General features: G+C 40.6%; 1 protein-coding gene and 1 long non-coding RNA gene across 4 annotated transcripts; both read left to right on the forward strand.

Moving 5' to 3' along the window:
* Positions 1 to 674: 674 nt before the first annotated feature.
* On the forward strand, positions 675 to 83,392 carry SMAD2 (SMAD family member 2). Of its 3 annotated transcripts, none has more exons than XM_025273263.3 (11): positions 675 to 992; positions 32,540 to 32,828; positions 58,181 to 58,270; positions 59,320 to 59,513; positions 60,531 to 60,665; positions 62,949 to 63,023; positions 75,152 to 75,205; positions 76,407 to 76,619; positions 78,979 to 79,116; positions 79,429 to 79,573; positions 82,672 to 83,392. In XM_025273263.3, exons 2-11 carry the CDS (start codon positions 32,593 to 32,595, stop codon positions 82,793 to 82,795), a joined length of 1,404 nt encoding a protein of 467 aa, XP_025129048.1. In that variant the 5' UTR covers positions 675 to 992; positions 32,540 to 32,592; the 3' UTR covers positions 82,796 to 83,392. The 3 variants fall into 3 exon arrangements, with proteins under 3 accessions (XP_025129048.1, XP_025129049.1, XP_025129047.1); XM_025273262.3 differs by lacking the exon at positions 675 to 992 and adding an exon at positions 1,237 to 1,427; XM_025273264.3 differs by lacking the exons at positions 675 to 992; positions 58,181 to 58,270 and adding an exon at positions 1,234 to 1,427.
* A 33,973-nt stretch (positions 83,393 to 117,365) lies between these two features.
* Positions 117,366 to 129,633, forward strand: LOC123331164. Its single transcript, XR_006547672.2, has 3 exons — positions 117,366 to 117,477; positions 128,529 to 128,630; positions 129,323 to 129,633. It is a non-coding gene; the product is annotated as an uncharacterized LOC123331164 (long non-coding RNA).
* Positions 129,634 to 144,179: the final 14,546 nt, after the last annotated feature.

Raw genomic sequence — 144,179 nt, forward strand, 5'->3', positions numbered from 1 at the left:
TCCGCCACCAGACCCTACGGCCCAAGCAAAGAGCTCGGCCCCGGGCTTATTTACATCTCGGACCCCGCCCCCGTTTACCACCACGAGGGCCGCGCCCACTCATTCGCACAGGGCGCCCCGCGCGTGGGTCCGGGACGCAGGCTTCGGCACACCCCTCTTCGGCCCCTTAGCTCGCCCACCGTCGGGGCCTCCCACCCCGAGGATAAGCACGCCTCCACTCCCGGCTTGACTACAGAGTAGGTGGGCCGGGCGGCGGCCTCCGACAGGCCCCACCCAGTGGTGCCGGCCAGAGACGGGGACGAAGGACCAGGGCCGAGATCAGTACGGAAGGGTGGTCGCCCTCACGGCAGGTTACGTGCCTCCCCTCCCCGCACCCCACTCCCTTTCCAAGAGTTTCCCGTGCGAGCGCGCGAGAGACGAAGCCAACCGAAACGGCGGGCATCCCACCCCGCCTAAGTCCTCCGCCGCCCGACCGGCCGCGCCTTGCCTCACGCTCTACGGGGTAGGCGGGACCAATCAGCGAGCGACGTCTCCCTTCCGATTCGAGGCCCCCGACGCGCGGCTCACACCCCGAGCACCCAGAGCGCTGATTGGCTGCGTGCGCCGCCGGTCCGGCCGGGAGGGCGGGGAGGCCGGAGGGAAAGGAGGTGGGGAGAGGTAGCGGCCCGCGCCTCTCAGAGCCCACAGCGCGCGCCCTGGCCCTAACACGGGCGCTCAGGCCTAACCCCTTCCCTTTCTTCGCTCCCCGGGTCTTCCGCGCGCGCCCTCAAGGCCGCGCGCTCGGCCAGCGTACCTCGCGCCCCTAACGGGCGTCCGGGGGCGCCAATCAGAGGGCGGCAGGGTGCCAGCCCCCCAGGGCTGCGCCGGCGAATCGGCGGGGCTCGCGGCCCGGGGTGGGAGGCGGGGCTACCGCGCGGCCGCGGCGGCGGCGGCGGCGGCGGAGGAGCAGCTCCCAGCCACCAGCCAGCGAGCGCCGAGCGAGCCGCCCGGAGGTGGGTGCGCCGCGCCGCTGCGGCCGGCGGCGGAGGGCGCAGGGCGGAAGCGGAGGTGGGGCCGGCGGGCGCGGCGGGGGAGGACGGCTCGGCCGTCGGGGGCCGCCCGGGTGGGGGCGAGGCGGGCGGGCGCGCGCCCGAGAGGAGGAGGGGCGGCGGTGGCGGCGGCGGGACGCGCGTCCCCACCCCCTCCTCCCCGCGGGCGGCGGCCGGGCCCGCGCCGCCCCCTCTCCCGTCCCCTCCCCGCGCGCCGGGCCGCCGGCCGGGCTCCGGCTGGGGGGGCGGGGCGGCCGCCAGAGTGTTTTCAGTTCCGCCTCCAGTCGGCCCATTCCCCTCTCCCCTCCCGGCCCCTCCATCCCCTTCGGAAGAGGAAGGAACAAAGGTCCCGGACCCCCCCGGGCTCTTGACGGGGCGGGACCCGGAGCCTCGGTCCAGGTAACGCCGCGGCGCCCGGCGGGGCCTCGGGGCCGGGGTGTGTCTCTGTGGGGCTCGGGGTCGATGAGGCGGGCCGGCCGCGTCACCTGGCCCGGCCGGGGGGGCCGGGGAGCCGGGGTGTGGCGAGGCGCCGGGCCGCTCGCGGGGTGCGGGAGCGCGGGCGGGGCGGCCGGGGGGACGGGGTCGGCGCTGGAGCCACCCGCCCGCCCGCCCGCGCGCGCGCGGCCCGGGCGGGGGCCGGCTGTGTGGCCCGGCCCGTCCCCTCCTCCTCCGTGGCGGTCACCCTCGGTAGTTTGTGGTGGTGATTTTCAAATCCCGCAGGGACGGAGCTCTGGTTTCGGGGACTTGTTGGGAAGCCCGAGTTAGGAGCATGCGAGACTTTGCTTCCACTTTTTTCCCCCCTCCTGTGGTGCTGTAACCTTTGTTAACCATTCTGGTCTCGGGGTTCAGAATCGCGAGCGTGTGCTCTCACACAAACACGCACACGGCTGGTACTCCGTCCACATAACTTCTCTACTAGCTTGTGAAAGTTGCTCTTGTGAGTGGAGCCTATTAGTGTTTTTTTTTTTTTAATCACACGCCTTTAGAGAGCACGCTAATTGATTTCACGTATTTCAAACTTGGTTTTCAAATCCTGCCTCTTTAATTGTTTTCTTCTCTCCTGGGGAATACTGCCCTTGGATTGAGTACTTTTGTCTTCTACTTACTTAATCCTTTCGTGGTTAATGGTTTCCTTTTGATCCTGAACAAAAGAAAAAACAGTAGTTAGGTTGGTTTTGTTATTCCTTCCTCTTGAGCCTTGAAAAAGCTAAATACTGCCGGTTTGTTGTCAACTAACCCTTTATTTAAAAAGAAACATTTCCAGGTAAAACGAAAATGAGGTAGCATTTTTCCATCAGTCTTGTCATGTTTGTTACAGTTTGGGGTATCCTAAATTGTGGTGGTTTAAACTTTTAACACGACACAGCTAAATTTGTTGTGAATAAATAAGTGATCTCTCGAACTTGCTTGGAGTAATTGCATCTTTTCAAAAATTCCATCTTTTGATTTCATATGAATTGAACCTTCACCACTGATTGTTAAGGATGCTTTCTTTGAGACTAATAGATAATACACTTTCTATTATTTTGATAATACATTAGCTGTTGTTTTAGTTTTGATCCCTTAAAAAAGTTAGGGTTAGGGAATGTGTAGGGTAAATAGTTAAATTTGGTAAGTTGTGAACAAGTAAATGAAGCAAATATTCACAGAGATGAAAGAAATAATGTAAAATGGGCTTCATAAATGTGTCATAGTTTGAAGATTTTTTTTCATTTGCCTTAAAAAAAATACCATACAGGATATTGATAGAATTTTCTCCACCAGAAGTTCACAGAGACCAACACTGATTTTATTTTTAAAGTTTCTTAAGTTTTTTCCTGCTGTAAAATTAGTTGTTGTAGTAAATAAGAATAGTTCAAATCTATTGGCATTTCTAAGATGAGTGCCCACTTAAACCCTTAATGTTAAAGTTGAGTTTGAAGTAGTTCATTGGTCTGTTTTAATTAATGTAAGGTGTTTGGAAACATCCATTCTGGGCTTTTTTTTTAGTATGAAATTGCTGTTAGAACTTGGTTTTTATACTTTGTAGCTATACCTTCTAAAGTGATTTCACATTGTAAGTGTTCAGCAAAGTTTGGCTTTTTAAAGTCATAAATGGTCAAACCTCTACACACACATCTGTAAGGTTCATGAAATAATAGTTTGCAAGAAACTGTGCAGAGTAATTTCCTGTTGTTTGTGGCTTGTCAGGCTTGGTATGTGCTTTAACTCTTATGTAGGAATTTGGGGATAGTTTTGTATATTTCAGCAGAAATTCTCTTTAGTAAGAACAAAGGTGGTTTCTACTTCAAGATGGCAAAAGGTCCCCTTTTCATTTTCATACTGTAAATACCTCAAACGTGTTGCTGACATCTTGTTACTTCACATTGAGAGAAAATCTGAGTGACAGAATAGTTCAGCTGCATAACCTGCTGATCAAAGACCTATTGAATAGTTATTTTGCAGATATTTTCAACTTTGGCTTTTATAAAAAGTCCAAAAGCACTCCTTATTCTTGTTTGGTTTTGTACTTTAGGATTTCTGAGGCCTCGTTTCTTGTAGCAGCTTTTTTATACAGGTGTTTCTGTAATGCATATAAAATCTGTATTTAGTGCAGTCTGGCAGATGGAGCCTTATTCATATTCTTGGGACAAGAGTCATTTTTAGAGGCTGGAGAGGGGCATGTCTTTTGATGGGAGTAGAGGAGCCATTTTTATCTGTAGATGTTTTCCACTAAGTATCACAAAGGTATGTCAGAAAATGTGAAATAAAAAGATTTCAAAACCAGTCCAGGCAAGATTATGCATTTATTTAACACGTAACTTGTATTTATTGAACAGATAACATTTACTCATTTATTAAACAGTAAAATGATGTGTTGCTGTGTGTCAAGCCCTGAACTAGGCAATAAAGTAACAGGGAACAAGTATACCCTGTTCCTTAATGGAATTCGGAAAGTGGGAAGTCTTCATGTCTCCTTGCCGTGTTCTCCAGTGTTTAGAAAATCATGTTCATGTATTGATACAAATTGAGGGAGATTGTAATACAGGACTGAGCCACTTCCTGAAGTATGCCTGCACCGCTTTCTTTTGAGCATAGAGCACAGCACTGGGGAAGGGGTCACATGTTCACTCTCATCGTCTCTGGGAACAGATCATGTATTTTTTTTGGAAAGAGGAAACTTGTCACCAGTTTTGCACAGTCTCTACAAATTGAAGGTATGACCAGTCTTTCAGAAATTAGTATTTGTTGCTGAGCAGGTGAACACTTGAAGAGCTAGCCTAATTTGGCCTTGGTTTGATTATCCATTGCCATTTATATCTTCTCTGATGGCACAGTTGGTAAAGAATCCGCCTACGATGCTGGAGACCTTGGTTTGATTCCTGGGTCGGGAAGATCTGGAGAAGGAAAGGCTTCCCACTCCAGCGTTCTGACCTGGAGAATTCCATGTGGGGTCGCAAAGGGTCGGACACAACTGAGCGACTCTTGCTTCACTTTATAGAAAACGGTTAGGGAAAAAAAGCAAACCTGAACTGGTCAGGTTCCAGTGAAAGAACCAGAAATAAAGTATAAGAACAGTTACCCAACCAAGACTAAGGACTGGGCTGTAATCTTGTATAGTGGAAACGCCCTGGGTTCTGGAGTCAGAGAGACCAAGGCTTACAGTCAGTTTCTCAGTTTTTTGGACAAATTACTTTTAACTCCTGGGATTTGGTTTTCTGACTGAAAATGGAGCTGATAGCACCTACTTCTTAAGGTTATTAGAAAGAGTAAATGATTGTGATGAGGGTATGAAGGTATCTAAAACAGTGGCTGAGAAGACATAAGGGTCTTCTCAGATATCTCTTTTGTTCTCTTCTGGTTGTAGTTTTCACTTGTTTTCTTTCTAATTCAGACAACTCTCCTACCCTCTTCTCCTTGACCTATGATAACATACATATGAGAAACACACTAAGCAGAAAGGCCAAGGGTAGCCAGATTGTCCCGAGTCCATACCTTATAGCCCTAGTCACGGGAGCGTTATCGCTACCCTTAATTAGATCCCGTTGGCATTTATTTTGTATGTTTCTAACAAGCAAAGTTATCTTACTTCTAACCCTCAGAAGATTAGAGACAAATAGATCGTGGGTAATGTGGGAGGTTGAGGCCAGGCTAATGGGGAGTGGACTAGGAGGATGGGGAACTGTTAACCTACTGTCCATTGTAAGATAAAACAGATAGCAGCTTGGTGAGGATAATGGAGATAATCTGCAAGACACAGAAACAAATACTCAGAGCCTAACTAGCATGTCTGGAACCATTCAGTGCAGGACCAGACCTGAAAGCATAGTAATGAATGTTCATCAATTAGCTTAAATCATATTTGGGAAAATCTATTTAAAGAGCATGGTAATCGACATAGTATACTTTAGATCGTCATTCAGGATGATTAACACATGTTCTTAAAGGAGTAGAACGTGATTCTAATGATTTATTTCATGAAAGATCCACAGTACCTACCGTGACCAAGCTGCTTTTCTTTAGTTTTGCCTTTCTGGGGGCCTTGATTCCAGACTGAAAAATCTTTCCTGCTAGGCCAGTAGTAAAGAAAGGTGATGTGAATGGTATAGCACCCACACCTGTTCTTCAGAGGAAGTCGTTCTGTTTGTCAGTCTGCAGGGATGTCATGTACAATTGTTCACTTGGGTTTTAAGATAAAGTAAGTATGCTAATGATTTCTAGAACCAGTGTGGACAGTTGGCTGGTCTGTCTGTTGAGGGCTTCATGCTTCTTATAAGTGACTTCTGTTCAATATTAGCCTTGATAACTTTTTTGGATCTTCCTCTTTCCTATCTCCAGGTTGTACTTTCTAAACCATCTACTCCATCAAATATTAATATTAATTGGTGACCTTGTAATTATAGCCTTAGCTATTTGGGGAAAAAAAAAGGGACTTTTAAAAAAACTAGTAGTAATCCAGCCCTTTTTGTTTAAAAATGCAGTTTGAGGCTTATTGCGTATCTCTGATTTAATTTCGATCATTTCTCCAGATTGGTATAATTGTGATCTGTTCAACTAGGACATACTTCAATACTGACTATAAGTAGGCATCTCAAGGATAGCTCTGAGTTTCAATTTCAGTAGTTTCATGTAGGAAGAATGTAATTTTGCCAAGTCAGATGGGTTTGGACCCTGCCTCTGGTTTGACTAGTTAGCCAGAAATATTAAGGTAGTTAAGGTGATTGTGGCTAACACACTTGCCATACAGTGTGCGGGTTTCTTTTGGATAATAAGTGAGCCACACTGATAGAGAACAGATACCTGGTCATTTAGATCTGTCTTTAGGTGTGTGCTTTTAAGAAAACAAATCCTAAAGTGATTCATTCTCATTAAAATTTTACTATGAAATTGTCACTAACTCTTCCAGATAGTTCTGTAATTTTTCAAAATCTTGGGATCACTTTGGAACAATGGAATGTGAGTGCAGACTTTAGTTTTGATCTGTTCAGTACTCATGTCCAGTTTGCATCTGAAAACCTGCATTTCCTTAAACAATCTGTAGTGCCCTTTCCCACCACCTGTGTTCTCTTGGAGGGGACAGGCCTAGCTTCAGGTTTAAAGGATTCAGCTAGTAAGGAAGAATAACTGGGAGGAGCCACAGCAAGTTCATCAAATTTATTACCTTGAGTCTTTCAATTCAGAAACTCCATCTGAGGATGTAGTGTAGTAAATCTGTGATCTTGTAGTTTGCCTGTTTTAAGATAAAGTACATTTGCATATGTTCAGCTTTTTCCAAAAATTCTATAAAGAGATAATGGTTACGGATTTGTAAATATTAAAGAAATGCTCCGTTTTAATCACACCCTTCATTACAAAATGTGGGGTGGTGAATCTGGTGTTCAAAGTTCACAGAATAAACTCCTGATAAATGGTACAGTGGAAGCTGAGCATGTGGGCTTTCTCCCTTGATTTGAATGAACTATGGAAACTTTTGTTGACTAGAGTTGCTCTATCTATGGCAATGAATGCAAATCTTCCTTGTTTAGACCGTGTTTTTACTTTATAGACAGGTGGTTAGGCTGTAGTTCAGGTAAGCTGGCCAATTAAACTTTTTGTGTAATGTTTTAAGTATCAGGAGGGTCCTGCTTTGGCCTGAGGGTTGTGCCTTGGTCATTTTTGCTCTAAACCACTTTTTAAACCTCACACGGACCTATGTACACCCAGCAGCAACCAGAAGGAAGGCTCCTGTCAGCAACAGCAACATTATGCAGAATCTCAGAATGTGAGCCAAGTGGCAGTTACTGAAGTCCTGCCTGTGCAGTTTCCCTGTCCTTCTTTTACCCCCAGGAAGCCTTTGAAGCTCTAGAGGAATAATAGATTGTAGAGAAGGATCTTTGGTGTAGACCCACACCATTCAATATAGTAGACACCAGCTGCTGCTGCTGCTAAGTCTCTTCAGTCGTGTCCGACTCTGTGCGACCCCATAGATGGCAGCTACATGTGACTATTTAGCACTTGAAATATGGCTACTGTAACAGGAAATGAATATTGAATTTAATTTTAGTTAATTTTAAAGTTCTGTCGGGCATTCTCTAGTTTTTGTTTTAGTTGGACTTTTACACTCTGAGGACTTGCACCCGGTTGATGTGGGCGTAAGTTGTTGCTTCAGCAGAAGGTCAATACAGACTCTGGGAATTTGAAGAGAAGTTGGAGTACTGAATATTTATGCTGATTTGAGTCTGGGCTTGTGTAGTCTCAATAATTGCATCCTTTTTTACAATCCGGGGATGATAAACGAGTATGTAATTTTATGTTTATAAGCTGAATATAGGCCTATGGATTCCACACAACTCATTAAAAGTGAAAGGAAAGTAGCTGAACTGAAGAACAGATACTCTGCTCAGCAGTCCTCCTTTAATGTGGATTTTCTCTCAACTAATGACCTGCTTTTTAGGGTTAAATTCAAGCTCTGACATTACGTTTTAACAGTCCATAAAACCGAACACATGGATGTTTCTCTGCTTTTATTTAAAAGGCACATTACCCATTGCTTTCCATGGGGCCAACTTGGGTTTCCAGTTGGCAGTGCCTTTCCTTACTAGTGTACAACTTTGGGAATAAGACAGTTACAGTGAGAATTGAGAAATGTTTTTTTAAACTGGCTTTTATGTGTGTCTGTGTTCATTAATGCTTTCTATTGTCCTGGTTTCTTTGACTAAAACAGTTGTAAAAATTCAGGTCATTAATACATCTTGCTTTTTTCCCTATCCTGTGTGATACATGTTTGAATGTGGATTGCCAAAAATCTCATAATGATGTTTTATTATTTCAGCAGGAACTTAGGTGTTCTTTTTGAGGCAGCACCATCACATTTCACGTATTTTATGTTGAAATATCTAACTTGATTTTCTTTTGAAATAAATATATAGACATTTGGGGAATATTTCATATTTGCAATTTGAAGATGTTTGACATCCATGGTTACTTTCAACACTGAATGACTTTCTTTGTTCGACACTTGAATTTCGTGGTTTTTTTGTCACCCATTTCCATATCGCCTTCCTGCTGTCCTTAAAAAAGTCATCACTGAATTCTGAACTGCCAAGTTTAGCAGTCTTCATCCATTATCATACTGCTTCAGTGTTTGCCATCATTGACTGTATACTCCCTTTATCTAGATTTCTTAAAATCATACAAAGAGACATAGATTAGGCCCTTTCCTTTTCCTTCAAATATTGAATAAAATGCACAACTGTTTTTATCAGCTATATATATATATATAGCTGATCTAGAGAGGGAAGCAAAGGAGAAAAAAGTCTCCAGGTATCAGAAGCTTAGAAAATCAGTTAGTGTCAAGGAAAAGCCTTGGGGAATTTATTAGATAAATAATCCAGTAGCTTGGGCTGGGGTTCTATGGCCATTTGGGAAAAGGAGATAAAATTCTGGAAACTGTATACTAAAACGCACACATATATATACATCTGTTCCAATAACATTGAAATTTCTGTGGCCTCTGAGAAAAACAAGCTTCAAGCTTCTCTATGGAAAAACTAGAAAAACACTAGTCTTTGTAGATGGGCTTAAGTATCCCATGAATGCCAAGCATGGTAAATAAAAAGCAGACACTAGTTAGATGTAGAATAGTGGGTTTTGGGGGGTTTTTCTGAATAGTGGGCTTTTTAAGTAGGTAATACTTTATTGTATTCAAACTTGAAATTCAGAAGATACACACTGAAAAGTCTCTTGCTACGCCTTACTCAGTTGCCTTTCTAAAGGCAAGTAGCATTATGAGGTTTTATTGTGTTGTTCTGAAAGTGTACGCGTATATGAGCAACTTTGTCCATGCGTTACCTTTTAGTACAAAAAATGGCCTTGTGTTTTGCTTAATAATGCATCCTGTAGGTTATTCCTTGTCAGTATATAAAAAGTACTTTTTAGCTTTCTTTTGGTTGCACAGTATTTTTTTGTATGTGTATCTATAATATATTTCATCAGTCCTCTGTTGATGGACGTTTATTTCCAGTCTTGTGTTAAAAATAGTGCTGCAACAAATAACTGTTTCTGCATCATTAACATCCATAGAAGAGATTTCTAGAAGTAGGTCAGAGGATATCTACATTTATAATATATTTTAGGAAATGTACTTTATTCATTTTTTGAATAATAAGAGCACATGATGTCAGATTCAAAAGGAACAAAATAGTAAATGATGAAAAGTAACTCTCCCTCAGATCTCTTACCTCCTACTATCCAGTTCTATAGCTTTCTAGAGCTGCTGTGTTCAGTAGATAGCCACGAGCTGTATGTGGCCCTTGAACACCTGAAATGTTGCTAGTCCAAACTGAGATGGGCTGCATGTATAAAACACTGGATTTATAATACTTAAGTAAAAAAAAAAATTCCTGTAAATGAAGTTTTTTCATCTTTAATTCTGATTACACACTGAGATAATATTTTAGATGCTTGTGTGTATGGTGAGTCATGTCCAACTGTTTGTGACCCCGTGGATTGCAGCCCGCCTGGCCCCTCTGTCCATGGAATTCTCCAGGCAAGCTTATTGGAGTGGGTTGCCATTTCCTACTACAAGCGATCTTCCCAACCCAGGGATTGAACCCTTGTCTCTATGTTTCCGGCATGGGCAGGCGGGTTCTTTACCACTGAACCGCCTGGGAAAACCCTTTTTAGATATGGTAGGATAAATTAGTACATGCTGCAGTCCATGGGGTCGCAAAGAGTCGGACACGACTGAGTGACTGGACTGAACTGATTGCATTATTAAAATGATTCAGTTCAGTTCAGTCGCTCAGTTGAGTCCAACTGTTCACGGATTACTTTTAACTATGATTACTTTCAACTATTTTTACTTTTTTAAAAAATGTAGCTAATAGAAGGTTTACAAATACATATGTGGTTTGCATGCTATTTTTGTTGAGCAGCATTGAGTCTAAAATTCCGTATGTATATAAACATGTCTGAACGTATGAGAGTTCCTCTTAACAGGCAGGTTTTTTTCCTTTGCATTCTAATCTATAGGATCAGAAATCTGGATGTTAGTTAAAACAAACCCGGTGGTTATTTATTGTCACATTCATTCTCAACATTTAGTGGGTCTCATCAGTGGCAGTCATGCTTCCATTGACTTTTACAATGTCTGTCCACTTTGGAGAGAAGCCTGGTATCATTCTTGCTGCATGTTGTTTGAACCCATTCCACTCTGCACTGCTTGCCGACACTGGGATGCAGCAGTTGTCCTGGGATCTCCCTCCGCTCTCATGGGGTTCCTTAGCCTTTCTCCTTTGCTAGATTTCTTATTCTTTTGCTCTCCCTTCTTTCTATAAAACGTATCCTTCCCTTCAGGACTTGCCTTGAGAGAGAGTGTATGTGGAAAATATTTGGAGATATTGTATGTCTGAAAATACCCTTATTCAATCCTGGGTGGCTAATAGAATTCTTGGTTGAAAATAATTGTGTTTCAGAATTAACGAGAGCATTGCTCTGTTGGCTTCACTTAGTTTACTGTTCCGAAAATCAAATCCATTCTGATTCTTTTCTATATGACCTTTTAAAAAATTTATATCTGGGAACTTTTGGCTCTTCATTTGTGTTCTCAGCATTCAGAAGTTTTACAGCCACCAGCCTTTATGTGGGCATGTTTGATCCATTGGCCTGGGGTCTTGATGGACCTTTTCAATCAGGAAGCTCCCATCTTTCAGTTCAGGGGATATTTCTTGATTTCTTTGATAATTCCCCCTCCTTCCATTGTCATCTCTGATGTTTGAACATTGGGCAGTCCAAGAGCTCTTCTTTTACTGTTTGAATGGTTCCCTTTGTAAAGCTTGTTTCCTCTGTAAAACATGCACTCTTGGTCAGGGTTGCTATAGTCTCTCGTTTCTCTGGGTGTAGTGATGATTTTGACTGTTTTCTTTCTCTATATAAACTTCTTTAAGCTGCGTTTTTCTGTTTTTGCTTCATTTTTCCTCAAATAATCCAAGTAATCCTTAATTAAGAAAGTAGGGGTCTGAAAAGCTGATTGGAAACTATGCATTTGGGTGAGGCATGTCTCCTTTCAGTTTCATTGAAGAATAATCTGAGTGGACTGTTTGTAGGTAAAGTCTTGATTTCAGTGTCTGTATATTTTTCCTCCTAGGTTGGTCAGGTACCCCAGAGAGGAGTCTTGTGCTGACTAAATGGGTAAAGGTCTGGCTTCTAGTATTTTTGGAAACCAGAACTCAGTGAAGGAAAGGGCTGGGGAGTGTCTGCATTTAGCATTCCTTGTGTTCATTTACTCCATCTCTTCTAACAGGACCCAGACCGTTCCCCAGTCCAGGTAGACTGATTTCTTCTCTGCCAAGAATAAAGGTTTAGTCTTCTGCAGAGAGAAAGGGGCAGTTAGTTACCCAGCGGGGGAGCGGATCTAAGTGGGTGGTGATTGCTTCTCAGATATCTCTCACTCAATCCTGTCTCTTTTATCTCCTTCCCCCCCTCGCGGTCCTCAGCTCCTGCTATGCCTGGTAGTGTCCACAACTTAACCTTTTGAGAATTCTGCTGTGTAAATAGAATGGTTCTCCACAGGTAGCTTAGAGTTAGTAGTAATTTCTGAAATCTGTTCACAGTTATTACTCATCCATCCATTTTCCAGTTATCAGAATTTTGCTTTTCTTCTTACTCTTCACCATATCCTCATGAAAGTCTTTTGTTTTTAAATCCCTTTATTTGTGTGTTATTTTGGTTTTTGTTTGCTGTCTTCATCTACAACCACTGATTAAAGTTTTCCATTAAAAATTTAAGGAGTGCCTCCTGAAAGAATTGGAATAGAATGTGTAACTCCAAATCAGCGGGGATGAAGGGGTTGAAATGATGAGTATGTGATCATTCAAGCAGAAGCCAGGAAAGGGGAAAAAGAATCGAAGAAACTGCTTAGGAATTAGAAAACAAAATAAGATGATAGAAAGTTAGCTTCAGTATCCCCATAAACCAGTACATAAGTTCACATTAAGCTTACTGGTTAAAGGAGAATGAAAACTTAAAAAAGTTTAATTAAATGCCTCTTAAACTAGGATGACATAGTTTTAAAGTAAAGAAATGCAACAAGTTGTGCTAGGCATTATGTGGAAATCTAATTCCCAGTGTGATGTTATCTGGGGATGGGGCCTTTGGGAAGTGATTAGATCAAGAGAGTGGAGCCCTCCTTAATGGGATTAATGCCCTTTTAAGAGAGACCCCAGGGAATTCCCTTGCCCCTTTCTGCTATATGAGATTACAGCAGAAAGACAGCTGTCTAGGAAGTAGGAAGCGAGCCCGTACCATACACCAAATCTGATGGCACCTTGAACTTGGAATTCCCAGCCTCCAGAATTGTAAGAAATAGAGGTTTCCACTGTTTAATAGGGCACCCAGTCTACAGAATTCTGTTACAGCAGCCCGAATGGGGATTATGCCTAGCACAACTTTTTGCATTTCTTTATTTTAAAATTATGTCATCCTAGAATTTGATGGCTTCCCTGGTGGCTTAGACGGTAAAAGCGGCTGCTTACAATGCCGGAGACCCAGGTTCAATCCCTGGGTTGGGAAGATCTCCTGGAGAAGGAAATGGCAACCCACTCCAGTATTCTTGCCTGGAAAATCCCATGGACGGAGGAGCCTGGTAGGCTACCGTCCATGGGGTCGCAAAGAGTCGGACATGACTGAGCAGCTTCACAGTACTTAAGAATTTGGGTGCAGGGCAAGGTGGGTGTGATAGGGACAGTCTGTAGCGATCTATACGGTAACATTGGCAGAATTACAAGATAAACAAATGTGTAATAATTGTACTAGGAGATTCTAGTATACGTCACAATGATTTAAGAAAAGATAGATAAAAAATAAGGTTATACAGGATTGGAAATGTGCAGTTAGCAAGCATGCAGCAGTTACAGACAATATATTCTTTTCTGATACCTGTGGAATTTTTAAAACTTGGTTATGTATCAAACCTCAAAGCAAATGTTGACAAATGCCTAACAATTCTCACCCTGTGAGTCATGTTCTGGGACCCTAGCACGGTTAAGTCAGAAACACAGCAGGAGGACAGCGCCAGCTCCCAAATCCATAGTGGATGCTGGAAAACAATGAGAAATGTTTAGGGTGATGAAAATGCTACTCATCAAAACTGGGAGACAACAAAAGCTCATTTGCCTACCTGGGAAATTTAGAATTTCAAATGTTTATTGAAGAATTAAGAATGTTTAGTAAAGAAAAATAAATGCATTAACTATACAATGTAATGTGTTAGCAAAAGGAAGGAAGTAAAGTTGAGGAATATTAATGGGGGAAAAATATAATTGAAATGACTAAACTTAAGGTGCTAAGTTGAAAAGACTAAGTTAGCCATGATTGACAGAGGAGAAAAAGAGGCACAAATATATTAGAAATGAAACAGGGGTAGGACTGCGGACAAACTGAGGTTTCAGAACTGAGACGCGTGAACGGCTTTTGCCTTTAGATTGGAAAACAGGTTGAATGGAAATCTGTAGCAAAATAAATTTCCATTCAACCTGTTTTCCAATCGAAAGGCAAAAGCTGTTCATGTGTCTCAGTTTTGAAACCTCAGTTTGTCCGCAATCCTATCCCTTTTTCATTTCTAATATATTTGTGCCTTCTTTTTCGGAGAAGGAAATGGCACCCCACTCCAGTGTTCTTGCCTGGAGAATCCCATGGACGGGGCACCCTGGTGGGCTGCCGTCTATAGGGTCGCACAGAGTCAGACACGCCTGAAGCGAGTTAGCAGCAGCAAAATAAACTACCAAAAGTGGCTTAAGGATATGAAACTTGATTATAATTTTAAAATCTTAATTCATAGTTAGAAAATACAAAGAAATGAAATTAAATAAAAATTTCAAAAAATCCTAACCCCAAGTGAAAATCCCAGATGGACAAGTTCTACAAAACTTACGAAGAACCAGTAATTCCAGTGTCATGTAAAATGTTATGTGGTCTGGTCCTGATAGGAGAAGAGATGCAGTGAATAAATATATGAGAAAAAATCATTTTGCTGGGCTACTGTAATCTTAGTACCACCAGCCGTCAGGACAGATAGAGTATCAGAAGGGAAACATACAGGCTATATCTCAATAATAAGCACAGCAATGAAATTTTAGATAAAATGTTAGTATTTGCTCATAACAAAAAAGCCACTGTGATTAATTAGGGTTTGTCTCAAAATGTAAAAATGATTAAACATTAGAAAACCTGTAAATGAAATTCATCACATTAACACATCAAAAGAGGAAAAAGCTCGATGATAATCTCAATGGGTGAAGGAAAGCATATGATAAAATTCAGTACTTATTCTTGACAAAACTTCTTAGAATATTAGGAATATAAGGAAACTTATTAATTTGAGTAAATGGTCTTTGTTAAAAAAAAATAGAAGTGTACTTGTGGCATGATTACAACTTTCTGAATTTATGTAACAGGTGAAAATTACTTTGATATAAATCAGGAATATGAAGGGTATATTGACTCAGAAGGGATCCAAGGAAACTTTCTGAGACAGTGAAAATATTCTGTATCTTGACAGGGATGGTGATTATATGGAGGTATGTATTTATCAGGACTCACTGAATTACATATTTAACATCTTGTGCATTTTATTGTATGTAAGCTATGCCTCAATAAAGTTGATTTTTTTTTTTTTAAGTTAATCCAGTTGACAATTGAACTGTGCTTGTCTACATCTGTGTTTGTGTGTGTGTGTGTGTGTGTTTTCCCCCCAGAAACTATGAACTACCCCATTCACGATTGAATCTTCAAATGTAGAACTGTGATATAGAGGCTAACTGTAAAGGTACATGTGAATTTTCAAATGCGTGGAGGGTCAGCATCTCTAATCTTCTCGTTCAAGGCTCAATTGTATATAAAAACCAATGCATTACTATATGCCAGCAACAAGCAAAATCTGAATTTAAAAAAGACACCCTTTAAAATGGCAACACAAACTATGAAATACCTAGGAAAAAATAAAAGCATATGTGGGACCTTAATGGAAAAAATTATAAGACCCATATAATATTCAATTATAAGAAAATATACTTCTATTTATGAATAGAAGATACAGTATCATAAATACAAATTTTCCTCTATTTATTTATAAATTCAGTGTCATTCCAAGTAAAATTGCAGAAAGTTGAAAGAGAATTCATTTTGTCCGATACCAAGACATAATCTGTAGCTTTCATGGTTAAGACATGATGGTATTTGTTTCAGATATAGACTAATGGAAGGAAAGGGAAAAAAAGCCTAGAAACACAAGTAGCATTTGTAAACACTAGGGAAGTGATTCAATATATGGTACTGGTGTACTTGATTATTTCTGTTGGGGAGAAGATACCTACCCTACATCACACACCAAAATGGATTGCAACGGTGAACAGCAAAACTTTGCAATTTGACTTTTAAAAGGTGACAGCATATGCAAGGATCTTTAAGAAGGTATAAGTGTGTTCAGTTCAGTCGCTCAGTCGTGTCCGACTCTGCGACCCCATGAATTGCAGCACGCCAGGCCTCCCTGTCCATCACCAACTCCCGGAGTTCACTCAGACTCACGTCCATTGAATCAGTGATGCCGTCCAGCCATCTCATTCTCTGTCGTCCCCTTCTCCTCCTGCCCCCAATCTCTCCCAGCATCAGAGTCTTTTCCAATGAGTCAACTTTTCGCATGAGGTGGCCAAAGTATTGGAGTTTCAGCTTTAGCATCAGTCCTTCCAAAGAACACCCAGGACTGATCTCCTTTAGGATGGACTGGTTGGATCTCCTTGCAGTCCAAAGGACTCTCAAGGGTCTCCAACACCACAATTCAAAAGTATCAATTCTTGAGCGCTCAGCTTTCTTCACAGTCCAACTCTCACACCCATACATGACCACTGGAAAAACCATAGCCTTAAAAAAAAAAAAAGAAAGAAAAACCATAGCCTTAACTAGATGGACCTTTGTTGGCAAAGTAATGTCCCTGCTTTTGAATATCCTATCTAGGTTGGTCATAACTTTCTTTCCAAGGAGTAAGCGTCTTTTAATCTCATGGCTGCAATCACCATCTGCAGTGATTTTGGAGCCCCAAAAAATAAAGTCTGACACTGTTTCCACTGTCTCCCCATCTATTTCCCATGAAGTGATGGGACTAGATGCCATGATCTTCGTTTTCTGAATGTTGAGCTTTAAGCCAACTTTTTCACTCTCCACTTTCACTTTCATCAAGAGGCTTTTTAGTTCCTCTTCACTTTCTGCCATAAGGGTGATGCCATCTGCATATCTGAGGTTATTGATATTTCTCCCGGCAATCTTGATTCCAGCTTGTGCTTCTTCCAGCCCAGCATTTCTCATGATGTACTCTGCATAGAAGTTAAATAAGCAGGGTGACAATATACAGCCTTGACGTACTCCTTTTCCTATTTGGAACCAGTCTGTTATTCCATGTCCAGTTCTAACTGTTGCTTCTTGACCTGCATACAGGTTTCTCAAGAGGCAGATTAGGTGGTCTGGTCTTCCCATCTCTTGAAGAATTGTCCACAGTTTATTGTGATCCACACAGTCAAAGGCTTTGGCATAGTCAATAAAGCAGAAATAGATGTTTTTCTGGAACTCTCTTGCTTTTTTGATGATCCAGCAGATGTTGGCAATTTGGTCTCTGGTTCCTCTGCCTTCTCTAAAACCAGCTTGAACATCTGAAAGTTCACGGTTCACGTATTGCTGAAGCCTGGCTTGGAGAATTTTGAGCATTACTTTAGTAGTGTGTGAGATGAGTGCAATTGTGCGGTAGTTTGAGCATTCTTTGGCATTGCCTTTCTTTGGGATTGGAATGAAAACTGACCTTTTCCAGTCCTGTGGCCACTGCTGAGTATTCCAAATTTGCTGGCATATTGAGTGCAGCACTTTGACAGCATCATCTTTCAGGATTTGAAATAGCTCCACTGGAATTCCATCACCTCCACTAGCTTTGTTCGTAGTGATGCTTTCTAAGGCCCACTTGACTTCACATTCCAGGGTGTCTGGCTCTAGGTGAGTGATCACACCATTGTGATTATCTGGGTTGTGAAGATCTTTTTTGTACAGTTCTTCTGTGTATTCTTGCCACCTCTTCTTAATATCTTCTGCTTCTGTTAGGTGCATATCATTTCTGTCTTTTATCAAGCCCATCTTTGCATGAAATGTTCCCTTGGTATCTCTAATTTTCTTGAAGAGATCTCTAGTATTTCCTATTCTGTTGTTTTTCTCTATTTCTTTGTATACATGATTTAAAATACTGATAAATTTGAGCACTTTAAAGTGAAATACTTTATTTAAAAAAGGCCATTAAAAGTCACTTGCTAGGTGAAGATATATGTGGCTTGTGTAATTAACAAAAGATGATTATATGAAGAATTCCCAGGTAGCTCAGCTGGTAAAGAATCCGCTGGCAATGCAGGAGACCCTGATTCAATTCCTGGGTTAGGAAGTTCCCCTGGAGAAGGAAATGACAACCCACTCTAGGATTCTTGCCTGGAGAATTCCTTGAACAGAGGAGCCTGGTGAGCTACAGTCCGTAGCACAAACAGGTGGACAGGACTGAGTGACTAAGCACAGGGGCAAGAAAAAGATGGTGAATGTGAACAAATGATTCAGAGGAACAGGATCCTGAAAAGTCAGTAAACATGAAAATATTCTCAAATTTCTTAGTAATTGGGGAAATGCTAAGTGTTGACAGCCCTCCTCTCTGTTGCACTCATGCTTTTGATGAAAGTTTGAGGGACCAAATAATGTGTTGATGATGGTAAAATAGGAACTCATTTTTTCATGGTGGGAATGACAATTAGTGTAATCATGTTGTTGGTACTTGGTAAAGATGTATATGTGCATGTCCTGCCAGGCAGCATTTATATGTCCTAAGGCATTGTTTTTCATACGCTTTTTACAGACCCATGGTGGGAAATATATTGATATATGAGACACAGGCTGAATTAAAATTTTTGAAATCGAGTATGATCTGTTTTCTACGTATTCTGTTTTTATTTTTTTCTTTTCTGTTCTTTTAAAAAAGATACTGCTCAGGATCAACTAAGTTGATTTCATAGTCACCGGTAGTTCACAACCCTCAATTTAGAGAGATGGCAGAGGATAACATATAATAAAAATGCCTGTTTTAAGTGTGTGTGTGAGGCTGCAGTGAGAAACCGTTTTTCTTGCTGTGGGGTTTCTTCTTTGATCAGGAAGTTCAGAAGCTTCTGTCCTTAAAGAGCTCTCCTATATGAATGAGAAGTTACATGCCAAACTACTTACTGATGGGAGTTTGTAAGAGTGGATAATTGGAAACAGCCTCCTCTTTAGAAGGAGACAGACACTGAACTGGAGAAGGTGATGGCACCCCACTCCAGTACTCTTGCCTGGAAAATCCCATGGACGGAGGAGCCTGGTAGGCTGCAGTCCATGGGGTCGCTAAGAGTCGGACATGACTGAGCGACTTCACTTTCACGCATTGGAGAAGGAAATGGCAACCCACTCCAGTGTTCTTGCCTGGAGAATCCCAAGGACAGGGGAGCCTGGTGGGCTGGCGTCTATGGGGTCGCACAGAGTCGGACACGACTGAAGCGACTTAGCAGCAGCAGCAGACACTGAACTGTTGGGGTCATACAGTGGAATGCTATATGACAGCTAAAATGAATGCCCTAGAGTTGAAGATTATTTATGTATTGGCATGAATAGTTCTAATAACGAATGAAAAAAGGGAAATGACATGAGCGGTGTCAAAGCTTGACACAAATTTATAGAAGTGTGCAAAACTTTATTGTTATGGATACCATGTGTATGAAAACCTTTTAATGACTGTGGAGGAAAGTCAAAATCGTGGCTGTCTCTTGAGAAGCAAGAGGAAGGACAGTGGGATAATAAAGGTGTTCATAGGAGACTTTAGCTAAATCCATCTGTCATGTCTTATATCTAATCATATACTACAAAATGCTGAGAGTTGACAGAGCTGGATGGGAGATCCAAGGGTATTTCAATATATATTTTTGTATGACTGAAATACTTATTTTTTTAAAAAATAAACACTCTAGCCACAATAAAATTCAAGATAACTGGAGGGAAAAGTAAATTTAATGAGATGTGTAACACCTTTATACAGAAAATTAGACAGCTTACTGATGGGTATTAAGTCCAAAATAAGTGGAACTATCTTATTTGCATAAATAAGAATACATAGTATCATGCTGCTGCTGCTAGGTTGCTTCAGTCGTGTCCGACTCTTTGTGACCCCAGAGACAGCAGCCCACCAGGCTCCCCCGTCCCTGGGATTCTCCAGGCAAGAACACTGGAAATGCATGAAAGTGAAAAGTCAAAGTGAAGTCGCTCAGTTGAGTCCAACTCTCATCGACCCCATGGACTGCAGCCTACCAGGCTCCTCCATCCATGGATTGTCCAGGCAAGAGTACTGGAATGGGTTGCCATTGCCTTCTCCAACATAGTGTCATAAATTAATACAAATTTGTCACACTTCCAAAATTCTTAGGGTTGTGGTGGAATTTGACAACATCAAATTAAAAGTCATTTAGTCACTAAAGTGAAATTGAAAGTCTCTCAGTCATGTCCGACTCTCCCATGGAGTATATTACTGTCCATCGAAATCTCCAGGCCAGAATACTGGAGTGGGTAGCCGTTCCCTCCTCAAGGGGATCCTCCAAACCCAGGTCTCCCGCATTACAGGCAGATTCTTTACCAGCTGAGCCACTGGAGAAGCCCAGTCACTAAGTTGGATCCAACTCTTGCAGCCTTGTGGGTGTAGCCCACCAGCCGCCTCTGTCCAGGGGATTTCCCAGGAAGACTACTGCAGTGGGGAGCCATTTTCTTCTCCAGGATATCTTCCCACCCCAGGGATCGAACCTGAGCCGCCTTCATTGGCAGGACAGTTCTTTACCACAGAGCCACCAGGGAAGTCCATCAAATTAAAAGTAACATCCAAATTAAAAAAAGAGTGAGGGAGGACTTGCTTTTCAGATACCGAAACTTGTCTGAGCAGTAGCAGGCGTGTAGGTGTGAGTAAGCCCGCCAGGGGGCAGAATATGAAGGCCCCAGTGAGACATCTATTTACAGGGGCTTGGTATGTGGCAGGAGTGGCATTTTGAATTAGTAAAGAAAAGATAAACTAACGGTGCTTATAAAAGGGCCTTCCCAGGTGGCTCAGTGGTCATGAATCCGCCTGCAGTACAGGAGATGCAGTTTCCATCCCTGGGTCAGTAAGATCCCCTGGAGGAGGAAATGACAACCCACTCCAGTATTCGAACCTGGGGAATCCCTTGGACAGAGGAGCCTGGCGGGCTAATGGAAATTACTGCTAAGTTAAAACCTAAATGTGAAAAGCAAATGTAAACTATAAGAATATCTAGAAGGAGCAGTATCTTTAAAAAATCAAGGTATCTGTTTGTGTCTCAGGTTCCTCATTTGTAAATAATAGTACCCACCCCACTGAATTCTTAAGAGAATTAAATGAGTTAATGCTTACCTGTTAGACTAATGTGTTGTGTCATTGAGTAAGCACGTAGTAAATGTTTGCTACTATATTAGAGTGTAGAAAGAGATTTTTTTTTAGAAATTAACAAAATTGTATCATAAGATATTTTGATTTAAGTATAAATTTGTATGCTAAAAGACAATGTAAGGAAATAAAATAACATTCTGAGGATTTCGAGGTGTTTTTTTTTTGTAATACACATTCAGTTGATAGTGTTTTTTATCAGAATAAAAAACAGTATACGAAGAATAGCAAATTGAAGACTGAAGAAATGAAATGTAGGGAATGCCATTTGCAAAACTGTTTTACAGTTATTAATAACTTGGCTTTATTTGCTAGTTCGGGATAATCAGACCTCTTACTTAACTGAAACTTTCCAGTGAGTAATCTTGGAATCCCAGTTTTACTAAAATATCACTTGATAAGCTTTCTTCTTTGGCTGTGAAGTGAAATTTTCCTATTCTGTTGAAATTTGCACTATGTAAGTATCACAGTTGGAATTAGAAGCAAGGTTAGTATCTGAACTTTTCAATTCTTGCAGATGTTGAGAAAAACATTTCTGACTTGAGTACAGAGCTTGCTACCACACTATTGAAGGAAATCTGTATGATGTAAAAGATTCATTCATATTTTGATAACTTGATCATAAATTAATTTTCTTGTTTTCTTACTCTATTTTGTCCTCAAGTTGGAACATGCAGAAATCGATATCTTATAAAAACCTAAACTCAATCTATTTACATTTTAAAACTTTTGGCTAAATATATAATGCCTTAGCTATTTAAAATGCCCAACTAATTATATTAGCATTACTGAAAAATTATTTTATTGCATAATTGAAAAAATTCTCCAGAGATAATTAGCCAGGAGTTAACCAGCCATGATTACTAGGACATGACAAGTTAAGGCTGGTAACTTTAAGTGATCACGTAGTTCCAAAGTGATCATAACTGCTTTTTCTAAGACATGGGACACTGAAATCATGGCCGTACTAGGTCATGAGGTCATTCAGATGACCCAGAATAGGCTTAAACTTTTCATGTTTTCAATTCCATGAAGAAAAAAGTTTTTATAAAAGACTTTATAGAAAGTTTTCAGATCCCTAAGAATACATCTTAACTCACAAGAAACATTTTTCCTAACAAAAGTGAAACAGAGACCCTGTTTACTCAGGTTCTTCCTGACTCTGGGAATCCCTTTCATTTTGCTGGTAATAGAAAAGTTTGATTTTTATTCATTTTCCTAGCTGTAATTCTCATGGCTGAACTAATTGAACTAAAGGTATAGGCACTTTTAGATAGCATCTTGTTGTATTTGCTTGTTCTGGCAGTTTTTCGCAAGGAACAGGGCTCTTTCCTGTAACTTAGGAATAAGAGTTTTGATCTAAGGATAAAATGGGTGTGGAGCTTGTACGGTGCCTGGAGGATCTCCACAGGGCTGCGTGCTCTGCCTTGCCTGGGTGTGCGCTCTCCTCTGCTGACTACCCTCTGCTGAGCCTCTGCTGTGTTTTCTGCTGCCCCCGGTCATGTGATGAACACGAGTAAGGCCATGTGTTAATACAGACCCTGTAACCTTAGTTTTCAGATTGGCCTCTGTGTTCTGAATAGTGATTAATGCATTATTCTGTGCTGCTTGGTTTACACTGGTTAGTGACCATTATCTTCAAATCCTCCCTTTCCCTAAACTGTCCGTATCCGCTTGGCCAGAAACACATGTGAATTGTTTGTGCAATCACTGAAGTAATGCTCTTAATATTAGCGGTAACTTCTGTCTTCAGTTTTTTAAATTGGACCGGCCTCGCTTTTCTCTCTCCTACTGTGTTGCTTCCTTGTACTCTGTGTTCCAGCAATACCTGCATTTTTTTTCTTCTTTTTTTGTAGCTCCTAAAACGTTTCCTGTCTCTCAAATATACTGAACTTTCTGCCTGCTGTTCGTTTTCTCTCTCTCTCCCCACACTTCTGCTTTGTTGTCGCTTTTGTGATACGTCTCCCTTCCAGAGGTTGAATTAATAAGCATGTTCTCCGCGCTCGAATAAGACTGTCACATGGTATTGAGGCTTGTGCAGCTGGCTGCACTGGAGCGTGCTTTGTGACACACAGTAGGAACTCAGCAGAGTTTAAAACGTAGCCAAATACACTTTTTGCTGCCTGTTGGTTGGAAATGTCTGCTTTGGTTTGTAAATGTCTGCGTGTGTTTGGTGAAGTTTTATGTGTCTGCTTTATTTTGTCAGGTTGTGGTTTTATATACTATAGTATTTTTCAGTTACAATATTTACTCTGGTATAATATATAGCATTTGTATGTATGCTTATTTATGTGCATTTTTACAGCATCTCTCTATGGACAGCTTAATGGTGCTATCTACTATGCAATTCTCATTGTTCTTTACTTACCTCACAGTGGGAAAACTTTAAAGGAAGTCACATAATCTTATTTTTTGACTCCTTTCAGATTTTTAGCATCTAAATCACAGTTGGGCTATCAAGGATGTCGGGGCAGTGTTGCTATGTAGAATTCCAGAGACGTCCCTATAAAAAAGTTACTATGGCCAAGTAAATTTATGAAATTTGGGACCCTTGGGACAGTCTCCTGAATTAGGTTGGGGACTTAATTGTTTTTTCCTTTTGAGGGGAATGAATATGATTATAATTATTGATAATTATGTTGTGACCTTTATTTTCTAGCAAACTATACCGAGGCCTCAGTATCTTTAGCTGGAAGATCATTTTTGAGAATGACCTTTTGAGAATTCAGAGTCCTTTTTTGAGAGTTGTACTTATTTATTGAATAGTAAATGTATTCCCCTTGTACAGCAGCCTTGCCACCACTGCCCCAATTAAGTCTGTGACTGGATGTCATTTGGGCTCTCAGTTTTTGTTCTTAGACAACAGCCCCTCCCCCGACCACACCTGTCCCTGTTCCCCAGCAGACAGCTAGACGTGCTTGTGGAGGCTCACCTCCGGATTCGGTCAGCTGCCACTGCCTCCCTTCTGAAACTTCCAGTATGAGTTGGCATACTGAAGGTTTGGTAAAGTTTTGGTTAAGAAATCCTTTTAACTTTGCTTATTTGGAACTTCTTAGTGTATTTGTTTAGGAGCTTTTTAATTTTTTTGAGTTGTAATTTACATGTGACAAATGCCCAAACCTTAAATTTTCAGTTCTGTGAGTTTTCGTAATTGTGTACTCACATGTAATTACTTCTCAAAATAAGATAGAAAACAATTTTATCACCCCAGAAAGATATTTGTGCCTCTGGCCAAGCATTCCGCTGTGTGCTCCTGCCTTTTCCTGAGACAGTTATTTTGACTTTTGTCACTACATTAGTTTCCCCACTTGTTAGAAGTCATAAGTGGAATCAGTATATATCTTGTATATTTTGTTCTTAAATAATAACTTTATTATTTTTTTCCCAGCATGATCGTTTTGAGATTCATCTGTGTTGTGAAGTGTATAAGTAGTTCACTCATTTTTGTTCCTGAGCAGTATTCCATTGTGCAAATATACGGCAATTTAATTTTTTTTTTTCCAGTTTTCTTGGTATTTGGGCCATTTCCAGTTTTGGGCCATTGTGAATGTGGCTGCTGTGAACATTCTTGTACAAGTCTCTTTTTTGTGAACCTAAGTTTTCATTTTTCTTGAACATATGTCTCGGAGTGGAATTATTTTGATATAGGGTAGATGTATGTTGAACTTTGTAGGAGGTTGCCAGTCTTCCAAAGGCACAGAACCATTTTACACTCGTGTCAATAGGGTGTGAGCATTCCGCCTGCTTCACATGTCAGGCCGAGTAATGGTCCCCAAAGACACCCATGTTCTAATCCCCAGAACCAGTGAATATTACTTAATATGGCAAAAGGGACTTGCCAGGTGTGGTTCAGGATCTTGAGATGTGGAGGTTTTGGGGAAATATCTGGATGATCCCTAAATGTAATCTCAAGTGTCCTAATAGGAGGGTAGAAGGACGTTTGATTACAGAAAGCAGAGGCAGTATGACAGTGGAGGCAGAGATGGGAGTGATGTGCTTCAAAGATGGAGGAATGGGGCAAAGCCAAGGGATACAGGAGGCCAACAGAAGCTGAAGGGAAGGAAGCAAAGTCTCCTCTTAGACTCTTCGGAAGGAACCAATCCTGACAATACTTTGACTTTCTTTAATTTATTGAAACTCATTTTGGTAACTCTGTATTGTTTTAAGGCACTGAGTTTGTGATAATTTGTTATAGCAGCAATAGCAAACTAATAGATTCTATGTCTTCACCAGCATTTGGTGATGTCAGAGTATTTTTAAACCATTTTAGATGTGAAATGCATTGTGGTTTTAACTTGTATTTTTCTGAAGAATGTTGATATTAAACATCTCCTAATGTGCTTATTGCACTCCTGTATCCTCTTCATGAAATATCTGTAATTTGTCTTTTGCCTGTTTTTGAGTTCATGTTTTTCTTTGACTTTCAGTCCTTTATATATTCTGAATAGTAGTTCTTTGCCAAATATATTTATAACATTTTCTTCTCTAATCTGTGACTTTACTCGTTTTTTTAAAGGTGTCTTTAAGTAAGCAAACATTTTAAGTTTTGATGAGGTTTGTGTTACTTACAGTTCTTTTATGGTTAGTGCTTTTTATATCTTAAGGACATAAAAGTATTTTTTGTTTCCCTCTGGAGATAAGATTTTCCTTTCACATTGAAGATGGTATAAGATAGTGATTGAGGCTTACTGTTTTCCATGTTGTTGAAAAAATGTTGAAAATAGATTGACTTGGTGTCTTGGTAATCTTGGTAGCAAGGGCTTCCCTGATAGCTCAGTTGGTAAAGAATCTGCCTGCAATTCAGGAGACCCTGGTTCGATTCCTGGGTCAGAAAGAACTGCTGGAGAAGGGATTGGCTACCCACTCCAGTATTGGGGTTCCCTTGTGGCTCAGCTGGTGAAGAATCTGCCTGCAATGCTGAAGACCTGGATTCAGTCCCTGGGTTGGGAAGATCTCCTGAAGAAGGGAAAGGTTACCCACTGCAGTATTCTGGCCTGGAGAATTCCATTCTATACAGTATAGTCCATGGGGTTGCAAAGAGTCAGACACAGCTGAGTGGCTTTCACTTCACTTGATAGCAGATGAGTTGACTGAATACGTGTGTGTCTGTTTCTGAACTCTTGCATTTCACTCTGTTTATTTTTCTCATGCCTACTCTATGATCTTGATTACTAGGTCTTGAAATAAGGTGGTATAAGTCCTCCAAAATCATTCATTTTTCAAAATTGGTCTTACTGTTCTAGATCTCCTGTTTCCATGGGAATTTTAGCATCAGCATATCAATTTCTTTAAAAAAAAAAAAAATCCTGCTGAAATTTCAACAGGGCTTGCATTTATGTGTCAAACTGGGAAGGATAGACATTTAAATAATATTGAGTCTTCCTGTCTATAAACATGGTCTCTATTCATTTCAGTCTTCTTTCATTTACCTTAGCAATATTTTGCATTTCTTAGTATAAAGGTCCTGAGTATCTTTATTTAGATGGACCTATAGGTTTTTTTGTCGTTGCAGTTGTGTATTGTATTTCTTTAAATTTCCTTTTCCATTTGGTCTTTGCTTGTATGTAGAGATACAGTTAGTTTTATATGTTGACCTTCTATCATAAAACCTTACTGGCTCACTTACTAATTTTACCTGTGTTTTTATAGATTTTTATGCAGTTTCCAATAGAGACAGGTCAATCACCAGAGAACATACGTCTTTCTTTCCAGTCTTTATGTGTTTTACTTCTTTCTTGCCTTATTGCAGTGGCTGGAGCATCCAGTGTGTTATTGAATAGAAATGGTGGCAGTGGGCATCCTTGTCTTAGTCATAAGGGAAAGGGACTTAATGTTTCATCATTAGGTATGTTGCCAGCTGTAGTTTTTCATAGTTATCCTTTTCCAGAATGAAGAACTTCTTGCTCGTCTATGTTTCTAATTCCCTTAAGAGTTTTTGATCGTGGATATATATTAAATTGCTTCTGTGGTGGCTCAGTGGTAAAGAACCGGCTTGCCAATGCGGGAGATGCGGGTTCGATCCCTGAATCAGGAAGATTGCTGAGAAGGAAATGGCAACCCACTCCAGTATTCTGTCCTGGGAAATCCCATGGATAGAGGAGCTTGGTGGCCCATATAGTCCATGGGTTCACAAAAGGGTCACACACGGTGTAGTGACTAAACAACAATAGATGTTAAATTAGCATTGTCATATGCTTTTCTTTTCCTGCATCAGTTAAGAGAATCATAAGGATTTTTCTTGTATACTGTAAATGAAGTGCTTGATTTTTTTTTTTTTTTTTTTTAAACTGGTAAACCAGTTTTGCTCCTTGGAAAAATTGGCACTGTTTCCACTTTTTCCCCATTTATTCGCCATGAAGTGATGGGACCAGTTCCCATGATCTTAGTTTTCTGAATGTTGAGTTTTAAGCCAGCTTTTTCACTCTCTTCTTTCACCTTCATCAAGAGGCTCTTTAGTTCCTCTTCACTTTATGCCATTAAAGTGGTATCATCCACATATCTGAGTTTGTTGGTATTTCTCCCAGCAGTCTTGATTCCAGCTTGTGATTCATCCAGCCCAGCGTTTCTCATGATGTACTGTGCATAGAACTTAAATAAGCAGGGTGACAATATACAGCCTTGTCAAACTCCTTTTCAAATTTTGAACCAGTCTGTTGTTCCTAGTCCAGTTCTAACTGTTGCTTCTTGACATGTATTTAGGTTTCTCAGGAGACAGCTAAGGTGGTCTGGTATTCCCATCTCTTTAAGAATTTTCCAGTTGGTTGTGATCCACACAATCAAAGGCTTTAGTGTCAGTGAAGCAGAAGTAGATGTTTTCTTGAAATTTCCTTGATTTCTCTATGATCCAGTATATGTTGGCAATTTGATCTCTGGCTTCTCTGCGTTTTCTAAATCCAGCTTGTACATCTGGAAGTTCTCGGTTCACGTACTGTTGAAGCCTAGCTTTGAAGGATTTTGAGCATAACATTGCTAGCATGTGAAAATGGGCACAGTTGTATGGTAGTTTGAACATTATTTGGCATTGCTCTTCTTTGGGATTGGAATGAAAACTGACCTTTTCCAGTCCTGTGGCCACTGCTGAGTTTTCCAAATTTGCTGACATACTGAGTACAGTACTCTAATAGCATCATCTTTTAAGATTTTAAATAGCTCAGCTGGAATTCCATCACTTCCACTAGCTTTGTTTGTAGTAATGCTTCCTAAGGCCCAATGAGTTCATCCTCCAGGATGTCTGGCTCTAGGTGAGTGACCACAGCATCATTTGGGTATGAGCTGCATCAAATTCCTTACGGTTATACAGTGGAGGTAACAAATAGGTATAAGGGATTAGATCTGGTAGACAGAGTGACTGAAGAACTACAGTGTTACGGAGGTTCGTAACATTGTACAGGAAGTGGTGACCAAAACCATTTCAAAGGAAAAGAACTGCAAGAAGGCAAAGTGGTTGTCTGAAGTTGTTTGGTTGCTCAGTCTTGTCTGACTGTTCTACAACCCCACGGACTGCAGCACACCTGGCTTCCCTGTTCTTCACCATCTCCCAGAGCTTACTCAGACTCATGTCCATTGAGTCGGTGATGCCATCCAACCATGTCATCCTCTGTCATCCCCTTCTCTTCCTGCCTTCAGTCTTTCCCAGCATCAGGGTCTTTTCTAATGAGTTGACTCTTCGCTTCAGCTGGCCCAGAGTATTGGAGCTTCATCTTCAACATGAGTCCTTCAGTGAATATTCACGGTTGATTTCCTTTAGGATTGACTGGTTTGATCTCCTTGCTGTCCAAGTAACTCTTGGGAGTCTTCTCCAACACCACAGTTCAAAAGCATCAATTCTTTGGTGTTCAGTGGCCTTTATGGTCCTACTCTCACATCCATACATGACTACTGGAAAAACCATAACTTTGACTGACTGGACCTTTGTCGGCAAAGTGATGTCTCTGCTTTTTAATACGCTGTTTAGGTTTGTCATAGCTTTTCTTCCAAGGAGCAAGTGTCTTAATTTCATGGCTGCAGTCACCATCTGCAGTGATTTTGGAGCCCAAGAAAATGAAGTCTGTCACTGTTTCCATTGTTTTCCCATTTATTTGCCATGAAGTGATGTCTGAGGAGGCTTTCTAAATAGCTTGGGAAAGAAGAGAAGCAAAAGGCAAGGGAGAAAGGGAAAGATACACTAATTGAATGCAGAGTTCCAGAGAATAGAAAGGAGAGATAAAGTCTTCTTAAGTGAACAATGGGAAGAAATACAGGAAAGCAATAGAATGGGAAGCACTGGAAATCTCTTAAAATTGGAGGTATCAAGGGAACATTTCATGCAAGGATGGGCATGATAAAGGATAGAAATTGTAAGGACCTAGCAGAAGCAGACGAGGTGGCAAAGATACACAGAAAAACTATATTTAAAAAGTCTTAATGACCTGGATAACCACGATGGTGTGGTCACTCATCTAGAGCCAGGCATGCTGAGTGTGAAGTCAAGTAGGTCTTAGGATGTGTTTTCAGACAGCTTTTCTTTATACTCATTTCTCAGCATCAGGGCACGTTTGCTGCTGGTGGTGAGCTATTTCCTGCCTTCCTCTAGGAGTGGACCGTAGGGATGTTACACGTGAGCTGCTTGTCGTGTGGCAGGTGCACAAGTAGGTTTTGCTCCCCCCGCCCTCCCAGCTGGGGTTCTGCTCCTCCCTCTGAGGCAGGGGATCTTCCCTTGGGCCTGGGAAGTGGGAGGCTTTCCTGCATCTCCTCTCCTGGCTGAAGCCTTTGTTTCCTGTGAGATGGCCGCTTAACTGGGAGGAGCTCTCCATTATCTTTTATCTTTAATATTCAGTAGGTTGAAATACTCAGCAGACTGACTGTTAGCTGTTTCCTTTGCATCTGTGGGTTGATGTCTGATATCATTTTTGCAATGTTCTTGGCCATTATCTCTTCTTATGCTTTTTCTGTCCCATTCATCTCCTGGGACCCCAGTTATACTCCACTTAAACCCAAGTTCACATTTGATGTTGGATGTTCTGGAATTTTTTTCCACACTTTTTTTTCCTCTTCGTGTTTAAATCTGAGCACTTTAATTTGGCCTGTCTTCAAATTCACTGCTTATTTTTGTCTGTTTCTAAATCCATCTAAAGAGATCTTTAATTTCTGATATTGTATTTTTCATTTCTCACATTTCCCCGTGATCTTTTTTTATAGCTCACTGTCTGTGATGAAAATCTCTATTTTGTTATACATGCTGTCTCTCTCTTCCATCAGTTTTCATCATAGTTAAAAGTATGTCTGATAATCTTCAAATCTAGGCCCTCTGATCTGATTATATTAATACTGTCCTCTTTTGACTGTGGTTTGCTACTCTCTCTGTCTTGTAATTTTTGAGTGAATGCTGAATGTTTGTGTAAAATCAATGCAATGGCCCATCATTTCTTGTGAGGCTAAGTGATAAGATGTGTGTGTAGTTGACCTAGTTCTCGGCTTGTTTGCAACTTTAGCTTGATAAGCTCAAGTGTTTTAAGAGTAGGGTTAAGACTTCACATTCTACAAGATTTGTTGTCTTATTGTAATTTTAGTTCTCTCCCTATGCTTTGTATCTGAGCCATCAGCTTTCTCAACTGTGGGTGATTTCTCTGCTTTTCTCTGGGTTCTTGTGATTCTGGAGTGCTGCCGCAGGCTCTTGTATCTTCCAGGGCTTTCTCTCAGCAATCCTTTCCTACCCTAGCCTTGGTAGTTCAATTTACAGAGTATCTCTGTAGAAGTTCTTGTCTCAGCTCTCCTGTCCCACCTCAGCCTAGCTCAATGTCTGGAGTCTCTTGGATTAATTTTTCTTACCTCTCCTCTGCAAGGCCTTTGAGGAGGACCTTTTGCTTCTTGGGTTATCTCAGCTTTCCAGCCTTGTCCTCTGCCCTTTGGCACATTTTGGCCAACACTTGGTGCAGGTCTGTGGGGTTGAGTGGTTGAGTAGTGCAACTTGTTCTGTGGAATCCTTGGAATTCTAATATATCTTGTCAGCTTACATGTTGCTGTTAAAATGTATTAAAATTTAGGTTGATTTCTGCTATTCTCACTGTGGTGGGATTATTCCTCCATAGCCGCTCCACCAGGAAAGAGACCATCTGTGGGTTCCTTTTTCTATCAAGACTCAACACTTTTTGGAATTTAGTTCCACTCAGGTTACTTTGCATCTTAAACTTCCTGATGGGTTCAGAAAAACCATGATTTTATATCTTTTCTGTCTTGTTTGGATTGTTAGGGTGAAAGTGATGATCTATTGTGATCTTTTACATCCTAATTAGAAGTGGAACTCCTTTATGGAATACTTTCTGGTATATAATCTAGCAAATACCTGATAAAGTTTGTTATTTCACTTTGCTGTAGTTGGATTTTCTACTGAATTTCTCAGAGCTAGATTTTGAAATATTTTCCATTCTTCTCAAATCTGAACTCTCCAGTTCTGTCCTCAAGTGGCAAATTATCTTATGTCTTACTTTGAGATTAAAGCCATTGACATTAAATTGTAATTGAGGGGCTTGTGGAGAGTGTGGGAAGAATTTGTAGAGGCTGCTTAGAAAACTGGGCAAATGAAAAACTAACATGGTTAGCTGTAGGGAAGAGAGTTGTACAGAAAGGAGCACATGATGATACAGTGGTTCACTGCTAATGTCATCAGGTACAAAGCTACAGTTGGGAGATAGTTATTTTTAAAGTTGGAGGAAAGCAAGTGGCTGTGATGTAAATCCTGATTTTCCTGTAGAAAAATCGATAAGTATATCTCAACTTGATATTTCAAGGGCTATCATTACTGAGGTATAAATAGCAAGAATAAATTTAAAAGATTTTAAGGAATTTGTACCTTGGTGTAAGAAGAGGAGCTGTATTTGACTTTATTCCCTATACATATTGTTACTTAGATAAAAATGAACATTTTTTTAAAAGAAGCTTAATAAAAAGTCTTCTCAGGGAATGGTAAAAGTGAACCAAGTCTTTTCTTCACAGACTCTTTTTACTTTTGTTTCTTCCTTCTTGTTTACTTCACACTTGATGCCTTTTCCATTGTTATAACTTTAGATTTTCCTTTATGATACTTCGCTATGAAAGTTTAAAACTTTGGGGTTGTTGGGCTTGTAAAATAAAAAGTATCTTTTGTTAACGAGTTTTGAGAATAGATTGAAATGCCAAAAGGTGAGGAAAACTTTCTTTTGGTGAAATGTTTTATTGATACCATTAAAAGTTAAACATAAAGTTGCGTGGGTGATGAGAAACTTGTCCAGTGTTGATAAAGATGTAAGGTTTCACTTGCAAAAGTATTACATTTATCCACTTACAACGTTGTCTTGTTTTTAGAAGAATTTGGTTTTTTCACAGTTCATTTAAATTAGTAAAGTTATTTTCAAGGGTGAAAAAGATAACTTTTGAATGTCTGTTGTGAAAGTAATAATTTGAATTTCTGTTTCATAATTGCCTTTTGGTACTGTGCTGAAACTAGTGGTTGATCGTAAAGTTAGCCTCTAAACTATTCTTTCGGTGTCTCTTCTAGGTTAGATTAAGGAGAATATTTTCTTAGAGTGGACCACCGCTTTTGGTAAGAACATGTCGTCCATCTTGCCATTCACTCCACCAGTTGTGAAGAGACTGTTGGGATGGAAGAAGTCAGCTGGTGGATCTGGAGGAGCTGGTGGAGGAGAGCAGAATGGACAGGAAGAAAAGTGGTGTGAGAAAGCAGTTAAAAGTTTGGTGAAGAAGCTGAAGAAAACAGGACGATTAGATGAGCTTGAGAAAGCCATCACCACTCAGAATTGTAATACTAAATGTGTTACCATACCAAGGTAAGTGTTGTTAGATAAGAAATTTGAGGGCCTTATTGTTGAAAGTTGCTTAAAGGAATCTAAGGGAACGTTACTGAAATTTTTTTAGTTTCAAGTCAGTAGTAATTATTAAAATAAGATAGCTGTTCTTAACCTATCACATTAATTTTGTTTGACTCATTAAGACTTATTTTATATATCATTTTCTTGAACAGTGAGAAGGTTAAATCAAGCAAAATAAAATACTTAGATTGTATTTTTATCTTCACTGTCTTCGTTTACCTTCATTGCCTGAATGCTTCATTGTATACTTTTGTAATTTCTGTGATCGAATTTAAATAAAGAGTCAAATATTTTCTATCACTAGCGCAGTAGTGACTGGCCGTTTTCTCCTCCTTTGGTCAAAACTTCAGTAAGGAATTAACAGAGACAGCTCACATTGTGATGAATTTTGTATAGTTTTTATTTGAGTTGCAACATTACTTCTAACAAAGGACCGTATGTAAGACAGCTTCCTGTGTGTCATAGTTGGTCAGAACCTGTCTTGAAGACCTGCCTCTTGTATTAGAAGGATGTGTTACCTAAGAGGTTGAAGTTTTATTAGTGTACGTTTAATCATTTTCAGAGTAGTACCACTCTCAGAAACAGTGTTTTTTAAAATAAAGTAGCAAGTGGTTTTAATTTGTACTGCCATAATTGTGCACATTATAGAGTTTGAGGGAGTGTCAGTTTATAAAATGATTGTTTGCAGTGTCATACACATAGGCTAGCATATGGAATGTGAAGCCATTCTACTTGACATGTTTCTAATGAGTTTTGGGAAATACACTGTGGATGCTTGTTGATAATAGAGCCTAGTAACACCAGCCTATCTACTTGCAAATACTAACAGAATGTTTCCTGCCTTGTTTGGTAGATTAATTATCCGTTTCTTTTACCTAGCTTGTTTCATGTATTTCTTAAGTAAGTGTCACTTTTCCTGGTTTATTCTTTCATTTTAGAAATGTTTATAGATGCCTGGCATTTCAATTCAGTAAACAGTTGTTAATATCAACATACAGTCTTTGCTGTTGAGTTGCTTACTTCCTAGTAAGGGAGGTAAACTTGAAAAAATAAGAAAGATAGTTTTATAACATACAGTAGGCTTTCTGAAAGATGTATGCTCAGGGAGTTGTGTCCAAAGTGGGAAGCCTTCCCTATTCTGCAGCTTGTGAAAATTTTCCTCCTGAAGAAAGATTGGTGGCCGAGTTGGATGGACGTCAAGGAGGAATTTAATTAGGAGAAGCTTGATTCACCCAGAGTGGCGGCGGGGAGGGTCGCTGACCGGGGTCCTGGGAGTGTAGGGGAGGAGACGGGAGATGGCCTGCCTCAGAGGCTGCATGGTAGTGAGCAAGCACTGCATCCCGTGCTGACCGTTCACACTGAGCCCTGGGGATTGGGTGAGGGGGGAGACATCAGGGAGTCTTAGGTAAAGACGTGCGGAAAAGGGCTGTGAGACTGTCAAGAGTGGAGGTGGGAGACTGGTTAGTATGTTTCCTCCTCATCCAAGGGAGCGATGCGGCCCGGTCCAGGAAGACATGGGGCCGTGGTTCTGCACGGCTCCATTTAAGGCTCTGCCAGTGCAGTGAAGTGTTGACGGAGCGGAGCTGCAAGGAGAGTCATGCAGTCCTGCCTCTTAAGGAGATTCAGTAGGTAGCAGCCTCTTGATTGAAATGTATAGACTTTGTATTTAAACTGTGGAAGTCCCCTTAGTCAGATTTCTTTTCCTTCTTGTCCATTTTTCATTTTAAACACTAGTTTCAGAGATTTTTTCTTTTACATTCTTTTTCTTTAAAGATTTTTCCCCCAACACTTTTACCCGATTAATGAAAGTGAAGTGTTGATTGTCCAGTATCTTGTTTTTCACTCTTTAATAAAAGTTCATTGAAGCTTAGAAACTTGCTTGTCTAATTTGGTGGGTTTTTTTTTTTTAATATTGCAAGAAAAGTAGATTTAATATTGGCTGTTATCGAAAAATTTAAGTTTCTTGTACTCTTTAGAACCATATATTTTTTGAAGTTTGCTTTCTTGTTAATAGTTGAATATTGTATCAGGTTATTAGTCATTTCTCAACTCCTGAATATCCTTAAACATTTGGTCAACTCGTCATGGTATCAACTGTAAAACAAGGCGAGTGGGTGCAGAAAGGGCCCATTGTGGAGGAATCCAAACCGCAGCTTAAGCAAAATTATTTAAGATGTAATGCAAAATGGGTTTACTGTAAGTCTGTTAGCTTAAAATTGCAAGTGAGTTGTTAATAAAATACCTTTAGGTATTGATGTCTTGATGTTTTCATCATGTATTGATGAACATGAAGCATAAATTACTTAATTTTTAAAATGGCAAATATTCTTAAATGGTCAGTGTCTCATTGACTCTCAACCGTTTCTTTCCCTCCACCTCCATCTGCTGATGTTGGAGTGGGACTAAATGGTGGGTAGAAACACAGACCTGACTTGATGTCCCTCTCATCCCCCTCATATTAGCTCTGCCTTCATCGCTTTGTCTCTGCAGAGAGCGACAGCTGTAGCTGCACATGTGTCACTGCTTCCTTCCTCCTGTTGTGTGCGGCGACACAAAGTGACTCATGGGCAGAACTTAACCTGCTGAGCTACAGTGAGCTGAATAGTACGAATAAATAAAGTTTCATGAAGCTTTTCCATCTCGAGACAACTCAGTCAGAAATCAGAGTGGCAATTGATGTTTAGGTAACGAATCAGTCAAAAGAAGAAAAATTGGCCTTCAGTGCATATTATCTACAGAAAAACAAAATCTAAACAGCAGTGGAGATGGAGAGCTTGTAAAGTTAAAAACCGGAGGCTATGAGGTCTGAATGCTAATTTGATAATGGTCCTTGTACGTAAATAAGCAGGAATACAGAATTTTTTTTTATAAATATCAGTTATAAGGACTTTCCTAAGGTGATACTTTGTGTTTGACCATTTATGACATTTTGATGGTTCATCCTAAAGAAACAGTCAGGAATGTGGTCAAAGATATCTGGTGTTCACTTCAGCATTGTTTTTAATAGCAAAGAATTAGATAAATCCAATCATAACCCATAGTTCCCTTAACTATAAAGGAAACTTACATAACTCATTTTATACCAGAATTGAATGGTAAAGTAGAATTGAATAGCAAAGTAAAGTTTATACCAATTTTACTCGTAAAAATAGATCCAAAAATTATAAATAAAAAAGCTCAAATTATAAAAACAAAACCACCAAATCATGAGTGGGTAAGGTTTACTGCAGGAATGCTAGTATGATTGACCTGTTGGAGGTCCATTAATATGAGACACTGCATATTCGTATTTATGAAAGCTCTGATCTTAATGGATCTAGAAAGCTTTTTTATAAAATCCAGTGCTCATGTTAACAAATTAGGAATAGGAATTTTCGTAAGTTGATAAAGTATAAAAATGTTAATGCTTAATCTTGAAACTTTAGAAGAAATAATGCCAAATTGTTAATAGTGATTACTTATGGATTACCTAAAACGAGAAATGTCCTATAATTTTTCCCTAGTATTTATCTATGAAGGTATGCTTTACTTTTGTAGTCAGCACAGTTAAATGTTTAAGAAAAACTTTTTTGGCAATACTTAGACTATTCTTATGTATTTTTTAAAACCCTTTAAATTAAGTCAACTTTCCTGTTACAGGGAAACAATGTTTTCATTTTCTTAACATGTTATACACGTGTTTATATTTTTTCCTTTAAAAAGTATGTTCCTTAAAAAGGTAAAGTAGTATGTGTTGTACATGATTCCAAATTCGAACACAGATTATACAGCGGGAAAATTCTTCCCTCTCCTTCCTGTCATCACCCATATCCTCACCCTGTTGTATTACTTCTGTCTTATATATCCTTCCAGGATACTGAGTATCTTATTAATACTGTCACTGACATTTGGATTTTGTTTTCCATCTTCCAAATTTTTAAAACATCAGACTAATTGAAGTAAACTTTATGCAGATTGTCAGCTTTTATTTTTATTTTCATATTCCTACTCTTTTGCTTCTCTGGATAACCCAGAAAGAATTAAAGAAAAGTCTTTAAAAACTGAACTATAGTATCCTTCCATTCTTCTTAAATTAGTGCTTTTTTATTTCGGAAGAAAATAAGAATGATTCTTCCTCCCTCATACATAGATGTGTGTGTGAGATAATATACATGGAGTACTATGACAGAAAGAACTCTGAATTTTAAGTTTGGTGACTTGTAAGCTGCTTCAGTACTGATGAATGTGAATCCTGAGGCGTGTAACTGTATTTTTTACTATTCATCTGTGAAAGGGGTCAGTACTATCTTGAGTTCTTTCACAGTACTCTTTTGGGGTCTTTTGAAATACTATAACTATTGGTTTATAAGCTATAAAGCACTATAGTCATGAATATGATTTATTTGAAATGTTCCCAGGTATTCCATGTCTTCATTTTCCTTCCAGGTTTTCTCATAGAACTCATATTGAATTATAATTGTCTATCTTTGCTTAGTAAACATTTCTACCAGATAATTATCATGATTTAGTATAACTATTAAAATATAAAATCAGTTAGTCAAAACAGTGAAACAGTGTATAAATGCAAACTAGAACTTTGAGACTATCAGCCTCAGCATCCAACTTGTCATTTTCTGTCTGCATGATCTGTGTATAAGTTGTGAAAGCACTTCTGATGAACACTTCATTAGGCTCCTGTGAAACACAGTTTGAAAGACACATTGCTAAGATCCTTAACTTTTATCTGATGCCTACATTTACATTTTTATTTTTTCTGAGGTAGCGCATGCTGTAGGATCCTGGTATTCAAAGTCCTTTTGTGTGTGTATATAATACATTCTTCCATGGGGCATTTTTATCATTTACCTTATCAGAGAAAACATACCTGCCCTAGAACCTAGGTTCCTTTATAAAATTACAGAATTATTACCCAGATTTATTATTATCTACTTAATTTTAAATTTAACACTCATTACAGTAAACATCATCCTCACTTTTCTTGTCCCATTCACCTGATGTATTTTGCTTTGAAGAATTCACTTAACTGCCTAGAATCAACCTAGCTAAAATAATACGCATCTAAAAAATTGTAGCCATGTTTATAGATGCTACAAATGATGCCTTCCCCAAAGAGTCATTAACTTTTTCTTAGGTAGACAGGCTGATCACTTTAATCTCCATGGCTGATCTGGGCTGAGGCTTGGTTGCCATTTTAATTTGTTTTAGTCTGCACTGGCACATACCTTTTATTTATTTCCGTCATTAGCATTGTGGGAGATTCATATCAACCCTTCTTCCATAATTTGAGTTTGGTGCTTGATACTCTTGATGATTGCATTTTTAAAATTAGGCAGACATCTTTGAGGGAGGAGAATCTTGTGATTGTCACAAGTTTGGCCGTGTTCATTTTCTTCATTAGAGTTTCTTTTCCCAGACTGAACCTGGTGCTCAGCTCGTACCTGGAATGTACAAGTGACTCCAGGGAAGGAAATGGCGCAGACAGTTTTCTGTTCACCAGAAAGTGTCTTCTCTTCTCTCAGTCTTTGTTCGTTTGGATCTCATTGCTTTAATTGCTCGCTGTGCTCACTGTTGTCTTTGAGTAAATTTTTTTTTGTTACCTTTTTCCCTCTAGTTTTTGCAACAGGGAACATTAGCTTGCTATGTATGACCTGCTTATATCTTACCTGGAAGTAAAATTGTAACAGCTAATTAAAGTGAAACTTCTTATGATATGTATTCAGAGACCTCCCAAATGTAAGAACTGGTTACAAGTAACCTACAATCAGAATTGAGGTGCTATACCATTTATGCAGGAATTGCAGGAAAGATTAGCTGAGACAAGTATTGTTAGGTTTAACCTATCACTGACCTGCTTGCCATGATAAAGAGTTCGTGAGGGAGATCCCATATGAAAACTTGGAGAGAGTAGGTTTTTGCTCTGGCATTTCCCTTCTTCTTTTATCCAGATTGAGGGGCGTCAGGGAACTCCTCAGTTTGAATTGAGGTATGGGAAATAAATAGACTGGTACTTTACTGTCACCTGAAAAAGCCTAAAAAAAAAAGTAAGAGAGCAGTTGAGCTGCTCCTGTATCAGTGGAAGTTTCCCACGGGCTGGGTGGACTTTTCTAAGGTAGTTGAAGTTGACTTATCTTGAAAAGATCAAGAGGCTCAACTTGGAGAGTCAAAGTGACCCAAGCCGGACAGCCAGAGAAACTCTTCCAGTAGGAACTAATTGCAGGAAAAAGGTAGCATTTGGGCTTCTGACCTTATAGGGCTCTTCCCTCCTCCTCTAAAATCCCCTCTTGCTATTCCAGAACCCACAGGGCCCTTAAAAGTAACAGCTGGAGAGTTCTGGAAGAGTTGAAGTTAGCAGAATTCAATGAGAGAATAAAAGTTTTGATTTAGATGAGAGTAGTAAAATATAAATTTTTTCAAAGGTTTTTAATTATATATATTATATACTATATGTATATATATATACTTTATATATATTGTGTACTAGAACAGCCGTGTGACCTTTTTGAGATTTTATGCAGAAATGAGGAAAACAGTTTGAAAAGGAGCTTGCTTGAGGATAATGATATGGGAATACTGAACAGGTTTTCAAAAAACTGTCTATGTTCTCCTTTAGAAAACTAGGGAATCCACATTTAGTGACACTGGGGACAAGCAAACTGAGTGGGGAGAATGGAGGAATGTTACGTATGTCTACATGAAGTGCACAGCCTTTTAACACTTTTTTTTTTTTTTTTTTTACAAAAATCTGACTGTATATCTGTTAAATTATCCAATGATGCTTTTTCCTCAGGAACGATTTTATTACAACTAGAGTTTTCTTTTATTACCATCACATTTTTTTTCCCCCTTGAACTGTTCAATCTCTGTTCTCAAAATCCAGATTTATTTTAGCTTTGCTTTTGGGTTGTTATAAACAATGTGAATTGGTTGCTTGAGACTCGTATGAAACTTATCATGAATAATGCTTAAATTAGAACTAAAACATGTAAAATTCTTGATTATCTCCTTCATCCCAGACTTTTTTCTTTTATGAACTTTGCTTATGTTTATGGCTTTTTATGTATTAAGAGGATATAATTTTTCCGTAACTTGGTTTACCCTAAGTTTGCTAGGCCAGTGGGGGAGAGGAAGTTAAGGGAGGCTGTATTTTTATTAAGGATGATGTAAAAGTTCAGAGTTAGATAGTGAACAGAAATTTATAATGAAAAGTAATTAACTTCCAGTAATTTTTCCCATAAGTTTTATGTGATTGCTTATATAATTTACATTGACCATGTAAAACATTTTAACCTCTACATGTAAAATCCCACTGTCAACTTCAAAGTGGTATACAAATGTGAGTTAATTTTTATCTTCTAGGATGCTAATATTAAAATTGTCAAATTAAAAAGTCATTTCTTTACAGCCAAATATAGCATCACAATAATGTGTGATTAATAAGTTGAGTTTTTTACAGAACTCTATTCTGAGTGCAATTCTTGTTTTAAGTTTTATGCATTTAATAGATTGAAATGACCACAAAGTTATATTTTGTTAGGATTTCTTGTCTTTTAGGATACTATTTTTTTTAATTGTTAAAAACAGAATATGTATTAAAATAAATTTTAAAAATCCATCAGCTGTATTATTAAAATAAATGTCCTTGAGCCTACTTTGGTGCTGGCTTTTTTTTTTTTTAAGTAATAGTTTCTGTTTTTTGGAAGAACTTGAATATTTTGAGCAACTATTTTTAGAATTGATATTTAAATCTTTCCAATGATAGGGACTATTTTATTTGTGTGGGGGATATTTTGCTATTTTTCAAAGGCAGTAGAAGCACCTAGCAAGATTTCAAAGAGTATTTTCAACATAACATTTAAAGAGAAAGGTCAGTAACTTTTTCAGTCATTTCTTGGTCCTTTCTTCTGTTTCTAAAAAGAGCTGTTCCAAACCAAGAAGAATAAAAGTATCCCTTTTATCTTATTGGACTCTATGGAAATTGTGTTGTCTCCTCCTGTTTTGATTTGGGAGTGACTCTACTAATTTCATTGTCCAAAGAATGTTTTTTTCCTGAGAAATTAACTCTTATAGTGACCGCTCTAGTTTTTATAGTTAAGCACATTCTATAATGCTTTACTTATCTAAAATGCTATGCCAAAGTTATTGGTTTAATTATCTGCCGTGTTTTTATTTTTATTGAACTATGTAAGAGGCGGAATAGAGTTGGTAGTTAAGAATGCAGCCTCTGGCCCCACCACTTGCTAGCTGTACAGCCTTAGACGTGTCACTTTATCTCTGTGCTTTGATGATCTCATTTGTCAAGTGGGTTAACTGCCTTACTTGTGGGTTGTTGGGAGATTAGGTGATCTAGTATATGTAACAAATTAGTGCTGTGCCCGATATATAGTAAGTGCTTGATCTGTGTGAGCTGTACATGGGATGGATCCCTCCCCAAATTTGATTTTGATGTGAGACTGATGAAGCCAAACGTATATTAAAAGGGAATGAAAAAGATTATTGCTCATATGATAAAGCTTTCGGGAAAAGCAGGACAGGCTTCCGGACTTGTCCAGAAATTACTTGAGAAAGAAGTAATGGGAGTCGTGGGGCTGGGTTGATAATTCCTGCGTTCCTGTGTGTACCCAAACTTTTCTTGGTTTAAAATTCCGGCCAGCCACAAGGATTTCCTTACCAGTTTGCTCACATTTGAGGCAGAGGGTTGAAGACATGGTGGAACTTGAAACTCTCCACAGTTGAACATCAAAATAGAGTCAGATTCCTCATTAAACTCAATAGGGGTAAATGAAAGTAAGCTACACTAAGTGCATCACAGTCAAACCCATGAAAGAGAAAATCTCAAAAGCAGCCAATGAACAGTGTGACATGTTACATACCAGGAAATAATGATGTGAAGGACATGTGGCCTTTTGTAGAAGCAGTGGGGCCAGAAGATGATAAAATGACATCTCTGAGAAGCCATAACCATAAACATGTATCTAGTTAATAAAAGTTTCGAAATATATGAGTAAAACTCGATAGAATTAATGCATCAGAATCACAAATTTGTAGTTATAGAGAGTTAAATAAGACCAAAAAAGTGAGTAAAGACATGGAAGATCTAAATTACAGTACTATTTTGGTATTTATAGAAAAGTAGATCTAAATCAGTGTAGTAAGTCTTTTCAAGTTCTCATGGTGCCCTCACCAGGAAAGACTATTTGCAGGGTTCAGTAAATTTTAAAAGATTAAAAGTCAACCGAGTATGTTCTCTGCCAAGAACAGAACAAAATTAGAAATCAATACCAATAAGACATGTATTAAAAAATGGAAATTATCATAATTCTTTGACCCATGGGTTATTTAGAAGAAAACTGTGAGCAAAATTAGAATATATATCAAAACTAAAGGATAATCAGATTACACCATGTAAAATAAGTGGGATGTAGATAAAACAATGCTTACAGGGAAGTTGATAGCTTTAGATAATTATATTAGAAAAGTTATCTAAGATGTCACCTAGGAAATGAGAAAAGGTCAAAGAAAATAGTAGAAGGAAGATAAAATAAAAAATAACAGAAAATCAGTGATTAGAAAAGAGACAATAGAGATAATAAATCCAAAAGCTGATTCTTTAGAAAGGTCAGTAGAACTGATAAATTCTCCTGTAACACTGATGGACAAGAATGAAAGAGCCCATAACCACGAATCAGCTATGTGTGAAATGATAGAGATAATACTGTGCTAGATCCTACAGACATTAAAAGCATACTATGAATATATTTTCAACAACTTTATGCCAGTAATTTGTAATGGTCAAATTTAAGAACATGTTACTATGGCTGGTGCAGGAAGAAGTGGAAAATTTGGATAGCCCTATATCAGTGAAAAAGAAATTGAACTCATAATCAAAATCTCTCTCACAAAGAAAACTCCAGGTCCAGATGGTTTTACTGGTAAATTCAAAACATTTGTGCAAGAAATAACATCAATCTCACAGAAACTCAGAAAAACAGTTATTTTATGAGGTCATTGTAACCCCAATACCAAAACCTGACAAAGATGGCACAGCAAGGAGAGAATTTACAGATTAGTATTAGTCATGAGCAAAGGTATAAAAAATTAACAAAACACATATTCTCCAGCAATATACAAAGAGCACATCATGACTGAGTGAGATTTAGCTCAACAGTGAGAGGGTAGTTTATAATATTCAAAAATTAATCAGTGTAATTCAGAGCAATAACAAAGGGGGAAAGCAATGTGATCACTGTACTTGGTTAGAAGCATTTGATAAAAATTCATCATCCATTCATGACAAACATTCCCAGCTAATGAGAAATGTAAAGACATTTCCTCAGTCTGATAAAGCACATTTAAGAAAAACTGACAGCTTAAGATTATACTTACAAAATAACATGTTTTCCCTAAGAGCACAAGGATATCCATTCTTATATCTTCTTCAGTTCATCATTTTATCAGTAAGTGAAGACCTAGGCAGTGCAGTGGGGCAGGGAAATGAAATGTAAGAGGCATAAAGAGCTCAAAGAATGGGTCAGAGCGCTTACATTTTGTAGATGACGTGATTATGTAAGAAACAAGGGATCTACAAAAACAGTCACTAAAGCAAATGAGTAAATTTAACAAGGCTGCATTTTACAGGATGAGTTGTATTTTCATTAAATACTCAATACATTAACAGCAAACAAGTGGAATTAATATTAAAACAATTCTATAAATAGCATGAATACAATTAAAATATCTAAGAATACATTTTTTTTTAAAGACAAGATCTGTATATTAAAATTTCAAAATCTTAAAAATTAAGGACTAAATAAGTAAGGAGAGAATTCTTCTCACATAGTCAGATAATTCTTTTCATCAGACTCACACTCCCTCAGATAAACCTTATCAACTCTGCACAGAATAAAAAGAAAAATAAGGCACAACAGAGTAAACAAAATCGACATTTTGAAGGAGATTTGACCCTTGGGTGGCAGTGACAGGCAAATTTTCTGTTTATTGCTTTTATCCATGCAGAATGGATAGAGTAGCTAAAATTTCAATATGAATTTCACCTTTTCTAGCCTGACAAAGCAGAGATCAGGGTTGAGGACAACCAGAGTTGCTGATGAGTGACGGGAGAATTCTAGCATGGAGAGAGCCACTGAAGGGGAGTCTCAGGTTTTCCTGTAAAACTCTGCAGAAATCACTAGACTGACCCCTAAACCCACATGTGTGTGGGGTTGAGTTAGTGCAGTCTGGCTGAAGGTAAAAACTGATTGAAATTGCTTGAAGACTTTAAGAGTTTGCAGTTTGAGTACAAACAAGTTAATTACCTGCCAAAACAAACCCAGTTAACACTTGGAGGAATCGGGCATCCCCATCATGTGATGTTCAGCGTCCAACATACAGTCTTTTAAGTTACTCAACCTCTGAGGAACAAAGAGAATGGGACCTTTGCTCAGGAGGAAACCGATGGAGACACCTCTGAGACAACCTTCCTGTTAAACTATCATGCCGTAAACTGACATATATTTGTGTATTGATGCACTCAGTAGTATTAAGTTCTCTTCCAGTTTAATCTGAATCAAATCAATCTCCATCAAACCCTAAAAATATATGTATTTGTTTTTCATAGAATATACACACTTAGCCTAAAATTTACATGGAAATACATAGGACCTAGAATGTCCAGAGCAATTTTGAAAATGATCAACAGTGTTCGAGGACTTAAATTATCTGACTTTGTGTGAAGCTACAATAATAATATATTGTGATTCTGTCATGAAAACAGATAAATAGGATAAAATATAGAACCTTAAAATAGATGGTTCTATAAAACAGTGAGAGATGTGGGTTCTTGTTATTGGGGCCACCCTGATGCTCGGGAAGATTGAAGGCAAAAGGAGAAGGGGGCAGCAGAGAACGAGATGATTAGAGAGCATCACTGACTCAATGGACATGAATTTGAGCAAAGTCCAGGAGATAGTGGGGGACAGAGGGGCCTGGCGTGTTGCAGTCGGTGGGGTCACAAGGAGTCAGTCAGAACTTAGCAACTGTGAACAACCAACAAATGGTTATTTGATTTTTGACAGGTTTGCCAAAGCAATCCAATAGAGACAGGAAAGTCTTTTTCAGCAAATAATATTGGGGGAATTGGACTGTCCCTGTGGATGAAGGAACCTTGGTCCCATCTTATACCATTCAACAAAAGTAATTCTAAATGAATCAGAGTTCTCATCTAAAAGCTAAAACTGTCAAGCTTGTATAGGAAAATAATTTGTGACCTTGTTGTGACTAATTTGTTGTGAACAAATTGAATTACGTTTGTTCAGTTAGGTCATGTCTGACTCTTTGCGAGCTCATGGAATGCAGCACACGAGCCTTCCCTGTCCTTCTCTATCGCCTGGAGCTTGCTCAAACTCATGTCCATTGTGTCAATGACACCATCCAACCATCTCGTCTTCTGTCATCCCCTTCTCCTCCTGCCTTCAATCTTTCCCAGCATCAGGGTCTTTTCTAGAGAGTCGGCTGTTCCCATCAAGTGGCCAAGTCAGCCTCAGTAACAGTCCTTATAAGGAATATTCAGGGTTGAGTTCCTTTAGGCTTGACTGGCTTGATCTCCTTGCTGTCAAATGAACTCTGAAGAGTCTTCTCCAGCATCACAGTTCAAAAGCATCAATTTTTCAGCTGTCAGCCTTCTTTATGATCCAACTCTCACATCTGTACATGACTACTGGAAAAACCATAGCTTTGACTATCCGGACCTTTGTCGGCAAAGTGGTGTCTCTGCTTCTTGATACACTGTCTGGGTTTGTCTAGGGCTTCTCAGAACCTTTCTGGTGGTAAAGAACCTGCCTGCCAGTGCAAGAGACATAAGAAAGGTGGGTTTAGTTCCTGGGTCAGGATGATCCCCTGGAGGAGGAAATGGCAGCCCACTCCAGTATTCTTGCTTGGAGAATCCCATGGACTGAGGAGCTTGGTGGGCTGCAGTCTATAGGGTCGCAAAGAGTCGGACATGACTGAAGCGACTAAACACAAGGGTTTGTTACAGCTTTCCTTCAAGGAGCAAGCAACTTTTAAATTTTATTGCTGCAGGCAGTCACCATCAGCAGTGATTTTGGAGCCCAAGAAAATAAAATGCCACTGTTTCCACTTTCTTCCCATCTATTTGCCATGAAGGGATGGGACTGGATGCCATGATCTTAGTATTTTGAATGTTGAGTTTTAAGCCCACTTTTTCACTCTGTTCTTGCACCTTCATCAAGAGGCTCTTTAGCTCCTCTTCACTTTCTGCCAATAGAATGGTTATTATCTGCATATCTGAGGTTGTTGATGTTTCTCTCCCCACAATCCTGATTCCAGCTTGTGATTCATCAGTCCAGCATTTTGCATGGTGTACTCTGCATAAGTTAAATAAGCAGAGTGACCATATACAGCACTGACAAACTCCTTTCTCAGTTTTGAACCAGTCGTTCCATGTCCAGTTCTAGCTGTTGCTTCTTGACTTGGATATAGGTTTCTCAGGAGACAGGTAAGGTGGTCTGGTATTCCCATCTCTTTAAGAATTTTCCACAGTTTGTTGTGATCCACACAAAGGTTTTAGCCTAGTCAGTGAAGCAGAAGTAGATACTTTTGTGGAATTCCCTTGCTTTTTCTGTGATCCAGTGGATATTGGCAGTTTAATCTCTAGTTCCTCTGCGTTTTCTAAGCTTGTGCATCTTGGAAGTGCTCGGTTAATGTACTGTTGAGGCCTAGCTTGAAGAATTTTGAGCATTACTGTGCTGGCTCATGAAATGAGCGCAATCGTATGGTAGTTTGAACATTGTTTGGCATTGCCCTTCTTTGGGATTGGAATGAAAGCGGACCTTTTCCAGTCCTGTAGCCACTGCTGAGTTTTCCAAATTTGCTTACATACCGAATGCAGCTTTTTAACAGCATCATCTTTTAGGATTTGAAATAGCTCAGCTGGAATTCTCTCACCGCCACTAGCTTTGTTTCTAGTACTATGCTTCCTAAAACCCAGTGACTTCACACTCCAGGATGTCTGGCTCTAGTGAGTGACCACACCATCGTGGTTATCGAGGTCCTTAAGACCTTTTTTGTATAGTTCTGTGTATTCTTGCCACCTCTTTTTAATATCTTCTGCTTTTGTTACGTGCTTACCATTTCTGTCCTTTCTTTACCATATCTATCCTCGCATGAAGTGTTTCCTTGATACCTCCAATTGTCTTGAAGAGATCTCTATAGTCCTTCCCGTTCTATTGTTTTCCTCTGTTTCTTTGCATTGTTCACATAAGAAGGCTTTCTTATCTCTCCTTCTGTTCTCTGGAGCTCTGATTCAATTGGTGTATCTTTCCCTTTCTCCTTTGCCTTTGCCTTTCTCTTCTCTTCTTTTCTCAGCTGTTTGTGACCTGGACTTAGGCAAAGTGTTTTGGTTTTTTTTTTTTTCTTAAAGGATATGGAAAGCAATAAGAGGACATTCAATTCAGTTAGACTTCCATCAATATTAAAAAGCATTTCATCAAAAACCATTAAATGAATAAACAAGTACCAGAGTGGAAGAAAATATTTGCAGAACGTATTTCTAACTAAAAAGAGGATTGTATCCGCACTTTATAAAGTGTTTCTTAACTCTGCAGTGAGAAGGAAATTGCCTACTTTAGAAATGGACAAAGGATTTGGATGCATCACAAAAGAAGATATGGAAAGGACCGCTGAGCAAATAGAAAGTGTGTGGTATTGTTAGTCACTGGGAAAACGCACACTGAGACCACAGTGGAATAACTGCTGCACAGCCTCCACCGCCGAGGAAAAGAGATTGCCTCTGGGGGTGGGGAGGGGATGGCAGGAACTGACTGAGAAAGGGCTGGGAGGGGACTTCTTGTCAGGATACAGAGTTACCCATTTATGTATTTGATAAAATGTAAACTTAACAAAATGGTACCATTAAGATCTGTTTGACTCTGTGTAAATGTTACCTCTAAGAAAGAGTGAACAGTGCGATATATGTATGCTTTCAGTGTCTAGATTTAAAGTATCTACAACTTAATTTTGAATACATCAAAAATAAGATGGACTGATAAATAGATACTGGGGCCAGGACAGCGTGGCTCCGCGCTTTCGTTGCAGTTTTCCAGGGAAGGAGTGGCAGTGCTGGGCGGACATGCTGAGCTACGGTTAGGATCAGGGAGTTTTAGTGATTTTGGTCAGTCTCTGGGCTATAGAGGTGATTGCTAGATGTCTCGGAACATACCCCTAGGTTGATTTAGGGCAGGAAGAATATTAGCTTGGTGTGTCAGAGTTTGATTAATAGTAGAGGTGTGAGCTCTGAATCTGTTGATTTGTGTTTGAAAGGTGAGCTCTCAACGGAGTCCCTTGCTGTCTCTAGACCTGGGAAGGGGGTAGTCTCTCTGAAATCAAAGCTCCAGATGCCAGCGTGTCAAGGATACAGAAAATGAGAAAATATGGTTAATACATGTTCATATAAAAGCTTAAAACTACAGATTTTAAACCATCATTCTGCAAAGGTATACCTTGAAAAATTTAGGCTCTTAAGCCAGCCAGAAGTAGATACAAATCCTGGCTGTTACCTCAGTAGCTTTGTGACCTTTTGAGTTATTTAACTGCTCACATTCATTTTTTTTATATGAAAACAATGTTCATGTTAATTCACTTTATAGGGTTGGTACGAGTATAAATTATGTAATACATATGAAGAATAGTGCCAGGTACATAGCAAATGCTTAAAATAAATGTTGGCAGTTTTTTCTTAAGTTTTCTGTAGCCAATGAAAATTTCTTAATTGTTCCTTTATATCCTTTGCTAATTTGTTAAGAACAAGGTTGTTCCTAAAGCTCCTTTCTTGGTGATGGAGGGAAGGTTAAAAACTATCTGAAGGTAGGCGTTTTCCTGTTTTCTGATCCCACACTTCAGCTGTATAATGGTGATAAAGTGGAGTATACAGATACATACAGTATACAGAATTATAGAGACAAGAATTTATTTTTTTATTACAGTTATCAGCTCTTGATTCCTGAGCTGATATAAACTTTTAGCCTTTTTTAGTCATGTACAAAATGGAAGGACTCCTCTATTGTAAGTAGAAATAGTTTTAGATGGGTCGATGCAAATTATTTCATACGAGTTCATATATCATGCATGCATGCTGAGAGTTGCGTCAGACCCTTTGCGACCCTATGGACTAGCCCACTAGTTCCTCTGTCCATGGAATTTTCCAAGCAAGAATACTGGAGTGGGTTGCGATTTCTTACTCTGGGGGAATCTTCCCAAGCCAGGGATTGAACCAGTGTCTCCTGTGTCTCCTGCATTGTAAGGTGGATTCTTTACCACTGTGCCACCTGGGAAACCCCTCGTATCTCAGGAGTACATCAGTAATTGAACTGGAGCCTCCAGAAAAGTTTCTTTTGTTGATGCCATTCTGTTAATTTTACTCAGTGTTCAGCGTCGTATATATGGATTTCCCCATGACAGTCTAGATCCTTACTCCTTTTGATTTGTAGAAGAAATAAACTCTTTCGGCAAGAAAGTCATGAAAAATAATGAATTAGTAAAACATAATGAGGTTTATTGTGGAGAAATCTCTAGTACAAGGTCTGCAGGACTTCGCATGAGATTTTGCTATGGACATGCTTGCTCATCTGACTGAATCTATGCAAGGACAGCTTTGTAAATGACTTACGCTTGGTCTGTTGTGTCTTAGTTCAGCATATTATTGTATGTTAATTGCATTGGTGAACTATATCAAATTTTGACCAGGCTGAATTTATCTGAGACCAGTTTTTGTTTTTAACCAACTAGCATGCAAATTTTTTTAAACTTTTTAGTATTTAGACTGTCCTAAAGTCAGATAGTCAAATTTAGGAGATGTTGAGCTAATGTGTATGGGACAGTGCTATTACTACAGTTTATTTTGTAATTAATAAAGTGTAATACTTTCTTTGGAACATATGAATTTCTCCTATCAAGTATTTTTATCCATTTGATGTTTTCAGACCCATCTCGCTTCCTTATAACAGTGAAGCGTTGATATGTTTCACTTTCAAGTGATATGTAGACATTTCTTGTGGACTTCTTAATGTTGTTTAAATGTGTAGAAACATAATTTAGTGAAGGTTTATGATTATCAAAAGGCTAATTTATACTGAGTTCTGTAACAGAAAATTCTAGCATCAAGTTAATGATTTGTTAATATTGATTTTTTGTTTCCATTGTGATTGTGGTGCTGAATGACTAAGGTTCTTTCAAGGTCAGCATATTATCATCTGCCCTGTATTGCTAAATTCTGTACCTCTTTTCTCTAAGAGTACTAGGAAGCATAGTTTATTTAGCACATCCTAATACCATTTGGCCTTTTTGGTGTGGTCTCATCACTCACACGTTAAGTCAGTCTCTCTGCTTACCTTTGGTGCTGAGGTGATTGTCAAACCCTGATCCAAACTGAGGCACTGAGACAATGCAGCAGAGCGAGATTGGTGTTTGCCAGGTTATCCAGAACACGTGTCTAGAAGGTTTATGTTACTGTTTACTCGGGATGAAAATACAACTTAAAAAAATTATTGGAGACTCCCGACCGTACTGTATTTGAGGTGCCCAGGGATCCCCAGGTTTTAGTCACAGAAATGCTGACAGAAGTGCCGTGAAAACAAAAACTCAGAAAGCTCCTGGTGAAGTGGAAAGTGTCGGACAAGAGTGGGCTGGAATCTTGGCCCTGCCACTTGTTAGGAGATTGTTTTACTGTCCCTCTGAGGCTCAGTTACCTTAAATTTAAAGTGAGATAGCAAGTAGCTTGCAGGTTCTTATGAGGTCCATAATACATTTAAAGTCTTAATTATGCCTGGCATATGGCCTGGCTAACTTACAAAGGTAATTGTTATTACTTACTTCACTGGTTTTCAGATGTACATTTTTTCACTTTGGGACACATCATATAAATAAAACTGGAAGTTTTTCCTTATTTAGTATAAGATAATGTTGCATTTTGGACTTATTGAAATAGAGAATGTACAAGAGTTTTATAAAGTAGTTGTAATCAGTGCTGTTTTTCTGACATTTTTCCTGCATTTACTTCTTTTAATATCTTTTAGGAACTGTCCATATTTGCAGTTATAACTTGCCACTCCTTGTTAACAAACTGAAAACCTGAGAGAGCCATTTTCCTCACTGTTATTTAAAGTATTATGATTTAGTGTGCCCAGGAACATTCTGATTCAGTTTTATGCTATAAAAATACTAATTTAGTCACCAGCTACCTTGCTTGCTATGTGGTAGGGATACAGAGACCTTTGGAAGCTCAAGGTCTTATGGGGTTTATTTTGTTCATAAATAAAATCTTTGGGTAGAAAGACTCTTTAAAGAAGAGGGAGTAATTAAAACTGCCTGATTTAAATCCCCTAGACTACTAGGTCTTAAAAATTAACCTGTTTTGCTAGGCATACCTAAAGAATTAGTAGTCAGGTTAAAAGGGGGCTAGGTGCAGGCCATTGACATAAATGCATGTGGAAGAAAATGGGTACCAAAGGCTCATGTTAGATAGAGAGGACATTTGGCTAGAATAAACAGACCTCAGACTGGCATTTGTTATCTCCTAAATGGCACAGAATAGAAAATAACAATCTGTACTTCTTATTCTTAGTTATCTAAGGTTAGAAGCATATCTTTTAATAGAAATGTCAAGACAACTTGACTTACGTTTAATTCTGTGGCAGTATTCTTTTGTTTGATTTGTTTAATTTTGGTAAAAGGCAATACATTGACATAGTTTTAAAATCTGTATATATTTTATGTGTAAACATATATATGCATGCATATGTAAAAACAGAATGAACAAACATTGAAAATTTTTCTCTTCCCTCCCTCTCCCCACCTCAAGTAACTCCGGTTCACTCTGTGTGTGTGTGTGTGTCTTTCCTGTACGCTTGTACAGACATTGGAAGATATTTTTACTGTCTTTCTTTTTTAAACAGAGTAGCTTAAAAATACTGTACATTTTTTCAACTTAATATTTTATTTGAGAGATTGTTCCTTGTCAATTCATAGGGAACTTTATTATATACTAAATTAATATATAATTTTTTTGTTGTTACTTTACATTTTTATTATTTCAGTGTCTGAATTCCCCCCCTCCTCGCTTGTATTTTTCGGTAAAATTTTCAAATCAAAAAGTGCACAAATCACGGTGCTCAGTAGGTTTTGATTTGACAGATGCACATAGTCAGTTCAGTTGCTCAGTCTTGTCTGACTCTGCCACCCCGTGGACTGCAGCACGTCCGGCCTCCCTGTCCATCGCTACAGTATATCAAGATGAAGGTTTCATTCAGTCACTCAGAAAGTTTTTCCTTCTCTTTCCTTCCAGAGGCAACTACTGTTGGGATTTTTTGCACTTTCAGTTGGTTTTGTCCCTTCTCGAACTTTATGTAAATGGAATCGTTCAGAATCTAGTCTTTCATGTTCAGCTTCTCTGAATCAAATACTTCTGAGATTCATCCATGTTGTATCAATAATTCTTCTTTTTCCAGATGTTTTGCTTTTGAAGATCTTTTGCTTCCCATGTGGCTCCAATGGTAAAGAACCCACTTACCAATGCAGGAGACTTAAGAGAGTTCCCCTGGGTTGGGAAGATTTCCTGGAGGAGGGCATGGCAATCCATTCCAGTATTTTTGCCTGGAAAATCCCACGGACAGAGGAGCCTGGCAGGCTGCAGTCCATGGGGTCACAAAAGAGTTGGACACGACTTAGTGACTAAACAACAACATACCGTAGATCTGTGGATAACTTCTCATTACATGCCATTCTTGTTAAAATACATGATCAGGAAAACTGATGGAGTCCTCTTGGGAGGTCTTGAACTACATGTCCCCGAACATAAAGACTAGAAGGAAAGAGAAAATTGTCCTAAGTTTGGTCTGGTTTTTTTTTTTAGTGATGTAAATTGAAAGCCATTTCTGGGAAGAAATTAGCATTTCTAGAAAAATTTAGGCAATTTTCTAACCTCTTCTAAACAACCAGGCACTTACCCACCCACCCGCTGATTGTCAGGCACGGTTTTGCTCTCTTTGTTAAATATTCTGTGTGTACTTGAAGCAGATTCTATAAATGTCAGTTAGATGGTCTTCGATAGTATTGTACAGCTCTTATTATGATATACAGATTTTTTTTTTTTGGTAGTCTGACTGTCCTAAGAGTGAGTGAGATAACTCTGATGATGACTGATTTGTTCATTTCTTTCTTTAGATATGTCGGTTTTTACTTCATGTATTTTGAACTTTATTTTTAAATGCATACAGGTCTACTGATGAATTGGCCCTCTCAATGAAATATGTCTGTTTATCTCTGTTAATATTTTTAGACATGAGTCTTACTATTTCTGGTACTATGCTTTATTAAACTCACTGCTTATATGAACTATATTTCCACTCTTGTGTTTTCAGCTCATCTATATATGTAAAGTACACCCTTTTGGTAGACATATTGCATCCTGTATTCACTCTGACAAGTCTTTCTTAATTGGAGTATAAGGTGTGTTTATGTATAATGTTAACGCTGATGGGGTTGGGCCTACTCTTTGTTTTACTCTTTACACTTTGTTTTCAGTTATCATCTGTTATTTGTTCTTTCTTTCCTTTGGACTTATTTTTTAGTATTTTGTTTTATTAATAGTTTTCTCTATGCTCTTTAGTTATATCTCTTGGCTGTTTGAGGAGGGGGTTGCTTTCCCAGTGATAGTATGTATTTTTAGCTTTGCAGTAGTGTAGTGATTCTAAAAAGCCTCCTGTTTCTTCTGCTGCCCTTGTCATTTAAATTACACCCGCATACCTTTAGTTATAGGTTTTTTTCTGTTGTTGGTCATCATCTTTCTGTAGAAATGAAGAGCTGAAATGAATACTATCTTTTATATTTACTTACATACCTCTACTTTCTAGTTTTTTAAAAATTTCCCCAGTGATTTAACTTACATCTGTTGTCATTTCTCTTTATCCTGAATTTTGTTGATCATGGATTTTAGGTTGAGGGTTTTTTCCCCTTGGTGCTCTTTAAAGCTGCTATTCCATTACCTGCAGGCTTCCACTCTTTCTAATGAGAAATTGTTATTATGCCTCTGCATGTATGAATTGTTGTGGTTAGGCCGCTGTCAAAGTTAAAGCTGCGTGTCGTTGGTTAAAGGTGATAAAAAGCAAATTTTATTCAGTAACTATTGCCATCGGGGTGGTAAGATGGGAGCCCAATTCCAATTTGCCCAGAGGTGACTGGAATAATGAGTAGCACGGGGATCAAGGGTGGGGCCTGCAACATAGTCAGGGAAGTGAAAAATTATATACACAAGTAGGCTAGAGGTTTGGTCAGTGTCACTGATTTAGGCCATCTGTGTTTGCCGAAAGGCATTTATCAGAAGTTAGGCTTCTGCCTTTCCTTAGAGGGCAGACTGGGAGGCAGAGAGAGGCCCTTTTTTCCTGATGATCAGTTACATTTCAAAGGAATGGTTTTCAGGTCCTCCCCTCCTGAGTTGTAGGAGTCATATATACATTTCAAAGAGACAGGAAGGATTTACAATTGTAAGCTTTTTTAAATAGATGCTCCTCAGGAAAAGGAGGTCAGAAGCCTATGTATCAGTATTGGCTGGGACAAATGGTAAATTCTTTTGGCAGTCTTGAGCATTTCCAGACAGGAACTCCAAAGGGTCTGTGTCACTCGACGAGGCCTTAGGTTTCTAGAAGCCATGTTAGAGTTTGGTCAAGTCTTCTACTGCAGAGGTTTGGATGGAGTCCTTTGTGTTTCGAAAGAGTTTTCATACTTCTCACCAGCTTAAAGATTTTCTTTTCCGCATTTGTTTTTAGCAGTTTGACAGTGATATGCCCTAGTGTGTTTTTGGTTGTTTCATGGGTGTTATTTTTAAACTGCTTATTATTCACTGAGTTTCTGGGAAGTATAAGTTTAGTTTTTCACTGAAGTTGAAGAGTTTCAGCTATTATTATTGCAAATATTTTTGTCTGTTCTTAATTGTCCTCTTTTGGGACTGCACATGCTACTGAGACTTTTGTTATTCAGTTTATTTCAATTTTAATTAGATAACGTCTATTGATCCATCTTTAAATTCACTGACTCTTCTGTCTTCTCCCTCCATCAGGTTAATTTTTAATTTCTGACTTTGTAGTTTTCAGTTCTAGAGTTTTCATTTGTTTTAATAGTTTCCCTGAGATTCCTATTGGTTCATTAAGTCCATGAGCATGCTCATAATAGTTACTTCAAGATTCTTGTCTGTTGATTCATCTTAGTGGGTCTGTTTCTAATGGCTGTTTTTTCTTTTAACCAGAGGGTAACAGTTTCTTATTTCTTCACATGTTTAGTATTTTGTGATTTTTTTTTTTTTTTTTTTTTTTTGTATTGGATATTTGGGACAAAATATCATAGAGACTAAATTCTCTATCTTTCTCTGAAGATTGTTGATTTTTGTTCTTACAGATAGTTTTGGGTGACCTTAAAGTGCAAACTGCTTCTGAGGAAAGGAGTAGCTGAAATCTGAGCTTAGTTCTTTCAGACTTTCAAGTGCTGGTTTTGAACAGGCCTCCAGAGCCTCTCCCACAGGGACAGTTTAGGGTCTGGCCAGAATTCACACTCCTGTTTTGATGTTTTTTTTTCCCCCCCTTTGTGGCTTCTTTCCTTCATTATGGGATTTCCCTCTTCTTTTTCCAGCCTTTCCGGTAGCCCCAAATCCACCCTCTGATTCTGCAGGTCGTTAAAGCGCTGTGTTCTGCTTCAGGTCTAGTTCCCCTGGGTAGCGTCCACTGTGGGGTGCCTTTAGATATGGAGCCACGCAAATGCACCTCTTACCTGGTGCAGGACCCCCGTATAGAGGTTGACTTTCCTTCAGTTTGTGTCTGTTTTTTGTGTCTCTCCACTGTTATCAAATAGTTGATTTTATTTGGTTTTCAAATAGTTAATTTTATTATATTTTGTTTAAAGGCTGTCATTTTTATCCACAGGAAGGTTTGCCTGATTGAGGCTGTTCTACTGGCACTGCATTCTGTTTTGTTTGTTTATTCCTTTATTAATTTCATACGGTTTCCACTATTGAAGATTATAATGTGTTTCAGGAACTAGTAGAGCCAGTTGCTTCTTCGTGGACGTTTTCTTGGTCATTCTTGTAGTTTTTTTTGATATGTTATATGTTGGGCAATTTTGTTTGAGTCTTAATTTTTTTTTTAAATTTTTGTTTAGAGTCCATCAAATATAGAAATTAGGCAGAACTGATACTGCTATGATGTTAGCTTCCTATTTAGGAAGATGTATGTTTTTCTCTTTGGTTGATTTTTATGTTCTTTAGTAACAAAGTGTTTATTTTAGTAGTTTTGACACATTTATAATTAGTTTATCCTAGGTATTTTGTATATTTTGATATAAATTGATTCTTTAAGAAAATTTTCATATATAAATGAGGAAAAATTTTACTTGATAGAAGCAAATTTATTATTTTTAAATAAACCTTCCAATTTGCATGAGAGAGATTGATTGCAGTGGTCAGTAGAACTGAGGCTTAAGTGCCCCATGATGGCAGTGGAAAAGCAGCCGAGTTAAGAGTTGGGACGTAGTTCTGTCTGCCTCTAGATTGATTGCACGCTTTTAACAGCTACTGTTTATTGTTCTCTGATAAATTTCAGGGCTTGAATAAAGCACAGCTTAAGCTCTTCATGCCCTGTTATATTTCTGCTTCTCATGTCAGTTCCAGAATTTCTTGAGTGAAATATTTATTTTAGCCTCAAGAGCAGAATAGCCACATTATGTACTCTTCTCAGGCATTTTCCTTCGGCTGTTTTTAAAGAGAGGAAGGTGTATACTGTTCCTTCGGAGGTTTGAATTCAGATTCATGAAACTCCAGGGTTGGGTTGGTTTCATTGTGTTGTAAACCACTTGGTGCTATATGTTTCCAGTAGATATTTGATAAGTATCTTAAATAAAAGAACCATTTATGTCATGGTTTTGTAGTCAGTGCACCTTTGGGAGGAAAAAAAAGGGTCTGAATTAGCCTCCAGTTTGGCCTTTTCTGACTTCTGTAGTCTGAGAAGTGGAAGTTAAACTTGTGAAGCCTAAAAAATCCAAGAGAATCTGTAAAAATGTCTCAACAAGCTGCTCCAAAGTGTCTGAAAATGCATTTTGCAAAGCCATCCCGAGTGCAGCTCAGTAACCCTGCAGGAGGCCCTGAGCAGCACCACCGGACTGGACGAGTTACCCAGTCTCAGGAAGGCAGCGCTTTTCACCAGTGCCCTTTGAAATGCTGAGTGAGTGAGTGAGCTCGTTAGCAAAGGATGCTCAAAAGTTGTTTTGAGATGTTTCTTTCTCTTCCTTTAAGTTTTGATGATTTTGTAACAGGTAAGAAATTGGAATGGAGTTTCAGAAATTGTCTTTTGACTCTCATTTTTTAAAAAGTATGACTTGCTACCTGAGACCCCTTTGGCAGTCAGTACTTCGATTCCAGACTATTTATTAAGCTCTTCTTTTCTCCTCGTCTCACACAGATGAAGTGGTGGCAGGGAAAATAGGCAGACTGATATCTGGACTGTCCTTGTTCTGGAAAGAAATGTGGAAGAAAAATTTTGATTTTTGAAATTTCAAATAAGATTTTTCAAAAAAATCTTTCTGGTGTATGTCTTTCAGGTGAATTGATGAAAAAAACTAGATACAGCAATTTAGTCATAGTGTCTTTTACAAATTTTGTGCTTTCACATATCTTTAATCCTTGTAGCAATTTCTTAAAAATTTTCAGGTAGTGTGCTATGCTAGGATGACTACAAAATCCATTTCCTTGTCCTTTGTAGTAATAAGAGCAATAATAATTTTCAGTAAAACTGAATATGTATGTATCTTAAATAAGCTTGAAATTTTAACTGGATATATGTCTGTTTTAATTGAAATTTTATCTTTGTTAAAAATACCAGTTGACATCCATTTTTAGATTTTTTTTTTTTAAACTGCATTATAAAATGAAGCACTGTTAGTAAGACTTAATGGCATAGGATCCTCTGTTGTGAGTAGAGGAAATTGGAAAAGGCACAGGTATGATTTCATTAAGCTAGAGAGCATTGGTGTTCACATTTTAAAAACATAATCATAATTTATCTGGAGTCACATGTTCCATTTATTGGCTTCCTTCATATAGAAAATATAGAAATCAGCACTAAATGCCCGTGAAAAAGTGAAGCAGTGTATATTTTCTGGGTGAAGGAAGTATTCTGTACATTTTCCATGTTTTACATCATGGTAATTTGAATAACCATGCTTCCATGTTCACATCAATTTTTTGTTTTTCAATTTATGCACAGCACTTGCTCTGAAATTTGGGGACTGAGTACACCAAATACGATAGATCAGTGGGATACAACAGGCCTTTACAGCTTCTCTGAACAAACCAGGTGAATATTCTGCCCTCTATGGAATCCTAGAGATCTTGTGGGAGGGAGGGTGTTTTGGAAGACCTAAAGTGGGTTGCTTAGTATAATTTTGCCTAGGATGTTACCTTAATGTAAAATAAGGCATGGCATTTAAAATAACTGCTTGCCGGTATTAAAAATATATTAAATGTTTCCGCTGATGTGTTGATCAATGAAATTCTAGTTTTGAATCTTCTTTAAATTACTGCATCCCCTAAAGAATAGGAGCTTCGATAACTATATTCTCATTTTAGTGTGAGGGTAGATTATAATCTGTTGTTGGCCTAATTTTTCAGTAGATACATAACCAGTTTTTGCTAAATTTCTTGCTGTCATCTAAATCTCATCTTTATACTAATAAGTACATGGTTATTTACTGAACCCCTTATGTCACAATTAATGCTAGGCTGACTCATTTTGGTTCTTTATTTTTTTTTAATCACCTTATTCTCTTTTTGAGCATATTGGTATTTGTCCATTTCATCTCATCATTTTCATCACCATCTGCATTTATGTGTGAGCTATAGAAAATATACCTCAGTACTCAAAATGGTCACAACTGGGTAATGAACTACGTTAGTTTTAGTAAGTGACTTTTACATTGTTGTTGGTATTTATCATTCTTCACACTAGTTCCTTTTTTTGATAATTCAGTCACCTACAGAAGTAATGCCCTTAAGCCTCCCTAAGTAAGAGTTTGAGTCACTAGAGATAGAAGTTGATAACATTTTTCAAGTGTAGCTGTTTGAGACTTTTTTTAAAAAAACATTTTTTTCCCCAAGTGGCTCCCTGTTCATTGATTGACATTTGAGTTATTTATGTAGCATGTTTATAAGAAAAATACCCTAGTGCTGCTGCTTACCTTTATATCAGATCCATAAGATAGTACGTTTTTCTTCCTTGTACTCATTAAAACTAACTAAATGTCTGTCATTCCTTTCTTTATGCTCTTAATGTACTAGTTTAGCCCAATTGAGTATGTTTATTTTTTTTTAAGTTCCCATCTTTCTTTTCCCCTTGCTTCCCAACAGGTCTCTAGATGGTCGTCTTCAGGTGTCCCATCGAAAAGGACTGCCTCATGTAATATATTGCCGCTTATGGCGCTGGCCTGATCTTCACAGTCATCATGAACTCAAAGCAATTGAAAACTGCGAATATGCTTTTAATCTTAAAAAGGATGAAGTATGTGTAAACCCTTACCACTACCAGAGAGTTGAGACACCAGGTAGGAAAATTAGTTTTTTTCCCTCGTTTTAGTTAAATGCTTGAATTTAAGTATATTAGGTACTCTTACACCTAATTGACCCAGGGAAACTTTGGTATAAAACTCTAATAGTGAAAAGTGAAAGTGTTAGTTGCTCAGTTGTGTCTGACTCTTTGTTTCCCCATGGACTCACCAAGCTCCTCTGTCGGTGGCATTCTCCAGGCAAGAATACTGGAGTGGGTTGTCATTCCCTTTTCTTCCTGACCCAGGGATCAAACCCAGGTCCCCCGCATTGCAGGCGGGGATTCTTTACCATCTGACATACCAGGGGAGCATAAAACTCTAATTAAAGTTACCTTGAATTCAGTATATTTTTTGGCAGTAATTAAAAATACTAAAAAAATGTTGATTATATGTTATGGAAAATATATCTTAGAGGGAAAGATATGTTAGTTTCTTGAAATAATATTTCACATCAAAGTACATATCTAGGAAATTCTAATCCTATAGATAACAGTCTGCTTAGAACTGAATAAGTTTCATTACCTGTCTGCTGCATTACCTGTTTTAATTCATTTCGCTCTTTGGTTTTTTGATGCACTTTAATGATACCATTTGTAACTAAGCAGTTTAGTAAAACTCATAGCAGGACTTACAGTTTACTTACTCAGTTTACTTAGTACTTGAAACTTAATAGAATGCTGCTATATTTAGGGAAAAAAAAGCTTGATTTTACAAATCTTTTTGCAACCTTTCCAGTGAGGATTTATGAACTTCTGTGGTCGTATAATATGATCAGGATCACTCTTTCCCCAGAAGTACGAGGTAAATCAGAACTTGGAGATTTAGATTGTGGACTTCGTGGTAAATTAAAATCATAATCAGGTTTGTCAGTTTCTCAGCAGCCGAATAATACCAAATAAGTCGATCCTAAACTTCAGACATTAATCGGGCTAATTCTTTGTGTGTGTGAAGCTTCTAGTAGAAGGGCCCGTTCTCACCTGCTTGCCGTTGACGTGGACTTCTCGGCTCTTTCAGTTCTGCCCCCGGTGCTGGTGCCCCGGCACACGGAGATCCTAACGGAACTGCCCCCCCTGGATGACTACACCCACTCCATTCCAGAAAACACTAACTTCCCAGCAGGAATCGAGCCGCAGAGTAATTATATCCCAGGTATTTTTGCCTTCTGAGTCTCCTAAACTGTGAGATAGATACAAATTTTGTTCATAAACATTCATCTATTAATAATAAGTTATGGTTTGGCTTTTTAAAAATTTTAGTTCTGCAGACATAGCAACATGTATGTTGTACTGAAAAATGAGGAAACTTCTATTTTAGTTCTTTTTCATCTGAGACTCAGTAATGCTGAAAAATAAATGAACTAATGATTCTCAAATTCCGCTCTATTACATTACATGTCCAGTATAAACTAAAGGTATAAGCATGAGCATTTAGCTGTATATGGGATTTTTTGGTGTTTGAATTTTTTTCTCCATGTGTAGTATTTATCTATTCCACTTTTATGTTTTATTTATACCACTGAAGATGTGTAAGGAGCTTCAAGTTTCAGCTATAGTGAGAAATTGTCTTAATGTGTCTCATCATGGAAATAATGCTTGTTCATTGGAGGTAATTTTGAAAACATAAAGTAAATAAAGACTTTTTTAAAACAGCTAATTTTAAGGTTAAAAAGTGTTTTCTGACTATCTTAATGCTTTTTTCTTTTATTACTATTTATTCCAAAAGAAGATTTAAAGCTGCTTTTATTGGGAAACATAAACATTTTGAGAAGTTAGTACAGGGCAAAGAGTTTGTTGTGGAAAATGGGGGCTAGGACAAGTGGAAGCAAGGTGAACACAAGGCATTTTGTAGGGAGAGGAATTTGGCTATAAGTAGTTACATGTGAGTAGTGTGTTGGATTGAGGGAGTCCTTAAATCTGATGTGGGAATTAGTATAATTCAGCAATCCTTAGGAAACTGAGGTGTAAGCATTCGCTCTTGTAAGACACCTACCCAGTGATTATGTAGAAGGATGTTAATCAAAATGTTTGACTTTTACCTGTGGAGATATTTGGGCTGATTTTCCATCATCTTTGTTTAAATATGGGTCTTTTACAAAGTGGAAAATCACATGTGGATTATACTTAACCTGCTTTTCTGGACAGTGGATCTTTACCCAGCTCCAACTGAGAGCAAAACCTTGGTGTTCACTTTTTATTCCCCTGCGAAAGAAATTGTAACATTTCCTCCAAGACACTAGTATTATACCTTTGTTGTTTACTATTTTATATATAAATAATAATGGAGAAAAATGAAAAAGAATAGCGTATATATCAGTTCAGTATTTTTCCCTGTTTACACCTTTGAGACATTGTGGTTAAACTGGCAAAGCTTAGCTGTTTTTAATTTTATTTGATTTAACTTTTAAAATAGCACATAACTGTATATATTCTTATTTTTATATTCTTTGTTGTTTGAGTATTACTATGAAGGAATTTATTTTATTCTCATATTAAAAATTGGGGGGCACTGACATTTAAAACGAAAAGTTTGATACTTAAGTTAAAACTTAAAATTAACTTATTGAAGAGAGATTGTCAGGAGCTCATGAAGGAGATGTTTAACCTGCATCACCTAAACTTTTTTTTCCTGCTTGGAATTATGATTGGTAAAATTGTATAAATTTTTTATTTTACATGAAGCTTATTCAGATATTCAAGTACTTTCTGAATATAAACATTTTGTTTATAAACATTTTGCTCATATATTTCTGAATATAAACATTTTGTCATTTTGGAAATGACACATTAGAATCTTACGTATTTTCAGAAAGTAATTGACCTCAGTTTTGTGTAGCAGCAGTTTTACTTGAATTTAATTTTCTGCCTCAAGCATTCAGGACTTACTGTCTGGAAATCACTAAAGCAATCCACTTTTTAGATAGAATTCAGGCTAGACCATTCCTGAACTATATTACCGTATTTTGCCGTATAGAACCTAGTATAGTATGTCAGCCTGTATTACTTTGTAAACCTGAAACCTGTGTGCCTATGTTGTGTGTCTAAGTACCCATTTACGACGGCCATTAGTTAAAAAATTCTCTTTGGTTACTAATTTCTTTTAAACATTCTGATTAAGAACAGGCATCTTTGAAGTTATATTTTTGGCTCTTGCCCCAGAAAATATTCAAATGAGAATGAGCCAGATATGTAAATAATGCTAAGAAAATATGCACAGAGAGCTCAATTGTGTTACAAGTGGGTTTTAAGGATTCACCTATAAGGTTTGGGTCAGAACCTGAGTCATAAGCCCTCAGTATCCAGTACTGCTTTTTATAGTGATGTTATATAACGTTCATATGTTATTTGGAGTGATTTGTTGGTATCTTTGGTAGCTGGGAGAAAAGGCATTGAGATTAAATTGAAGCTGTACTTGATTTGTTCGAAACTTTTGTAGAAACGCCACCTCCTGGATATATCAGTGAAGATGGAGAAACAAGTGATCAACAGTTGAACCAAAGTATGGATACAGGTAAAAAATATTTTCAAAATTACTCAGTAATTAAATACACAATTTTGTCGTGTTTGAAATTCACTAAAATTATTACTTACCCTTATATTTAGAAAAGTTGGGACCCCTATCCAAAAAAATGGAATCTTTTATTTTGATTTAATCATATTTGAGCAATCAGAGAGAGGACCCTCTTTGTCAGTGAAAGATTAACATGTACTACTCTGCAGAATAATTGTTAAGATTTTCTCTTACTAGAGTTAAATAAAAATCAGGGAACACTCAGATATTTTTCAAGTGTTTTGTGCTTCTGTTTAAAGTTTTAGGGACTTTATGAATAAATGTCTTCGTGATGAAAGACTCTAATTAATTAACCCAATAACAGGTTTTCAGAGGAACTTGGAAGTAAGATATGGGGATCAGCTTTTTAGTGCTCTTTTAACTTAATAGTTCTGACTTATAGTAGATTGTTTACATAAAGTACCTTGTATATTGTACTTGACCTACTTTAATTTCTAATACTTGGCTGTCAACTTTAAACACAATGAAGAAAAAATTTTGACATGTAATAAATATTACACACATAGAAAAGTTGTTATATAATAGAATGTGTATAACCCATCATAACTAGTAGGTTACCAGTGAAGTAGCTGTGATGTCCCTGTAATTGTATATCTTGATCTATTCCATCTTGGTTGTATCTTAAGGATTGGACACCTTAATATCACAACCTGCCAAGAAAAGCATAGCTTTTCTACGCAGTCTATACTAAGGCATTCTATATTTATGATAATCTAAGTGATTTTCTAAATGGCAAGGGCTTGGGTGGTTGGCTTTATAATAATTCTGTTGCTTAAATTCTTTCATTATTTCAATTTCCAAGTAAAGAAATTCTGCTATAGCTAATCATACTTTATAGCTTTTCAGAATAGTAAATGACGAAGAAAAGTAGGTGATGATCATTTGATATAGCATGTTGTGAATCTTTTTCTTTCTTTTTTAATTTTGGCTTAATGACTTATGGAGTTCTTCATTCCCTACCCTCAGCACAGAGCCCTAACCACTGGACCTCACAGAACTATATTCCTAAATCAGCCATGTTCCTTTTTGCCCTGTGATGGACAGTTCCTTCTGTGACACTTAGACATGAATACCATAAAAATATACTCTGATGACATCATTAGTCATCAGGGAAAATGCAAATAAAATCATGACATATCACTTCACACACTCTAGAATGGCTGTAATCAAAAAGTCCAACTCTTTGTGAAACCATGGACTGTAGCTGCCAGGCTTCTGTGTCCGTGGGATTTCCCAGGCAAGAATCCTGGAGTGGGTTGCCATTTCCTTCTCCAGGGAATCTTCTGACCCAGGGATTGAACCCAGGTCTCCTGCATTGCAGGCAGATTCTTTACCACTGAGCCACCAAGGAAGCGCCGTAATCAAAGAAGAATAATAAGAAGTCTTGATGAAGATCGGAGAAGTTAAAAGTCTTCATATGTTGCTAGTGGGAAAATGGTTCAGTTACCTTGGAAAGATTTGCTGTTCTTCAAAGTTTAATATAGAATAACAATAAGACCCAGCAGTTTCACCCGAGAAAATTGAAAGCATTTCCAAACTAAACTTGCACATAAATGTAAGCATTATTCATAGTAGTCTGAAAGTAGAAATGACCCAGATTGTCTATCAGATGATTAATGGATAAATTAAGTGAGTTATATCCATACTTGGGAATATTATCCAACCACATAAAGGAATGAAATACTGGTGCATGCTACAACATGGATGAACTTTGAAAGCATTATATTAGGTGAAAGAAGCCAGGCACAAAAAGCCATAAGGATTCCAATTAGTGCCCATTGGATAATATAGGTGAAACATCCGAGGAGCAATAAGATGAATATAATCACTGGTTAGGCACTTCGTGGTGGCTGAGTCGGTAATGAATCCACCTGCAGTGTGGGAGACCTGGGTTCCATCCCTGGATCTAGAAAATCCCTTAAGGAAGGAAATGGCACCCCATACTAGTTTTCTTGTCGGGAAAATCCCATTGACAGAGGAGCCTGGTGGGCCACAGTCCAGGGACCTCTCTGGAATGGTGGAAGGTTCTAGGTGTATGCTGTCCACGTGGCCACATGCTTCTAGGAGTACTTGACATATTTGGTGCAGCCAAGAACCTGAATTTTTATCTTTATTTGATTTGAACAGTGACATGTGGCTAGAGGCTGTTGGTAACCCAGCTGATGGCTGTTGTACAGGTGGTGTTTGGGGTCAGAGATCAGCTGTCTGCAGGGCTGCGTCTCCCGGAGCCAACCCAGTCCTGAACAAGTGCTCAGGCTTAGAGGACCATGGCCGTGCCCATGGGTGACCCCACGTGAGAGCGCCTCTGGGTATGCACACCTCATCTTGGGACTGTGGGGCAAGGGTGCAGTGGGAACAGCTCTCACTCACTGCCTGGCTCTCTGGACCTGTCTCCCCAGCTGCATGGAAATCCATGGTCACCGTGTAGGCCAGAGCTGGGAGGATGGGGAGGCCATAGGCCAGCTCTTCTCCCCATGTCCCAAGGGCTGCTGATGCCTGGCTGACCATACGCCCACCTGCCCGCAGCTTTCCCTGTGCTTCTGAATGAATGTGATCAAAAACACACACTTTATGTTTGACCAAGACCAGGTTCACGGATAGCCATTGTGATGGTGGTAGCGTGGTGGCCCAGACCTTCATGAACTTTTGCTGCACATCCAAGCACAAGTTGGGCAAAGACTTGCCCTCCAACCAGCTGATCTGTGCCAAGGACATCCCTAACTACAACACTGTAAGAAAACCTTGGACTGTGTGGATCACAACAAACCGATCTCTTAAAGAGATTGGAATACCAGACCACCTTACCTGTCTCCTGAGAAACCTGTATGCAGGTCAAGAAACAACAGTTAGAAACGGACCAGTTCAAAATTGGGAAAGGACTGTGTCAAGGCTGTATATTGTCACTGTTTGTTTAACTTACATACATCATGTGAAAAGCCGGGCTGGATGAATCATAGGCTGGAATCAAGATTGCCGGGAGAAATATCAACAGCCTCAGATATGCAGGTGAAACCACTCTAATGGTAGAAAGTGAGGAAGAACTAAAGAGCCTCTTGATAAAGGTGAAAAAGGAGAGTGAAAAAGCTCAGTTAAAACTCAGCTTTTAGAAAACTCAGATCATGGCATGTGGTCTCATCACTTCATGGCATATAGATGGGGAAATAATGGAAACAGTGACAAACTTTATTTTCTTGGGCTCCAAAATCACTGTGGACGGTGACAGCAGCCATGCGATTAAAAGATGATTGCCTTGGAAGGAAAGCTGTGACAAACCTAGACAGTGTATACAGAGATAGCAGAGACATCTGTAGTCGTGTTGTATAGACATGACTATACGACCAAGGTCTGTATAGTCAAAGCTATGGTTTTTCTAGTAGTCATGTACAGATGTGAGAGTTGGACTGTAAAGAAGGTTGAGCCAAAGAACTGATACTTTCAAACTGTGGTGCTGGAGAAGACGCTTGAGAGTCTCTTGAACAGCAAGGAGATCTAGCCAGTCAGTCCTAAAGGCTATCAACCTTGACTATTCATTGGAAGGACTGCTGCTGAAGCTCCAGTACTTTGGCCACCTGATGGGAAGAGCCAACTCATTGGAAAAGATCCTAATGCTGAGAAAAATTGACGGCAAAGGGAGAAGGGGGTGGCAGAGGGATGGGATGTTTAGATGTCACCACCGACTCAATGGACATGCCTTTGAGCAAATTCTGGGTGATAGTGAAGGATGGGGAAGCCTGGCATGCTGCAGTCCATGGGAGCCCAAAGAGTCGGACATGACTTAGTTATGATAATGGGTCAAAATCCAGTGTGGGGGAATAAGCTGAATCAAAATGAATTCATTGTTTTGGGGCTAGCTTTGAACATAACCTAATATTTCTAATTCTGTTTCAATGGAGGAAATGTTACTATCTTTTTCAAAATGACACATTTAAAAGTATTTACTCTAATGACAGTGACAGTGTGAATATTTGATTCATGAGATGCTAAAAAGTTGCTTCAATACTAGTCTTCCACCTGCTATCTATTATTGTCTTAGTGCAGTGACAAGAATTTTCTGACTGCTGCAGGATCCCAATTTAGAACAAAATTGACCTCTCTTTAAACTCTGGTCCATACTTTTCCTGAGGGAAGACATGATTAAATTAATCTTTGAAACCCTTCTGGGATAGAAGGAGTTAATAGTTGGGGGCATTCCCTGGTGATCCAGTGGTTAGGACTCTGTGCTTGCACTTCAGAGGGCACGGGTTTAATCTCTGTTGGGAGAACTAAGATCCTGCAAGCCTCGGGGCCAAAATAAATAAATAAAATTAAAAAAAAAAAATAAAGCCAGAGGACAAATAAAGTAAAATACAGAACTGTATGAGCAGGTACATGTTATTTTTTGTTTTGCTTTGTGTTTTAATTTCTCTGATCAAGCCTTCATTCTTTAAAGCCTGTGGACTTTAGCGATCAGGCTGAATGAACGTCATAAGAAATACAGGTTTGGTTTAGTTCTAACCTTTTCTTCTTGCAACCTGGTCATTTTGTGTACCCCTAGATAAGGTTCACATGCTATACTCAGAAGACAGCATCTCTAACCAGATGCATGGCTGCTGGATAGCATGACTGGCCTCTGAACTAGACTGCCTGGACTTGAATTGTCCCTCTGCTCTATGCTTGATGATGTAGGCACCAGTTTCCTTATCTGTAAACTAGGGATAATTATAGTACCTAACTCATAGGAAATACTGTATGAGTGTATTTAGAGAAAATATAAAAAAGGTGAATTAACCATTAAAGTTGACTGCATGGATATTAGAAGTAAATTGAGGGAATTGAGATCTCAGAGCAGGAGCAGTTCATTGTCATGATTAGGATCTTCTCAAAATAGGAAAGTAATTTGCCAGGAACAAAGGGTCAGGTTTGTGAACTTGAGAGTAATGGTCTTACTGGGTGTGCCATCTCTGCAGTGTTTTATAGTTTTTAGCATAGATGTATAGCTGTTATGAGATGCATGCTTCACTGTTTTAACCTTTTGCTGTTATTATAAATTTATTTTTCAATTTTATTTTTTAATTGTTTATTCCTAGAATATAGAGTAAAATTTGATTATTGTCTGTTGGTTTTTTTTCCTGAACTTTGCTAAAGTCACTTTTCATATCTAGTATTCTGTAGATTCCTAAGATTTTCTGAAAACAGTTTTACTTCTTACTTTCTCATTTTTATGCTTTTTTCTTTTTCTGTCCTGGCTAAGCCCTACAGTAAACTGTTGAATAAAAATACTAAGAATGGATATTTTTACATTGTTCTTGATCATAGGGCGAATACATTTAATAATTCCTGAATAAGTGAGATGTTAATTATGGATTTTTAATAGATTATCAGATTGAGGATATTTCTTTCTGTTCCTGGTGCTTTGAATGTTTGTAATGAATGGCCGTGGAATTTTGTCCATACTTTCTCTGCGTCTCCTGAGAGGATCATACAGTTTTATTCCTTTTTGAAGTGAATTTCACAAAGTGATTTTTCTGATAACAAACCAATTTTGACCTTATTTGGTTATGATAAATTGCACTTTAATAAAAATCTTTGTGGGTTTGATTTGATAATTTTTTAAAGGATTTTCAAGTCTATGTTTATAAGGGATTTTGGTCTTTAGTTTTCATATAATGTTTTTCTGTAGCTTCAGTATCAGTAATGGACTCTAAATTGGATGAGATTTTCTCCTATTTTCTGAAAAATTTTGCATAGGATTGTTATTTCTTCCTTAACTACTTGATAGCTCCTACTAGAGAAACCATCTCTTAAAGGGAAGGGTTTTTAAAATTGGGAGTCGTTTAGATTCTCTGTTTTCTATTTTTTATGTAGGTTTGGTAGCTTGTGTCTTAAAAGATATTTGTTCATTTCATCTGAGTGGTAAATTTTATTGCTATAAAGTCATTTCTAATGTTTTGTTATCCCCTTGATGTCTGCAAGATCATGCAAATCTTGATTATTTACTTATAATACTGATAATTTATTTTTTTTTTCTTGATAAATCTTGCAGGGGCTTTATCAGTTAATATTTTTAAATACCCAGTTTTGGGCTTGTTAAATTTTTCTGTTGTGTTTCTCTTTTTACTATTTGATTTGTTTCTATTCTTCATTATTTTCTTCTACTTAACTTTGCATTAAATTTGGTGTTTTTAGAGCATTGTAGTTTAAATTTAGATAGTTGATTCTTTTGTATTTTTTTCCCATTGATTCTTTTCTAATGTAAGCTTTTAAAACTGAAAATTGCCTTCCAACCCTTATTTTAGCTTCATACCACAAATTTTAATGTTATTTTTCAGTATTATTTGTTATCATTCAAGTATTTTCTAATTCCTCTTTTATTTCTTTGATCCATGATTTTTTAGAAGTGTAGGGGCTTTCTAGATAGTTTGTTGATTTCTAGCTTAATTCCATTATGTTTCATACATACTGGGTATGATTTCAGGCCTCTGGAATTTACTAAGAATTATTTTGTGCCGCGGTGTGGTATACGTAACTTTGACTCACAGTTCCATTTACAGTGGAAAAGAATTTTGTGCAGTTGTAGTGTTCCTCTAGGTGTCATTGTTGGTTGAGGTCATTGCTGATACTGTTTAAATCTTCTTAACTCTGACTTGGTTCTAAATGTGACTTTGAGTTTATCTCTTTCTCCGTTTAGTCCTGTCAGTTTTTGCTTCATGTATTTTGAGTCTCTTATTAAATGGTACACATTTCGAATTACATCCTTCTGATGAAGTGATTCTTGTTATAAAATGTGTCTCATATAAACATAAACATCCGTCAACATTGTGTATAAATGATGAACCCAAGCTTTCATTGGTTCAGAGATCTTGCTTGTTTTAGTATCTCTATTGCGTGTATCAGGGACCCAGATGGGATGTCCGCTTTCCAACCTCATAGACTGTGAACGCCTTCCCTCATTTCTAGTCTGATAGAGGGTGAGGTTTACTTGGAATTTTCACCTGCCTTCAACAAGTCAGATATGGGAGTTAGAATTGGCTAGTGAAGAGGACTGTATCTGTGCTTGAGCTTCTCAGATTCCAGTTGCCTGTGTGTGGCCATTAAATTTTAATCTGGTTTGTCCTTTGGCAAGAACAGTCCTGTGTGTGATAACTTGGCAGATATTCCCAGCAATGAAAATGGTTACCACTCCCTACTTAATGTAGGAAGAGCTCATCCCTTTCAGTAAATGACTTACAATTTAAATGAGTCTGTAGTTTTGGGGTCACTTTTGGTAAAAATACAATTTTTTAGTGTTTCTGATACTTTCTTATTGTAGGAGTAAGGGTTTTTCCAACAGTCTTCTATATTCTAACCATAAGGGGAACCCTGTACAAATTACTAATAAAAACAAAAGAAGATCAACTGTATTCTCATTTTGAAAACAATTCATGCTTACAGAAAACTTGGAAATACATAGAACATAATAAAGAAACATGAAGGAAGTATGTATTTTTTAAACTGGATTTACATAGTTTCTATATCTTATTTTTGCTTAATCTTAAATTTTTACCATTCTGTGTCAAAAGTTTGACAGTGTTTTACAGATTAAACTTCTGATGCAGCATTTTGGATTATTCAACAAGTGGATATTCATTATGAAAAATTAAAAGCAGGTGTTTAATTCATAAAAAGCAGTACCACAATTAATGTCATAGGATAGCTAGAAAGAGACAGAGGAATTTGCACCTAGGATCTCAGATTCTAGAAATTCTGTTCCTGACTATTGCACTAGGCTTCCTCTGGCGTGTTTCTGAAGAGATGGAGAAAAACGCCTGCTTTTGCAGTATTTGCTGAGGTAGGACTTGGTTGGTGATCAGGTATGGATATGGTGGAAGGAGTAAGCCAGCATGACGATCAGTTTTTTGAAAGGTTTGTGAATGTGATTGGTCTCTGTATTCAGTAAATGAGTTTTTTTTAAATCATATGTTTAAGACTTTTTTGGTATAAAAACAAAATCATAGATAATTTTAGTTCTTTGGGACTGTTTTTTGTAATTTGAATTTAAAGATGATAAAATGAAATTATTTTAAGGCCTTTAACTAACTTTTCTGTCCTCCCATATATTCCTTTTGGAAGAATGTCTATTTTTTTATTTGAATGATAATTATGGTTAGTTTATATACTGAAACTTAAAAAAAGTAAAATATACATTTTTTGCCATTAATTTTGATCAAGAAATTCAAACTAATTTTAATATTTCTCAAAAAGTTATAAAATAGATACTAAATATGTAAGTCATATCAACATGAATCCCATTCGGAGAGAACTTGAAGTTTTAAAATAATCTGAGCAAGAATTATGCAAGATATAAAACCACAGAAGAAAGGGTTGATAAACTTAAGTAAATGACATTTAGAACACTACCGCTCCATACCTTTAGAATGACCAGAATCTGAAGTCTGGCAAGGAAGGGGAGCGTCAGGAACTCTGATTCATTGCTAATGGGAATGCAAAATGAATGGTATGGCCACTTTGGGAGACAGATTGGCAGCTGCTTACAAAGCTGCACATACTTAGCATGCAATCAGCAGTCATGCCCCTCAGTAGTCACCTAAAGTTGAAAGTTTATGTTAGGTACACACAGAAACTAGCACTCGGATGTTTATAGTGGCTTTATTCATTAATTGCCAAAATTTGGAAGCAACTAAGGTGTCCTTCAGTAAGTGAATGAGTAAACGAACGATGGCACATCCAGACAATGGGATGTTATTCGGCTAAAAAGAAATCTGCCAGATAAAGGCATGAAAATACATGGAACCTTAAATGCATATTACAAATGAAGTCTATCTGAAAAGGGGATATACCTGTATGATTCCAACTATATGACGTTGTGGAAAAGACACAGACAGCTATAGAAACAGTAAAAAGATCAGGGATTCAAGGGGAGGGAGGGATTAATACACAAAGATTTTTAGGACAGTATAAGTATTCAGTATGCTACTACTATAATGGTGAATACATGTCATCGTACATTTGTCAAAATTCATAGAACGTACATCAACCAAAGATGAACCCGAATATAAATTGTGGGCTTTGAGTGATAATGTCTATGTAGGTTCCTCAGTTGTCGTAAATGTACATTGTGATCTGAGACACTGATGGCAGGGGAGGTTGTACATTTGTGGGTAAATGGGAACTCTTGTACATTATTAATGCTCGATTTTACTGTAAAGCTAAAACTGCTCTAAAAAATAATGTTATTAAAATTTTTTTTATTTTGAAAGATAAAACCAAAAAACTTGGGGGAAATATGTGCAAGAAGTCTCATAATTGATTTCTAGATTTAAAACCTACAAATCAAGAGGTTAAAGACAGTGCTTAATAGATAAATGGATGTAAAGGACATGAGTGTACTATTTATAACAAAATAAAAATAAATAAAAATTTTAAATGTAGGAGTTGCCCCATTTAAATCTTTCAAATTGTCGTATGTCAAAAGGTAGTGACATGGCGTGAAGAAATGCTCATAAATTGTTGATGGGACTGAATGTCCTGGGAGGGTACTTGGTCCTTATAACAATTTAACCTCACATTCCTTTTGTTCAGCATTTCCTTGTTGAAAAATGTATCCTACAAATATATGCAAACTTGTGTGCACAAGGATTTCTCTAGATGTTTTAGCTGCAAGTAATAGAAACTAGCTTTAAATAGTGAGATTATTGCTTCTCATAACTGCGAGTCCCAGACTTCAGTAGAAGCATGTATATATGAATAACTAACAGAGTAATCATGATTTAACCTGGCTCTTTTTTTTTTTTTTTTTTTTTAAGTTTCTAAAAACTTCTGCCACCTAATACATTTTTATCTTAATTCTAAAAATTTTGTATATGATTATAACCAACTTTTCATAATTTTCAGTTCTAACTTTCATCACATACGACTGGACTCAGTCAAAATTAATAAACCATGACTCTACTGGTCATTTCTAATAAGTATTTAATAGAGAGAGTAAGCAGTTAAAAGATATGAAAAATTGGGCCGTTTCCTCCATTTCTAATAGTGGCTCTGTTTATTTTATCTTAGCTTCAGGAAACAGCAGTGGGTTTTAGTTCATTGTTCTAAATATGTTTTGACCTTTCATAGCTGTACCTGTTATGACTTGCCAACAGATTTTTCAAACTGAGGAACAAAAAAAGAACACAAGAACTTTGTTATAGAAGGCTGTTCTGGCTTCTCAGAAATCATCACCTGTTCTGTATTTGTTGGTTCGTTTGTTTGCGTGGGGGCTGCCGTTTTACCTGTGTGCCTGGTGTTCTGGTTCACGTGGTGTAGAGAGGGAGGGGCACACCAGGGGGCTGCTGGCCTTACTCGACATCTGCGCCATTGCTGCAGTTTTAAAACTGGGGAGCTGTAGGTCTTGCTTTTTTGGGTAACATTCTCAAAATATGTAGAGGATAATGATGAGAAAACAAAGTGTATCCTACAGTTACGATTATTTAACGACAGTTTACGGCAAACATGTTTCAAAATTTGCCTGAAATTGAGTGAAGTAATGTCTCACTCTTCTGTCTGTGGTGTTCCTTCTTTTTCTTAACTTTTTGTGTTTGTGCCCCTTCCTTCCTTATTTTCTTGATTAGATTTAACCAGTTTACCTCAAACTGGAAAAAACAAATACTTTTTTCAAAGAAAATATAGTTTACCCAAACTGACTCCAGAGAGTAGAGCTGTCTTAACAGTCATCTTTCGTAGAAGAAGTAGAGTAATATCTTAGAATAAACCCTAGAAAATTATTAACTGTAAATGATTTCACATGGGAATTCTACCAAACTATTAAAGCATATGTTATCCCAATACTATTTAAACTGTTATAGAACATAGAAAAGACATAAAGCTTCTAGCTTGACTTTATGAGGCAGCATAACATTTGTGCTTATAACATAAATCTACAGATCTTTACTGCTTATGATTATTTATGTAAAATTTCTAAATAAAGAATTTTATCTCTTATCCTTAAAACCAGCATCATACTTAACGGGCAAATACTAGAAGTATTTCTTTAAAGTTAAGAGTAAGAAAAGAATTTCCCCTATCACCACTTTTGTCAAAATGTCACATATCCCCAAATGATTGATTAATTATGTCACATAGAAGTTTTTTAATACTGTTTAATCAAAATTGGGCTGAAAAATAAGACAGATGAATAAGTATTTGCATCCTGTACCATGAAAGGACTAATATTGCTAAAACATAAAGAGCCTTCTGTAAATCAGTGAGAAAAGAGATCAACACCACAATAGAAAATTGAGCAAAAGAAAAGAACAGACTATTTACAGGAAGGAAATAAAATATAAACAAATATCAAGCTGCTGAGTGTCATTTATAAGGGAAATGCAAATTAAAACTACACTTGTTGAGACCTTGTTCTCATTTATCAGCAATAACACATGAGCCTCCCCTCACTATTTTGTGACTGGGAGTGTAAACTGATACAACCTTTGTAGATGACAATTTTGGCAAAATTTATCCAAGTTACAGATGGAGAGTCCTTTGATTTGGCAATTTCCCTTTTAGAGTCTATCCTTCAGATACAATTCAGAGTATGCAAAATGTGCAAGATTAGTTGCTCATTGGAATTTTGCTTCTTGAACACCTGTTAATATGGGATCATAATATACCATAATGTAATGTTATGGATAGATGTGTAAGTAAATAGTAAGGAAATGTACCAGCATCTCTAGATGTTGATACAGAAGAATATGTAATAAAAAAGCAAAGTTCAGAATTGTGTTTACCATTTGTACATAAAAAGCAGGAGGCACAGAAATACATTTGCTTGTATGGTTTGTAGAATATTTCTGGAAAGATACACCAAGAACTGACAACATTGGATGCCTTTGCAAGAGGGTAACTTGAAACCAGGACTTTTTTCTATCTTTTATATATTGAAGCTCCCAAAATTAAACGTCCCATTAAGCATTTGAATTCTTGGCAAATTATCTGTGTTATTATTTATGATTATTAATACAGCTAGATACAATAAATTTTATTATTTGGTCAGAGGTTTTGAAAATACTTTCTTTCATAAGCTGTTTTAAAATTGAATCCTTTTGTTTCAGGATCTCCAGCAGAATTATCTCCTACTACTCTTTCCCCTGTTAATCATAGTTTGGGTAAGTTGCAAATACTTAAAAGTACTCTTCCACCTTTTTATTTAAATGTCCTTTCTGGTAATTATTTTCCATATATAGGAGAAAGAGAGCTCAATGAATAACAGATGATTGTTCAAATTAGTGCTTTTTTAAAAATGATACTGATAATGTGCCTCAATATTACTAAAACACCTTTCTCCTGGCACATAATGAATATAAGAAGTTAAATTTTATTCATGGAAATCATATGCATTGTTCATGAGGAATTTTATGTCCTATATGGCTAGACTTTATGGGTATATTTAGTTTCTATTATATTTTATAATAGCAATTGTTAATATGAGACTGTGATAAATATAGAGACATATTGCTCGCATATACATGTGATATGGGAGATACATATGTGTGATTGCTAATGTGTATGTATTTGTATTGATACATGTGCATATGTATGTTCATGTGTGTGTATGCACCTTGGTCTTCATTTTATACAGTTTCACAATTTCTCTTTAGTTTCTACACATTGGAATTTATTCTGCAAAATTGTCATTTTTTTCCTGTGGTATTCCTTATGCATTTTAATCAAAATTACAGCACTTAAATATATATGGTCCTTGTTTTCCCATGAAATACGTAGATTCTTTCGATTATATTGTGTTTCCACTTGCATACTTTGTGTTGTATTTTTGTTTCTTGTGTATATGCAGGCTTTCTCTTTTTGTAATTAGGGTAACTCAGTGAGAATCTCATTAAAATCGACAAATGTCAAAAATATGTCATGTTTTGTATCCTGTCATGACAGGTTTTTTTTTTGTTTTTTTTTTTAATCTTTGGCTGTTGATGTATTAATCCTTGCTTTAGCTTTGTTCTACTCGATCCTACCCAAAATTAATTGTATAATGCAAATTGACTTATTTTACATGTGGTGCAATTGGGGTAGAATTACTAGTGGAACAAGTAATGCACCATAAAGTCTAAAAAAGATGTTTGAAGATTTGGATGACTTAAGGAGATAGGGGAAATTTGAGAAACTGAAAATCTGCTGTGATCTTTGGAATCTGGGGTTCGTGATGTAGATGTTAAGTCTGTTTCCTGGGCTATTGCCAGTATAGGCTGGCATAGAACATGTAAAGATAATGATATTCAATCTATTCTTGGCTTGACATGGCTTGAATTGTTCACACAACATTTCTTTTATGGGTTTGTTTTTCCCCTCTGCCAGACTTGCAGCCAGTTACTTACTCAGAGCCTGCGTTTTGGTGTTCAATAGCATATTATGAATTAAACCAGAGGGTTGGAGAGACCTTCCATGCCTCACAGCCCTCGCTCACCGTAGACGGCTTCACAGATCCATCAAATTCTGAGAGGTTCTGCCTAGGTTTACTCTCCAATGTAAACAGAAATGCTACGGTAGAAATGACAAGAAGACATATAGGTATGTTTGTTTTCCTTGTGTGAAAAACCAATGCCATTTACTCATAACGTGAGCACTGTGTGGTTTACCACATCAAGAGATTGTGTGCAAGAAAGCCTGCCTTCTCTCTGTCAGCTTAAGTGCAGCCACGTTGCACAGCTTCACCGCCTTCAATAGTGATTCTGGTGATCCTTCCTCTCTCGGCGAACTTTTATCTTGAGTTTCTCCTTATTTGGCACCCTCGACACTGGGAAGTCCATCAGTAAATATGTGTTAAAATTCCTTTGCTGAGCCTCTACCAGTCAAAAAGCTGTCATGTTCAGATTTTAGGGTTGTAATTTTAGCAAATCATGAATTTTTTTCAGTTTGTGTACATCTAGTTTTTTCTCCGCTTCAGTGAATTCATATATCAGATCTGTACACTATTAATCTAAAGCAAGATATCTAAAACAAAAACCACCATTAACTTGTTCAGAAATAATTCAGAGGATCTTAGAATGTGGTAGTCCCAGGTACCCTCTCAGGAAGTTTATGAGGTGAAAACTATTTTGGTAATGGTACTAAGATGCCGTTTGCCATTTTCACTCTCATTCTCTTGTGACTCGACAGTGAAGTATTCCAGAGCTTACAAGGCTTGCGATTTTGCAAGAAGTTAAACATAGACTCTGATGAGAATTCTACTGTCTTAAGCCAGACATTAAGGAGGTTTGCAAAGATATAAAACTCTTCTCACTAATTTTTTCCTTACTTTGGGAAATAGTTACTTTTCATAAACTTGTTTAGGTTAATATGTAGTAAGTTTACTATTTTGATTTTCAAATGAATTAATTTTTTTTTGAATCTTTAGTTTTAACATGTAATGTGGTAAGTTTGCATATATTTAAGACATATGAATAGCAACATTTTGGGACATTGGGGTTTTTTGTTTGTTTTTGTTTTCTGACAATGAGGGAAATAGTTTGAATGCTACTAAAATAACTGAACATAATTCTCATCACCTTAAAGAAACTTCTTTTAATAATAGTGTGCTTCTGTTTTCATTTAATTAACCATTACCTCCTATGAGAAGTAATGCTGATCACTAAAGAGTCTGTGATACTGCAAAGTGCTAGTGACTTCAGAGATGTTCATTGGCTCTGTGTGAAATTTCTCATATCTTGTTTGATGTATAAATTTTACATAATCTCACTGAGGTACTCAGATGTCTTGTAGGTGATGAAGGCCTCTGAATATCCACCCTTCTTTAACTAGTTTAACCCTTCTTTAAAATAGTTCTGATTTTTCTATGTTCTCATTAGGGCTCTGCATAGAAATTCAACAGGAGGTTAACCTTATCGTATTTACTTCTAAATAAGTAGGCTTTCCCTGCTTTTTCACCCTACCTCATCTGAAGCTTGAGGTCCCCTTCCAAGCTCACAGGTGATTACTACAGAGTTCACTTCCTTGAAGTTGTAGCACTGAGATCCTAATTTCCTACAGACTGTCCACTAGAGGCTACTCTCAGCAACTAGAGGCCAGCTGCATGCCCTGCTGCATCTTCACAGTCAGCAGTGAAGACTGTTAAGTTCTTCCCCTCCCACTTTGAGTCCCTCTCTCCAGGACCAGCCCAGTCCCTCTAAGGTTTGTCACCTGATTAAGTCAGGCCCACCGAAGATATTCTTCGTTTCTTGGGGTCAGTTGATTTAAGAACTATACATCTGAAAAATTCCTTTAAGCACTACTTAGTGTTTGACTGAATAATTGACAAGATAAACACACCAGGGATGAGAATGTTAAGTGCCGTCTTAGATTTCTGCTTTTCACAGTTTTTTTTTTTTAATCCTTGTCTTTCTTATATTTTATGTATATTTGATTTGTCAAATTCTGAAAGAGGTATATTAAAATCTCCCGATATAATTTTTTCTTACCTCATTCTGCGTTTGTAAATAGAGATCTGGTTACCACAATAATATATAGTTTTAAAAGGGGCAGATGATAATTTTTGTTATTTCTTTTCTTAAGCATAGTGGGTTCTTTAAAAAGAAAAACTGTGTATCTTAATGAAGGCATATTAATCTAGACGTTAGTTAATTCCTTCAAATGAATTAAATTGCTTTATTCAAAAATATGATTTGTTTGAAATTCTTTATTTTGCTTATCCACTTTTCTACATTAAGCACTTGGAATGAGCACATACTATCTTTATGAATCAATAAAATCATTGTTGGAAAATACTTGGAAAAATAATAGTATGTTTCAAAGTTAGATTTCGGAAAAGCATAGCTGTGGGAGAGATCATCACGATACTTGATACCATTTTACTTTTCATCTAAGAATCCTTCAGAAGTGATGTTGAAGTAGTAAATGTTGTAAAACTAATTCCATATGTATTTTGTTTTAGGAAGAGGAGTGCGCTTATATTACATAGGTGGGGAAGTCTTTGCCGAGTGCCTAAGTGATAGTGCAATCTTTGTGCAGAGCCCCAACTGTAATCAGAGATATGGCTGGCACCCTGCAACCGTGTGTAAAATTCCACCAGGTATGGATCCAGCAATATAAATGGGCCTATCATGTCAACTTGCTGAGTTTTTCTTTGCTATTAATTTTTGGAATCAGGAGATGATTTGCATGCTCATATTTAAATATCTGTTGGAGAAGGAAATGGCAACCCACTCCAGTATTCTTGCCTGCAAAATCCCATGGACAGAAGAGCCTGGCTGGCTAGGGTCCAAGGGGTTTTGCGACTTAGCAACTGCACCACCACCACCATTCTAATATCTGTAGCTCTTTTAAGATGATTCTCTTATACTATCTTCTTTGTACATGTTTTTATATATTTTTTCAATCGTAGGCTGTAATCTGAAGATCTTCAACAACCAGGAGTTTGCTGCTCTGCTGGCTCAGTCCGTTAATCAGGGTTTTGAAGCCGTGTATCAGCTAACTAGAATGTGCACCATAAGAATGAGTTTTGTGAAAGGGTGGGGAGCAGAATACCGGTATGACATGCATGTTCACTTCTTAAATTTCTAGAGTGTAATTCTTTTTCTTCCACTCCTTGAATCTTCTGAAGTTTATCCGTATTTTCATTGACGTTTATAGAGAGCAAATCTTTATGTAAAATAACAAAAGAAAGTTGGAGGCCTCTAGATTCAAAACTATTGCAAATTCCTGTGCTGGCACCATAGAACATAGAATTAAAACGTGTATGGACAGGCACTGTAACAGAATGCAGAGTGTTAAATACCGTAAGTGGCATATTGGAAGGGTTATCAGTTCATGGAAGGAGAGCTGTTTTGCTGGGGCCAGGAGAGGTAGAGATGGCCCAGAGTCTGGGTTCTAAAAGGTGTCTAGGATTTCAATAGTCACAGGTGTACAGGGGTGGAAAGTGATGATCCCGGCAGTAGAATATAGTTCAGTTTGACTGGAGTATAGAAAGTAAAGAATAATAGGACTGGACAAAGAAGTTGAGATGACTTAAATATAAGGTTAAAAGGTTGAACATTATTCAGTAGCAGAAGGGGGTATTTGGGTACCAGACACTGTGCTGTGTTTTAAATGCAGTATCTCATGCCTCTCGGCATAGCTAAGAATTACTGTTGCTGTTTTTATTCTTTCTTTATAAGGTTGCAGTCTTTGTAAAGTTTAAAAAAAAAAAAAAAAAGGTCCAAACTCAATATTTATTTGGAAATAGGCTTAGGTGAGATTTAATAGTTTGCCCAAGGACACGTTTTCAGTGGTAGAGATGGGACCTGAGGAAAGCTCTCCTTGACTCTTCTCTAAGGATAGTAGTAGCAGTTACATAATTGAGTTTTACCAGAACCAATCTGTCATCAGGGAGTAAGATCAATTAGGCTGTTGCTAGATTAAACAGTTGATTGGATTCCACAGCAAAGAAAGGGAATAGTTCATCAGCATAATAATGAATAAAACTATAAATAAAATACTTAGCCTTTCTCCAGTTCACATTACTTACAGTTTGAATGTCTGCTTAAGAAGATACTCATATGGTATAGTAATAATACTCATGTTTCATTCAGCAGTTTGCACCCTTCTTAGAATTTATTTCATTTGAACTTGATTCCCTGTCTTAAATTTTGAAGTGTATGACTTTTGTGATGATGAGATTTGAGATCTACTGGTTTGACTACTTCTCTAAAAATACACAATGTGTTATATATTTGTATCTAAAGTGAGACTTGTCACTGTTTTGTCCAAGTTACGTTAGTGCAAGAATTCATATTTTGACTTTGCTGTAGCTCTCTTTTGTTTTAATCATTTCCCCTTTGAGATGGGATAACTTTAAACAATGCTGAGTTTCTTTTTTCCTTTGAACTTGGATTGAGTTGATATTAAAATTAGATTCGGATAGTACTGTCTGATACCAGTTTATTAGGTCAGTCATTCTTTTTCTCCTTCAAAAGATTATAATGTTGTGAAACATGGTAGAAATGGAGTGGCATTAAACATGAGTTACATAGGTTAGAGAGAATGCCATGTGTGTCTATGGGTCTCCTGCTAAGACCAGCGTTGATTGGTGGAAAGAGATACTGTCTTTCATTCACTGTGGTCTCTGCTGTTCTTTAACCCAGAGATAATATAAAATCTATACAAGAAGCAGTAATATACAGTATGTATTCATGAATAGTGGAGTTCAGGTACATCTACTTTGGATAATAAAGTTTCCTTTAATATTTACAGATCAAAATAACTTAGATACCCATATATCTGTGAACTGTGGAACCTTTTATCCTTAATGACACAGGTGCTGAGGAGATAGATTTGATGTTTGGATTTCTAAACTATTTTTCAGTTTCTTTAAGTGCCAGCTTGATTCCCAGCATAAAAATCAGGAGACATAGTAAGGGGAAATACAGATGTGTAAAGAATTCATGTCTCAGTTAAGTGAGTGAGTACTGAAGTGAATAATCAGGCAGGGGCACAGATAATGTGAGGCTCAGACCCTGAGACAAGGGTTTGCCTGCTAGAAGTTTACTCAGGAAATGGAGGGAACACTGCCAAGGAAAGAGGAAGTAAGGAAGAGAGGCAGGGGCGGGAATACGACACATACCGTTCTTAAGCCTCCTCCTCGAGTGGGTGGACCGCTAGAGCTGTTCCCTTAGGAAAACTTTGGGAAAAGAGTAAAGGACACTCAGAATTACGCCACTTGGAGGGAAGAGAAACTGGGCATTTAAATGCCAATTCCTGTGTCATTGGTTGAGGTCTGTTCCTGGAGATGTTAATTCACTGGCACTTCTGGTCTGTTCCACATATGGACAGAACAGAGGTTCGCAGGCACAGAAATGCAGATACCTACAGTTAGAAGTGGGCTGTAGAACACTGAGAATCTGAAGGGAGTCGCAGGGCACCAACACCACCTGCTACGGAAAACCACATCCTCTGAAATACAGTGGTAGTTCTAGGTTATACTGAGCATGTGTCACTTGGAGGCGAAGAGTTGATCATGGCCTTTCCTCATGTTTGCTGGGTTGTCACGTTGAAGCAAATAGACTTACTGACTTACTGTATATAATAAATAAGAACTAAAATCTTCATGTGAAAGTGACAGGATGTCCTTGAACAGTGTGCAATTTTTAGAGGATAGCTTGTTTAGTTGAAGTACTTGAGGTGTTTCTTATTAAAAACCTGCATGATTTTGCTAAAAGGGATATTGGTTGTTGGTTTTGTCAGGGGACATTGGACCCCAGCTTTGAACCTTCTGTGGTAAGCTTGGGTCAGAATTTTTGTTTTGATGTACTTTAAGTCCGAACTCTGTTCCATTTGGACTTCATTTTCTGTTTGAGTATTTTCTATTCTTCAGATGATTAATAAGTAAAGTGACTGTATATATTCTGATTTGCTTGGGACAGTGCTGGTTTATGTCTCCTGCCCTGCCAGTGATTATTTATAATGTTATAAGTACTTTGTTAGACTTTAAGGATTAAACAGTTTTCAAAATAATAGATGTCCAAACTTAATACTCGTTCAAAAAAGAATCTAGGTTTTCGTATATACAGCCTATTGATTTATCTTAGTTCTTCCATATCCCTGTTATTCTTTTGATTTTGTAATTATTTTCTTTCATTCTTTTAAACAGAAGGCAGACGGTAACAAGCACTCCTTGTTGGATTGAACTTCATCTGAATGGACCTCTACAGTGGTTGGACAAAGTATTAACTCAGATGGGATCCCCTTCAGTGCGTTGCTCAAGCATGTCATAAAGCTTCATCACCAATCAAGTCCCATCAAAAGACTTACTGTACCAACTCTTCTGTCATAGTATTTGTGTGTGGTCCCCGTGGACTGTTTACTATCCAAAAATTCAAGAGAAAACAGCACTTGAGGTCTCATCAATTAAAGCACCTTGTGGAATTGGTTTCCTATGTTCGAATATTAGATGGGAAAATTAATGTCTAGAAATACTCTCCCGTAAAGGAGGAAGAGAAGATTTTAAAGACTTACTGATGTCTTGTTGGGCATAAACCTGAGTGTCCCAAAGGTTTATTAATAACAGTAGTAGTTATGTGTACAGGTAATGTATCATGATCCAGTATCACAGTATTGTGCTGTTTATATACATCTTTAGTTTGCATAAATTAGGTGTGTGTGTGTGTGCTGCTTCTTGATTTAGGCAAGCCTTTATAAAGTTACAGTACCGAATCTGTTATTCCCACTTTTTTGTTATTTTTGTGTGTCTTTTTTAATATATAATATATATCAAGATTTTCAAATTATCATTTAGAAGCAGATTTCCCTTGTAGAAAAACTAATTTTTCTGCCTTTTACCAAAAATAAACTCTTGGGGGAAGAAAAGTGGATTAACTTTTGAAATCCTTGACCTTAATGTGTTCAGTGGGTCTTAAATATTCATTCTTTCTGTGTTTGTTTACTTACTACTAAATCTCATTATAAGGAAACTTTATGGAAATCTTTCTAAACCTCTCCTCCATTTCTACTTTTCCACCAAAACAGTGTAGCATGACATCCATCACCATCAATGGTTGAACTGATACTGCCAGCACCAGTTAATTGAGTACAGTGATAATTCATATGGAGTAAGTCCCTTTGTCTTACACCAAATTTCAGTTTCAACAGGTAATAAGAGACTTGTGTAACCTGGCAGTCTTTTGATTTATCTTTACACCTCATAAAAAATGCACAGGTGGCAGTATAATTATTTTCAGGGATATACTGCAATTACTTCAATATATTTATCCTTTCTGAAAATTCAATCTAAAAATATAAACCCCCTTTTTAAAAGATACTTTCAAATATTTCAGTAGCAAACCTCTTTTGAGTTGAATTTCATTGGATTTAATCACCAGATTGTATTACGAAATGGACCTTTTGTAAATGTAATTGCTTCGGCAGAATACCTAGAAAAGTGGTGCTGAGGTCTGATCAGCAGATAGGGGCCATCTGTTTTTAAGGTATGTTGTATTAAATTTATAAAATCTATGTTATTTTACATAATTATGAATTCTGAATTGTAATATTTGGGGGAGAAGCCGTTTAGCAAGTTTTTTATCTTATGAATACCTGTGGTCTGAGCTGTTCTTAACTAATCCTGAATATGTGGTGACTGTTAGAAGCCACCATACTTCATGCTCTGCAGGGACAGGCATGACCAGAGGTGTCAAAAGCTCTGTTGGAAGTCATTCTACAGCAGATAATCCTTATTTTATTTAGTTTATTGTTAACTCATTCCAGTTTAAACTCTTCTTGTTTGCATCTCAGTAGAAACAGCCAGTAACCACTCCTGGTCCCTTTCTAGTAAGTTTTCATATTTTTAAAGACAGAGTTTCTTTGGTTGGTACTTGTGTTTTATAACCATATTCACCTGTATGTACAGGTGTTATTTTCAAGACTTTCCGCATTTGATTGTTTTCTGTCAGATATCCCGCGTTTTCCTATGTTTGTATAGGCATGTATATGTTCGTGTAAACTTGGTAGAGTGGTTTTTCGTTCTACAGATATTTATTGTTCACCTGTTACGTGTGCCAGGAACTTTCTTAGCCTTTGGATAAAGGTGAACAAGACAGCTATGGCCCTTACCTTTGCCGAGATAGCAGTTACTCTAACACTTAATTAGCGTATTTGTCTATGAAGGAGATAAACAGGGTGCTGTGATAGAGCAAAGCAGAGGAAATTTTCTGTAACGTGATGATTGAGCTAACTCGTGAGAAAGGAGCAAGCCATGCGGAGAGCCAGGGAAAAATAGGCATTCTTGGCAAAGAAAATGGCATCAAATGCAAAGGCATATTTTAAAGGAAACTCATCATTTATTAGGCTTTTATGCTTTATTCAAAAACCTCTTCACAGATCCAAACTTGAGGATCAGATTGGTTCTACAATTTATAATAGTTAAAGGTGGCCTTATTTTGTAATGGACTGCTTCATGTGTCATTCTTGTTAGTATTTCCTCTTCCTCAAGTCCTTACTATAAAAAGCTTGCACCAGGTCACTACCATTTAATGGAATAACCCTTTCTTTAATTCTGCCTTGGGCAAATTTTCACTGTTGTAGCAACTGGCTGCTTGCTTCCAGACTTCATGCTGCCCACTGATCACTACTTGTACAGCCCGTCTTGTGGATGGTATAAATGTCCCAGGTGTCGCCACCCTCAGACCTGTTGAAAGTGTGGAGGCTCTGCCCTCTGTACTTGGGAAGTTGTGTGATGTTAGGGAATACTGTTCCTTGTCTGAGGTCAAAGAACAACTCAAAATGGTAGAAAGTCCTGGCTGTTACTCTTGCATTAATACATTAAGCAAAGCAGTACCATCTGTAGCATTTCAGTAATGCATCACGTCTCTACAGTTGTGGTGGGATTCTTCTACATAGTGTGAAGCTGGGACTCAGCTCTTTGGAAGCACCTATTGTATTCAGCAGTTAGACCAGTCAAGCAGTTGACTTGATGGTGGTGGTGGTTACATTTGTATGAATATGTTCAATGGTCTTAATTTGCTTTTTAATGAGATGCTGGTTTTGCATTGTGTTTTGTCCACTGTGGCCTAATTTTTGCTGATTGTTTTTTTCCTTTACAGGGTTTGTTTTCATTCTTTAAGTGATACGATCTCCTCTTTGTAGAATTTTGTCTTTATTTAAATTAGCAACATCATTTAGAATTTCTTCTACACAGTGCTGGTAATGTCCTCAGTTTAACAACGTGAGAACTGAAGGATCATGCTATCACATTTCCAAAATAAATGGTGGTTTTCACACTGGATTACATACATCTTAGGGCTGGTTTAGGGAATTGGAGGCTAGTTTATTCCCACTGACTTCGGCCTGGCTGGCCAGTGGCAGCTTCATTTTTATTCTGTATTGGAGTTCTACATAGATTTCTTTTTTTTAAAGTTTCACTGCTTAAAAAAAGGTTGACTTTCCTGACTGGGTTTGAACTACACCATACTAACTAGTTGTAATTGTGCGTTATGATGTACCTTCATTCAGTGAACACTTACTGATGCCTGTTCTTTACCCAGCCAGTGTGATGTTGAGTGGTAAGATGACTGGGATTTGGTACTGACTCTTAGTCTTGTGGGGGTTACTTTCTCCCTCAGGACCTGTCACTTTGTCAGAAGAAAACCTGCCTAATTTTTCTTGAAACCTAAATATTCTTGTTCTGTATTCTTATTCTGTATTCTGAGTGTATACTTGCAAGTTGTTAATATCTAAGGTTTTTTTTTTAAACCTTAAATCATATTTAACGTTTTTGCTTACTTCATCTGTTCTTTAGACATTGCCAGATTTTCTTCTTTGTTAAAATTATTTTAATTTCACTTTATTTGTGCCTTTATTGTCAGTTTCATCAAGACTAAGATTTTGAAGGTGAAAAACAATCAGTCTAGTCTCTTGCTAGTTCAAATCAAATAAAAGAGTATATGTACCCAGTTCGTTTCTCTACCTCTTCCAAAAACTGTCCAAATATATCTTTAACATCTTTTTAAAAAAAAATAATTAAATACTTTGAGCATTTATTCAATAATCAGCACCTTCCTGGTCTGGTTGATGGTGGGATGTAATATAACGCAAGACAATCCTCACTGTTCTTAACATCTGTCTTTATGTACAGTCTTGACTTTCATAGCTGAGTGGTTCTGATTCACAGATTGCTGCCCCTCCACCATTCCCCCAGTATCTCTTTAGATAATTAAGTAGTCTGTGGACATAAGCAACCCATGATCTTGTCTCTCACTCTGGTGCAACGCGTTGAGGTTTAGACATAACAAATAACTGCCTATTTTCTTTCCTTCATGAACTTTGTTTTACTGAGCCCTTTATATTCCTCAGCTGAATTTCTTTCTTGCTTGCTTCTCTTGACAGCACGTATCCCTAGTGGTTTTGCTGATTGCCCCCTTCCTTTCCAACCATGTTTTATCTGCATACATCAGAGTGTTTCTATCCTTTGAACTTTACTAAAGACCAAAAAGGATGGTGCTGTTCATACCCAGGGTCCTAACTTTTTTCACCACGAAGGTTGATGTTCAGATTAGTTAAGTCACTTATAAGTGGTTCAGAAATTCTGTCCAGTTAAATATGTGTGGTGTATGTGTGTGACGACCAAATAGCATGAATCATCACATTTTGTTTAAATTGTGTTTAGGATTATGAACTTTTCCAGCAGTTGCAGCCAATAATTTCCCCATAATACCAGCCCAGTTTCCACCTTGGAGCATATTGAGTTGTTGTATTTAGTACAATCAAGAGTAATAACAATAGAGTGTGGTGTCCAGAGGTTGTCAGAATTCTGTTAAGTTCTTTTTAATATCTTCCATTTCAAAGTTTTTATAAATATTTTGTCTGTTCAGACTACCTTTTGTGTGTGGGGATCGAGGGGCAAATTTAATCTTGGGAGTGGAATTCCTGTGTTGGGAGCCTTGACCAGGAAATGTGAGCTATACTGGATACAGATAGCCTCATGATCGCTTTTATGATAAGTTGTCTGATGTGTTCACATAATTTTTTGGGTAGGAACTGTTTTCTCTTGGATATTATAGCTAACTTTATATATAGCATAACTGCCTTAAGTCTTTTTAGTAGGAAATAAATTATGTAATGTGTATGTATGGATTTATACATACATATACACTCATATAAAAATCTTAACAGTAGGGGTTGTTTGCACACATTTTTACAGTATTCAATGATTTTATTTGTTAGATCTCAGTAAAAAAATTCCTAAGTTGGCTTGCAGACATCTTCCTTTCATGGACAGACCATCAGGGTAAATTTTTTATTCTGCCAGGGTCCTAATTTGGTGGTTCTGTTAGTATGCCATTTTTAGGCAGCTTGACAATTAAGAATCAGAACTGAAACTGACATCAAAAAAAAAGCTCTTGAGTGGTCTCTGTGAAAGGTACTGACTTCAGATTACATAAAAGATTTTTTTAAATAATAATGTTAGGTTGTGTGCCCCCGGCCCCTACTCTTTTTCCCCCTGGCATAAGACTGCTGCTTTACATAACCTGGGAAGTACCACTACCAAGTCAAGTTTTCTGTAATTAAGGATAGTCTAAAGATGACTTTCTTAGCTGTGCTCAACAGAAATGAATTTTCCAAGATTCTCTGGGTCATTTCTGGTTTACAGAGGATCTGACCAGAGTGTATTATTAGCCTGAGTTAACTTCAGTGTCAGTTGGTTCACTGCCATGAAATCCACAATAGACCCAGATTTTCACCGTTGGTTGAGATGTAAGGGCCCTTTGAAAGAATAATGCCGCTGATGAAGGAAGTGAGTATTCATTAACTCCACACAAAGGACTTCTAGATTTTTCTCCCCCCACCCCTGATTATATTCTTCTACCCTCTTTAAAAAAAAAACAAAAAAAAAACAAACAAAAAACCTCTTACTCTCTCCAGAATTTCCAGTCTGCTCTTTTGCAAGGTTGGGGCGGGGAGGCGGGGAGGTGCGGGTGGTGCTGGGAAGGGTTTTACTTCCTCTTCTGATTAAAGATGCTTATTTATTGAACCGTGAAATTCATAATATATTGATTTAAGGACAGAAGTGAAGTTTTAGAATTGTAAAAATACTTAACTATTATGTATTTTTCATTTCACACTTGACTGTTTTTTTTCTCCCTGTGGCTTTAAAGCTTTTGGCTGTTTTTCAGTGTTAGTCTCTAGGTAACTTGCTGTATTTCTGGTTCTGTGTTAAGTCCTGCTGTTTACAGCGCTGTGGCATAAAGTTGGTTCTCAGCATAGAAGTCTTCCTAAAGTCTTTTTCTTCCAAAGAGATTTTCCTTTCTCGGTAATTCCTAAGATGATACTTGTTTGTCACTTTCTTTATTCACATTCTTGGATTGTTCAAACAAAAAAAATTGTTGGTGAAAAAGATTAGGGTCCTTTTCTGATGAATGTATGTACCTGCATTAAGAATGTAGTCATTTGTTGGTTTTATGTAACTAGTATATACACAGATTAAATCAGGAGAAAGAATTATCTCATACATAGCATGTAGGTAACATGCATGGATTTTACATTTTTTAAAAATACCCTATTTTTTTTGGCAAAATGTAGAACCCAAAATGGTCATTTCTTAGACCAGCTTTACCTCAGGCTTCATTTTTGCTGTTTTGACCCTGGGCCTTTAAGGCATAAATATTTATATCTTTTTATTACTGATAGTGAAACTGTGACACTAACCATTTCTGTAATACAAGACGGCAAAACAAGAAAAACTATAATGATTAAGATGAAAGCAGTTGTGCAGTTGTTGAGCTAGATCATAGTGTTGTAGGCAAAATAAAAATGTGCATATCTGAGAATATTTTTTTTGCCGTCTCTCCCCAAGGCCAGACCTTCTGGTGGAGCACAGTTAAAAGTAACATAATTCTGGGCCTTTATAATCTGAGGGAAATGGCTCCAGTTGGCAGTCTTCTTGTTAACATATGAAGCCCGAACGTGGGAAATGGTTGGCAAAGAATATTTTCACATAAAAAAAAGAATATGAAAAGATACAAAACTGGATTATTCATTTAGCTCTGAAAAATCTCAAAAAGATATAGTAAAATACTATATAACTGGACAAAACCTGAAGAACCTATAGAGGATTTATGTGAAAATAGGCTTCAAGGATGAACTGATACATGCTCACCAGTTTGCTTAAGTTCGATCAACCTATTCTTAAAGTAAGATATTTGTGGACTTCTAGGAACTAGCGATTAGCAGGTGTCCTAAAAAGATTTTTGAGCTGATTCCCTCATAAGTAGCCCTATATGCTCTTGAAGATTCTTACCCTTCCTCTAGTGATCCTAAGGGAGGAGTGAGGAGTGCTCTTTAGGGTGGCAACCTGCCCTGGCATGCCTGGGACTGAGGTGGTCCCCTTGGATGCAAAACTTTGTGAGTGCTAAACCCAGGAAAGCCCAGGCCCACACAGCAAGGAGGAGCTGATAGCCCTGGCTATTCTTGTGACTTAACCTCACCTTAAACATTGTACTAGTTTCAGTTAAGTTCAATTGCCATGGCACGTGTCCTCCGGTCACTTATTACTGTGGATGGAATGTGAGATTTAAGACAAATAATAGCTAATGGCACTAACGTGTTCTTGGTAGTGAGACTAACAGTAATCCAGGAAAGATACCCTGGTTGAATGAAACAGAAGAGGCAACTAGACAGTGAAGTTCTTCAGAACATGTGTGTGTATGTAAGTCAGATCATGTCTTTATGGGGTTAAATTATTATATCTGAAATTTAAATTCTCATGGTAAAAGAAAACTGAGGAGCGTGGATTTTTTCTCTCGAGGAAAGATATGGCCTTTGATGCTCTATCTTCTGCATTCCCCAGACTGTCCTGCTCAAGAAGCCAGAATGTGGCATTATTATGTTATTCTCAGTGAATGTTGTATTGTGATTACTAAATGCATCAGCCAGGGGCAGATCAAGGAACTGGTGTCCTGATCCACACTGAGCAGCACCCTCAGTTCTGATAGCCTCCTAGCCCTCAGGTGCTTGCCAGCTACGACACCGACCACGGGAGGCAAGATTCCTCTAAGACGGCATTGATTTTGTAATGCAATATGAAGGCTGCAGAGTCTGTTCTTGTTCCCCTGTGGTAGTCTGCAGACTGCATCCTCTCTGTGCACTGTGATGTAGACGGTAGATGTGTTCTTTGTAAGCTTTAATCCTATGATTGTCAGAAGTATGATGTGGTTCCATTTTTAAAAAAGTAAACAATGAGCTGAGGCTTTATTTCAGCTGGTTTTCAAGTTAAAGTTGTGAAATACTGATTTCCTTCCCTCCACCCACACCAAATACTTTAGTCTATTTAAAGTACAAAAAAAAAAAAAAAATTAGTTCTACTTAAGAAAACATTGCTTAAATGTCCTGTGATTCCTGGTCAAATTTTATATATGTGTGTGTCTGTCTGTGCTTCACTTTTTACCTTGTTGGCTCTCTACCTGTGTTAACAGTACTGCCACCATTGAAAGGTGAACATGTTTCCTAGCATTAAAAAAAAAAGCCATTTGAGTTGTTAACCATGTTATTATGGGACTAATTTTTTTATTGTTTTTATTGATCTTAATTTAAACTGATTTTTTAAAGAGGGGATTATATTTTGCTGACCACACTCTAAATTATATGGAAACAAAAAGTTTTGTTGTGTGTATTTCACATAATGGAATTATGCTATTGAGTGACTCTTTTTATTTTTTAAGTTTGGTGTTATATGAAAAGTTTATCCCATTCCCTTGGCAGACAGATATACACTGCTTGGAATAGACGCGCACAGCACATACCTCACAGAGCTAGCTGATTAAGCATTTTAGTTTATTTCAGAGCTTTCCTGTGCCAAACTAATGATCTGATACTCATGATTGTTCAGTGAACAACAGAATAGAAGGTGAAATTCACATTAACTCTCAAAATGTACTCTTAGCAAAAAAAGCAGTTGGTATTTTTAAAAGACTTCATTGAAAAATAATACATAATACATACTCATAATTGTATCATTGTTATAAAATAATTGAGAAACAAACTTTTTACATCAACCAGACTTTCTTTGTGCCTTGCAAGAGCTCAGTTCCTAGGATGAGTCAATACTTCTGAATCGTTAGCAGACTGTTTATTTCAGACCATTTAAGACTCTTACTTTAGGATGTATCAAAAAGGACTTCAAAAGCTAAAATGCACTATGCTACTTGGTACCGAACAGCCCAGAGACTAGCTTGATTTTGTTAACAATTTTGTATTGGTAGGAAACCTACTTAAATCCTGCCTAAATTGCTGCACCATACAGCTCTATTAATTTAAAAGGAGCCATTGATTTTCAGCATGACTTCAGCTGACAGATGACTAAAACAGATCCTTTTCCCATCGTCACTTCACCCTGGGAACATCCCTGCGTGTTAACCTACTGATAGCGATGCTGGTTATCTGCACCATGAGATTTTTAGGACAAACCCCCGTGTCCCTAATTGCACATATTCAGTGGGCCGAAGAGTAGGAGAGAAGTATTGTTTGCATGTTTGGGCTTTCTCCGCATTTGGCAAATGCTTTTATCCCACTTGCTTCAAAACAGATCAAAAGTCCCAGTGTGGGAAGCATGCCTATTAGTATCAAACAAATGTATTTCGGTGCACTCCTTCTCGGCACCAGGTGTGCCCAAGAACTAGAGTGAAGACCACATTCGTCTGCTGCTCAAGAATATATGTGTACCATGCAGTTGTCCAGCTTTTTAACACTCTCATCCTTTTCATCAAAGTAATACAAGATAAGCCCAACCTAAAAATTAGAAAGTTTGCCAATGTAGGAGTCCAAAAGAAAACAGCATATATAAAAGCTGTTTGCTGCTGCAGTGAATAGATACTGAGATGCTAGTTTGCATTCTTAAAGTCAACCACATTAACTGAGGGCAAGAACATTGAATCAGACTTACGGGTAGCAAGTTTGTGATAAGACCACACGATCTTTGGGAAGGTACAAGAGAATACAGAGTACTGTGTCCCAGTCCAAGCTATGTGACCTTATTGTTTGTTACAGAATAAATGGAGTTTGGGATACGTATCTGCCGTAGATTTTACAATCTTCCATTTGTTTTGTTGGCTGCCTTTGCACCTATTAATACCTAATAAGATTGCTTAAAAAGTAGTTTAGGAAAGAAATAATACCACAAAGAGATGAAGAGGACTTTTGGGACCAGTCAAAATGAGATCTTGGAACAGAACTTGTGAATCTGTGCATGAAAGCTAGGCAACTACTGAGCCTCTATGTGTGGTGAGCAGGAAGCTGACAGCCACAAGCTGGGAAGGTGCTACTTCGAAGCCCGCACCTGATAATAGAACCTAGATAGCCAGGAGGTAAAAGCCATAGCTAGGTCTACACCTTGGGTCTCCATCTGTATAGAGATTGTGCTGCTGAGCTGGCTGGCTGGAGGACATGAGAACACCAGCCATAGCCCCAGCCCAGGATGGAGGGCTTGTTTGGGGCAGGGGGAACTTAAACATGTACATATACATGTGTGTGTTAAGTGGAATTTAACCTTTTGCTCACAGCTGGAGAGGATTATAGAGAGCCCTCTGAGATTTTATGCAGAATTTTGTGTATGTATTTTATGCAGATTCATGGTGAGAAGTGGTACTCATCAGAGAGGCCTTATCTACTGCCCAACAGCGATTCCATTGAGACCACCCATCTTGAGCTTAGAATTAACTCTAATTTTAAATCTTGTTTAAGGGGTTTTTTTTTTCATGAGAGATCTTGACTCTAAGTGATATTAATTTCTTCTTGGCAGTATTTGATCACAGTATTTTAAATATAAATGCTACATAAATAATATAATTGATGACTCACTTTGAAACAGTTTTCATTTTTGAAGTGTTTGGGCTGCAGTGGAAAAAAATAATTTTCACAGGCCCAGCTTAACATTTGGAATCAAAAGTATTCTAGGTTGCCTTTTTATTGGGTTGGCCCAAAAGTTCATTCAGGTTTTTCTATAAGATGTATTGAAAATATTTTTACATTGAAAAAAACAGGGTCTTTGTTTTACGCAAGAACCACAAGCTACTTCATTCCAACTTTTAAATCAAGATCTTGAATAATAGCGTGTGGTATTACCACATTTTAAAAATATACTTAGTCAATCACAAACACATTTTCTAAGGAATTGAATTTTATAGAGATAATTGAATGCTTTCATCTGTAACAGAATTAGTGGCCTGCAAACCACTGTGGTTTCTTGCTTTGTTCTGAAGTTGTTAAAGGAGGAATTTTCTGCTCCAAGTTATATGTATAAAGGAAGTACGATGCAAAGTGAAATGCAATTTTTAAATTCTAAAGCAACAGCCACTGACAAGATGTCCTCTAAAAGTTTAACTACTTTTTAAACTAAACAGATATCATCCCAGTATCTAGTGCTTAAATTTAACCTAAGTATAAAATATATTAGTAAAATCAAGCTAAACTAAATTTGAAGTAAAATATAGGGTGTGACTTTCATTCACCAAAATGTTACTTAATTCTCTGTTCTGCTTCCCCCTATTTCTAGCCCACCCTTATAAACTGCAATTAAAGTAACCCTAGAAAACTGCCTTATCTTAGAATATTTCATTGATTTGTTTCTAACTTTTATAAGAGCCAAAATCACAAAAGGGAGCGATGTCTGAGAGTCTGGTTTGTTATTACATCTTTCAGAAGATCACCTTTAAAATGGGTACATAGTTCATATATTCTCTTTTAATTTATATTTTCACTGGTATTTCACTCTGTTGCCACCAAGGAACAACTAATCTTCACATTTACAATTTACATAATTAGTGATTGGCCGAAGTGGAGTATTGAAGATAAAATCTAAGATATAACTGAGAAATGGTGGGAGATTTATATAATTTAGTCTCTGGTTGTCTGGCTGTTTCTCAACTGTGAATAGCAATGTTTTAAAAGACATTTAAGCAACAAGGTGCTAAGGGTGGAATGCTTGAAGAAAACAGCCCTGTAATGGTCAACTACTTCAGTTATCTTGAATAATGAAATAAAACTCAGTTGCCTTTTTAAACAAACTTTTTCTGTCTTGAATGACTTTGGACAGAATAACATTCTGCTTGTTGTAAGCCTTGGTTATCATTTCTGATGTAATGGAAAATACAACTGAACTCAGAATCAGAGGTCTTGGGTTTGGGCCTTGATTCTGCCAATTTGTGGTAACTTTAGATAATTTCACCAGTTTGCTTCAAGTTCCTCCTTTTCTTCAATCCTCCAAAATGAGGAAGTTGCTGTTCAGGGTGGTTAGGAGGATCACCCAGAAGAGGAGCTCAGTGCTGGAGGACTGGATCCACAGTCGATGGAGCCTCAGGAGGTGGTAGCAGGGAAGAAGGTCTTTGCCACCAACCTGTCTCAGAAAAGCTTCGAGAGATCCTATACCAAGAGATGTCGAGTCACGGGGGCAATTCTCGGTTGCCACAGAAGTAATGCACGACAGCCGTAAAAGCCCAGTGGCATGCAATTATAAACATGCAGTATACAAATTAGGTCAGTGATTTAGACGGGGCGTCTCTGCGTAGTTCCAGGTTTGCCTGGCTCACTAGGGAGGTGGACTTGACTCAGCTCCTCTCTGCGTGCCATCCTCCTGCAGCTGCCCCAGGCATGTTTTCATGAGGGTGCAGGGGGGAACGGCAGGGAGGCTCAGCCCCACAAGCCACTTTCCGGTCTCCTGCCTCCCTGCCGACTTCCCCAGAAGGGAGCCCCCGGCTCAGCTCAGCATGGAAAGGCGCCACAGTGAAGTAGTGGAGGAGGAAGGTGCCAGGAGGTGCGAATCGGGGCCGGAGGCTATCCATGCAGCATGCCCAGGCTTTGTACTTACTTGCCAGTGAGGGGTAGGAGATGAAGGTCCCACGCTGGGATCTGTTTAGCCCAAGTGTATTCAATCCATGGAGCATTCAGTAGAAACCTCTTCCAATACACACTGTGAAGGTGAGTTAAAACCAAAGCCATGTATTTTCTGTCTACTCTAGGTTCTTAATTCCGGTTGTCCCTGGCCATCATCACATGACAGAATGTTACATGATTCACACCACTTTCAAAACCTTTCTGGGACTTCTTATGTGCAAAGGAGCCATTTGCCTCTTGTCCCTCACGCTGATCCTTTCTGGAGACCTGGCATGCTTTAGGGAAGCTTCACCAGTAAGAATGACGGATCACAGTAGATGGATCACAGTATGTCGTAACTCTGACACACATTTTAAAAAGAAACACCGCAATTATCTGTGTCCTCTTGATTACAGATATTGCAATTGTGTGGAGAGTCTGAGCCTCTGCTGTTTAGGAGGTTGGCAAGTGAGCGCTTCTCTTGTGATATGGCCCAGCTTGGTCGCCCCTGAAAGTGGGATTGACTTTTCAGCCTTCGACTTTGTGTGCCCGGTGTTTCCTTACCGTATATGTCAGAAGACTGGGCAAGTGTTTCCTTACCATGTATCTCAGAAGACTGGGCATTTCTCCTCAAGCATAAGTCTGAACGAGCTCCCCACACTCCCCTTTAATGGTCACTACTACTATTGATCACATTCATGTAAATACACGAAAATATTTTGTGGACTTTTATTGGAAGCATAGAGATGGAACTACTTTTATTTAACATTATAAAATACCCATTATTTTTGTAAAATACAAGAACACCAGCCAAAAAAAAAAAAAAAATCACCCACCCAGATAAAAACGAGAGAAAAAACCACTGCAAGGTGTCATGTTTTTCCTCTCCTCCTTACTTTGGATATATGTATTTTTAACGGGAAATGTTTCAAGCATCTCCAGCAACACATTTAGTTAGAGGAAGCTATTACAAATCATAAGAAAAATCTCTAAAATGCATTAAGCAGCCATAATTGACATGTATTTTTTTAACTTGCTTTGAGCAACACAAAAATTTGCTGTTGGACAGATTTTAGACATTTCATGCATGATATTTTTATGTGCCTCACCTTGACTAGTTACTTTGGTTAGTGTATTTGGAACCAAACGTTTCTTTGTCATGTCTGTTGCAAGCGTCCTAAAATAAAAGTGTGCAGTGGAACCAAGAAATTTTGTTGGTCAACTAGCATTGTGTTCAGATATAATGAACATAGAAAATGTGTTGGACTTACATATTAAACATGCCACACTACCATTTGTGGTTACTTTCTTGTTCATGTTTTGGTAAATCACTTAGGCAGTTACTAGGTGAAGTTCTGTCTTATTTTCCAACTTAAAAATGTATTATCCAAAAGTATATATTTTACATACAATCCAAAACTGTCACAATATGCTTTTTTTTTTTTTTTTAAAGCTACACACATATAAGGATTTTTTTTTAATGAAAAAAAAAAATCAAAACTTCTGAACAATACATAGATATGGTTAAAAAAAAAAAAAGAGGGAGAATTTCCTTCCATTCCAATCCACTTCCACAGCCCACCCTGAAAAAAGCCTTTGGTATTTTTGTCTTTGCTAAACATGGACTAGGAGCTAAAATTTGCAAGGAAAGTTGATCTTATCTCCAGGTTCTGAGAGGCCCCTCACTGAGAGGTGTCTTTACTGTCCCTTGGGTGTCACCCCTGCTAGTACCACGTGACGCTCCAGGATTTTCCTTCTCCTCACCACCAGTTCCTTCCCCTCCCCTCCTCAGTCCAATGGCAGAGGAATACTTGTCTTGTGTCAAGACTAAGCCATGGGCTCCGAGCCCAGGTGGTTCTGTGTGGCTTCTCTAGAGGGCTTCCAATCAGTCATTCCTTCTCAGATTTTCAATTCTCAGTCACCATTTGCCCCTTCCTACAGCCTGTACATATCCAGTAACCCCCACTCTAAAAGACAACAGGAAATGCAGACAGACGTCCTTGCAACCCTGTCAGGACTGTCCCGCTGTTCCCACCACGTGTGTTGAGATTCGTTTGTACCAGCCACCCTTGACTGTCTTACGGAAGTCACCTTTCTGTTCCACTTGCCTCTGGATGCTGCACTGGTCTTTTCCCTTTGACTGGGAGGAAGCTGTGTCCCGTCCAAGGCTAATTCTTGAATTAATACCAGGGTTTCGATGACCAGTTTCCCAAATGGAGTCACAAGGAGAGCTTTTAAAATGCAGCTTCCCTGGCCTCCCCTGAGGAATCTTGACTGAGCAGGTCTGGAAAGGAGTGTGGGAGCTGCATTTTAGAAGCCGGAAGTGATGGTCAGTGAGCAAACCCTGGCTTTAGAGCGCGTCCCCGGTGGGCTTTCAGACTTGCCCTGTCCATGTTATTCTCTTTTCCCACTTCCCACACACTGTGTCTCAGACCGTGCAAAAGAAAGTCGCACTTTCTTCATATCATTAATTTAAAATTCCTCATGAGCCCCATCTAGCTTTATTTAGGAGGGTGTGGGAAGTGGGAAATGACCTTACACATGCCAATCAAAGATAACTCATTCTCTTATTCTCGAGCATCTAATTGCCTCTTTGGAATAAATGCTCCATTTTTCAAGGCATCTTCCAGTTTTCCTCCTTGAGGTGGCTTTAGCAGGTGGGTGACAGGGAAGCGGCTCTCCAGTGCATGTGCTCAGTTCCTTGGGCAGGCTTGCTGCCAGTGATCCATCCTGCTGTCTGTTCAGTGGCTATTGCCCTTACTGAATCTGCTGGTGCATGTGAGTGACTCCTTGGCTTTTGTTCACATGTTGGTATATCCTGTTGATGACTCCAGTCTGCCATTGCCTTTGGTTTCAAGGTCTCCATTGTTCAGCAGCCTTCATTTTCCAGCTTTAGGACGATTCATCTGGTTGACTCTTGGGAAAGGAGGAGATTGGAACTTTGGGATGTCCTGAGCATCTTGCTCAAGTTTGGGGAGCCAACAGGCTATTATTAGACTATCTGGTCAGTTCCCTCTGCCAGTCCTGAGCTCGTGCCTCCAAGCTGTGCTGTGTTGCACATATGCCTCTGAGTCGTAAGAAGGACTTCTCTGAGTGGCTCACCAGGTTATGCCTAGGAAAGCGGTCCTCTTACCCATCATGCTCTTTCTGTCTCACTCTCCATCCTCACCCTGCATCCTCCACACACACACGAGTGTTGACTCTGAGAAGAAGGAAGATGAAGTTCTGGGCATTCTAATTTCTTTACAACCTACTCTTCCTTTCTGACTCCTCCTCTGTCCCTGCCCTAGGAGTCATTCCACTTTCTCCCTAATGAAATGACTCTCCTTACTTCACATCCCAAGTTCCCCCATCTTTGTTCTAGAGAAAACTCCGCATTCAGTTGTCCAACCTTTGCTTTGGGTATGTGAATGAAACTCTTGAAATTAAGATCTCCTTTTTCATTCTCAATAAAACCTGACATTCAAAACTCCTTATCATCATCCTAGAGATGCCGGAGAATAGTAAAATAATAAAAAAGACTCTAAATGTCAAAGTTATGCTACTACTAATCTAGTATATATCCTTTTCTGTCCTGCCATTATTAAGCGTCAGGGCCTAGCTTTAGTGGAAGATCACAGGAGGAAGACTGTAGGAGGAAGATGGATTCTTTAATATCAGCAAAGTGTTGGCTCTACATAGACGTTCTCACCTCAGACTTGCTCTTCCTGGCTTCCGTGTTTGCCTGTTCTGGTCCTGGTACCTTGAATGTCCTTTCCTTTTCAATCTGATGTAACACTAGTCATCCCTCAAAGTCTAGTTCACATCTCACCCCCACCATGGACCTCTCTATTTGCTCCAAACTTCCTTGTCCTTCTAAGCATTCCGTTTGTCATGTGTCTCTACTGGTAGGAGAGCATTTATCATGTTATAATTAGGCCTAGGTACACTCAACTTCCTTGCTAAATCGTGAGCTCCTTTCTGCCTTGGAAAGCTCTCCAGCCTTCGCTCGGCACTTCCAAATTTATCCACTCTTCTTGACCCAGTTTAAATTCGCTCTCCTGTGTGAAGTCTTCCTTAACCACCGCGATTGAAAATTCCCTCCCACCATGGCAACAACTGGCAGCAGCGCTTGGAACCTTGTGAGAATGTAGATACACGAGAACTCACATGGGAGCACATGGGGTGACACGGGCGCACGTGAGAGGAACCTCGACAGTCAGTTTAACAGGACCAGGGCCTTTGGGAAGAATGGTTTAGATTCGATCAGCACCACTTAGGTTATAAGCTCCTTGAGGTCAGAGGCTAAAATCAGTTTTTCCCAAACATTTAAAAAAAATCTATCCTACATCACTGTGTCCACTTCAACATTTCCAGCAGTGGGCATGCAATAAATGTTTCTTGATCAACTGACAGGGGCTCAGAAAAAAATCTCCTAATTGATCCTCTTGTGATGCCTTTCTTTCTTGAGAGCTCATTAATTTTTAAGTTGTTTTCCTCAAAATGCTTAGTATGCTTCTTTCTTTCCTCCAGCACTTTTTTTGTTTTTTGTTTTTTTGCTTTCCATGGGGTTCCCTCTTGATCAGCTGTTCTCATTTTTTCCTTGGTGACTCCAGGTTCTGGCGAGCCCTGAAATGAGAGTGAGTTTGGGGTAGGAGCAGGGCGAGAGGTGGGATTGAGGGTCAGTCCAACCCAGTTCATGGAAGTGAATAGTACCTGCAGGTGCTAAGGCACGTCTCTGGGTTCCAGGGCAGCCTTTTACAAAGCAACAGGGGCCATGAGCCTTGGATTCTCGTCCTTCCCCTAGAAATCAAGTGAACTTGGCTTAGTCCTTACCTCCTATTCAGGGCTGGGGAATAGGAGTTAGATTGGTCTCAGTGGAAGCTGCAGATACTGCAGTGTCGTCCTAAGGAACATCCCAGCGCACTCCAAATCTTGAGGGGACAGTGGTACTCACTCCCACAGAAAAACCTCTAGGTTGATAATTATGTCTTTGTAGAACATAGAAGTTGTTTTGACATGAGAAAACCAGGAGCGGCACCCCTCAAATCAAAGGAAGGAGGAGGATGCTCACTCTAGAAGATGGTGCCAGAGGGAGGGTTCAGCCACAGTTAGCTGTGCCTGAGGATGCCTGGGGCTATTTTTATTTACATTTCTACATCAAATATGGTGCTTGATCAACTAGTCTTTTGAAACACTGGTTACTGTGGATACTGGAGAACAACTCTACCTGTTTGGGAGAACTTGAGACGCTGTCATGGATGTAGCCAGTTCCGATCATAAAGCAGTGTGGAATCAGATCAAAAGCACAGTCTGAGGGCACAAAATGCCTCAGGATCCTAGAAGGAGCACTGAGGGTGGACCAAGGTGGGGAGGGGAGGGTGGGCAGCACTGCCTTTGAGAACAAAGCCTGAGCAGAGGCGCAGTGGGGATGGCGAGCGTGGAGGAAGGAGGTGCAGGGGGCAAGTGGTAGAGAGCATGAGTGGGCAAAGAGAAAACCCAGGAGGTCCTAGACCTGGGAAATGACTTGAATGGTGGATGTTTAGTTTCCTTTCATATGTGTACAATTTGGAATTTGCTGGGTTCCTCGAATTCCGGCATCAGGTTACTTCTTCCTAGGATGAGAAGCCATTCCAAGGCCCTGCAATATCTGGCTGTGGTGTTTGGCAGTGGTTCCTCAGTGACTGTGCTCTGATGAACTGGTCTAGGCAGACAGGATGGTAGGAGCCCTCTGACTTCATGTCTGCAAGGGTACGTGTTTCCACTATATAATTACCAGCATTTAGCAGACTTTTATCAGCCCTCTTTAGGATGGCTTTTGGCAAATGGGGTGGAAATCTATCATACATTTAAATCATTAGACTCAGACATAGAGAGCAGACTTGTGGTTGCCAAGGGGAGGAGTAGGGAGAGAGTGGACTGAGAGTTTGGGGTTAGTAGATGCAAACGATTACATATAGAATGGATAAGCAACAAGGTCCTACTGTATAACACGGGGAATTATATTCAGTATCCTGGGATAAATGATAATGGAAAAGAATGACAAAGAACGTATGTATGTGTATAACTGAGTCACTCTCCTGTACCGCGGAAATTAACACAACACTGTAAACAACTATCCTTCGATAAAAAAAGAATTGATTAAAAACATTATACCTAAAACAAACAAACAAAAAAAACATTGTACCTAGTCTCCTCTTAAAATGTTTTCTGTAGCAAGTCCACAGCACTCCATATCCAAGTATGTCTCAGACCAGAAAGCGAAAGGAAGTAGGTAGCTTGTTCTTCAGGGTTGAGAATTAAGAACTCTCCACCCAAGTAACAGGTACGTGGTAGGAACACATGACATCTCCCTCACTACTTAGTCATCAGGTGAGGAGGGGGCGGGGGAGTGCTCTGTGTGGGGAAGCCTCAGAAGATTTAAGAGAGTTGCAGACAGACAAGGCTGAACCTTGGATGTCATCCAGCAAAGCTCTTAAAAGACTGGAGTCACGGCCCTGTTTTTGAGCTCTGACCTGGACCTGGAGGTCTGGGAGACCTGGCACACAGTCAAAAGAGTGCTTAATTGTCTTTCTGGTTCTGGCTGCTCTTTAGCCCCCGAGAAGGGGGGCGAGGGGTGGGCTGTTCTTCATGACAGCACATATCTAGACTGACTCGCCTACTTTAACCCCCTCCTGTGGGTTTCTTGAGCCTCCTCCCTGGTTCAGTTTCCAGATCGAAGGGTGTCGTCCCCCTACCCCTATCCCCTGACCCTGCCTGCTTCTAGCCAGGATAACTGACTTCCCTTTACCACCCACTGACATCCACCACGTGCTTTAGGGAACTGAATAAAAGGAAGGGGGTGGGGGTGACTAGAGGATCTGCAGGCCTGACCTGCAGTGTACAGACTGCCTGTTTCCATGGCAACACAGAGCTTCTCCCTCCCCGCTGGCCACCACCAACGACAAAGACGCAGAGGACAGACTGACTCCTGTGATGCTGTTGTTGAAGGCTTGACTGAGAATCCTGCCTTGAGCTCTGCCTGTGACACCTTCAGCAGTTCTTGACTAGGAGAGGGCTCATCGTTGGAAATAGCCCAAAGGACCCAGTTGATGACCACGTAAGGGGCTGTTCGTCGTTAGCAATAAAGGCAGAAGTAGAACTAAAGCCATAGGACTTCTTTTCTCTGTCATTTGTAAATTACCCCAATATCAATTATTTTTTTTAATTTCTTTATTTACATTTATTTATTTATTTTTGTCTGAGCTTTATTTGTTTTATTTATTTATTCTCGTCGCCGAGCAGGCTTTTCTGTAGTTGCAGTGAGTGGAGGTTACTCTCTAGTTGTGGTGGGCAGGATTCTCATTGCAGAGGCTTCTCTGGTTGTGGAACGTGGGCCCCAGCGCACAGGCTCAGTAGTTACGGTCCACGGGCTTTGTTGCTCCTCAGCATGTGGGATCCTCCTGGACCAGAGATCAAGGCCAAATCTCCTGCATTAGCAGGTGGATTCTTCACCACTGAGCCATCAGGGAAGCCCTGATATAAATTCTTAGAGTCCAGAAATATTTCCAGCAAAGCAAGGCTCACAGAGGCATATTGTCTTAGGTGTGCAGCTGGTGTGTCAGGAACTGCGCTAAAGGCTCTATGTACATTATCTCCCTGAATCCTTGTGACACTCCTGGTAACATCCTCACTTCACAGCTGGGGAAACTGAAAACCACACAGGTTGGGATCTTGCCCAGGCCCCTTGACTGATGAGTGGTGGGGTGGAATTTGAGTCCAGGGCTCCAGGAGCAGAGCTTGAGCTCTAAGCCCTGACACTGCCTTGCCCCTCTTGTCTTTGAAGGGCATCTCTCATCAGAACATAACAGATCCACTGATTTAAGAATACTTGTGGTACAGTCATCCTCCCTTTTCTGCAGTTTCGCTTACTATGATTTCAGCTAACCATATCAACCGTGGTCCAAAAATATTAAATGGAAAATCTGGAAATAAGCAATTCTGAAGTTTTAAATTGCACATGTTTTGAGTAGCTTGATGAAATCTCACTCCATTCTACTCCATCCTACCTGGGATATGAAACCATTCCTTTGTCTAGTGTTCAGTTAATCGCTCAGCTGTGTCTGACTCTTTGTGACCCCATGGACTGCAGCACGCCAGGCTTCCCTGTCCATCACCAACTCCTGGAGCTTGCTCAAACTTATGTCCATCTAGTCGGTGATGCCATCCAACCATCTCATCCTCTGTCGTCCCCTTCTTCCTCCCGCCTTCAATCTTTCTCAACATCAGGGTCTTTTCCAGTGAGTCAGTTCTTCACATCAGGTGGCCAAAGTATTGGAGCTTCAGCTTCAGCATCAGTCCTGCCAATGAATATTCAGGACTGATTTCCTTTAGGATTGACTGGTTTGCTGCTCTCCTTGCAGTCCAAGGGACTCTCAAGAGTCTTCTCCAACACCACAGTTCAAAAGCATCAGTTCTTCAGTGCTCAGCTTTCGTTATGGTCCAACTCTCACATACATACATGACTACTGGAAAAACCATAGCTTTGTCTATACAGACCTTTGTTGGTAAAATAATGTCTCTGCTTTTTAATATGCAGTCTAGGTTTGTCATAGCTTTTCTCTCAAGGATCAAGCATCTTTTAATTTCATGGCAGCAGTCACCATCTGCAGTGATTTTGAAGCCCAAAAAAATAAAGTCTGACACTATTTCCACTGTTTCCCCATCTATTTCCCATGAAGTGATGGGACCAGATGCCATGATATGATTTTTTTTGAATGTTGAATTTTAAGCTAGCTTTTTCACTCTCTTCTTTCACTTTCATCAAGAGGCTCTTATAAAAACCCCATTGTTTATTGACTTAGTGGCCAGTTAGGTTATCAGGTGAACTGTTTCAATATAGCAGGGCTATATAGCAGTTCAAGTAACACTTATTTTAGCTATTGGCCCCAGGGTACAAGGGTAGTGATGCTAGCAATTCTCTTACTGTACCTAATTCATACATCAAACTTCATCATGGGTATGTTTGTATGTAGGATTTGGCACTATTCATTGTTCCAGGCATCCAGGAGGATTCTTGGAAAGAATCCCCCATGGATAAGGGTAGACTACTGTACTTTATAGTCACATTCCCAGTGCTCCCTGAGGGCAGGGGCTCTGTCTTCTAATTTGTGTCTCTATAGAGCTGTGCCCTCAAATGTAAAAGGGGAGTGCAGCACATACCCTCATGGTTTCTAGTCTTTTCGGACAGAAGAGCCTTTTGGGGGACTTCTCTGATGATCCAGGGGCTAAGACCCTGCACTCCCATTGCAGGGGGCTTGGGTTCAATCCCTGGTCAGGGAACTAGAGCCCTCATGCCACAACTAGGACCTCGTGCAGCCAAATAAACAAAAAAGAGGAGCCCTTGGGGATCCCTGGTGCTCTTCAATGTCTTCAGGGCCCTGTCTGTGTGAATCTTAGGTCCTCTTTCCGGGCTGTAACTGACAGGAGAGGATCGCCAGGGGTAACAAACTGCAAAAGTGCTTGGCAAACTAAGGAGGGGCTGTAAAGTTTTAAAATGTAGATAAATTCATTCGTTCATTTATTTACTTATCCTGATTGAGCCCGCCTGAGATGACCTCTTCTGCACATGCTGTAGTCACATACTGACTCAGTGAAAACCAGCGAGACAAACTGTGTGAGCCCACTTACCCCAGCTGCATGGTGACGGCTGGATAGAAATGTCACGTTAGTGCCCCGAGCTGGTGGTGATTTTGCACAGCACCCTGAAACACACGTTGCTAATGAAGGACAGCACATTAAACAGATCAGGGAATGGCACAGTGTGTGTTGAATCGTCAATAAAGCATTTGTTACATCACTCTGTGGCCGTGCTGCATAAACCCACTGGACAAAGGAGGATGGCATTAGCGCCCAGGGCAGGGTCCCTCTGAGCCCATGGGAAACTTATTTCCACCTTGAGGTTTGTGGCTTTTACTTGCTTTTTACTTGCCTACGCCGAAGCCTGTCCGCTCCATTTTCTTCATGGTTGCATGTGGTGTCATGGGGCCAAAGTGTCGCCATGCATGAGCAAGACAGGGTCTGTACAGGAAGGCTTCCAGAGTACAAAACTGTACCCAAGCCATAGACCCCTCAAGCCCAGCCACATTCCAGGAAAAGAATGGAGAGTCCTTGTGTTTAATATCTTTGGAATTAGGTGAAAGCCTATTCCGGAAAAACACCCCAGTCTGCTGCCAAGTCACTGTCATTCCCTAACAGAAGAATTAGTTATTCTCTTCAGTGGCTCCCAGAGTCTCTAGATCACATGCAGATATTTGTAACCAGGGTAGGATTAATCCATTGACTTCTGACTTTAAATATTAGACTAAATGAGTAGAATGAGGAATATAAAGCTGGCACAGAGTTTAGGGGCCTGGGTCCCATTCTGACATGTGGGGGGTGGGGGTGGGGGTGTGAATGGGAGTGCCCTAGCTCTGTGGTTGGTGGATCTGAATGCAAGCCGCCTGAAATGTCTGCCCCTTATGCCTCTGACTCAGGGCACTGGTAGGAGAAACGCTCTATTGAGAGTGGAAGGTAGGATTGAAATTAATTACACTGGTTAGCCGAAAGGACTCAAAGAGGTGGGAATATAGGATGGGCAAGTTTGGAGCCTGATGGGAGGAAGAGGATGCTGGTGGGTGCATGGGAGAGAAGTCAGGGGTCTGATGGCTCATCCTGGGAGGTTGCCTGGGTACAGAAACTTCGGTGGTGGTCTTTGAAAGAGTTCAGCCCTGTGTGCAGGCACATGTGTGTGTGTGTGTAGTGGAGGGCCTCCCAGAGAGGAGGAGGGGAGGATAACTGAGGTCCGAGACAGGGGTGGGCAGCAGGCCAGAAGGAAGGCTAGAGAGAGAAAAGACTGCAGAAGCCACAGGACCTGTGATGCCTGTGGGTCGCAGGGAGGGTGTGGAAAAGGTGGAGGCTTGGAAAGTGGGACAGGAAGCAAGTGGGCTTTGGTTTCAAGACTCTAGTAATTAGAAATGAGTCAGCACTGGGTTGGGATTCAAAAGACCTAAGATCTCCTATCGACTCATCACCAGTTGCTCTGTGGTCTGGGCGAGGCCCTTCTCTTCTCTGGGCCCAACAAGGAGATTCTATTGGGATTATTCCTTTTTTCAGAAACAGTCTCTGAGAGACAATAACACCCAGAGTTTCTAGAGAAGAAGGGGATCTAATGGCTGTGAAAGATACACCAGTTCACCCACAACAGCTGGGCTCAGGCACCATCAGTTCTCTGCGAAGGACCACACAGCCCCCAGCCCCAGCTGGTCTATCAGTTTCTGCTCTTTTCCACATAGAAGCCAGAGTGGTCTTCTTAGTTTTATCTTCTTTTTGAACAGGAAACAGAACTGATAAAGTATAAAATTGAAAAAGCCTAACAGGGTGGACATCAAAGTTACTTTCTTCTTCCTAAGAGGTAATCAATGTTATCAGCTTCTTTTATATCCTTCCAAGATATAGTTCACGACCATCTAGAGTCTACATTTTAAATGTTTTGTAACTTAATCTTGTCAGTTATAATTTCTTGGAAATATTCCATGTTGTTCAGCAAAGTCCACTCTCATTTCTGTTTTTGCATCCACTATTATGGATACTGTACCATATTTAATGGCCGCTGGTGATTCTTAGATTGTTGCCAGTGTTTTACTATTATATACTATATTACAATGAATAACATTGGACCTATGTCATTTTATACACCCACAAGTATATCTGTAGGACACATTCTCAGTGGTAGACTTGCTGAATCAAATTCCATTTAAAATTTTGAGTTATTGCACTTACCTTCCATGAAATTTTTATCAGTGTGTACCACCACAGGTTATGAATGAGAATATTTCTTTTGCCACATGCCCTTATCAACCCAATGTATTAATCAAACTTGTTCAACCTTTTCCATCTGAAAGGTGAAAAAAATGGTACGAGGACTTGATCTTCTAAAAAGGTCAATCAGATTATGGCCCTCCTATGCTCAAGATCATCACTGTTTTTTCTTTGTTCTTAGAATCCCACCTCCTGGAGCATGGCCCAGTAGGTGCTCAAGATTTGGCCCTGCTACTGCTCTGGCTTTATCGCCACCTCGCTCCTCCCATCCACTCTGCTCTAGTCTTGCAGACCCTCTCACTCTTTCTCGGGTGCATGAGGCATGCGCACCTCCAGGGGTTTACTTTTGTCTATTCCTTTGGTGACCATGTTCTTATCCTTGGAGTTGCTAGTTCACTTTTCTTACATTGTTTCAGTCTCTGACCAAAACTTACCACAGACTTCATCGAAGCCAGCACTAACCGCAGCAGCTAGAAAAGTACCCACCCTGAGAGGGGAGAGCACTTCTTACAGAGAATACCAGCCAGTAAATGCAGAAAATCACCATTATGTAACCATCAGAGTAATGACTAAATCATAAGGACTATCATTGGGCACTAAAACCATTGAGTGAAAGTGAATCAGGGGTTGGCATATTTTCACAGATTATCAATCACAAGAAGGAAAATGGTATGTTTACAGTGGAGAGTCTTGGTGGAACCCTTCTTTAAAAAGTGGTCAGTGGGGACTTCCCTCATGGTCTAGCAGTTAAGAATTCGCCTTCCAGTGGAGGGGACACAGGTTCGATCCCTGGATGGGGAACTAAGATCCCACATGCTGCAGGGCAACTAGCTTGAATACTATAACAAGAGAAGCCTGCTAGCCATAATGAAAAAAACCCAGCACAGCCAAAAACATTAAAAATTAAAAAAAATATTTTTTAAAAGTGATCATTGGTTTGAGTGGGTTTTCTACCAAATATATAACCTGAATCAAATCATGATGAAGCTTCAGAAAAAGCAAAATTGAGGACGTTCTACAAAATAATTATGATCAAATGGTAGAGAATTGAGTAAGATGAAGGCAGATATAACAATGAGCCTTGTTGACTATCCTGAGGTCTTAGGGTTTTAAGCTGGTCTTCGGTGAATATACTGGAAAGCAATTAATGGGTTAATAGATTTTGAGGTGAGAGTAGTATCCCTGTACAGAGGTAAGGAATAGAAACCACCTGCAATAATCCAGGTAGTGGTGATGACTTGGAACAGAATGGTAACAATGGAAGTGGTGAGAAGTGGTTTGATTTTGTGTCTGTGTGTATTCTTTTCAAATATTTATAAAAACAGAGAGGACAGGATAACAAATAATCATTACCTGTCACCCAGCTGCTACAATGATCACCTCATGGCTGATCTTGTTTCATTACACTCCTATCATTTTATTTTTATGCAAACATCAGAGGTATTACTTCATTCTGGATATGCGTAAGACTTTGCTGATGGATTTGCTGTGAGATGTAAAGGAAAAGGAGAACCAAGGATGTGTTCAAAGTTTGCGTGAAGGACAGAGGTACCATTTACTGAGATGGGGATGACTGCAGGGGGCGAAATCTTGCAGGGGAAATGATCAGGGGATTACTTCTGCTTATGTATAGTTTGAAATGCCTACTTGACAATTCAGAAGATATTGAATATACAAGTCTGGATACCAGGGAGAGACTGAGCCTATAGACATAAATTCAGGAGTTGTATGATGATAGAGTGTCTAAAACCAAAAGAATAAAGCTTCAGCCTCTGGTAACCACAGAGTAGCTTGCATCAGACTAACTCTTTTGCTGACAATAATTATAAACTCTGGGGGCATGGGAGAGTGACCTACAACAGACAGATACTAGAAGAGATTCAGCCCTTGAGAGAAGGGAACCATGGTGCAGGAGAACCACATTTATATAGGTTATTTTCCTGAGGGTACTCCCTGGCCCATGCATCATATAGTGAATAGAACTAAAGCAGAAATTAGTGGTCATACTGGGCTGAAGTTTCTAGAGAAGCTGGCAATTGAGGTGGAAAGAAGTCACAGAGCAGGGAGTCCCATAATCTGTGTATGAGCTCTTCTCAAACCCCTGCCTGACTCCTTAGGTAAGCATGCAGGGGTCAAAACTCCAAGCTGCCCAGAGGAAAACGATGACTGGAAAATTGATAGAACTCAGCAGAGGCTGCAGCTTCCCACTGAATGTACAGGGGCTTGATTTCAGGGTTCCCTTTGAAATTTCAGAAATCCCGGACTCCGGTAGTTAAGATATACCCCAAGACTAAGGGACTCACTCTATGATTAAGGGCAAAACTGAAAGAGATTCACCATAACAGATCATAAAATTCAGCTATCTCAGGATAAAGATGATCTAAGAGTTATTTAACAGAACAGCACACAATACTCTTCAGAGGAAGATAACAGAATCTAGGGTCTCTACAAACAATCACCTGTGATAGCCTATATATAGTCTGAAATTACAAAAAATTCAAATAAACAAGAAGATGTAGCCCATAGTCAAAGAGAAATCAGTCAACAGAAGCAGACACAGATAACAGATATGTTGCCATCAGCAGACAGGAACTCTAAAATAAACTTGATAAGTCTTTTGAAGAGTCAATAGGAATAATGAATTAACTGGTAAAGAGATAAGAAATTTCGGGAGAAGTATGGAAACACAAAAGAATTACATTGTAACCAGAGAACTGGATTGTACGATATAAGCAATAAAATATTCAGAGGATTGGTTACAACAAATGACTTGAAGACAAGCCATCATCTAAATAAAAACACCCAGAAGAAAAGATACTGGGGGAAAAAAAGGACGGAGCCTCAGTGACTTGTATAAAAAAGTGTGGGCTGCATGTAATTGGAATTCTAGAAGGAAAAGAGAAAGAATGGAACAGAAAAAATATTTATTTGAAGAAATATTAGCCAAAATGTTCCAAGTTTCTTCAAAAACAGCAACTCACAGATCTAGGAATATCAGTGAATCCTAAGCCAGATGGATACAAAGAAAACCAATACTAATTACACATAGTTTAACAGTTAAAACAACATATCAAAGATAAAGAAAAAAGCATTAAAAACAGCAAGAGGATAAAGACATGTTACATATAGGGGCAAAACGGTGAGAATGATGGCTGACTCATCAGAAAAATAAAAGTTAAAAGACAATGAATACACCTTTGAAGTGTTGAAAGATAAAAGATGTGTCAACATGGAATTCTATATCCTACAAAAATATATCTCAAAAACAAATGCAAGTAAAATAAAGACATTTTCAGAAAAACAAAAGCCTAGAGAATTTGTTTCTGCAGACCCATACCAGAAAAGATGTTCAAGGAAGCTCTTCAGGCTGAAGGGAAATGATAGCAGTAGACAAGGATGAAGAATATTGGAAGTGGTAAGTATAAGAGTGTCTTAGTCAGCTTGAGCTACAATAACAAAATGCCATAGTAGGGGTGGTTTAAACAGCAGAAATTTATTTTGCACAGTTCCAGAGGCTGGAAACTCCAAGGTCAAGGTGCCAGCAGGGTTAGGATCTAGTGAGGGCTCTCTTCCTGGCTTGCAGATGGCCACCTTCTTGTCCTGTCCTCAACAGGCAGAGTGAAAGAGGGCTCTGGTCTCTTCATCATCTTGTAAGGCACTAATCCCATCATGACGGCTCCACCTCTATGACCTAATCACCTTCCAAAGGCCCTGCCTCCAGATACCATCACACTGAGGGTTTCAACATATGAATTTGGGGAGAACACATACATTCAATCCATAGCAGTGAGTTAATACGAAGTCATGGGACGAGAGCTTCAAGGAAGTGGTTATGAAGAGACAGCAGTACTTCTAAGTACTCCTATATCAACAGATTAGAAAAGTGAGGAGGAGCCAACAGCCAGATGGAGGGTGAACAGCCAGAGGAAGAAAGAAAATCAAGTGAGAGCGGTTCTTGGAGGAAGGGTCAGACCATTGCGCACTGCTGATGCTGAGAGATCAAGTTGAACAAGGACCAAGAAGTCATCCCCAGGTTTGCATCCTGGAGGTCAGTGGTGACGGTGACAGGAGCTGATGGATGAAGTGGTGGGGGTGAAAGCCTAATCAGGGTGAGTTGAAGAGAAGTTTAACAACAGAAAAAATACAGGGGTAGGTGTTAGGAGACCGCCAGCGCACTATGGCAGACTCCTTTCTAGGTAAAACGCACGTAGCATGCTTGGCTCATAGCAGTGGCCTGCACTGCCTGGTGCTTCCATCTTTCTCCAGGGAAGACTGGCACTGACCCGGTCCCTGTAATAGCATGGGCAAGGGCTGAGGAGGCTGTTCATAGGTGTGCAAGGAAAAGTACCAGAGTTCTATCATAACCTTTCCCCATCTGCAAGCTTCTTACCCCGGGACCCAGAGTGCTGGGTGGCCATAGGTTTTGCGGTGCACAGCCAGCTTGGTGGCGTGTTCTGAGGCACTGTCCCACCACATCAGATGAGAAGCTAGGGGAGAGGCCCAGGAAGCGTATTGGAAGGGGCAGCTCCCTGACCCCATGCTGCCGCAGAAGGACGGCTGGCAGCAATCTCCTGCTGGGGCTCGTGCACTCTTGCTCCCTGCCAATTGGCCTGAATGGCAGTGATTCATCTAGGATATCCTTGGCTGAAAAGAACAGAAACTCAATTGAAACTAGACTAAATAGTGAAGAAGCTCAATGTCTCACAAAATAGACGCCTAAAATAGCCCTGTGTTGCAAGGGAGTAAGTGACTTCCTGCCACTGTACTCTGCTCTCTCCCCCATTAATTCATTCACACATTCATTCATTTGACAAATAACAATATTTATTGGGTGCCTGCTTCATGCCAGGCACTGCTCTAGGGGCTGGAGCTACACCAATGAACAAAACAAATAAAATCACTTCTCTTTGGTATTTACATTCTACTTTGGGGAGAGAGACAGAAAAAGGGCCATGATGACAAATAATATGAAAATCAATCAAGCTGGACAGGGGAATATAAAGTGTCTGAAATTGGGAGGATCCTATTTTGTATAGAAGGTAAGGGAAGACCTCCCTAATAAAGTCACATTTAAGCAGAGACTTAAATGTGGGTGTGAGCAAGCAACCCACATGTGAGCAAGCCATACGGGTCTCTGGAAGAAGTACATTCCAGGAGGAGGGAAGGGCCAGTACAAAGTGATGTGGAAGCTGCTTGGTGAGTCTGGGGACATAGGCACGGTGTGAGGTGACACCACGGAGGTAGCTGCAATGGGCCGGATCACATAGGTCTTCATAGGCTGTGGTGAGCACACCAGATTTTACTCTGCAATGGACGCCTTTGGAGGATTTTGAGGAGAGGAGTGCCTTGATTTAACTTAAAGAATCACTCTATCCTGAAGAAGGGCAAGGCCAGGGGCAGAGAACCCAGTTAAAGGGCTCTTGCAGTAATAGTCCAGGAGAGAGAGGTTGGTTGTTTTGAATCAGGGTGGTAGCAGAAGGGATGAGAAAATTTCAGATTCTGTGTGTATTTTGAAGGCAGGGCAAACAGTTTGCTGATGAGTTGGATGTGGAGTCAAGACATCCTGGAGGTTTCTGACTTGAATGACTTGAATAATGGAGTTGCCAATAACTAGGATGGGAGACCAGGGGTCAGGAGTAGTAGGTTTGGGGGTTAAAATCAAGAGTTTAGTTTTGAACATCTTTCACCTGTCCAAGTGGAACTGTTGATTTGGCCGCTGGATGTACAAATCTGAAATTTAGTGGTGATGACTGGGCAAAGATATAAGTGGAGGAGATATTGGCAAAGGTGATGCTCAATGCTTGTGCCTGATGAGCCCACTGAGGAAGTGGGTGTGGGCAGTAAGGGAGTATGAGGATTAATGCTTGGATTCTCCAAGGTTTAAGGGTCGGAAAGATGAGTTAAAGACACCCACAGCAAACCTCCTAGTAAGGAGATTCAACTCATCTTAAACTTCCGGTTAGGGGTAAAGAACCCGCCTGCCAATGCAGGAGACGTAAGAGACGTGGGTTTGATCCCTGGGTCGGGAAGATCCCCTGGAGGAGGGCATGACAACCCACTCCAGTATTCTTGCCTGGAGAATCCCAGGGGCAGAGGAGTCTGGTGGAGTACAGTCCATAAGGTTGCAAAGAGTCAGACACGACTGAAGCAACTTAGCACAGCACAGCACAAGATTAACAGGAAATGACCAGCGAAGTAGGAGGAGAACAAAGGAAAAGTGTTGTCTGTGAGACAATTTCAGGGAGCATGGAATGAAAATGATGGTGTCACCTGCTGCTGGCGATCAGAGCCACATCGACTTGCAGTGAAGCTGCTCTCTGTCGGCCCTGAGACCTGGGGTTGTTGTTGTTGCCGCATAACTTATGCTGAGGGCAAGAGGAGAAGGGGGTGACAGAGGATGAGATGGTTGGATGGCATTACTGACTCAGTGGACATGAATTTGAGCAAGCTCTGGGAGATGGTGAAGGACAGGGAAGCCGGGCGTGCTGCAGTTCGTGGGATCACCAAGAGTCAGACATGACTTAGCAACCGATCAACAAACGACCTTTGCTGACTGATACAGCTTGCTTTTCTCCAACTGTATTATCTCACCCAGTGCAGGTCCAGGGAGGACAGACTCTTGGGGTTTTGCTAGGGAGGCCTGAGAGAGGGAAGGCAGGACGTTGAGGGTGTGCTTAATGAAGCCTGAGCTGGATGACAAGGGAGATAAGGGAGATGCTAGATTCACCCCAAGGCTCCTCCCTGATGTTTGTGAGAGTGGCCAGAGCCAGTCGGGACGAAGCGCTCCTTCTCGCATCCCCGAGGAGGAGGTGCCCCGTGTCCAGGTGCAGCTCTGGCAGCAGTGGGGGCCCTGAGCTTCCTCTCCGCGAGGGCTCATTTTCATTTTTCATTCCAGCAGAGCCTCTGCCACAGCTATTCTAGGTACCGACTTTCGTTTTGTCCTTTTCAGGTTGAAGCTGACAGGAGGGAGAGAGCGAGCGAATGAGAACACAGGTTCCTTTCCCATTTTGCCCTTTGGGAAGGGAGGACTTCTGCTTCCTGCGGATTCTCCGCGTGCGTGGGTGAGGAAGGTCCTGTGTGGTCTGCCCACAGCCTCCAGGTCCTGACAATCACTGCCTGTCCATTCCAGACAGGAGCAGGGTCCAAACCATACAGTTTGGAGGCCGGGCAGGCTGCAGCCTGGTCCTTCGACTCTAAGCCCACCTCTCCCCATAGTTTACCGCGAGGGACTAGAAGGGTCCCCATTCCCACAACTTCCTTCCCCTTCTCAGAGAAGCCAGATAGGCCCCAGCCCGTGCCCTGCTCAGAGGGGCAGCAGCAGTTATATCTCCCAGCTTACCCATCCCAACTCCAGCCCAAAACACTGGACAAGAGCCCACAAGCTCTTTGCTCCTTGGCCTCTGCTCAGGCTTGGGCTCTTGAAGGGAGCTCCAGGATGAAGGGCAGGAGTGTCCAGACAGGCCTTGTTTCCCAAGCCTGCAGGGTGCACACTGTGACTGGTTCAAGCCGCTCCCCTCACCACACACTTCATCTATGGGACTCTGGCCTCTTTCCAGCCCACAGGGGCGCTATGGGCCTAACTGGCACCCCCACGCCCTCAACAAAGAGCCCACTGAAGGCAGGGCTGTGGGGATGCCCCCTCAGCCAGAGGTTGTCAAGCGGAGGGCGAGACAGATGTGACTGTGTTTCACAGAGGGAGTTCACATTCAGGGTCACATGGCTCACAGCACAAAGTACACTGTCATGTCTTGGATATCCCTCACTCCCAGGGGGAGGGTTACTGTGCATTCAGTGTGGTATCAGCTAAGCTTTCTGGTCTCCCTGGGACACCTGCTTGGCCAACTGGTAAACCTCGCCGAAGGCTCCAGAGTGGGCTCGCTCAGGGAGTGCTGAGGCTGGGGGAGGCAGGGCCCTGAACGCAGGCTGCTGAGGACAGAAAACCAGGAGACTTGGGAGGGTGGGGTTGGGGGAGTGCCATGGCCAGGTTTCTGTAGGATTTCCCAAACTTTCTTATTTTATAGGAGGCAAGTGTGTTATTTGCTCAAGGACCAAAATTTTATCTCAGGGCCCTTTGAACAAGCCTTGGGCTCTTGGGTGAATCACTCGTCCCTGCCTTAGTTTCCCCACAGAGCACAGTGACTCTGAGAGGCCAGGGCTCTGGCCTGCTCACAGGGGCCCTGTTCTGTCACAGGGGAGGAGCCAGCATGGGCTATCTGTCTGAAAGGGGAGGGTCAGTGGTGGGAGCTGGTAACAGAGCCAGACCAGAGAGGCCCTGACTCACCGCCCTGGGGCTCTGGGATAGTAGGACAAGCCAGTCTCAGTTTTCCCAGCTGTAAAATGGGTGTTAGGCTATTTGCTTCTAAGGGGAGGGCCTGAAGGGCTGTAATTATGCAGGGGTATAAAACCCTGGGTGCCTGAAGATGGGGCAGCCTGAGGAAGCTGGCAGGATGGCCAAGGGTTTTAACTGGCTGGGGAATTAGGAATTCCTTTTTAGAAGAAAGAACTGTGGGGAGGGTGAAATGGTGACCCAGGGAGAAAGTGGCGCCCTTGGGAAGGCATCTCAGCGCACAGCAAAGCCCTCTCTCACAAGGCAATCAAGTTGTTGCTTCTGTTCATACCAAAAGGGCCTTTTTAAAATACAATTAGGCTCTGTTTTATTATGTGTGACAGACGAGGCCATTAACCATTCCGACTATTAAATCAGACTTCATTAAAAAAAATGGAAGTAACTGTAAATTGCCTTGGGTCACGATCGTTTAGAGCCGAGATACTGCAAAGAAAAACATTAGGGAGCTCACTACCATGATGAAGTTAATCAATTTGACATCCCTGGTGGGGCCACACACCCGGGAAGAGCTAGCTGCACGCTCCCCTCTCCCAGGGGTGGGCTCCCTGGTTGTGGGGGGTGGTGGTGGTGTCTCCAGCTCCTCCCCTCCCCAGAGCAGAGCCAGGAAGGCACAAAAATACCCTGAAAGTTTGGTGGTTGTGGTGGTGGTGGGGGAATGGGAATTTCTTTTCCCAGAGAGGTTTTGCTAGTTTTCATTTCTGAAAAATTATCTAAATATATCAAATGTGATACCAAGTCATACATAATACATTTTTCATGTTTTTGCACCAAAAAGTGACTTTGGAGCTATAAGGAGCAATGCTGTGTAAGTATGATGTGTCTCCCCCAGCCCCGAGCGAGGTGGGTGGCATCTCTGGACGTGCTAATTTTCGGACTTCGTCTCCCTCCTCAAGGCCTGGCGTGGGCTTGTTGGTGGGTCACCAGGGGGCCCTGTGTGGGTGTACCTTGCCCTCCTTCCCTGAGTGCAGGTGGAAGGAAGGGCAGAGAGGGAGATGGAGCCAAGGGGGGCCTTTGAAGGGCAGAAGCAGGAGGAGCCCAGCCCTGCATCCCTTCTCGCTCAGGCCCTGCTGGTCCCAGCGAGACTGAAACCCCAAGCCTCCTCTGAGGGTGGGGAGGGTCAGTCATGGGGAGGGGGCCAGGGTTGTGGAGGGTCAGGGTGGAGCTAAGAAGGTCCGGAGCAGGGTGAGGGCCGAGTTGTGTCTAGGGCGAGTCCCCGGCCTTGGGCTGGCACCAGACGAGGAGAGCAGGCAGGGAACGCTCAAGGCCGCCCGGGCAGGGCTGGGGCTGTCAGGAGACGTGGCCTTGTCCACGCAGGCGTTTCCTGGCTGGATAATTAGTCTCAGTCCATGCTGACTGTTTGGGGTGAATATGCTGGTGATCACGGGGAGGCAGAGGTGGGAGGAGTGGGCATGTCAGCCATGGGGAGCTGGCCTGGCGTCCTGCCCTGCTCTCTTCCCCCTTCCAGCCACCCTACCATCTGGTGTGGGCTCCAGAGCCCTGTACTGGGCTTACCTCCTCCATGAAACCCTCCAGGCCCCACCTGGGCTGCACTTGGGGACCCCCTGCCCCCTCCCCAGAACTTGCCTCCCTGCTGGCACCAACTGAAAACTGCGAAATCAAGTGCTTCCTGACCAACAAGCCTCCTTCCATCTCTCCCCACCCCAGCACACCCGTCTCTTTCTTGTCCTCTGCTTAATCACTCTGGATCATTCCCAACAGCTCAGGGATGAGGCCGTGACCCCTTTTTGGCCTCAAGGGCCTTCAGCCGTATTCCCGCCTGCCCCCAGCCTCGCCTCCTTCCAACCTCCTTAGTCCTGTAGGTACCACTTCTTTTGCTTGGCTGTCTGGTCCTCTCTTTTCCACCCCAGGCAAATCCTCCTGTAAGTCCCGGCCCTAGGACACCTCCAGCTGGAAGCCCTCTCACATGTGCCATGGTTGGTGAGTCACAGCAGTGTCCGTCTCTCTGCTCTTTCTTCTCACAACATTTACTTTTCAGTGTCAGTGAGAAGCCCTGTATAGGAGCTGAGAACTCGAAAGAGAGCAGGACAAGGTCTCTGCCTCGATGAAGCTGACACTCTGGGCAAGACCATCAATACATGAGAGACCAGGAGGAGTAAGTGCCATGATAAGGCCGGGTCAGGGGACAGGGAGTGATGGCGTGTAATGGGGGAAGACCTCCGGGACAGAGGAATGTGAGCAGAGACCCGAAGGAAGTGAGGGAGCAGGTGTCCCGGCAGAGGGGCCGGAGGCCAGGAACCCAAGGTGCGCATGTATCCCCACAGCACAGCTCTGTGGCCTGTTTTGCATCACGTTGCAGTTACTCAAGGCGGAGACCATCTCTTTGCTCTCTGAATCCACCCAGGAGCCCAACTCTGTATCAGACACAAGAGGGCCATTGGCACATGCCTGTAGGATGGCAGGTGAATGAATGCATGGACCAAGGGATTGAAGAGTGAATTTCTGGACCTGTGCTGGACACTGTAGAGAGTCAGTCCCTGGGTGCCCCAGTAAAAGCAGAGCCTTTAGTTTCAGCCAAGTGCCCTGCATCCCAAGAACTCCATCCCTGGACACCCCTCTCTCCAGCCGGAAGCTGACCACCTGGGAGCTTCGAGGGAGCCTGGTCTGCCAGCACGGTCATTCTCCGTTCCTAACTGTGCCAACACTGAGAAGCAAAAGTGTGTGTTTAGGTAACATTCTGAGCATCAGGGGTTGAAGCTCTGTGGCTCTAGCAATAAGAGAGCATGGGTTTGAATATCTTCATTGTTTCTGTGTTTGATTCATTCTCTTTTTTTGTTGTTGTTATTTGCTGCAAAGATGGCATTTCATACAGACGAGAATCAGGCCTCAGACTCTTCTTTTGGTAAGAAGTTCAAAATGATGGTCCTTAAAAATGTTAGCCTTGCGCAGGCAAAATCTAGACGATTCTCTCCATAGCATCTTAATCACACCTGGCCGTGTGGTGGCTGACGGTCCACAATCCCAGGCTTGTCGCAGCAGACCCTTTGTCCAGCCGTGGCCGGGAAGCTGGCTCCTGGGTGTGGCTGAACCCGTGCCCCGCTCTCTCGCTGTCCTTCCTGCACGCCATTCACCATACACCCCGGGACCCTGGAGAGCAGCACCGTTGCCAACCGTGGTGATTTCAGTGGTGTTTTTCCTTCCTGGAGACCAGGACCTGTTTGACGTCCGTCCGTAGAGTTTCTCCCATGCGCTCCTGGACTGTTTCCTCCCAGGCCGCTCCCTGCGGAGGAGTGAGTCACTAGAACTTGTCTGCAGAGGGGCTGGGGGCAGGGGGCTGGCTTCTAGGGGCTGTGGGTCCCCTCATTGTTTTCTTTGGCTCTTTGCTCATGGCTCAGTGAAAGCCAAGTTCTGTTCTGGCCTGGTGCCGTCTAAGCAGAGGCCGAGCTTGGCAGGCCTCTGGTTTTCTCTGGCATCAGAGGTGCTTTCCACAGTTTTCTGCCCTGAAAGAGCCGCCCTCTTTGGAGAAGATATCCTGCTCATACACCGACCACCAGGAGAGGGCGCCCAAGGAGTCGCCGGGTACCCTGTCTGCCGGTGCTAGAACTCCCAGCCCCTCATCACTCGGACCCCAGCCCTGCGAGCCAGAGATGACAGCCTTCAGCTGAAACCCTGCCTTTCACAAGCTGAGTAGTCTTTGCAAATCACATCTCCTGCAGGGTCCCCAGCTTCTTTGTCTGTTAAATGGGGATGAAAAAGAAAAAAATTTTAAACCGCTGCTCCGTCTCGCCTGACAGTCAGCGAGGGGATGAGAAACCTTTAAATGGAGAGGTAGTGAAAAATATTTAAGTCAACATTAATTTTTTAAGCAATAAAGAGAAATCAGGAGAGAAGTGTTAGTAATTAACCAAAAAAATATCAGCCACTTTTTTTTTCTTCTGCCATACTATATACTCAGTTGATGGAAAAAGAGAACACAGTAAACATGTTTACTTGTAGAATCAAGAGAAAGCAAACCAGTGAACTATTGAATCAAGCCTGTCATCATTGGTCCTTGACCCTTCCATGTCTTCCCTATGGCACAAAGGCATCTTCATGCAGAAACACTGGCCACTCCTGGGTCCTTGCTTCGAGTCCTGACCCTGCCTCCTATTCAGAGGTGGCCTGCAGCTCTGAGGGAGATGGTTCCCCTCTCTTCAGTGTCTCAGGGACTTCCAACTTGAGCGCAGGGTTGCCTTACTTCATGGTTTCCTCATCTGTTGCCCTCCTGAACATCCAAGCACAGTCAGGACAGCAGAATTAGAACAGGTGTTTGCAAGGTGGCGACAGGGAGGTGGCAGTCTTTAACGAGCTCACCCTCCCGTTCTCCAGGACTGTTTCAAGCTGGCTTCAGTCTCAACTTTCCTATGTGACCCCCTACCTGAGCATCTGAAAGCCAAGCATCCTGCCCCAAGAAGAGAGCAGAACAGCCATAGATGGGCACTGGCCTCCAAGCCTTCCAGCCTCATCTACACGATCTTCCCCACCTCCTGTGATGGTGGATGGTGGCTCTCCTGAAACCTCACTCCAGTAGTTCACAGCCCTGTTCTTGCATCTCTTTCTCTCGGATTTAAATGCTTTGGCTCTTTGTGAAAGAAAACCTTGCCTCAACTCCTTGCCCTTCTGCTCTCATTCACAGTTGAGCTTGTCAAGAGACACGTCTGCACACCCTTCGGCTCCCTCAGCTCACTCCGGGCGGGTTTCTGACCCTGACCCTGAACATGCTCTCTTGGCACTGCCTTGTGGAGCTCTCCCAGGACCTGTGTGTTGGCAAATCTATGGGACAAAATTAAACATCCATCAGCCTTGGGATCAGCTACCTACTCCAGCATTCTGGCCTGGAGAATTCCATGGACCGAGGAGCCTGGCGGGCTATAGTCCACGGGGTCACAAAGGGTCAGACATGACTGAGTGACTTTGGTTCATTTCAGCCTCGCCCTCTGAGTCCCTTTTTCATGTTCGTTTGCATTATGTTTGTCACAGAATGATCAGGGCAGTTCCCGGGCTGTACAATATGACCTTGTGGTTTATGAGGGCAGTTGTCTCTTGATCTTACCTTTTCTCTTGCTCACATCCTCCCCAAAAGGCTTCTGTAGAGAAGAGGGCACCTGCCGTCCTGGACTGGCCTTGTGACAGTCATGCAGTAGGTCACCAACCGGGGTGCTGTGCTGGACTCCAGTTGTTTAGTAGACGGATAGGGTAAAACAGGCCACTTCTCCCGTTACTCTCTCCCTTCACCCTTCACAAGGCCCTCCAGGCTATTCAGGCAACAGTGAATTTCTTACCCAGGAGTTAGGAGAGCTTCTAGAGTTAACGAGCACCAGGCCTGAGATCTAAGCTCTGGCTACTCTGCACTTCCCCTTGAAGCTCACTAGGGGAGACACCCAAAGACTCATGCCCATAAAATAAAGCCATGAAAAGATGCTGCATCTCACTGCTAGTAAAAGAAAATTCAAATTAAAATCTCAGGGAGACACCATTTCATTTTGCTTGGCAAAAAATTTAAAGGTTGATGATACCAAGTGTAGGCAACTATGTGGAGAGTTCAAAGTTCTACAGGTGGGAGGTACATCTGTAGAACCACTTTGGAGGGAAGTCTAGTGACTGTCTGAAGACTTGAAGATGCTCCTCCCCCATGACTCAGGCATCCTACTTCTAAGATTATGCTTCAGAAGAGCGTGAGAGCCTCGTTGGTACAAGAATCTTCTTACAAGGTCATTCTTAACATTAAAAAAAATGCAAAGCAACCAGAAAATTAACATTTAAAATTGTGGCCTATTTTTACAGAAGTTAAAATGAATGAACTGCAGCCACAGGGATCAACACGATACAAGCAAAGGCAAATGGTGGAGTGGAAAGAAGTGAGTAAGGAATGTCCAGTATGATTTCACTGGGAAAAAGTTTTAGGACCTGCAAATCAGTACTGTAAGATATGTATGGATGCACACATGGGTATTAAGAGTATAAAATACTCCTGGGAATGATAACACAACCTTATGATGGTGGTTTCTTCTGAAGAAAGGGGAACAATGTGCAGGAAACTTCAACTCATCTCTGGTTTTATTTCTTAAAAGTAAAACATCTGAAGCAAAAATGGCTTAGTGTTAAATTTGATAAAGCCAAATAGTATGTACATTTTAATACTCTACCCTTGTCTGTATGCTTGATATGTTTTCCAATAGGTTCAATCAATTAATGAAAAAAACTACTTAGGCCTCCCCAAGGGAAGGGGACATGAAGGCTCCCTCTCACTCCAGATGGTCTAGCCTTTGCATCCACCACTGGCCTCCCTTCTTCAAGACACTTAGGTGAAAAACTCTAAAGCACAATGTGGAAAATTCTACTCGCCCCCTGGGCCAAGCTTGTCTCCAGAGTCAATACCACATCGTGCATCTGAGCCTTTGGTCTGGGTAGTGGTCCAGCTTCAGTCTGACATGAGGAATTATGGTGTTTCAGAGCCAGACCGGCTGGGTCTGAATGCTGTTTCTGCCACTTACCTGAGGGGCCTTGGATGAATTACTCCAATTCTTTGTGCCATAGGATGGAGGGAGCACGGGTGGAGGAGAGGGTGGCCCAGGCAGCTGGCAAGGTGAACAGGGGCAGCTCCGCAGGGCTGGTGACCCTCGTCTTGTGTGGAAATCTGCTGCTTCCTACAGAGTGATCAGTGCTTATTTACACACAGCAATAGGAAATGGCAACATTCTGTCCACTCACCCCAAACCACGTAGGGCATTGAGTTATTTTAGCCTCAGTTCTTTCAGTTTTAGTTCTAACATGAGTGGGATGGAGGATAGGCAGTCCCACTTAGAGCAAATTTGCAGCAGACCCTTGGATGGAGCAGAAAAGAAACCAAAGTTTCCTCAGTCACAGACCAACCGAGAGGCCCTGCCTCTGTGAAAATGCTTGCCTGGGTTTGCCTTTTTATACCAAGCCTTTATGGAAACATGGCCACCACCTGTCTGCCGAGTTGTCCAGAGTAGCCAGGAAGCGCTCGGACTTCCAGGTTTCTGCTTATCAGAGTTACAGCCACATCTCAGTGGCCCCCACAGCCCGAAGGGACCACACAGACTTCTCCATCCTGTTGGCCTTATCTGCCTCTAGGTACTTTCACATGCGAGGCCTTCTGTGACCCTTACAGTCGGTGCTGAGATGGGGGGCTGTGGACGGTTCTGGGTTGGGTCGGGTCCTCCCCTGATTCATATGTTGAAGTCCTACTTCCTGGCACCACAGAACATGACCTCCTTTGGAAATGGGGTCATTACAGATGTAATGAATTAGGTTGAGGTCACTAGGGTGGACTCCTCATACAAATGACTGATGCTCTTACAAAAAAAAGAAACTGGAGACAGATTCACACACACACACACAACACCAAGAATGCTATGTGAAGATGAAGGCAGAGGTCAGAGTGATGCATTTACAAGGGGAGAAACATCAAAATTTGCCAGCAAACCGCCAGAAGCTAGGGGAGAGGCAAGGAACAGAAACTGTCTCACAGCCGTTAAAATGAACCGACTCAGTTGATCCCTTGACCTTGGACGTTCAGCCTCCAGAACAAACAGAGAATACATTTCTGTTGTTTAAATCCCCATCTGTGGTTACTTTGTCTTGGCAGTCCTAGCAAACCACTACAGGGACAAATCTTCCCACTTATGATTGAGGCACCGAGGACCCCCGAGAGCCAGCTCAAGTTTGCACGGCTACTAAGAAAACTGGGCTAACACTTGGTTTATCAGGTGGTGTTGCAGGCTGGTTTGACACTTTATCTGAGGACTCAGTGACTTCATCAGGCCCTGGGAATAAAAACATATCACAATTTATTCTCCTATTAGGCATGACAGGTTACAACTACTTTCTGGGTGGTCTGTTCCTGAGTTAGATCTGGATAGTGTTTGGGGAAAACAATGCTTTCTCTTATCACTGGCACAAGATCATCTAAGAAGCCATCTAAGAAGCCAGGTGAATGTCCTGGGACCCGTCACAGGCTGCAGCCTTCAGACACACTGTCAGCCTGCTGGGTAATCACAACGAGTCTGGCACGTTTGGCTGCTTTGTTTATGGCACCCGTGGCATTCTGGCACAGGCTTGGCTTTCTGATCCAGGCGTCCCTGCTACTTTGTACACTTGGGTGTGGATGATTCACCTTTCTTTGGGAGCAACCCCTCTCTTCCCTGTGACTCTGCTAAGCTGGTTCCCACACTGTGCTCTGAGACTGTTGGCTGGAGTTTGGGGATTGAGCAATTGGGAGGGTATAGAAGTGGGCAGGACAGTGGTCATGAGTCAGGAGGTGTGCGACATGGCTCACCATCCATAACTGGGTGGCTTTGGCTGAGCCATTTCCCCTCGTGGGCTCAGTTTTCCCACCAGTAAGTTGAAGAGATTGACTGTGAAGTTTAGCTCTTTCCAACCTGGTAGGAGCCTGGAGACCAGCAAAGATGCCAAGAGTGGGGTTGGCTTACCAGTTCTTTCCTGGTGTTTTTCAACCTCCCACCTAAAGCGATGGGTTTTTCTGCAGCCTGAGCCTGTGTGGGAGGCAAATGTCAAGCATCTGGAAGCTTAGCTTGGTCTTATCATTTTGCCCATGCTCACTAGGCCCTCTGACCAGCAGATATGGGTCTTAGGTACAAAATACAAGAAACGTGATTTAATTATTAATTTGTACAACTTAATTGTCACGGAACTATTAAAACAAAAGTCTGTTGGGTTGATGCTTTTTAAAAAATGTCTTTGATTTTGGAAATGTGGAGACTTATAGGGCCAGGGGGTCTTCAGATGGCCTTCTGCTCTAAAACCCTATGATCGCAACCCTGCCTGGAGTGGTGGTCCTGGTCTCAGTGGTCCAGGTGGATGGTAACCCCAGCATCTGTGACTCATCTCTGAGGCTGTCAATGGCAGTGCCCATAACTTCCCTCCTTTCCCTGGTCAGGTCACATCTTTCCTCTTCAGACTATAATTAATTTGGCAAAACTAATACAATTATGTAAAATTTAAAAATAAAATAAAATTTAAAAAAAAAAAAGGTCATTTGATATAAGAGGATTTCCATCTCCAACTTGCTAGTGGTTGCCAACACCATCCTTGGCAAGTTTTGTCTCTGTCTTCATGTTGAGAAGGCCTTTTGTGTATGTCTTTGTGTTGGATGTGGTGTAACTTTCCTATAATGTGTGAAACTTCTCAAGTTTCAGGGCAGAGTTATCAGAGCCCACAACTCAGTTTGGGGCCATGGATTCTTCCAGCCCACGGCCAGGAACTCTGCCTCTGGCTCTGCAATGTCACTTTCAGTGATGAAATGTTTCTGGGCGTGAATCAGGGATGGCAGCACAGCCAGAGAGGGGCAGCCAGAAAGCACCTCAGGTCTGATGACTCCCTGAGCAGTGCTCATCTCACAGCCCACTTAGCACAGGGAGCCCTGTAAGAGATGGGCTCAGAGCCAGGGCAGCTTTAAGGTGCCTAATAACAAAATGTAACCTTAGTAGGGGGAGAGAAGTACTTTCCTTAGCTCAGAAGATGGGCAAAGGAGCAGCAGGGTCAAGGTCAACCTCAGAAGCAAGTGGAGAGGTCAGCTGAAGGCCTGGGCTGGAATCACTTTGGTGATTCTCCTAAGACGAGTCCTGGAAGAAAATAGGTGGGGCATGGAGAATCGTAAAATCACAGACATTGCTACTCTCTATCCATTTCCCCCTTTTCCTCTAATAATAGAATTCCCATTCCTTTTTTTGAAGTTAGATACTTGGCTGCCCCAAAATAAAAACTACATTTTCCTGTCTCCCAATCTATGTAAATAAGTTCTAGCCAATGAGATGCAAGCGAAAGTGGAGACGTATTCTCAAAGAGAAGAGGTATTCCCTTTTCCTTCTTGTTCCCTGGAGAGCAGAAGTGATGGCTGGTATTGCAACAGCAATCTTGGTCCTTGAAGTGGTCGTGTAGGCTGCCCTGATGGGACTACAAGCTGGCACGTGCCTCTTCTCAGTGCTGTTGGGTGCCATACTGGCCAGTCCTCCTGCCTGTGGGCTTTTGTGTGAGACACCAATAGTTTCTACTTTGTTTAAGTTTCTGAGGGGTCTCTGTCACTGAATTCCAAAATGACAAAGAAGACTTCAGTTTTTTTGGTAATTCTGCTTACCTTTAGGTGCTGGTCTGCCATGGACAGGTCTCCAACATTCGTTAAATCTTCCTTGTTTTAGCAAAGAGAGAACACAACCCATTCAGGCTCAGGCCCTTGGCAAGCGCCAGTATCTAACTGTAATCTATCGAGATTGTTTTGTTTCTATGGTATTTATTTTTAGGTTACCATTTACTTAAGGTAAATGATACTGCTTTTCCATTTACAATAGTGACATGAGGTCACTTTCCTTTTTGAATAATTTACTTAAGCAAAAACAATTGAGTCAATTTAAAAGATATTAAGTGACTAAGAGCACAGGTTATGTCAGCCATGGCAGAAATTGGGGAACTGGCTGGAGGAAGACTAAAGCTTGGAAAACAAGGGTATAGATTTTGCTGCTTCAGAAAGAATTATATAAACATTTCTTCCTCCAATATTTTATGGTTCTTATTTGGATGATTCACAGTATCCCTGTAATGGAGTTTCCTAATTCCTCAAGGCAATAATTTAGTAAACACTCCCACAGACCAAGCATAGTAGTTAAGGCGTCTGAGGGCTGAAGCCAAACTCCTTGAGTTCACATCTTGGTTCCTGCAATTACTAGCTGTGTGACCTTGGGCAAATTACTATCCTGCTTTGTGCTCAACATCTCACCTGTAAAATGGAGTTGATGATGTTGATGATGCTGTTTGGAGGATTAAATGGCACACTGTATGTAAAATCCTGAGCTGAGTATCTGGCCTCCATTAAGAGGCAATAAATGGCACTGTTATTATTATTGGTATGTCTGACTTGAACACATCAAGAAGTCAGTGTTGAAAGCTTTACATTACAGCCTGGGAGTTGAATAACTCTGTCCTGATGCTCAAGAAGTCATACGTTTTAAAGGGAAGGTTTATCTCAATTTTTCTACTAACACTCCTTTTCTGTTCTAGGATCCAATTCAAGACACCACATTGCATTAATCTTCACATTTACTTTAGTTACCTCCAATCTGTGATAGACTCCTACTCTCTCCTTGTCTTTCATGACCTTGACACTGTGTAGGAGTGCTGGTCTGATATTTTGCAGAATTTCCTGCAATTTGGATTAGTCTAAAGCTTTCTCAGGATTAGATCCTAGGGAGGCCTGGGGCTTCCCTGGTGGCTCAGTGGTAAAAAATCTGCCTGCCAATGTAGGCGATACAAGTTCGATCCCTGGGTTGGGGAGATCCCTTGGAGAAGGAAATGGCATCCCACTCCAGTATTCTTACCTGGGAAATTCCATGGACAGAGGAGCCTGGTGGGCTACAGTCAATGGGGTTGCAAAAGAGTCAGGCGTGACAGCGACTAAATAACAACTTGGAGAGGACTACCACCGAGGTGACATGTCCTCACTGCATCATTTCAGAGGGTACGTGGTGCCAATGTGTCTCATTACTGGTGATGCTGACTTTGAGCAATTTGTTCTAGGGCTACCTGAAGGTTTCTCCACTATACTGTTAGTCTTTTTTCTCATTTTAAACTGTTTGTTAACTGAGAGTCTACATCCAGCCCATACTCAGAGAGAGAAAAATTAAAGTCCTCTTCCTGGCAGGAGAAGTGTTTAAAAATTTGTGAACGTATTCCACTACAGGAATTAATAAATATTTGAAGAAGATATTTTGAAGGCACACCCTGTGTTTTCTTAAGCCTTCACCCGTTTTTTTCAGCATTCGTTGCTGAATCTTGCCTGCAACCGTTGTTACTGAAATGTCTCACTGTGGTTTTCCGTTTTCTTCTTTTGTTCTACACTGATTAGTTGGAATTCTTAGGAGGGAGAAATTGTCTCATCCTCCACCCATTCATTTAGTTAGCAATTGATTTATAGTACTATGGGACAAAGCATATTTATTTTGTTAGTTGGGATATAATTCAAAACTAATGTATTAGGGGCCCTTCCAGGGTCTTGTGTCTTTTGGGAAGCCCCCATAATTTTTTTTTTTTTTTGAGCACTTCCTTACTTCACAAGATGCTTAGAAGTTCATCTTTTATTTCCTCTGCCTTAGCCCTGGAATGAACCGTTTCTCCAAGGGGTCCTGTTCCTTTCAAACCAAGATCTGGTCACGAGGTGCACTCATTGCTATGAGGATGTCATTGTTTCTAAGTCGATGAATAGATTTGGGAATGTATGTATGTACACTAACTTTTGTGAACACATCTATTTCTCTCTCTTTCCCATCATCCTAATAAATGAGTTTCTACTGATGTCCAACACTAATTCAGTGTGACAGGAATCAACCTGTTCATTTTAGCCTTCCTCTCTTGCTTATTTGTAACTCCATTTTCCAATAATGAGAAATCTAACTCTCAGGACTAATATAAATAGAGATGACAGAAAAAAGTCAGTGAATGTAAAGGTATACCAATAGAAATGATCCAATCTGAAGAAGAAAGAGAGGGGGAAAAAAAGATTTTAAAACGTGAACAAAGTCTCCAGGACCTCTAGGGCAGTATCAAAAATTCTCGTATAAATGTCTCAGAGGAAGAAGAAAGAAAGAATATTTCAAAAAAATATTTGAAGAAACAATGACTGAAAATTTTCTATATTTAGTAAAAGACATAAATTTGGAGATTTACCCTAGAGTAGCCCACGTAGGACAAAGGCAAAAAATATCACATCTAGGTTCGTTAGAGTTAAAACTGGACATAAAGAGAAATTTGAAAGCAGCCAGAGAACAACACGTGGCATACTGGACAGCAGTAATTTTAACATCCACCAAGTTTTTAAGAGAAAACATGGAGGCTAGAAAATAGTGGAAAAACATCTTTAAAGCGTCAAGAGAAAGAACTGTCAGCTCAAAATTCTATATCCAGTAAATATATCCTGTAAAATAGAAGGCAAAGTAGATGTTCTTTTACATTGCCTACAGAGCTTCATTGGAAAAAAGACAAAGCAATTTCTTCAGGCTGAACGGAAGCTATACCAGAGGGAAACTTGAACTGCCTGGAAGGATTAAAGAACATTAGCAATGGTAAATATCTGGGTAATATATAAAACTGTTTTTTCTCTCCATTTCTTTGAAATACTTATGACTCTTTAAAAAGAAATTATAATATTGCTTACAGATTACAGGTATGTAGTTGTAATGCACACGGCAGTAACAGTGAAAAGTGCTGTGGGTGGAGTAGCATGAGGGATAAATGGAACAATACAACTGCAAATTTTCTACATTTTTATATGAAATGGTACAGTAATAACAGTGTGAAAAATCAAGGATGTATAGTGTAATCCCTAGTGTAACCTTTAAAAATGATGTAAATAGTTCTAGTTAAAAGGCCAAGATGTACATAAAATAATTCTAAAATATATTTTAAATAGTCTAAACTAGGAGGGAGAGGGGAAGAGAGGAACAGAAAACCAAGAAACAGATAACAAATAATAGAATGGTAGATCTAATTCCAATCTTATCATTAATTTAATTAAATGTTAATGGACTAAGCACTCACAATAGTAATTCTCATTATCATTAATGTCATTATGACTTAGACTGTAAAAGGATGGGACCATCCTTTGATTTGACTCATCTTTCAGATTATCATTCAACCCCTGAGCATCTAGGGTATGGCTGTGAATTATCTGCTCCTCTTAGGAGAAACATACTGACTGAAGCCATCCACCCAGGCAGGCATCATAGTAACCATTGCATGCGTTATTTTATGACAGGAGGTCTTAGTAAAGAACATGGACCTAACAAGCCATCAACAGCTGAAAGAACTTGGGAAAGGTCAAAAGGAGACACCACATGTCCTACCACCTCCCAGAATCCTTCTCGCTGGCATCCATCTTGGCTGAGCAGTGTGTGAGCCACCAGGAAGAACCCTGAGTCAGAATAACTGGCCAAAGACAACCCGGAAGGTAATCCCATCACCACGAAACCCAAGACTGTGAGCCACGTGGCAGAGCAGCTCTCCTGGGTTCCCTTACCCTCTAGCTCTCTGCCCAGGTGTCCCTTCCCAATAAAGTCTTGTGCTTTATTAACTCGAGTGTCTCCTCGGATAATTCATTTCCGAGTGTTAGACAAGAGTCCACTCTTGGGCCCTGGGAGAGGTCCCCCTTAATGCAACACTGCTTTTGGAAAAACCTTCCTTGTCTCCCCAACAGGCAGGAGACCCTGATGAGAACATCTCTATGCTCTTTCCATCTCTGCTGTGTTCCCAGGCCTGAGCTCACTTTGGAAGCTTTCAGTATGGTCTTAATCACACATGTGGTGGCCCAGAAGCAGCCCCTGGGACAGGGCACTGCTGCTGCTGCTAAGTCACTTCAGTCGTGTCTGACTCTGTGGGACCCCATAGACGGCAGCCCACCAGGCTCCCCCATCCCTGGGATTCTCCAGGCAAGAACACTGGAGTGGGTTGCCATTTCCCTCTCCAATGCATGAAAGTGAAAAGTGAAAGTGAAGTCGCTCAGTCGTGTCTGACTCTTCGTGACCCCATGGACTGCAGCCTTCCAGGCTCCTCCGTCCATGGGATTTTCCAGGCAAGAGTACTGGAGTGGGGTGCCATTGCCTTCTCCGGGGAGAAGGTACAGTGATCACTGAATCCATCCTGATAAATACCCCCATTTCTCTTAACAGAAATCTCTCATCTGAGATTAATTTTTAAGCAGTTTTTTTTTTAAAGGTAATTTACATGCACACTATGTGTGCAGATACCATGCAAAAAGGTTTGCAATGAAAAGTCTACCTCCCTCCGATCCTGGTCCCTGAATCCGTGAGCACGCAGCTTTTATGCGTTCAGCCTGAAGCTCCTCTTGCAGGACTGGAGGGGGTTGTGGGTGCTGACAGAGACACCAGCAGTGGGAGCAGTTGGATTTTACATTCTTCTCTGTTCAAGCAGATGTCTGCCTCATGTTCTTTTTTTAGCATTAAAAGCAACTTCCTGGAATCTATGTCCTCACCACGGGCAAGCAATAGTATTCCAGAAAGCTTGTTTTTATGGAGGAAAATCTAGCTAAGGTTGGAGGGCTGGTCCTGCCAGCTTTATAAAATACAGAATTTGAGGAAAATACAGATTAACAGGAAAAGTTCTTCAAAATTGAGACTTGAAGGGGTGGGAGAGGGGAAGTATACCTAGAAATAGTCTCTGCTGGTTAAATTTAGGAATTTGGAAAACACAAAAGCCATCAGTAAAACACTATTTGATATTCAAATGGTTTGAGATAGTTTCTCTTCAAAGGACAAGAAGTGGAATGGAAAAGTGAAAAGGTTGTGGAATCTAAAAGAATTGGTTTCATCTTCCTTATACCATTAATAGCTTTGGCAACTCCCTGAACCTGTCTAAGCCTCAGTCTTGCCAAGTGATCCTGATACACGGCAAATATTCAATAAATACAGTTTTCCTACTTAGTTCTCCCCTCTCCCTATGTTTTGGTGTTTTCTAATTACCTAACACTGTGTAACAAACCATCCCAAGGCCCAGTGGATTAAAATAACAAGACATTAATTTTGCTTAGTGTGAAAGCCTTTTCTGCTATGACTTGAATCTAATGAACAAAATACGGCAAGCATGATGGGAGGCTACTTGTGATGTTGCTTGCTCCATTTTCACTCTGTTGCCTTCTTGGCTTGCATGAAGTAAGCCACCACATGACGTGAAGCCCGCCTGTCCAGGAACTGAAGGCAATAATTCCATAGGCCTCAAGGAACCACGTCTTGCTAGCAACCCCCTGAACGAGCTTGGAGGTGTAGCCTCCCCAGTGGCACCCCTCGATGCCAGCTGTTGTCTTGATCACAGCCCTTGAAAGACTCTGACACAGAGAACTCAGCCAAGCCATGCCCAAACCCCTGATCTACAGATGCTGTGGAAAAATAGGTGTTTCAAGCCACAGAGTTATGGGGTAATTCGTTGTGCACTAATAGATCACTAATATCTCAAGAATCTGCAGTATGGGGAGGACTTAGAGATAGCTCATCCCTCTTCGACTTGTCAGCTGGTTGGGTGTGGATGCTGGGAACGGAAAGCATGTGAAGGCTCCTTCCTCCCTCCCTCCCACCCTCCTTGATGCTGGCTCTGGGTTGAGACTCTAGCTGGTTGTTGACTGAAACACATGCGTGGCCTTTCTGTGAGGCCTGGGCTTCCAAGAGAGCAAGAGAGAGAGAGGCGAAGACGTCACATTTTCTAACCCAGCCTCAGAAATCAAACAGCATCACTTCCTCTGGATTCCATTCATTAGAAGAAAGACTCTAAAGTGAAGAAAAGGAGGGGAATTAGACTCTATCTTCTGTAAGAAGATTGACCAAGAATTTGGACAAGCCAGCAGGATCAGAACTATCGCCGTAGCGGTTTTTTGAAAATGCGATCTTCACACTTGGGGAACTCAGTCTTCCTGGTTTTTTCAGGTGTCCCCTCTGTCATGCTTTGCCTTACTCTCGTTGGTCCCCTTTAGAGGACGAGGTAACTGGCTAAGAGATTTCAGAAAAGCCTGTTTTCTGAACTGTTCCACTTCCCAGGTATTCAACGTGGCCAGAGGCTCTATATGACATAGGAAGCTCCCCGGACTTGGTCCCCTGCTTTGCTTTTTCTTTGAAGACACAACCATGTGATGTGCAAAGTATACTGGGGTCACTCATAATTGTGACAAGAGGACAACTGTGAAGCTGGTTGGCTCACTGGAAAGCCACCAGCCTGTGTCTTATTGACTCTCTGCATGCACAAACCTGCAAAAGCAGCGCTTCTGAGAATTTTCTGGAATTCTTGGGGAGTGAGAAATGAAGCAGGGGAGGGATAAGAGAGGGAGGAGAGACAGAAAAACAGAGAGAGAGCAGATCCAAGATAAGAGGCATAAATCCAGACAGTGGTATAAGAATACAGAAAGAGTAAAGGGATGGAAAATACGAGATGTAAGAAAGCAGTGGCCCAGGCCTACCCGGAATAAGGAAGTGAGGACTAATGCTGTTTTTTAAAAAAAGATTTATTGAGATATAATTTACATACCATACAATTCACTTGCTTAAATTGTGCAACTCAATGTTTTTTAGTATACTCACAGAGTTGTGCAACTATGACCATAGTCAATTTTAGGACATTTTCATTGCCTCCGAAAGAAAGCTTGTATCCACCGGCTGTCACTCTCCACCTCCCTCCAACCTCTCAGCCCACAGGTTGCCACCCATATACTTTCTATCTCAGACAGATTTGCCTGTTCTAGACATTTCATGTAAATGAAATCATACAATATGTGGTTTTTTGTAATTGGCTTCTTTCACTGAGCGTAATGATTGCATGATTCATTCATGTCTGGAGCATGTATCAATTCTTCATTCCTTTTAATGGCTGGATAATGTTTCATTGCCTTGATATACCTCATTTTACTTAACCATTCATCAGTTGATGCTCTTTTAGGCTGTTTGTATTTTTTGGCTATTACAAATATGCTGATATAAACTTTCACATACGGGTCTTTATGTGGTCATATGCTTTCATTTCTCTTGGATCTATATGAGTGGAATGGCTGGGTCATATGGTAAGTAACGCTGTGTTTAGCATTTTGAGAAGCTGATAAATTGTTTCCCAGAGCAGCTGCACCATTTTACATTCCAACTAGCAATGTATGAAGGCTCCAATTTCTTCACATCTTTGCCACATCCTCTGTCGTTACGATTCTAGCCATACTTGTGGGTGTGAAGTGGTATTTCATTTTGGCTTTTATTTGCATCTTCCTGATGGTTGGTGATGCTGAGCATCTTTTCATGTTCTTATTGGCTATTATAAATCTTTGAAGAAATGTCTAGTCACATCCCTTGCTCACTTTTTATTTGGGTTATTTATCTTTTAATTGTTGAGTTGTAAGAGTTCTCTATATATTCTGGACACAACTGCCTTATCATATATGCAATTTACAAATATTCTTTCCTATTCTGTGAGTGCTTTTTCCATTCTTTCAATGGTATTGTTTGCATCACAAAGTTAGTAATTTGATGAAGTCTATTTAATCAATATTTTCTTTTGTTACTTGTGTTTTTGGTGTCATAGCTAAGAAAGTTTCGTTCAGCCCAAGACCCCAAGGCCATGAAGATTTACTCCTGTGTTTTTTGTCTTTAAGCATTTTATTGTTTTTGCTCTTACATTTAAGTCTTTGATCCATTTTGAGTGAATTTTTGTGTATGTGTAAAGAAGGGATTTAACTTCATTCTTTTGCTTGTGGTAATCCATAGCACTATTTTCTTTTAAATGATAAACCTTATAGATCAACTTTTAATATACTGTTTTCCTGGACTAAGCAAGAGACAGTAGGACCCACTTTCCCTGAAGTTCAACCCTATTTTAAACATGAGATTTCTATGACCACTGCCACGTCTTCACTCTCTACATGTGTGTAATGTGAACTTAGAAATGTGGGTACATTTCTAAGATAAATGTGTAGAAGGGTCTTAGTTATTCCATTTGTTTTTTAAAAAAGGATTGCGCTAGGATAGTGATTCTCAACCCTGGCTGCTCATTAGAAATAAAAACCTTTTAGGAGCTTTTCAAGGGCTTCCCATGTGGTGCAGTGGTAAAGAATCTGCCTGCCAATGCAGGAGATGCAAGAAATGCAAATTTGATTGCTGGGTCGGGAAGATTCCCTAGAGAAGGAAATAGCAACCCATTCCAGTATTCTTGCCTGGGAAATTCCATGGACAGAGGAGCCTGGAGGGCTATAGTCCGTGCGGTCACAAGGTGTCGGACATGACTGAGCACGCACGCATGCAGGAACTTTTCAAAGTCCCCATGACAAAGTCTTGTGCTCAGCTACCGTGATTTGCTTGGTCTGGAAAAACAAGTGTTTTTCCGATATTCAGTTGTACAGCCAGGACCGCAACTCCTGCCCTAGAACTGCTCTTCAGAACTATTGTTCTGTGGGTTTTGGCAGTTCTGAATAGCATAAGCCTGACAGAATATCATTCTCTTAACCCATGCGAGTTCTGTCACCTGCTACCCACACTGGGGAACATTCCACGAATAGTGGATGTCTCTCTGGGGTTTGGCAGGGCAGGTATCTGCCCACCTTTTCCAAGGTGGTAGTGTTTCCGCCTGGTCCCTAATGTCTTCAGTAGCCTGGAGGGCACCTCTGAAATGGTGCAGACTGATGACCACTGTTTATGGGCCCAGACTCACCCTTGCTGCTCCCTCTCCCCAAATGCTCTGTCCTTCCCCTTTTCTCCACCTGCTTCCTCCTACTCTCCCCCTCTGATCGCAGCTTAAACATCACTTCCTCAAAGAAGCCTTTCTTCCTCCCCTTTCTTTTCGATCCCCCTTATATGTCCCCAGAGCGTCATATTTCTTGGCCTCTGCGTCCCAACTGGGATTAATTATGGGTGCAATTATTTCACTGAAACATGGAAGGTTAGACTAGCTTCCCGAGGGCCCACATTGGACACTGGTCAGACTGCCGTCTGCTCTGAACGACTTCTCCTCAACTCCATCCATGAAGTTGTGTTAGGACTCGTGGTCTCATCCTGATCTCAGCTACTGTCAGGCCCAGCGGTGAGCACTTTGACTCAGGCTGGACCCAGCGGTTCCTTCCTTCATCTGATAACAGACCGCGGAGGGTGGGAACCCGAGGGGGAGCTGGGAACAAAGATTCAGCTCTAAGAAGCTTTCTGCCAGGAACAGAAGAGGCACAGCGCTGTTTCCCTTTGCCCTGCGGTGTGTCTTGTGCTGGAACAGCGCCCCCGGTGGCCTGGCACGTGGTGAACGCATGTGAGAAGCGTACAGAGTGAACGTGAAGTGGGCGGGCTTCCGTCCTCCAGTGAGTTCCAAACACACGCTTTGTGAGGGGTGTTGGTGGTTGGGGGATGGGGAGAGTGAAAGATGTGGACCAGAGTACAGTCAAGATTCTATGGCAGAAAGACGCCAAAGGTGGCTGGTAACGTGGAAAGCGTTCTGGGTCCTGTCTTTTGCTTCCTGGCGCCCTCAGCACTCACTCGCACCTCCTGTCTTCCAGCCTCTGCGCCGCCATTACCTAGTCTCACCCACCACCCTCTCTGGACCTTCTTTCTTCAAGTCACATCCCACTGGAGGGCTCACTGACACCCCAAGTGGAAGGCTTCCTTCCTCTGGCATGACTCACACGGCCACTGCCACGCCACACTCTTTCTTTGTTACTGTCTGACTTCCCCACTCTGCTGGGAGCTCTGGAAGGACAGGGACCGGGTCCCTGACATGCTGCAGCCCCAAGGGCCTGCTTGCTCAGGAGCTGACTCCTGGACCAGGTTACCTGCTGTGGAAGGTACCAAGGAGAAGGAGGGGAGGTGACTGGGAACTTTCTACTGGCCTTCACTTCTGTCATCCGCCTTCCCAGTGTTTAAGTTTTTGTTTTGCCTTTTTCCTTCTCCTAGACTCTTAGTCAGTTTACAGTTTTATTAGGGATAAACCAGCCAACCTGGGATGGTGGTGTGTCTGTGTGGACCTGACACAGTTAGGGCCTGTCCTCTGAAGTGCACTCGTTCCCTGGGACCCCAGGGTCTCAGGAAGGGGGAGTCTCCCCCATGTCCTTCTCCTCCTCCCTCTCCATTCAACCCCCATCTCTGTGCTCTAATATGCAGGTGGCAGTGAAACCATGGTTTCTCTTGGGAAAAGGAGTGTCAGTTACTGATTAAAAAACTTTTCATGCCTGGGGCTCCTGGACAGTCAATTTGTCCATAATTCCCCAAACCACCAAAATTCCTCCTCATTTTTCTAAACTCCTCCTTTCAAATAGGCTAAGCATTGGTGACTTTCTTTTCAGTTTCCATAGTGGAGCAGTTTACCCAGGTTTCACCGATGCACATGGGCATGGGGTTTGATCTTGGGGAGAGGAGGCAGTGGGACTCACTTATCAGCCAGACAACGAGGGAGGTGGCCGCGATCCGGGCAGGGCCTCCTAGGCTGAGTTGTAAGAAATTCTACTGGCTCCATGGTGGTGTTTGGTAGGAGGGGCGGGGGAAGGGGTGTCCAAGGTTGTTTTGAAGTTGTACGACAGTACTGAGTATACATGCTGGGGCATTTTCCTGGGGACTGGTCAGTGGTTTTCATCAGTTTCTTTAAGAAGTTGAGAAGCCTGGCCTGAATTCTCTCTTGAGGTCTCTTCTGCTTGCTGCTGCTGCTAAGTTGCTTCAGTTGTGTCTGACTCCGTGCGACCCCATAGACGGCAGCCCACCAGGCTCCCCCGTCCCTGGGATCCTCCAGGCAAGAATACTGGAGTGGGTTGCCATTTCCTTCTCCAATGCATGAAAGTGAAAAGTCAAAGCGAAGTCACTCAGTTGTGTCCAACTCCCAGGCTTCTGCAGTTTTGAAACAGAAGTCTCAAGAGACCCAGGAGTGGAGATACAGGCAGGGCCTGATTCCCTGAGGCCACCTGGTGGTGCTGGGGTGCATAGCATCCTTTGGGCAATGGGAAAATCCCTGGGCTGACGTCCAGCTGGACAAGTCCTAGGAGAGGGTCGGGAAAGGAGGTTTTGGAATCTGAGTGCATCTGCCTTCCCCTTCAGAGGGCTGAGAACAGCGCTGATCCAAAGCTGGAAGGAAAGGCCTGGGCGATCTGATCACCTCCTCCCCACCCACCTGCTCTGCACTCAGCTCCCTCTGCGCCCCCTTGGGAGGCATCTTGGGAGTCCAGACTCAGGAACCAAGTGACCCTGGGTCTGGTTGGGTGAGAGGGTGTGCCAAGAGAGGCCTTGGGTGGGAGGGCAGTAGTTCCAGGCTTAAGTGGGGATGGAAGGGCTGAGCAACCCTGACCCTGACTTTGGAATAAAGGCTGAGCTCTGCATCTTTCAGGGGACTGCCCTTGAACTAATTGTTTCACTCCACTTCTATCCTGAGAGGCAGGCACTGTTTACAACCAGTTCAAAGATGCAGAAACTGAGGCCCCAAGAGGTGACATGATTTGCTAGAGACCACACAAAGACCACACAGACAGTTGTGGAGCCAGTCTCCCTGGTGGAGATGAACACTCTGTCTTCTCAGTATCCCTGACTCCTCTCTTGGTACCCACAGCTTGGGTTGACTGAGGCCAGGAGCCTGGACTGGCTTTGCATGTTTCTGATGAAGGATGTTCAGGTCGGAAAGGCCAAGAGTTCTACTTTCTTCAGTTCTTTTTGCCAGGCAGCCAGTCAGTAGGACCAGATCCACTGCTAGGGGCCTTGGCCAGGGCAGAGCAGGAAACTTGTGGTCCATTCTGAAGCTGGAAGGTGGCTGCTTTAGGACAATCCAAAGCAAGGAATAATCCTACCTGTTGTAGGAAAATCCTACAGCAACAGGGTTTATCACCCCAGCTTGAATATATTATAAGAATACAATAGGATCCAGGAAAGGCTGAATCCTGTGCTGCTGCTGCTAAGTCACTTCAGTCGTGTCCAACTCTGTGCGACCCCATAGACGGCAGCCCACCAGGCTTCCCCGGGTCCCTGGGATTCTCCAGGCAAGAACACTGGAGCAGGTTGCCATTTCCTTCTCCAATGCAAGAAAGTGAAAAGTGAAAGTGAAGTCTCTCAGTCGTGTCCGACTCTTAGCGACCTCATGGACTGCAGCCTACCAGCCTCCTCCGCCCATGAGATTTTCCAGGCAAGAGTACTGGAGTGGGTTGCCATTGCCTTCTCTGCTGAATCCTGTGAAATGTTACTGAAGCTAAGTCAAGTTGGAGTTGGGAGGAAGGCATCACAGAGTCCTCTGCCTTCTCAGCTCAGAGGCCATTTCCTTTGCCCACTGGAAACCTTCCATCTTCTCTTCTCATGCACAGAGTTCACTTCCTCTTTGCACTTGACCTTCTCTATTGTGTGTGCCCATTTGCTTGTCTGCAGCCCTCTTAGGCTCTGAGTGTCTGAGGGTGGGACCGTGTTGGTTCCGTGATACTGTGATAGTCTGTTGGTATCCCTAGCAGTTAGTTCATAGTGTGGCACATAGGAGGTGTTATAAAAAATATATTAAGTGAGTAGTAGTGTTATTTGTTCAGTCGTGTCTGACTGTTTGTGACCCCATAGACTATAGCCTGCCAGGCTCCTCTGTTCATGGAAATATCCAGATAAGAATACTGGAGTGGGTAACCATTACCTCTTCCAGGGGATCTTCCTGACCCAGAGATTGAACCTGGGTCTCCTGTATTGCAGGTGGATTCTTTACCATCTGAGCCACCTGGGAAGCCCATTATATGAGAAAGTGACTCAATCATACAGTATCATATAGGATTATGGGGAAGTTTCCTACCTGGACAAGAATTCTGAGGTGACCAGAGTGGAGCTGATATCTGTCAGGGTCACTGAAATGACAAAAAGGAGCAAGGATCCCTTGGTCTTGCCCTAAGTCCCCAGCAAGAGTAGGGCTCCTGGCTGCAATATAGGTTACTGGTCATGAGCAGTACCTTTGCTGGGGTGTGTCAGTGGAGACATGACCTTGTTGGATGCTACAAGTTAGTGCTCATTAAGTTCATGGCAGTTCCAGGGGAAATCCTCTCTTCTCATGGTGCCATTGCTGGACCTTTTCTTTAGGTCAAGAAAACAGTTAGCTATTAGGTTTTCAGTAAACTTTAAATAGCTGCTGCTGCTGCTAAGCCGCTTCAGTCGTGTCCGACTCTGTGCAACCCCATAGACGGCAGCCCACCAGGCTCCCCCGTCCCTGGGATTCTCCAGGCAAGAACACTGGAGCGGGTTGCCATTTCCTTCTCCAATGCAAGAAAGTGAAAAGTGAAAGTGAAGTCGCTCAGTCGTGTCCGGCTCTTTGCGACCTCATGGACTGCAGCCTACCAGGCTCCTCCATCCACGGATTTTAAATTCATTTCAAGGAATATACATATTAACATGTAAAAGATGTACAAAATAAAAGTAAAATGAATCTATATATACTGTGCAGCTAGGTTAAGAAATTGTTTTTACATATTGCACTTAGTATTTTATTCAAAATACCACCAATTTTCCATTGTAATATCTTTGAAACTTCCTGTGTATGCCTTCCAAATTCCTTTCTCATCTCCAGGGAAAATTTAGGTTTGTAGTTTCCTTTTATAATTTATCATATATGTATATATCAGAAATAATATATGATTTAGTTTTGAATATTTAAAAAAATGTATATAAGTGGAATCATATTGCACACATTTTTTTATGACTTGATGTTCGTTTTTTTACTTAACATTTTTGGAGCCTTTGTCCACGCTGGTAAATGCAGTTGTGGTTTACTCATTTGCAATGTTGGATGGTATTCCACTTTATGACCAAATCACAATATATTTATACATTCTTTTTTCTTCTGAATAATAGTTTGATGGTATATAAATTCATATATTTCTCATCCTTTTAGTTTCAGACTAATATCTCTTGTAGATAGTTTTGTTGTTTATTCGCTAAGTATGTCTAACATTTTTGTGACCCCACGGACTGTAGCCCGCTAGGCTCCTCCATCCATGGGATTTCCCAGGAAAGAATACTGGAGTGGGTTGCCACTTCCTTCTCCAGGGGATATCCCTGACCCAGGGATTGAACTCCGGTCTCCTGCATCAGTAGCAGATTCTCTACCACTGGGCCACATGGGAAGCCCATAGATAGCTTATAGCTAGATTATTTAAAAATTCAGTTTTATGAATGTTTTTAATGGGTAAGTTAATTAATTAACATTTATTATAATTACTGATAAATGTGGATTTATTTATATTACCTTATTCTGCATTTGTTACTTCCCCAATTTTCATTTCTTTTTTCCTCTTTCTTGTTTTCTTGTGTACTGAGGGCTACCATCCCCCATGCCCCACTAGTTTGGAGATATATATCTTAGTCCTACCCTTCTAGTGGTTACCCTAGAAACCTTGATAAGCATCCTTAATCTAAAAAAAATAAAAGCTAATCAGTATATTTACTCTCCTGTTCAAGGTCCATAGATTTAATCCCAATCACTTCCTGTCTGACTTACTGTGGCAGATACATCCCAGTGACCCATATTCCTGTATAATCCTCTCAGAGTATGAGTGGGACTTGTGATTTGCTTCTAATCCAAAAAATACGGCAAAGATGATGGCATGTCACTCCCATGACTATGTTTCGTAACGTAGGACTCCGTCCTAGCAGACTGAAGAGAAAGAGCTTCCTGCCAGTCTTGAAGAGGCAAAGAAACATATGTGTTCACATCTACAGATAGGGCGTGGTGGGAAACCTCTAAATGCTGAAAGACAGCAGAACAATGGGATCTCAGTTCTACAGCTTTGAGGAGGTAAAATCTGTTGACAACCGGAAGGAGCCCAGAAGCCCATTGTCCCCAGTCAAGCATCTGATGAGGCTGCATTTCCTGATTCCTAGACTGCAGTCTTGTGAGACCTTGATCTAGAACCAGTTATTATGTGCTGGGATGCCCGACCCATGGAAACTGTGAGATCATGAGTGGGTGTTAAGTTGATATGTTTGTGGTAATTTGTTATTCAGTAATAAAAAATTAGTACATATATATACATATGTATAATTTTTCTAATGTCTTATCTACATTTGCTGGTAAAGCTACTTGAACCTGGTATTTTCTGTGTGGGACAGTTTTAAATTATAGATTTAGTTATTATAAAAGTGATAGGAATCAGGTCTAATGAGATGGATGAAACTGGAATCTATTATACAGAGTGAAGTAAGTCAGAAAGAGAAACACCAATACAGTATATTAATGCATATATACGGAATTTAGAAAGACAGTAACGATGACCCTACGTACAGGACAGCAAAAGAGACACAGATGTAAAGAACAGACTTTTGGACTCTATGGGAGAAGGTGAGGGTGGGATGATTTGAGAAAATAGCATAGAAACATGTACATTACTGTATGTAAAATAAATGATTAGTACAAGTTCAATGCATGAAGCAGGGCACTCAAAGCCGGTGCTCTAGGACAACCCAGAGGGATTGGATGGGGAGGGAGGTGGGAGGAGGGGTCAGGATGTGGAGACACAGGTACGCCCGTGGCTGTTTCATGTCGATGTATGGCAAAAACCATCACAAATATTATAAAGTAATTAGCCTCCAATTAAAATAAATAAATCAATTTTTTTTAAAGTGATAGGACTACTCAGATTTCCTATTTCTTCCTGAGTCAGTTTTAGTAGTTGTATGGAAGTTTAGTAGGAGTTACTGGAAATTTATTTCCTGTAAACTTTAAAATATATTGGCACAAAGTTTTTCAGTATACTCTTTTCACCTTTTTTATATGGGTAGGATGTGTAGACGACTGCTACTTGGCAGGAAAGCTATGACAAACCTAGACAGTGTGTTGAAAAGCAGAGATAGCACTCTGTCGACAAGAGTGATAGAGTCAAGAGTCAAGGCTATGGTTTTGCCAATGGCCATGTACATTTGTGAGAGCCAGACCATCTCACTAGCGTTATCTCACACGCTAGTAAAGTAATGCTCAAAATTCTCCAAGCCAGGCTTCAGCAGTAAGTGAACTGTGAACTTCCAGATGTTCAAGCTGGTTTTAGAAAAGGCAGAGGAACCAGAGATCAAATTGCCAACATCCGCTGCATCATGGAAAAAGCAAGAGAGTTCCAGAAAAACATCTATTTCTGCTTTATTGACTATGCCAAAGCCTTTGACTGTGTGGATCACAATAAACCGTGGACAATTCTGAAAGAGATGGGAATACCAGACCACCTGATCTGCCTCTTGAGAAACCTATATGCAGGTCAGGAAGCAACAGTTAGAACTGGACATGGAACAACAGACTGGTTGCAAATAGGAAAAGGAGTATGTCAAGGCTGTATATTGTCACCCTGCTTATTTAACTTCTATGCAGAGTACATCATGAGAAATGCTGGGCTGGAAGAAGCACAAGCTGGAATCAAGATTGCTGGGAGAAATATCAATAACCTCAGATATGCAGATGACACCACCCTTATGGCAGAAAGTGAAGAGGAACTCAAAAGCCTCTTGATGAAAGTGAAAGTGGAGAGTGAAAAAGTTGGCTTAAAGCTCAACATTCAGAAAATGAAGATCATGGCATCTGGTCCCATCAGTTCATGGGAAATAGATGGGGAGACAGTGGAAACAGTGTCAGACTTTATTTTGGGGGGCTCCAAAATCACTGCAGATGATGATTGAAGCCATGAAATTAAAAGACTCTTGCTCCTTGGAAGAAAAGTTATGACCAACCTAGATAGCATATTGAAAAGCAGAGACATTACTTTGCCAACAAAGGTCCGTCTAGTCAAGGCTATGGTTTTTCCAGTGGTCATGTATGGATGTGAGAGTTGGACTGTGAAGAAAGCTGAGCGCCGAAGAATTAATGCTTTTGAACTGTGGTGTTGGAGAAGACTCTTGAGAGTCCCTTGGCCTGCAAGGAGATCCAACCAGTCCATTCTGAAGGACATCAGCCCTGGGTGTTCTTTGGAAGGAATGATGCTAAAGCTGAAACTCCAATACTTTGGTCACCTCATGCGAAGAGTTGACTCATTGGAAAAGACTCTGATGCGGGGAGGGATTGGGGGCAGGAGGAGAAGGGGACGACAGAGGATGAGATGGCTGGATGGCATCACTGACTCTATGGACATGAGTTTGAGTGAACTCCGGGAGTTGGTGATGGACAGGGAGGCCTGGCGTGCTGCAGTTCATGGGGTCACAAAGAGTCAGACACGACTGAGTGACTGAACTGAACTGATGTATGGATGTGAGAGCTGGACTGTGAAGAAAGCTGAGTGCCAAAGAATTGAGGCTTTTGAACTGTGGTGTTGGAGAAGACTCTTGAGAGTCCCTTGGACTGCAAGGAGATCCAACCAGTCCATTCTGAAGGTGATCAGTCCTGGGTGTTCATTGGAAGGAATGATGCTAAAGCTGAAACTCCAATACTTTGGCCACCTGATGTGAAGAGTTGACTCACTGGAAAAGACCCTGATGCTGGGAGGGATTGGGGGCAGGAGGAGAAGGGGACGACAGAGGATAAGATGACTGGATGGTATCACCGACTTGATGGACATGAGTTTGAGTGAACTCCGGGAGTTGGTGATGGACAGGGAGGCCTGCCATCAGTGATTCATGGGGTTGCAAAGAGTTGGACACGACTGAGCTACTGAACTGAACTGGACCGTAAAGAAGGCAGGATGCCAAAGAATTGATGTCTTTGAAATGTGGTGCTGGGAAAACTTATGAAAGTCCCTTGGACAGTAAGGGGATCAAACCAGTCAATCTTAAAAGAAATCAACCCTGAATACTCATTGGAAGGACTGATGCTGAAGCTGAGGTATAGTATTTTGGTCACCTGATGTGAACAGCTGACTCATTGGAAAAGACCCTGATGCTGGGAAAGATTGAGGGCAGGAGAAGGGGGTGTCAGAGGATGAGATGGCTGTATGGCATCACTGATGCAATGGAAATGAACTCAGACAAACTCTGGGAGATGGTGAGGGACAGGCAGGCCTGCCGTGCTGCAGTCCATGGGGTCGCAAAAAATCAGACACGACTGGGTGACTGAACAGCAACAACAACATGTGTAGTAATGTATTCATTCTTTATATTGGTTATTTGGTCCTTGTCTCTTTTTTTCTTAATTAGTCTCACCAGAGGATTATCAATTTAATTTTTCTTTCTAAAGAATCAGTTTTTAGTTGTATC

This window comes from Bubalus bubalis, chromosome 22, assembly GCF_019923935.1.
Source record: "Bubalus bubalis isolate 160015118507 breed Murrah chromosome 22, NDDB_SH_1, whole genome shotgun sequence".
Taxonomy (NCBI): Eukaryota; Metazoa; Chordata; class Mammalia; order Artiodactyla; family Bovidae; genus Bubalus; species Bubalus bubalis.

Excerpts from the sequence above, each read along its gene's own strand:
- SMAD2 (XM_025273263.3), top strand. The coding sequence starts at position 32,593 with ATGTCGTCCATCTTGCCATTCACTCCACCAGTTGTGAAGAGACTGTTG. Across the intron at positions 75,206-76,406 it reads CCCTGTTAATCATAGTTTGG|ACTTGCAGCCAGTTACTTAC; the intron begins GTAAGTTGCAAA and ends CCCCTCTGCCAG. Across the intron at positions 76,620-78,978 it reads AATGACAAGAAGACATATAG|GAAGAGGAGTGCGCTTATAT; the intron begins GTATGTTTGTTT and ends ATTTTGTTTTAG.